We start from the raw sequence: 144,179 nt of genomic DNA on the forward strand, positions 1-144,179 counted from the left end.
TAATAGGTGTGGGTGTAACGCTAGCAGCAGATGAGGGTAAGATTGTAGTAGTAAGTATGGCTGTCAGTGTAGTTTTGTTTGAGGGTTTCATTGCTATAGTAAGTGAGAGTGTTGCAGTCCTTGTAGTATATGGAGTTGTATTGGTAAATGCTAAGATGGTCTGAGACTTATTCAGCATAGTAGGTATAGGTGTCATAGTTGTAGTGGGTGGGGATTGGGCTGTTGTAGAAGAAATTTGTGTTGTCGTAGTTAAATATTGGGTTGTTGTACTTGGTATGGGTGTAACTGGTGTTGGGGCTTGGTTTGCTGTAGTTGGTAGTGTTGCCATAGCAGTTGTTATTGCAGTAGGTGTATTTATGACTGTAGTTGTAGACAGTACGTAGGTTGTGGATGCAGCTGTGGTCATGACTGGGGCTTGGGTTGTAGTAGTAGGTATGGCTAACATTGTAGTTGGGCTTGAGGGTTTCGTTGTTGTAGATATAAGTGTTGTAGTCTTTGTTGTGGTAGATAAAGGGATATTAGTAAATGCCACAATGGTGAGAGACTTAGTTAGTGTAGTAGGTGTGGGTGTCACTGTTGTAGACATGTGTGGGGATTGGGCTCCCGTAGAAGTAACTTGTGTTGTTGTAGTTGAATATTGGGTTAATGTACTTGGTATGGGTATTAGTATAGGGGCTAGGTTTGCTGTTGTTTGTATGGGTGTCATAGCAGTTGTTAATGTTGAAGGATGGGTAATTGGAGTAGTTATAGGTAAAATGTTGGTATTCTTTAGTTGTTGGGTGAGGGTAGAAGGTATAGCTGTCATTGTAGTTGTGCTTGAAGGTTCAGTTTTTGTAGTAGCTGTAGTTGTGGTTAACTTCTGGGTTGGTGTAGTAAGTGTAGATAAGTATAGGTGAGTATAGGTAAATGGTGACAATGCAGTTGAGGGTGTAGTTGTACTAGGTGTGGGTGTAGCATGGATGGGTGCTTGAGTTGCTGTACTTGGTAGTGGTGTCATAGTAATTGTTGTCAAAGTTGGAGGTTGGGTCATTGTAGTTTGTGGGGTTGTCAATGTGGTTGTAATCACTGTTGGAGGCTGGGTTATCATAGTCAGCATTGGTATAGTTGTAGATGATGTGAAGGGTTGGGTTGTGGTAGGTAGGGCAATCAAAGTTGTGTTCGTTGATGAGTATTGGGTAGTTGTAGTCTGTATATGTGTAGTTGTAGTTGAGGGTTGGGTTGTTGTAATAGGTATGGGTGTACCTGGTATTGGTGTCATTGTAGAAGAAGCTAAGAATGCAGACTTGTTTGCTGTATTAGGTATTGTTGTCCCAGCTGAAGATGTGGTTGAAGGTGTGGTTCTCGTAGTCAGCATTGGTAAAGATGTAGATGTTATGAAGGGTGGGGTTGTTGTAGGTAAGGCTGTCAAAGTTGTGTTTGTTGATGAGTATTGGGTTGTTGTAGTAGGTATGGGTGTAGCTGTAGTTGCTGTTGGGGCTTGAATTGTAGTAAAAGGTAAGGGCATCATAATAGCCGTAGTCATGGTTGGACTCTGAGTTTTTGCATTAGGTGTGGATTCCACTGCAGCTGAGGTTAAAGGCTGGAGTGTTATGCCATTTTCGGGTGAATTTGTTGTGGTTTTGGCCTGGGTTGCTGTAGTTAGTATAGTTAAGTTTCGGGGTTGGGTTGTTCCAGTAGGTGAAATTGAATTTGCCCTTAGACCTATGATGAACAGGTAATTACTGAAAATATAATGAGTTCAGAAAAAATTCGATGAATTAAAAATTAAACAAGATCTATGAATATTTTAATTTACCTTCTCCAACTATTACAATGACACAACGAAGCTCAGACTGATACACAGAACTGGAGTTACTGAGGAAGTATTTTAAAAGATTAGATTTATAACTGAATAAAAATGAACAGAGTCATAAAGCCACAAAAATCTTAAAAGACAACAACATGAAAGATATGCATAAATGTTAACGCTGAAATTGTAATTGGTCTATAAGTTTTAGTTTTTATTTTCACAATTCTATTTTCAAAATGAAAATTAGAAACAAAAAAAGTAAGTATCATGTCTTAAAATGTCAGAAATGTGGACAAATGATTCATATGGGCATTAGCGAGTCATAAAGCCACAAAAATCTTAAAAGACAACAACATGAAAGATATGCATAAATGTTAACGCTGAAATGGTAATTGGTCTATAAGTTTTAGTTTTTATTTTCACAATTCTATTTTCAAAATTAAAATTAGAAACAAAAAAAGTAAGTATCATGTCTTAAAATGTCAGAAATGCGGACAAATGATTCATATGGTCATTAGCGACCAAATCTTTGTTGCTTCTACACGAGGCAAGTTTAACTTGCTTTCTCTGAGTTGCTTTTTTTCACAACCAGAGAGTGACAAATCCTTGCCAATATGAAACATCTCATTAGGTTGTTTTAACAATTGGAAGCTACTGCAGTAGACAAGTATGAATTAACTAATCAAGCTTAAAACATGTTAACTTCTATTGTTGAAAGTTGATTTCATATTTGATAATTCCTTAAATGTTATTGACATTATGAAATTAAACAAGTGAAAAGATAGAAACTGACCTCGCCTGAATGATAAAGCAGATGGGGTGGCTTTCTCCATATTCAGTTGTAGAGGGTGTCCAGGACAGAGAAAAGTTTCCTGATCCCAATGAATTCTTAACTACATTGTATGGTCCGCTGAAAAGAAGCTCAGTTGACCTTTAACAAACAGGAAATAAAGATTGTAAATAGAGACTGTTTTTAAAATTTCTTAATCTACTAATGGGGCAATTTCCTGGATTTCTGCCATTGTTTCATCAATATGTAAATTGTCTAAATAGGCATAAAACATTTCTTTACAATGAATAAGGATATAATCCTGACTGGGTGGCATGACTTATAATTGTGATAATTACATTTTTTTTAACTCCCACTTACATGTAATGAGTTGCCTCCCCTTTGATAGGGATTACCAGCACCTGATTTACAGAACTGTAGAGCTTTACTCCGTTCTTTGGAGTTGGACTCACGAACCTGGGCAGATAGAGGCCTTCTATACAAGATGGTGCTGCAGAATCCACTGAAACAATACAGGGAGGCCACAAAGACAGCCATTATGAAAAACACTTGAAAGGGAAATGTACATTTATCTGTGTGGTAGTCTGTGTGTAGTGATATTGATCAATAGATACAGCCACTCTCAGCTTGGTTTCGTTCTTGGAATCATCTCCAATAATCAAATTTGCATCTGGTATATGTACCTTAAAAATAAAATTATAATGCTATCCAACAAAACAAACATCCATCCATTCATCTTCTCCCATTTATTCCATCACGGTCACAGTGGGGCCTTTACCTATCTATGGGCAGTCTATCGGCGAAAGGTATGGTACATCCTGGACAGGTTGCCAGTATGTCACAGGATAACAAAATAATTGTTTATCAATCAAGCAGAGAGGGCAGAGACAGCCGTGCAACGAGCTGCTAAGCACAGCATTGGATGGAGCGCAAAGTGCAGACACAGACAAGATATATTTCTGCACAACCGCAAATAGCAGAACAGTTTTTCAGAGTTGACCACGCATCAGGCACATATTAAATGTGTTTGTGTGAGATTTAAATATTACTCCTCTGTCTGACCAAGGTTTCAGACTGTTAACTGTGCGCTGAAGTTGGTGGCACAAAATAGCACAAAGGAGGTCTGCTCGGAACTGTGTATCTCCCCTAATTCCTTTACTTGTACCTAGTACAGGATCCAGTATTTGTTTTAATCCAAAGATTGAAAACAGATAAATTTTTTCCTGAATGGTCTCTTAGATCCCTTCAGGGGTCAAGGCACCAAACTATCAGGAATGTGTCTAGAGGTTAAATATGTAAATATGACACCATGCATTTCAATGTTTCCTCTATGTTTCACTGCAAATGGTCTAAACCAGTGAACTCCAACATAGGTGAATGGTTAATCAGTCTTTGTCGTATATAAAGACAAGTTTGCCCTATGTTATTTTCCAAGTGAAGGATTTATGCAACAACACACAACGCATTGTCATAATTTTTCTCATTGGCACTGTGACAGAGTAGACTCCAGTATCTTGTCGGTGTCATACAATGACGCACATGTATAGGATTAGAGTCTTAGCAAAAATAACAGTGTTTTACATCCGGCATCTTTGTCCCGCTTAGCCATCCATGTACTCTCAACACATTGTCTTTCACAACAGGATTATCTTTACAAATATTACTGGTCCTCTTAACCAAAACAAAAGATCAAAACTCCTTGCCTTCTTATTTTTCAAGTCTTGAACAAAATCCTAAGAATAATCCTTAATCTGTATCTTTCTTCTAATGTGAAATAGTGGTAGTTCTTTCTGAATCAGTACATTTCCTTTTAAGATTGAAAGAACACAACAACTTGATCAATTTCTTGCCATGTTTGAGCAGCGCTTACAGTTAGCTTAATTTATAAATCACAGTTCTAGATTTATTTTTTAAAGTAACATCTAATTTGGAACTCTTCAACTAATGATTATCCTGCATCAAAATATTCTACTTCTACATGACTGCATCTGGTATTGTTTCAGTCCATCCCATATTTATGTGATACCACTTTTGCATAATCTTCAAAGTAAGCAAGATTGGTTGTGCCAAAATTGCCATTGGCTTCAACCATACTGAACCGCCTCATGAACTACCGTTAAGATGAATTCCTATGTTCCACATGACACTTGATTTGGATGCACTCAGTATAAGGATGATGGAGCCAATCTTGTGTCTGTAGAAGCATGGATAGATAGGACAGTTGTCTGCTCCACAACAGACTGCAGTATGGACCGGTTTTTTGTCAAAGAACTATAAAGTTCCTTGCGTGCGTATTCACTGGTTCAACGGTATAGACTTCACTGACTAATGGCATCTAGCAGCGATAATACAAAAAGTAAAACTAGAAAAGCATTCAGAGAGTGCATCCTCTGCCAAGCAGCCAATTTTGTCCCATATCGTGACTTACATCTATAGCTAGAACTCATACATGATCTGGATCATTACCAAATTTTAATGAATTGTTCCTTGGCATGAGGGCACCTTTGGAAATAATTTCCTCAAAATCCTTCCATAATTTTCAAAATAAAGCACAGCGTGTGTCTGCAGCCTCTGGTGTTTGTTCTGCTCTCACCTTCTTCATTCACTCTGCTTTAATCTTCATCAGCAGAGTGAGACTTCACCCAGGCATGGCTAATCTTTTCCTATGTTTTTGTCTTCAGTATAATACTTCTGGACTTCTTTGAGTCCAATACTGAAGCTGTCAATAGTGCTGACACCACTTAGCAGGAACTTCTTGTTCCACCACATAATGTTAAAGAATCCTTAAAAAAATTCCTGAATCCGGATTACTGAATCTGGATCATCACCAAAATGTAATGGACTGTTCCTTGGATAGAGAAGCACCTTAGGTGAAAATACACAGACAGGCAGACAAACACAGCACTGTAGTCTTGCAGCAAGAAGGTTCTTGGTTCGATTCTCAGCCCAGGGTCTTTCTGCATGCAGTTTCTCATTCTCTTGCTCTTTCTCCCATAGTCCAACTGACCTAACTGACTGTTAGGTTAATTGGCTGCTCCTTAGATGTGGCTGTGTGTCTCTGACCAGGGTTTACCCTGCCTTTTGCCCATAGACAGCTGGAAATGGGCACCAGCATCCCTCGTGAACCCACTTGGGATAAGCATGATGGATGGATCCGGCTTTATGTCCCCCCCCCCAGTCAATATCATGTACCCTATTTCAAGCAGTTTTATCCCAAAATAGTAAAGCAAAAATAATATATAATATATATCATATATATATTTATAGAATATAAAAACAAGTGGAAAAATTTGTACCAATGTTCAAATAAAATTTCAGTCTAATTATTATTTTGTAATTTTCAGTTATTACTGGCAGAATATGCAATGCAAGGTGACAGACAGACAGACAGACAGACAGACAGATTCCATAGTTGTGGACAAGGTCCTTGAGTGAAAGTATTGATACTCGTCAAATCTTACTCAAATAAAGTTACTGGGCCAAACATCTGCTCAACTATGAAAGTGAGTATTGAAGTATCACTTTTGAAAATACTTTCGTATTTAAAAGAACATGCATCTAAAAGTACTTAACTATTCAGTACAAATTAAATGTTCTAATACCAGAACATTTCTGTCTAATTTCAATAATTCTAAAGAACCTTGTAACTTTCAGAAACCACCTGATGTATTGATGCATGGAACCTCTGATACAATTCCTGCACCACATGTAAAGAACTTCAGCATAAAAATGGCACAAAAAATCAGGACAGTTATTTTGATAATTATTTCTTATTAAAAAAAAAAAAAAAAAAAAATAGGAATGTCTTCATTCTTATACTTCTTCTATGGAATACAAGTTTAAGGTATCTTGCATGTTGAAATTACATTAAAAAAAAAACAGCAAGCTAAGCCAAGAGTAAGAAATAACTAGCAAATTCTCAGAAATGGAGTAGAGTAGAAAATTTCAATATTTCCCTTTGAAATGCACTGTACTGAAAGTCAGAAGTAGCCCCCAACCCCCCCCCCCCCCCCCCCCCCCCCAAAAAAAATGTATCAATCAAAGACATAACAAAAAAAAAATAAAGTACAGTTATCAAGTTAATGTACTTTTCTGCTGCTTACTGCACTGCTCATATATATGTTTATACCTTTTAAAACAAACTGGATGGGTATTTTACTGATGGGATCATCAGTAGTTCTCCCAACCTGAGAACCATCAGTTTGGGTCAGGGTGATGGTCTGCCTGGCAAAGTCCTCCATCACAATCTGGACTACATATGAACCTTGGGTGCTGTTTTGAGATTCGGCGAATGATAAAGTACAGGACTGCAAGAGGACAGAGGAAAAAAAACATATTTTATGTCAAACAGCATTTAGGCTCCTCACATTCAAATTCCTAATTTACTACCTCAACATTTAAACCCAAAGGGTTCTTAAGATTCTTGGAGGCTTCAAAGCAGCTACATATTTTGCCTTTAGAAATGAATTGACTTTCATATACCCCTTATATGATGACAGATTTATTGTTTGCACCTAGGCTGTGATGCGTTTTTTGACAAGCTCTTCCATCTGATCTGGATTTTCTGGTTAGTTTGTGTTACATTTGAATAACACCAAGATTTCATTGTAACAATGCCCCAAAAATGTCTGGCTGCTGGAGAAAAAAAGAAGGAAGGCATTACATTATTAATAGTTATGATGATGCCCTTATTAAAAAAAAATGTCTTTACTTTTTATTGCCTATCACATTGTTGCTGTTCTTTTTAGCTTAAAAAACAGATAAATAAACTTAGCTATTAGCTAGCAGAGTATATTTAACTTTTGATTCTTACAGTTGATAGGTTGAGGACAGATGGAGTCTGGCAAGAGGCACACTCTGTCAAATTGGATGCATATCGACATCTAACATCATCTCCATCCGGGTCAAAGGCCAACAAGCTTATGTTTCTTGGACAGTTTATTGGGACTCTGCAATAGAAAAGAGGTAAAAAAAAAAATACATCATAAAGATTCTTGAAAGTGTTGGGATCTGGAGATTGTCTAACTTTCTCCACCAGAGGGCACCTGAGATCTTCCTCCTGAGGGCATGAGCTGACTTCTACACACCTGTTTCCTGTTTGCTGATTATGAGGCCTACTTAAGGAGGAGGAGGCTGACACTTCCCTGCCAGAGTGTTTGCCAGTAATGGTACAGCAAAACCTGAGCCAGCCTGTCTCTGTAAACCTGATTTTTGTGAACAATCTGACCCTGTGTTCTTCTGCCTCTCAGATCCTGACTTATCTGGACACCTGCCTGATCCTGGAGAAAACAAACATTTCCTGGAACCTGCCTGTCTGTCCTCCGCCTCTGCCTCTGCCCTCAGCCTGCCGACCAGCCTCTGGACCCACAGGGTTCCCCCCCTGCTGATCAGATAACGCTCTGAGCAGGTATAATCCAAGTCACCGTTGAACTGCAAGTTTCCTGGATCCACTCTAACTGATCTGTCCTCCTCTAGTGGCTTCCCTCCCGTGACCAGTCTGACAAGCCAAGATCCTGTGCACATTTCTGTAAACTTTGTAAATAAACCATTTAACTTTTCCCCTGTCTGAAAGAGTGTTTCTGCATGTGGGTTAGACGCTTAGACCCCAACATGACAGAAAGACTGTTAGACAAAAGGAAAAAAATGTTTTGTCAGGGTTCAGAACAGAGGATCCAGTATTCTAGGGAGACAGACAGATTTCTTAAAAAAGGCGTTTATTATTTAAAAAAATGGTGGATCTACAGTGACTGCAAGGACGTCTAAGGCAGGAACCTGCAGGGGGAAAACTCAGGTTAGTGACTACGTAAATCTGACGGAGGATGATTACGAACGCGTGAGTCACTAACCTGGTCTTAAAGTTAAAGCTACAGTGTGTAATAATTACAGGGATATACAGTCAGAAATGTAATATATTATACATAACTATGTTATTTATCATCATCTACGAGCTCAGCCTCTTAACCTTAATATTTGCGTTGCCTTAGAATTCGTTATTTATAATTACATAGGAGCGGGTCTCGCAGCCATGGAGGCAGACATCTTTGCGCTGCGGCAGCGCAGAGCCAACGAACTAGCGATTGCGAGATCGCCCATTACGCTCGACAGTAACTACGGCAAGTTGAGAGAGATGAACTGAGACGGTACTGAACACACAGACTAATGAAATACTATCTGTAAAATTATCTATGTAAACAAACCTCATCACTTGAGAAGGTAGGTGATGCGGACGTCGTGGAAGACATTTTGTCCCGTAACGCTCGCCGTACTGTTGGGGGGGAGAAGCGGTGGGGGGGAGATGTTCATGTTGCTGCGGTCTGCAGTCTGGACGTTAGATGTCGCTGAAAATTACACACTGTAGCTTTAAGTGCTTATCTAGAGGAAGGAGTGGAATCCAGCCAAAGGGTGCCAAAACCATAGTGCGAATGTTTCCCACAGAGTCCCGGATGTTGAAGCCTTAAATACTACAGAACTGGATGACAACCAGATCCAAGCAGATGAAGGAAGGCAGGACTATCCAGAAGGTGAAGTCAAAACCGGTATTGAAGAGGTTCATAGGAGTCAGAGCCAGAAGATGAAATAAGTTACAAAAGAGGTACAAAGGGAAATCCAGGTCTGTGTCAGGAAGCAGATCCAGGTTCGGTCAACAGGCAGCATACGTGGGAAGACAGGTCAGGAAAACAGATCAGAATAGGGACAGGCAGTCTCAGAGGTCCAGCAGTCTGACCAAGCAGGCAGTCTAGAACTTCCTGTATGTCTGACAGGAGCTGAGAAAAACTTGGTTTGACCTCAGAACACTACTATCTGTCTGCTGATTGGCAGAATACTCTGTCAAGGCTCAGAACTTAGGACCCAGTATTCAAGCAAGACAGACAAACTGATTTCTCAAAAAGGTTTATCATAAAATGGTTGATCTGCAGCAACAGCAGCTAGGGCGTCTATCGCATGAATCACTGCAGAAAGAAAACAAAGATTAATGACCACATAAATCTGGTGAAGGAAGATTATGAGCGTAAGTCACTGAACTGGTTTAATAGTTCAGTCCAAGCCCAGAGAATGAGGTAGGATCCAGCCGGTGGGCTGCCCACAAAATGCAGCATGCGCAGCCCAGTGCCCCACATGCCGGAGCCCCCGAGGACGGAGAATAAGGAGGAAAATCTAGATCAGTGACAGGGAAAAGCTTCAAGTTCATTAAACAGGCAGGAGTCCATAGACAGGTCAGGCAAACAGATCAGACGGGAGCAGGCGCAGCCTCAGTAGTTGAGAGACAGAACAGGCCAGGATCAGGTCATCATAAACACTAAGGTAATGCTGAAACGCACTCACAAATTACTCGTGAATAATCTTGCCTGAAGACTGGAAACAGGTAGGTTAAAACAGATCAGATAGGAATAAGAGGGTCAGTGGTTTAGAGGCAGAAAAGGAAATCAGAAACCCTAAGTTAATGCTGAACGCATTCTCCCCACTGGCTCGAGAGAATCAATCTGGGCATGATGAATGGAAACAGGCAGGTTAAATGGAAGTAGGAGCAGGTGGATCAGATGAACAGTAATGAGACACTGGGCATAGCTAGACAGGTGAATGAAATGATTAATTAAGCAAGTCATCAGCACCAAGATCATGACATTTCAGTTCTAGTGTTTTATCTTCCATGACACACTGCAGTTTTTTGTTTTTTTTGCTTTGGTACATTTCTCAAACCAGAATTGAAATTCTCAAAACAACTTAAGCTTCATATCATTGTTTTTCTTGTGCAAATCCAGAAGGGATTCCAGTTTTCCTGAAAAACTTGCCAATGCTTTGGTACATCTATGCAAAGGATTATGTACATTGTCTCGTAATGTATTAAACAGAAAAGAGTTGGTTAAATTGCAATCTATAATGAATCTGTTGAATAGGCTCAACTCCCACAACATTAAGGCATTAGTTCATCACAAATTTGCACAAGGAGTTAATGGCAAAATGCTTACAAAATGCTTTAAATGACATCTGGTGTTTGGGGAAAACCTTCTCTTGTGAAGGGACATGTGTGAAACAGGCAAGTAGGGTGGGAAGATAAGCAATTGCTGGTAGTGCATATTACCATTATCTGGCCATAAAATACAAAAACTTTCATGATCTTGGTGCTGATGTCTGGTCTTATTACTCATTTCCCTCATCTGCTTGTATCTGCCTAGTGTTCATTACTACTGATCTGATCCCCTGATTCAGTCTCTATTTCTCCAACCTTCAGACCAATCATCAGTGCCAGATTATTCGAGCCTGTGAGAGTTCTCTTGCAGTCCTGTATTTTCTGAGTGGCTGCTCCTGGCTCGTTTTTGCCTCTGGGCTTCTGAGCATACCTGTATCCATTCTGATCTGTTTGCCTGACGTGTCTTCTACCAACTGAAAAGTGTCAGTGGAGGAAAGTCCCTTGTAAATGAGGCCAGTAGAAGAATAGATAAGCTGTTTTTGCAGTACAAGGTTTTGATTTAGAAAGACTTCAGCCTCCTGCCAGAGGTGAGCGTTGTCCAGGGTGGTAGGGGTCAGCCACCATCTTACCTGCTCTTCTTTAAATCCTTGAGGTGTACATTTCCTAAGGGAAGGGAGATTGCAGCCAACAACCCTCTTAGAAAAGAGGTGGGAATTGAATGACACACTGCAGCCTACTCTTATCCTTTGTGGCCGTAGCAGAGGGGTGACACACTGCCCCCTTTCTGAAGGCCTTAACCATCTTGAAAGCAACTCCTACAGCATTGTGCGCATGCTTTTTCTGAAGGACATTGTTCTAGGTTAATATTTCAACTTTGTTATACTTTCCCTTGGGCTGTACAGGGTTGTCTGTTTCACAGACCAGTCATTGTTTACACTTAGGTCCATGTCTGCGCTTGCGCTCCGCCCAGGTGGTGCGCTCAGCTCATGAAAGGGGGTAGAAAACTTTATTTCATTTCTAGAACAGAAATCCTGAAATTATATCCAGAACAATATTTTGATTATCCTACTAAAAACATAACTAAAGACACCATCTTTTAATCCTTCCCTCTGCTTCTTCCTCTATTTCTCCAGTTTAGTTTTTGTTGAATGAGAGCTAAATAACTGCTAAACTTTTCCATATCTTTCTTTTTAAAAATGTATTACAATACCTGCATTTTTGCATTATTGCAATAAGTTTTACTGCAATAATGCCAATGAAAGTTTTCCACCTACCAAAGTGTGTGAATAAATGGGGATTTGTCATTAAATATAAAAAAAATAAAAAGATAGATAGAAAATTATGGTATTATATAACATATTCTGAAGATAAAGAATGTCTGGGTATTTTATTTTTTTATTATTCATCAAATGTCACTCAGCCTAGATTATTTGTTTTAAATACATTTTTTAATAATCAAATTTAGTTCTAAAGGCTTAAAGTCTAAGACACAGAAACAAAATGCAGCTGTTATATACAGGTTATATCGATCTATATCCAGATAATCTATTTGTTTAAGTGCATGGATGTATAAAAGAAAAACATGAGTCAATTAATCTTTTATTTAGTACAGGCAAGAATTTAAAACTACTTTCACCCCTGGCTATAGGTTCCATCAGAACATTCCCCCAAAGTACACTGTTATATAAACAACATGGCTAAGGAATTTGACTGCCGTATTCATACACAAAGGCATAAGTATCTATTATTCTCATGCCACCATCATGGTGACTGATATGTACTTTTAAGCGATGAAAAAAGGATTTCTGAATTTTACAGCTAAATCATTCAGTGTGCTATTTGAACAATTTGTTTTGATAAGTGTGTTTACTGTATTACAAATGAACCAAAGGGGCCGGCATAACTGTAAAGCTTTAGTTTTCACCATGCTCTTTAATTATTTCCATAAAACTTTATGTCTAAAAAATACAGGAAGAAACACCCACAAAGAATTTGACTGCAGTATATTTTAATATACAGTGGAATTCATTACTCTTCATGAGAATGTAGGGTGTATGCAAAAAACGCCCACATCATGAATCCACCACTGAGAGATAGATAGATAAACTGAAAAAGCTTGATACAAAGATTTGCTAAATAAGATAGATAGATAGATAGATAGATAGATAGATAGATAGATAGATAGATAGATAGATAGATAGATAGATAGATAGATAGATAGATAGATAGATAGATAGATAGATAGATAGATAGATAGATAGATAGATAGATAGATAGATAGATAGATAGATAGATAGATAGATAGATAGATAGATAGATAGATAGATAAGTTTGGCTAAATGAATATCTAAAAGAATTACCTCAGAACTGGGAGGATGGTGGTCTGCGGTGATGTGTTGGCTTTGCCTAAGTCAGATCTGGATCTTAGCTCAATAAAAGTCACAGCTTTCCAAGGTGCAATATTATAGACATTTTCTATCCAGTTTCCACTAGAAAACCTGGAAAAAAGGCAGTAGATTTCAGTTGAATTTAAATCTCTCTCCCATAAACCACTTTTCTAAAAAAATTTTAAGTTGTTGGGATCTAAGTAATTCTCTCGGTGATATAGCAAGAACATATATATACACATTTATAGGCAAGTTGGAAGAACATATTTTAGTTAAGTGTTTAGGAAGACTCACTCAAGCATAAGTGGAGAGTTGTTAGGAAGCAGTCGAGATGTAATTTTTTCAGTCTGACACCACACATCTGTTATTTTCTCAACCATCAACCAGTTAGTCATCAGGGTCTCTTCCCCACAATTGCCAGTGCAGGTATATGTCTCATCATTGCATTGTTTAGAGTTTAGCTTGTAGCGAAGGATCACCTGAGGGTTTGAAGAAATTTTTAAAATACCTACACTTTCTCAGGCAAAAGAAGAAATTTATAGTCTTTACTTACTGTGATGGATCCATTCACATAAGTTTCTTTTGGATTGTAGGTCATCATCGTACCTTGGAAATGTGAAGTCTGTGAACTGCTTACTATCAGCAGCAGCAGAACCACGGAGAGGAACATGATGACTGAGTATCTCTACACAGACTGAGTTTTAGGAAGGAAATTCATGATCCAGCAGACAGGCACTCTATTGTCTGCTCTGGAAAGGGAAAGTATTTTATGGTTTGGTTTTACACAGAACCCTAGTATGAGGAGATTTCCTCTAACTGTGAGATAATGATCAAAGATAAAATAGGTAAAGAAATTACTGTTAGCAATGCATTGCAAAGTTAAAATAGTTTTCTATGTGAGCAAAGTTTGAGCTATTTTTCATATAAAGACACACTTTCTAATTAATAATGTTATATTAAGGTTGTGAACTGAGTGATTGAAAACCAAAAGCAAGGCAAGGGAAATGTATTTATATTGCATATTTCAAGAGCAAGAAAATTCAGAGAGCTGTTTATAAGTTTTTCCTGTAGCTATGCATATTTGACAATAGACTTTATTGCGTACTCATAGTCCAATAAATATATAGGATAAAAATAAAACAATACAGGTAGAAAAGTACAATACAAGTGCAAGATACAATTAGATATGAGATTTAAGGAGACAGCAATACCAGTCTCCACAGCTTAGACTGGTATCAGATTGCACTATGTTTGGTGTCAGTAACTGAGAAGATAATATCATTGCCAGATGCATTTATTCTACAGATAAAACTATACATTGACATTTCGTAAAGCAGCATGTATGGTTGACTCTTAGCCTGATAAACCTGACAAAATGGGAGATGAAAGGTGTTATTTAGTCTGGCCCCGATGAATGAGACATCGGTATATTGTTGATGGAAAACAACCCGTTGTTTTTCAAACCATGTCTGTGCCTACTGGGCAATGCTCTGACCAATGAGACTAAGTGACTGTGACATAGGAAGCACGTCAGAAAGCTGCTGCGGGAAAGTAAACAAATGAGTTTGTTGGTAAAACAGCGTATACGTCCTTCTCAAAAATGAATGAGCGTAGAGCCTCTTCCTGCTCACGTTTCAACGAAAACCCCAAGTCTAATCCTTCCAAAACTGATTCCAAAGCTGAGTCAAAAATTGTCATTAGAGCCAGAGGTTTTTCACACAAGACTATGCCTAGAGAGGGCCTCTGCAGACGGGTTGCGGTTAGCCCTGGCTGCCGTTAGGCTCGGAGCTTCGCTGGTTGACGCGGTCCCCTCAACTTCGGAAATTGTTTTTTTAATACGCCTTAAATCGGTAAATGGACCATATAGTGAACCTTTGAAGTATAATATTCTCGCCTCAAATTATCTTAAAACGTACTTTTATTGAACAACAGCAACAGAAAAGAGAACTTTTAACTTTCAATGGAGCACTCCATTGAAAGCTGTAGCTGCCACAGTGCATGCTACTGTTGTGCTTTCTCCAGCGTCATGCAGCTTTGTCATTATGCCCTCAAAATCCCGCCAGCTTTGCATCCAGACATTCAAAACACATCTCTGCATTGTGATTGGCCTGCCAGATTTAGGGCCTGGGGCATTGATCGAGGCTAGACCAAACTTGTTAGAAAAATGTACGTTATCATCAGCATCAGCAGAACCACAGAGTGGAACATGGAGGGACTATGTCTCTGAGCTAGCCTGGTGTCTCCTCGGGGTCCCCCCAGAGCATTTGAAGGACGTGTGTGTGGATTGATACGTCTGGCCATCTCTGCTTAGACCGCTGCCTCCACGACCCGGCCACAAGTAAAGCAGAAGAAAATGTATGGATAGTTTTGAACTTTTACAGTTGAAATATGAAACTGACACCCATTTAGTCTCACAAAACTCCCAACTTCGTCCATCCATCCATTTTCTGTTTTGCTTTATCTCTGCTGGAGTTCTGGAACCTATCTATATAGCAGTCTACAGGCGAGTGCGGGGTAAACCCTGGACAGATCTCCAGTCTATCGCAGAAACACCAACTTGACTATGGAAAATTCCAGTTATCTTTCTTGGCCACAACATAATTCTAAATTAGAGTTAAACTGACTGTAACACACCCCAGAAAATGATGGAAACAACCTCATTGGGTGGAAACTGTAAATATTTGTCTATAGTTGTTTATTTTGAAGTTTACCTTTGGCACAAGCACAGCTTATTTATTTAGCATATTTAAAAAATAGAATCACACAAAGCTCTGGGCATGAAAAGGAAGAAAAATATGCATAACGGTACATTGCATTTTCATAAAGATAGATAAATTAAAAGTTAATATAAACTTTAGAAATAATAAAAATGAAAGATTTAAATCAATACAATAAAATGATTGAAGAGAAAAGAAAATTAAAATTGCACTGTAAATTTAATTCATTATGTTAAGATAACACATTTTAATACCACTCTTACCAAATCTTGATTTAAAGCAATTTAAGTTTTATGTGCTTTAACAATTTTCATACATATAAAGTTTGTTCCTTAGAGTGACAAACATTGGCAAACTAAAACCTCTGGCTTGGTATGCCACTTCATATAGCAATAGTCTTATCCATTATTTAGGAACCAGTGAAAATAACACAGCAAGTACAAATTCAATTAAAAAACAGATCAAACATTTCTTTACAGAGAGCTCTAGAAACTGATAAGATAAAGCAGTTGCTCAAAAGTCTATGAACAATAAGCAGATTGTTAAAGTCTACTCATGAATTTACAGATTTTCTCATGTCTTTTAAATATATAGAAATGGACATTAATTGCATAAAGTATATTTACAATAAAGATTTTTGTCAAAAACAGGTTTGGAGATCTGAAGATGCAGTGGGCCCCTTCTCCATTTAATCAGTCCTAGCAAATATTAAATACATTTTAATGAGTGGCCACTAGGGGCTAGCTATCCTTTTACTTCCAATGAGCCATTGTTCAGCAGGCGTACAATTATGCCTGGTGGAAAACCGCGTCTAATTAGTTCTTCTGTAATCTGGAGAAGGAAACACAATATTTAGCTGGGATTAACAGAAAAATAAATCAGATCTTGGATCAGCCTGTAAAAGCAAACCTATATTCAAAAGTTTAAGATTCAACTTTCAGGATACAAAACAGGTTTAACGGAAACAAAATCAGCAGTACAGCAGAGGCCCATACCACGAAGCAAGCTCAACTGAGTGGGATTCACCCCAATGTGTCCCGTTTAACCAATCCAGAACAATGCTAATCAGAATCAGTGGTACCACAAAGCTTGTTATCAACTCACTAACTCAATCCAGCCTTGAGTGATCATTGGTGTGTTTGATTTCAGCGGCTGCGTCCTCTAAGGACTCTACCTGGAGTGTGTTCTTTGAGGGTTTTGAAATAAAGGAAGCCAGAAGAGTTTGGCTATGAATTCAACCAGGTCCAGGCTTCCCCAACTGTTACTGCCCCTTACTTGTCGTACTGTACTCTCTGTCGCCTATTACCTGTGACAGTCGACACACAAAGCAGGGGAAAAAATGGATGCCAAATTTCTCGATACTGTTTCATTGTGCTAATTACATTTTCAGGGAGTTTCAGCAGCATTACGGTTGTCGCAAATATTAGAATTATAGTCTCCACACCACAGAAATATTGGAATCTGAGCTTAAATGTCAGCTGAACCCATTTGCAAAAGGACAGATAAAACCTTACAATAAACCACACATTACCCGTAACATATCTGACTCAATAACCATTTAAAATAATTATTTACATTAATTTTATACTTGTATTATATTAAACTGCAATTAAAACATTCACCATTGTTCGGCACCAGTTCCCTTTTACCTCTGAGCACGGAATAGACGGGCTTGCTTGGACTTGCAAAGATTGGTCAGATACCCAAGGCTACGTAGGACCAGTGGTGTCAAAAGTACCCACATTTGTTACTTAAGTAGAAGTATAGATGCTGCAGTTTAAAAACACTCTGGTAAAAGTTGAAGTATCAACTTGACCTCTTTACTCAAGTAAAAGTGAAAAAGTATGTGCTCCAAAAACTACTTAAAGTATAAAAGTATAAAGTAACCTTTAAAAAAAACAGCCAGAGCCAGAGCTAACTTTTTCGATTATTTCTATAAATTCTCTGAGATAGGGCCAAGGATGAGGGAGGTCTTGTTGGTCTGCGTCTCCCGATACGCTCTCGCCTGTGTCCAACCTTTCAGACATTTCAACATCTTTTTCTGAATCCCACATTGTAGCATGGCATAGACAATTCACGTTAGCAGTTTGAAGAAAACCTGCTTGCTTCTGATGATTTCCTTTAGCTAACCAATGAGTGTTTGCGTTCTATGACTCATCCAATCACACTAGTTTTCACTAGATGTGGATGGAGCCAATGATCTGTATTGGATGGAGCACATGACGGGAAATAAATATTTACAAACATTAAACCAGGGGTAACCAATTAAAAATCAGTGGGTCTGAATAAAGAAAATACATAAAATTTTTAAATTGAAAAAAAAAAAATAAAAAATTGCCAAAAATTGCATCCTGTGTTATCTCAGAGGAGTTGACACTTATATGACTGTATTCCTATACATCCACCAGTAGTTAAAGGTCAAACAAAAATTAGAATTACAATTATAGAGCAATCAGTATTATAAAAAAAAGCCCACACTGTTTCTGAATAGATACATTATTGTATTGGTTAAGTTCTGTTCCGTTTATGTATCTTTCCTTGAAAATATGAAATGTCCCATGCTCCTGAATGTACCATAGCTATCTGACGCTCGTGAATGCATCACACTGGTCTGTGAACGCTGTGCTGTTGATGCACGTTTGATTTTCCGCTTCAGACAAAGCTTTACAGTTTCCAAACTCACGTCGGTATCACTGTTTATTGTTGTGTGTGAAAAACAAGAGACTAGAAAAATTAAATCAGCCGTAACTCGGTCAAAATCTTTGGATTAAATGTTGTTTATAACACCCATATATTTTTTAAATTAATCTTCCATATAATCACAAATGTTTTCCCCAGGAGAGGAATATTTAAACGTTTTTATATCATTAATATAACAACAAGTAGCTCCATTGGTCATAGTTTAATCCGTTTCCCTCGTTGGTATGTGGTTGTACAGAGTGAGGCGCGCTCCCGCTACTGGGGATGCATATTCAGCAGGGATGCACTTTTCCGCATAACACCGGACCGCGGTCCGCTAATCCGTGACCTCTGCATTAAATCAAAGCCAAAAGTAAAGAGTAACGGTTGTTTTAATAATGTAAGGAATAGAAAGTACAGATACTCGTGAGAAAATGTAATGAGTAGAAGTCAGAAGTAAGAAGAAAAATTAGTAATGGGGTAAAGTATAGATACCTAAAAAGTGTACTTAAGTACAGTAACGAAGTATTTGTACTTCGTTACTTGACACCTCTGCGTAGGACAGATAGGATACCCCGGACCCATCCTTTAAATGGGGCAAAAAGAAGGCTGCATTCGTCAGCCGTATAACAAGGAATCTTCTAGTTGATAGAGGCAACGGCACCAGGATATGACGGCCGAGGAATCTGGCTTACGATAATTTTTTAACTTTGTTAGAATTCAACCGGAAAAATTGTTAAAAAAAAAAAAAAAAAAAAAAAAAAATATATATATATATATATATATATATATATATATATATTTTATATTTATATATATATATATATATATATATATATATATATATATATATATAGACTACACTGCTATTTTGCAAGTTCTCCCACATAGGTTCATCTCAACTGTGAGAGACATAATCTAAAAAAAAAATATCCAGAAATCACAATGTATGATTTTTTTAACCATTTATTTGTATAATAAAGCTGCAAATAAGTATTTGAGAACCTGTCTATTAGCTAGAATTCTGACCCTCAAAGACCTATACCTGCACTCCATTTATTATCCTAAATGGGATGCAACTGTTTGAGGTCATTAGCTGCATAAAGACACCTCTCCATCCCATACTGTACAATCAGTAAGAATCCAACTACTTACATGGCAAAGGCCAAAGAACTGTCTAAATACACTACAAGCTAAATTGTACACCTCCACAAGGCTGTAAAGGGCTACAGGGAAATTGCCAAGCAGCTTGGTGAAAAAAGGTCCACTGTTGGAGCAATCACATGAAAATGGAAGAAGCTTAACATGACGGTCACTCTGCCTCTGACTGGGGCTCCATGGAAGATCTCACCTCATGGGGTCTTAATGATCTCAAGAAAGGTGAGAAATCTGCCCAGAACTACATGGAATGAGCTGGTCAATGACCTGAAAAGAGCTGGGACCACCGTTTCCAAGGCTACTGTTGGTAATACTTCATGGTTTGAAGTGATGCATGGCACGGAAGGTTTCCCTTCTTCAACCACCACATGTCAAGGCCCATCTTAATTTGCCAATGACCATTTGGATGATCTAGAGGAATGTTGGGAGAAAGTCATGTGGTCAGATGAGACCAAAATAGAACTTTTTGGTCATAATTCCACTAACTGTGTTTGGAGGAAGAAGCATGACGATCCAAGAACACCATCCCTACTGTGAAGCATAGAGCTGGCAGCATGATGCTTTGGGGGTGTTTTTCTGCATATTTCACAGTGCGACTGAACTCTATTAAGGAGAAGATGACTGGGGCCATGAGGCCCTCAGTTAGAGCATTAAAGAGGGGTCAAGGCTTGGTCTTCCAACATGTCAATGACCCGAACTACAGCCAGGACCCAAGAAACAACGGAAGGCCAGGGGTGTGTGAGGACATTATACAGGAGAAAATGAAAACAGAATAGTAAAAGGTTGGTAGGCTAAGACAAAATTGAGGAAGAAGAAAAAAGAAACAGTAAAAAAAATATCTTAAAAAATTGTTTAGGTTATTGTTTCACCGGAATCTAATCCGCTCTTCAATAAAATGTCACGTCATTGTTTCCCAAACAGCTGATTGGCTGTGGCATGGAGCATTCTCTAGGATTCAAAACAATCAATCAATACTGAGCTAACCTGCCCCGGTTTGCCATAGAGAGTACGTTGCCATTGTGACAAGCCTTGCTATAAAGGAATCCAGCTTTGTGGTACCAGAAAGTCAGGGTTAAACCCAAAGTTGTCTGGCTAACCCAGTAATCCTGCTTCGTGGTACAGTCCTCACTAGTGTTTGTAGGATGGGTTTGTCTGTTTCTGTTTACATTATTCTCAACATATTTACAGACCAGATTTTCAATGATGTCCCGATCATCCTTCAGTGAAAGTGTAGTGGAGATCTTCAGTTTCAGAACATTAACAAATATTGGCTTTGGTTCTGGAACTACAGCAGCAAAAGAATGGAAACAGTCAGCTCACAAATTTTATTTAAACAAGCAGAAACAAAGGTCAAACTTAGACTTACTGCTTCCAACTGTCACAACGATGCATCGAAGCTCAGACTGATACACAGAACTGCTGGAACTGTGGAAGCAGATTTGAAAAGTAGCATTATTATCTCTTTAAAGATACTTACTTATACGTTTTTCTAAATTTATCCAATTCATTGAGAAGTTATTTTCAGAATTTCACTTTGATAAAACTTGAGTATTATTTGATTAAAATAAAATGCAGGGTAGACCATTAAACCATAGTATAGCACAAGGGATATCTTTAGTGGGCTACTTCTCAGGTTCTTTTTTTTCTCGTGTGCCGGCACATCCATGTCATGATTCAATCTTTTCTGGACTTTTTGGTTATGTTTAAGTTTTGTTTTTCAAAGCTGTTATGCATTATTTTATCTTATTCTGTGTTTGTCAAGATTTATATAATTTTTGAATTATTAGTTTTAGTCCCACTTGTTAGTTCTTTCGGTTATCTCTTTTCAGCATTTTTGGTATTATTTATGCTTTGGTCTAGTTTTAGTTGTTGTCAATTTTATTTCATGTTCTTTCCTAGTTAGATCCTGTTTTCCCTGGTTGTTGTTTGTTGCCCCCTAGTGTCCCTTTTCTTTCCCCTTAGCTCCTTTTTAGCTTCTCCTGTCCACACCTTCTCCTTACCAACTGATTAGCCCATTAATTGTTTGTTTCTACCATATAAACACCTCCTCTGCAGTTCTTCTTTGCTGGATTATCTTCATCACTAAATTCCTTATGTTCCTTGCCTATTGTTACTGAATCATTTAGTTCTGTGCTATTAATATCTTAATTAAATGTACAAAAAAATCCTCTCTGCCTCCCCATCTCTGTATCTGGGTGCTAAACGAATATCCACCGAACCTGACAGTCCGCAATTCAAAAATGATTCAAATTTCCCTCCCTAATCAACATAGATGAAGACATTTTTATTTCTAATTATAGTAAAAACATGGCCAACAAATTGAAACTTTGATACAACTCAAAGTACTAATCTTTTAACAAGAAAAAACAAGAGGTTTTGTGAGACTAAATTGTTACCAGGTTCCACTTTGTCTCAGCATTTGCAGTAAGGGAACAACTTCTCTTCAATTCACAGAAAGAGGGAAACTTTTCTTCCTTTTGAGCAGGTTTGGTCTGCCAATGGATAGAATAATCAATTTCTGTGACTCTATTTTTTCTATGACATTGTCTTTAGAGGGACTAACCAAGCGTGACTATAATGGACAATAAGAACAGAAAAAAGGTGATGGACTTCCCTCTCTCTGCTTGGCACCACCCAATAGCAGAAGAGACAAGTACACTTTAAAGAACAACTAAACCCATTCAAGAGCCTTACTTCCTCCCACATAAAAAAAAAAGAAAACAGCTGGGCTGTTTCACACAGTAAAAAAAATAAATTATGGGATGAATTTCAAATATCTAAAAAAAAAAAGTTTTGTTTGCACAGTGTCTAATCTTCAGCCACACCACAAGGGCAGCACATCATGCAATACCCAGTTTTGATGCTCGCATGCGCAAAGAAAATTATCTGTGTACAGTGGCATACTGTATGCAATTGAGAGACTGACTTTGCTATATTTGCTGTAAAAAGTGGGGGGGAAATTTTTTAAGTTGTGGAAAAACACAATTAAAATCTGCAATCAAGTATCCTTTATTTATTTAGTGATTGATTGATTGATTGATTGACTTTATTGATCTCACAGTGGAGAAATTTACTTATTACATCAGCTCAAATAGTCAAAGAGGAAGAATGTGCCAAAAGACGGAAAAGGTGCATGGGTAGAAACTGGGTGGCATTTCAGCCGTGGCTGACAGATGGATTGACAGCAGGAATAACACGTGAAGTGACAGCAACAAATTTATGGAAAGCAAACATAAAGATGATACTTTTGCGATTGTGTGAGAATTTTTCTCCACTGTCTTCACTGTAGACAGAGGAAATGTGGGGAAGAGAGGGAGGAGACCAGCAGCCCTAAGCCATATCGTTTTAGTCACTAGCGCTAGAGATTCCTGTGATCATAGAATATGGAAGGTCTCTAAGAGGGAAATTGGTGTCAGAGTTTTAGATTATAGGTGTATGTAGATTAGTATGTCCTTTTGGGTTTTCTAATATTCAAGGGTATCCACATCAAATTATCAAGCTGATCCAAAACGCTGTAGCTAGAGTTCTGATAAAAATTGAAAAGAGAAAGATAGTTTTTTTCTCATATTTTAGCTTCTCTTCATTAGCTTCCTTTTAAATCCAGAATATATTTTCTTTAGTCCTCCTTCTAAGGTTCAAAGCTCTAAATAACCAAGCTCCATCATTTATCAAATGTCTGGTTTTTCCTTATGTTTCTTAAGTTGCACATATATATTTATCTGCTCTTAGTTTATAAAAGTAGAAGGTGGCGTAGATATTTTTTGTAATCAAGCTCCTCTACTGTGAAAGCAACTACCAGTTCTAGTCTGGGAGACAGACATCCTGTTTACTGTTAACACTAGGCTTAAAAATATATATTTTGATAAAGAGTCTAGAGTGGCTCAGGTTATCCTGAGCTACGTTTACAGTTATACTACTATAGGGTTAGGCCTTTGGAGGACATATGACCCCATTTTCTTCACTCTGCCACACTCTTCAATGTTGTCTTATATGTTAATTAAATCAATAACTTTGTTTTCTCTCTGCTTTTTGTCATTATAGTAACTTCATCTGGTCTGGCGTTCTATTTAACTGTGACACAATGCTGGAGGTAGGGGTTACCTGGGCTGCTACCTAACTTCAATTATGACTAAAAAAGTTGCGCCTGTTTTTCAGTGTTCAATCCTGTTTCTCTCCTATACTGACAGTAGTTATAGGTCCAGCTTTTACTGTGACAAAATATAATAACTCTCTTTCATTTTTTTGACTTGAAAACTACGTCAGAGCTCATCTGCTTTCCTGTTTCTTTCCAAGACAAAACAACATGGAGCTTGTTTATCATGAACCTTTTTAAAATAGAACGTATTAATTGATTAGTCTTGAGATGGTGTGTGTTGTGAATTGGCATATAAATTAACAGAATTTAATTGTATTATAGTCCTGGTAAATCTACAAAGAATGTGCAAAAAGATCAATATTTCTCTCTCCATGAATGATCTGACCTTGTGAAATCTGACAGTAAAAAAATCTAAGTGATGATATCAACATAAACATAATGAACATCGCTGTTCTAGGCAGTTTTCCATGTAAAATTGCATTATTGCAAAAAGGCAAATATCCGCTTTGTGGATGTTGATAGATTCTTACCAGGGAGGAAGAAAATGAAAAGGTTCAATTGATATAGGTGTTATTTTTAAAATTTTGTATATGTTGGACCTATTTATTCTTTATTTCTTTATCCATTTGAATTGTGTTAATTCCTAAACTTATATATTTTTTGTATTATTTACAGACTTTATAGGTTCATTGTTGAATTTTGTGTATTTATTTTTTGTTGTTTTATCATTTTTTCTTTCTTTATTATGTAAAACAGGAAGAAATGTGGGTGGTCCACTTTCTATAATTGTAGGAGCCTGGTGAGGACCAGCAGGCATTTGGGTTAGGGGCCTATGGGCTTTTACCAGTGCAAGAGAGGTGACAGATAAAGGAATGGTTGAACTCTATAATTTTGCAAAAAATATAGGAAATAAATCAACTGAACATCTACAAGTTTGGACTTAGACTTCTTTTGCCTGCGTCAAGAAAACGTGACCTCAGTGGCTATAGTGGCTTATTGGAACTTTAATGGATGTTTGGTTTGACAAACAATTGCCACTGCATCAATTAAAAACCCATAGGATCTTATTTATACTGATGATAATAAGGACCAGATACTAACCTTCCCTGTACAACAAAACAGATGGGGTGGCTCTGTCCAGCATCTACTACAGAAGGTGTCCATGTAAGAGAGAAGTTTCCTGAACCTGAGGACTTCTTGACCACACTGGACGGCCCGCTGTACAGGAGCTCAGAGATCCTTTATAAAACAGCAAGTAATTAGAACTGTAGCGTGATTCCAATTTTTTACCACCTGACAACAGATTAGATGTTTCCCTCATTGGTAGCAATAATATTTTGAAATATGTCGAGGCAATTTTTATTATATGTGTTACTTTCTAAACCGTAACCAATTTTACATTCCATGTAACTATATATACACACAGCAAAGCTGTGCAAAAAGTATTTAGGAAATATATAGTCAGAGCCTATCATTGCCACCTAGCACCTAGCACTGCTTCTTACTTTTAGACCCTTTTCTTTGTTATAAATATAAATATCATAAATTGTCTTCACTGTCTTTTGTTTTATCACTGAAATGTCCTCTGATTAATGTTTTCATCATGCAAAACTTTCAATTGTTTCTTGACAAAATGTGCTATACAAATAACTTGCGTTGCCTTGACGGGACAGATACGGTCTATTTCCAGCTTAGGTCGCATTTCCACAAAAACAAAATGTCTTAACAAATAATTCTGAGGTGTACCATCTTTTGTTTTGTTTGCACTCAATCAGCTTTCCATGTGTTTTGCATTCGCTTACATAGAATGTGTTGCAACTGCTCTGATGTTGATCTCCAAATTCTGATTGACGTCACTGTAGTACAGAGTTCCATGTTCTGGAGTTGGAGAGAGATATCTGGGCAGATAATTACCTTCTGAGCAGGATGGTGCTGCAGGATCAACTGAAACACATCAGGAAAGTCTAAAATTCATGCATGGTTTTGTTTTACATTACTCTTCAGCTACTTTGTAGCATTTCATTGCTAGAAATATGGCAAACATATAATCAAATTGTACCTAAAAGAGCAAAGTGCATTGGTATCTGACTGATTGCATCGCTTGTAGTTTTCAAAACGTAGGATCCGTCATTATGAGTAAGGTTGATTGACTGCCTGGGGAAGTCCTCCATCACCATCTGGGCTACATACCAACCTTGATTACTGCTTGCGGTGGCACTGAATGACAGCGTACAATTCTGCAAGAACAAAGCAAAAAAAAATCAATAAATATATATATATATATATATATATATATATATATATATATATATATATATATATATATATATATATATATATATATATATATATAGCATATGCGTTGATCTGATTTTTTTGTAGTAATATCTGAAAACTTGTTGAAGGATAATTTCTTTTAAAGGTTTCATGTCTGTTTTAAGTTGATGCTCATTATGTATATGTATCCTGTAAATCAGCTAGAATGACATTCCAACACTTAAAGCTGAAGCTTTATCAGGAGAACCATCTGTGTTTTAAGTTTGAATTATGGAGAGTAAGGGGTTTGTATGTTTGGTTACTGCTGCAGACAGCTTATGCATTCCACATCGTGACAGGGGGCTGCTTTGGGATAAATTGATGGAGAACTAGAGCCAGGGGTCCCCTCTTTGTGTGCACCTTATGAGTGCTAACATTTAGCTGTGCTCAGGCATGCCTCAGGCAAAATGTTTCTTTGTATTATGTGTTCACCATCAAAAATGTTGTTATATCCCCCTCTTTGTTATATCCCTCAGCAATTAAAGAACAGGGTTCAAACAAACTGTAAGGTATATAAAGTCCCATGTACAGATTAGAAAGGTACATGTTTGATATAGCAGAGGGGAAATGAATGAAGCTGACTGTATAGTGGTAGAGGTTGAGAGTGAGAGCTAACCCCACATCACACAGACTTTCACAAATAAAAGCTTGTCTAGTCACTGTGGAAATTCCTACCCACTGTTGCACTGCAGCCTAACAGACAGCCCCCCTCCATCATCCATCAGATATATAGATCCAGTCTATCTTTCTTGTCCGACTTCAATATACGAATAAAAGGCATAAACAGGTCCTGTATGGATCTAGGTAGGACCACTGCATGATAGCTTATACATTAAATGATGGCACAGACACTTGAAGTGATATGTGTGGAGCTGGTTTTAAGCGTGAATACAATTAAGCAGAGCAACAAGGGTATAATCTAACAGAGAATACTGGCTCAGGACCTCCTTAAAAAAGAAACAAGGTAATAAGAATGCTAAAAACATAAAAGTGTACAAAAATTTGTCATGATCAAAGCCTCGGTAGCTGATCTAATTACTCATTTCATTCACCTGCCATGCCACCCCCGCTCTCTAATTATCGTTCATCTTATCCACCTGCTCCTGCTGCATTTTGTATTCTTCAGGGCTAGATCATTGCTTATGTATGTTTTGTTTCGTTAGTTTTCCGTTTTGTTATTCCATGGTTCATGTTCCTGTCCCCAGAGGCCAGTGGGTCAAGAAGGTTCTAGTGTTTGTCTTGTGTCTCCTGATCATGTCCCGGCTCTTTTCCGCTGAGCCCGCTCGGTTTTGCCTCGGGGTGCGTGGGATCTAGTTTTAATTCCGGAATGCCTGGCTCTTGGTCGGAGCCAGTTTAATGTTCTGCAGTTCTCCTTGTACCATGTCTTGTCTCTGTTCCTCTCTACCAATGGACCCGCCTGTCTTCATCTGAGCGTCTCTGAGCTCGCTGCTTGACTCATGGAACTCTTAACCTGCCTGAAATTTCCGTGGATTCCTGGAACCTGAAGCTCTCTGTTTCTGTTCGGATCAAAACCACTAGTCTGGCTATGGACTCCTGGATCTCAGAACTGTCCGGTTCTGATTCTGTTTTCCCTGACCGGACTCCTGACTTCCCACTGGGGCTACTGCATTGGGAACACTCTGGCCGGCTCTGCGCCGCATCTCATTAGGCCAGAGTCTCAGTGATTGGGTGGTGCCCTGCCTCCCCCTGCAGCCGCTGCATGTCTGCAGATCCACAGAAGCCCACGTTCTGTTCTTTTTATGTTTTTGATTTGTCATTAAACGTTTTATAACTTTCCCACTGTCTGACTCGCCTGAAAACTGGGTACATCTGTCCTGTTCATGAAAAAATTAGCATCTAATACATAAGATGAATGAGAATGAACCTGTATGGCAAAAGCCAAAGGGAAAAGATTACGGAATAGTGCAGGACTTGTAGAAAATAACTACATTTATTTAAATAAAAACCATTAAAAGCACACTTTAAGATTATGACACTATGAAAAAAACTAATGAAAGAAAATGCTGATTATTTGGCTTCTACAAAACAACTCTAGTGTAAGATTAGGACTAGCTACTTACAGAGGAGAGGCTGAGAACAGGTGGAGGTGTGCAAGGTGAAGCACATTCATTCAGGGAAAGGATAGCATTTCTACATCGGACCTCGTCTTCATCGGGGTCAAAGGCCAACAGATTAATATTGACGTTACAGTTTGAAGGAACCCTTAGAAACAACAAATATACAGAATGCATTAGAACATAGCCATGTTTATATATTTGGGTCATACCAATACTGTACTTATTTTAGCCCCAAATAATCTCAAAATGAGTCTCCATTAAGGCATTTATTACTCCATCCTATTATAATTCTTGATGATCACATAAAGAAAATAAATCAAGTTATTGCTTATTTGAGGGAACCACTGAAATGTCTTGCTACCTAAATGTGCTTATAAATAAACTTGTCCTAATATTACACAGTTTTTATCTGCTGAGTAATAATTTTTTTTATATACACATGCTGTTATTCTCGTCTCTTTTCTGTATTTGTGCATATGGTCAGTGGTTGTCTCTTAATCTCTGATGTCCACCTACGTCCTCTTTTGCACAGCACACTTTCTTTTTTCTTGAGTCTTTGCTCTACAATCTTTTGTAACTCTTTATATAACACCGATACATGTGACCTAAATGAAACTTACCTCAGGGCCGGAAAGATAGTGGTTTGTGGTGGTACGTTGATTTTTTTGGTGTCAGATCGGTGTCTCAATTCAACGCTAGTTACAGCTCTCCAGGAGTAAATGTTATTTAAAGTATTAAACCAGCCACCACCGCTGAATCTGGGATAGAAGTTCAGGATAATTGTTAAAAAATGATGCTCATGGAATTGCAGTTTTTGTCTCAATAGTTAAATCATGAGGAATTAGGTATATAGTTTAGGAAATTAGGCGAATTGTCTCCTGCTCAAATATTTTTTAAATGCCAAATGTTGTTAAACTTTATAAAATGGGCTCACACAAGCTGAAATGGAGAGTTGTTGGGAAGCAACTGAGATGTGATTTTTTCACTCTGGCACCAGATACCACTGACTTCCTCAATCTTTGCATTTGTAACAATTGTGCTTTCAGCACCACAATTGCCAGTGCAAGAATATGAAGAAACTCCACAGGATTGATAGTTAAACTTAAAGCGAAGGATCACCTGTAAAATGTTAAGAGGCATAGTCAAAGCTTGAAAGACTTAAACCTGGGAGAATTGAAATAATCCATACTTACAGAGACTGATCCATTTGAAAATGTTTTCTGTGGGTAGTAGGTCATCATAGTGCCGCGATAATGAGAGCATTGTGTTCGACTGATAATCAGCATCAACAGGAGCACAGTAGGTAACATCATGGACAAGTCAGTGACTCTTTTTAAAAGTAATTAGAATCCAGGAGTATATATACTGTCTCCACTCCCTCTCCTGTTCTAACCTGGATGAGGAAGATTTTCAAGGCGGAGTTTTAACATTAGTGGACACCGGATTGCAAGTTGTGGATAAGGATCAGATATTTAAAAAAAAAAGGAAATGATCCAAAAACATAAGTTCAGAGAGTTACTTGAGTTCTTGAGCCTTGGTTCATCACATTTTTGGCTTCATCAACTCAGGTGTTCTGGGGTCTTTGTTGTTGCTGTGTTTTATTTTCTTTAAACATAGTGTATCATCATATTATATATTAAAATCCTTTGCATAACCAATGTGCACAAAACAATGTTGATATTCTGCTAATTTGAAAATGCAAGTTTTGCAAACACTGTAATACTGCAATACAACTAAAATTGCATGTGAATAAGTTTTTGACACCATAGCAATGTTGTTACAGGCGAGGGTCAGTAAGCAGGAGGACACACGAGTAGCTGCTCTTCTCACATCAATTTCGATTTCGTCTTTTAAAGACAAACAGCAAGAGCTTTCAAGCATAAGTTATTTTGGTTTTAATGTTACCATTTTCATTTAAAATGTAACTTTGGTATGCAGGACCATCGCCAAATCAACTGGAAAGGTTCCTCTTAATGTCTTACCATCCTGAACACTTTAGATGGGAGCAGATTAATAATATGTAGAGCTAAACATAGGTGCTACACTTGATCAGTCTGGCTCTCCAGATTGGGGTTCAAAATCTGGTCCCTTGTATCATAATCACTTCAACATTGGGACAGTCAATAATTCATCAAAGTTAATATTTATTTACTTTGATAGATTTGACATTTTCAAGACTTGGCTCCAGCAAAAAGTTGACGTCTGGAATCCTGTCCTGGGGCCTTGCATGCCGGGGTTCTCTCCAAGTATTCCAGCTCCCTTCCACACTCCAAAACTGTGACTATTACTAACTTTAAATTGCCCTTAGGTGAGTGTGTTTGTGTCTGTGTGTGTGTACATGCCATATCTCTCTGAGTATCCCCGTGATGACCTGGAGCCTGTCTCGGGTGTACCCAACCTTTCACCCATACAGTAGGCTCTAGATCTAAAACTATTGCGGGATCTAGTAAAAGTTAATTTTGTAAAAATATGTTTGGTGATAACTGTTAAAAAAGGAAGCAATATTAGTGAAAACACCTTAGAGCAGGGATCCCCAAACTTTTTCCTGTGAGGGCCACATAACTTTTCCCTTCTCTGATGGGGGGCCAGGGTCAGTTTGTAACAGAAAAATTGCTACGATAGCAGGAGTGCCTAAATTTATGACGGGATTTATGTCTTTATGACGGGATTCATAGTGTCTCTACAGGTTATATTCTTTGAATACCGCCACCGCCTCTTGACAGATGAGACAGACAGCCTTTTCTTTGCATTGAACAAAAAAATAATCGTTTGTCCAATTCAGGTTGAATGACCTGCATTCTGAATCAATTTTCTCTTACCTAATCGTTTCGCCATTATTCCATTCTCTCTTTACGGAAGAGGATTAGGGCCATTCAAAAGGAAAAAAAAGACTATTCGATTCGACTTTTTTTTCCGCTAAAAATTTTTGACTTTTTCCTCAGAATTCTGAGAATAAAGTCAGAATTCTGAGAAAAAAGTCAGAATTGAATAGACTATTATTATTATTTTTTTTGAATGGCCCTAATCCTCTTCCGTATCTTTTTGAGAGGGGCGGGTTTAAGATTTTTTGCTGGGGGTTGCCAGATAGGGGCACAGACCCCAAAAGGGTGGAACATTGTCACGTTATATGTGTGTATGAAGTAGTTACTAATAGTTAATAATGAAAAAAACTTCATAATTAAGGAACATTTTATTACAAATGTCCAACTTTATTATCAAATACAAAAAAACAAAAAATACACTTATATGAAAATACTCTCTGGCATTGTTCAGGGGGCCGGACCAAATGTGGAGGTGGGCCGGATCCGGCCCATGGGCCGTAGTTTGGGGACCACTGCCTCAGAGTCTGATGTAGGTATCATATTAAATGGACATAGGCAGCATTGCTTATCGCTGATTGTTTTATCTCAGATTTATGGACATTGTACAGTATAATTGTGACTTCAGGAAGAGAGTTTAATCTTGTTTATTTTGAACAGCTGCAGATGAAAAATCTAATTAGACTTAAGAATATTTATCATCCTTACTATTACTGCACCAGAAGTTCTCTGTTATTATTTTTACAAATAAATTATTTATCAAAAAACAGAGAAAATTTTCACACAAGTATGGCTATGTTTAGTTATTTTAAATGCTCACCGGAAGTGAAAGCCATGCAAATTTAATTTAAAATTCTAAAATTGTTTTATGAGTAAATCCTTTCATACGTTCATACAAACCAAGCCACATTTGAATGTGCTTTGCTTGGCTTCACTGTACTGGCCTACAGGTCTAAAGGACCAATTGATGCAAGTCCAAAGATAGGAAGACAGTCAGATAGGATATAGGAGGATCCACTGAAACAACAAATTAAAACGACAAGCTCAATTGAAAAATGCATTTACATATATACCAAGGTAAGATAAGGTTATTTGTATAGCACCTTTGGCTGACTAGGCAATTCAAATTAGTCTACCACACATTATAAATGTATGGTAGACTATGTATGTATGTCTATAAATGTATGTATGTAAAACAAAAAATAAAATAAAATGGGAACTGCAATTAATTACTACAGAACAACTAGACTACGTAATGTAAGTAATAATGTTTCAGGTAGCAGTTCAAATAGACACTCAGATGCAGTTCTAAACAAAACTATACTCATTTGTTGTTTTTGTTTTGTTTTGTTTTTTTACATAATTGAGTAGTAGCACCTTTATAATGATATTGGTGTTTGTTCCAGATAAGTGGAGAATGCTTCTCCCTGTTTGGTTCTGGTTTCCCGGGAATCAGAGTGAACTTGAATCAAAAGAATCAACTCAAACCAAGACCTCACTTCAAGGGCGTAGGTTTGATTTGAACTTTGGTAGGGACACTATCAGACGGTTGTCATTGGTGCTATGCTATATGCATTAGTGTTGTCACGATACTAAACTTTTCAACTCGATACCGATACTAAGTAAAATATTCAATACTCGATATCCTTTTCGATACCACAAGAATAAAAACAAAGACTCTAAAATTCAACAGAAATATTTTCATTACTAAAAAAAATACAATAAATAAATAAAAAAAAACAATAAGAATAATATTTTGAGGTTGTATGCTGTGCACAATATTAAGCAAGCTTGATAAAAAAAACTTACAAAATTAAAATTAAGTGTTCCTTCCTTGGCTATGTTTTGCAGACATAACAATGACACTGGCCAAACCAGTTAAACAAAAATAATTCTCAGCAGCTGCACCTGTTACAAAAAAAGTCTGAAACTGAAAAATGCAAAGAATTATTCAATCACACAGTGTTCAGAAAGTGCATTTTCCACTATTCTGCACTTTAGATGGCTGTATCGATACTTTTGAAAATGAGTATTGTATCCGGATACGACGTTTCAGTATCGATACTTTTTTGAGTAACGATATTTTTGACAACCCTAATATGCATGTCCTTTTTTATGCACAGTGTGAGGATCCGTACTGATAAGAGGAATTCATTGTTAAAAGAGAAAAGCATCATTTTGCTACATTAATAAAAATTGTATAAGCACTACACTCATTAGATGCTGTTTATTAATGTTTGAAGTATCACCGGCTCTGATCAATGTGGAATTAGGACTGTTTTCCACTTTAAAAATGGTTTCATTTGAACGACTAAGACAGAAGGTAAATACAGTATTTTCTTCTGAAGATATAGAATTGTGCAGAGTTAAACCCCACTCTTATATTTTTACCTACTATGCTCTCTCTGTATCAAGTAAAATAATACATTCATTAAAATATTAACTTCACTATAAAAGTGGAACATCTGGGCTGTAGTTACTCTGTGTAGCCCATTTCATGTATTTTATCTGGGACTGAAAAAATGAATCGTATTAATTGATTATTTCAATAATCGTTAACTAATTTAGTGATTCATCATTAACTGGAGAATAGAGACTCTAAAACATAATAAAAATGTAAAATATGCCTTTCTCCGACAGAGCAATCCACTTAGATCAGTAATTATACCAAAATTTTAAAAATACAACATATATATATAATAAATAAGATTAAAAAAAATGTTTTTGTCTGTCAATATTCTCCATCCAGAACTCATCAAGAGGAAATATTTTAGTTTCACCTGGTTTATTTAGACATCACCTGAAGCACTGAAGGGCCAGCTGCTTCACCTACAAGCTGCCCTGCATCATTATTACTGGATATCTGTGTTTCCTATAATAATATAATCTATAAGTGCAATAGTAAAGGATTAAATGTAACACAACCTTTTATCATTGTCCTATATTGCTTACTGTCCGACTGTTTAAATAGCTCCTTACTGTATGTCTATTTTCTTTTTTAGTGGCATCATCTACAAACACAACACTGAGCATGAGCCTAAGTGTATTAAAATATAAAATCACTTTTAACAATTATAAAAGACAATATAACACTATCTTATCTGTAATTTAATAATATCCAAAATAAACAGCCAGATTCCAGCATTTTTACCAGACATTAATGTTTGTACTAATTTACTTATAGACTGTGTGGAAATCTATGTAAGATAAAATCAATGTTAAAATTCTTCCTCTGTTTGTTCTTGTCTTTATCCTAGAAGTATAAATAGTCAATTAAATTATTATTATTATGTGGAACCCTAATTATGCTTTTTAAACAAAAAATAGCAGATGTTTAGGCACCATTTCTTATTGTTATAGGCTACTCTATAAAAGAAATAACACCTGCTAATAAATATACCTGAACTTCTTCATTAAAAAATGAAAACAGTAATAGCAACTAAATATCGGTAAAAAGGAAACCCTCAAATTTTCTTTCTTAATTGGCTGTGGCTAAGAATCAGAAATGTTGATGGCTTACAGCCTTTATTTACCCATTTTTCCAGCAGTCTTCAGAAATCCTGGCTGACTCAGAATATTTCGTTTTGAAAAAGAAAAAAAAAGGTTTTTGTTCTTTAGTGCACATGATATTCCTTTTTTTTTTTATTGGGACTAGTTTCGCAGCCTAATATTAATTGCAGTAACCGCGGCATTCTAGTGTGAATAAATTTTCAATTTTGTGCTCCAAGCACAGACGGACTAGAAAACAGCCTATCAAGGAGAGAGAAGGCGGGTCCTAAGGCAGAACAACCAATGAGAGTGGAGTTATACAGCGCAGCACAGTTCCATGGCTGCTACGTGAAAGGGACAGGAGAGAGCAGGCAGAGGAGCTGCGAGAGGAAAAGAAGCCACTGCTGCAACAACTACTGCTGGAAATTATAAACATGTTGCTCAAATCCAATTATTGGTAGGGACAATTAGGTCGGTTCAAAATTTTGGTAGGGACATGTCCCTATGGTCCCTATCCAAACCTACGCCCATGCCTCACTTAAAGCATGTGGTTTGTCAAGATGGCTGTTTATTAAGTTTTCGAAAACAACTAGCAGGAAGAACAACGCTGCTTGCAATACAGAGAAATAAGCAGAGAGACGTAAAACCATTGTAATTCTATATCTGTGAGGAATTTCTGGGTCAGATTCAGCTGTAAATTTGCTCCTCAATAACAAAGGACACACCTTTGAAGACCAAAGTATTCAGATTTGTGACAGAGAGGACAGATGATTGGAAATTGGCATCAAGAAAGCTATCTTATTTTTTTATTTTTTTTTATCAGTTTTTACAGCACTGATTGCTTTTTGTACAGTGGGCTGACGGGAAATAGAGTACGAGAGGGGGAGAGACATGCGGCACAGCACCACAGGTCAGATTTAAACCCAGGTTGCCCATGACGAGGACTAAAGCCTGCGTACATGGGTCGTGCGTGCTGACCAGTACTCCACAGAAGCTATCTTTGTGAAAAGAGAAAAGTGACCACTGAACAGAGGGAAAGGATTGTGGTTTCAGCTTACAAGCATTTACAATTCAGTCATTCCCAGGTTACCTAAGCACTCCCATTATGATTCAAAAGACCAATCACAGAGCCCATGCACAACAAAATCCTCCATCAATCCAGGAGAAGAAAAAAGCAGCTATTTAATTTGCATCTGAAGTGGAATGTGTGCATAAGGATGGTCCTCCATGCTGATTAAATACATCCGCCCTCCAACTAGAGTTTGCTCTGTAGCGAGCAAACAGACGAAATTCCTGTTGCCTTCCAATTTAAGCCTGCTTGTGACTGAATTTTACAGTATATTTTTAAATATACTGTTGTGAGAAAAAAGTATTCAACAATCCATTTAAATAAAGTACATAGATGGTTATTCACTCAGTCTGCATTTTATTAACTTTCTTTGAAAAGAGAGAACAAGGCATTCATAGCTGCCCAACATCTCAATGTTCTGCCCTGTTCTGATTAAACAAAAGTTCCTCTCACTAACTTCAACCCTACAGAAAGGCTGTAAAGGTCTCCACACACAGTTAATCAAAACAATTACAGACAGTCGATGAAAATAATATAATATTATGAATAAAATTGTTTTTTTTTATTCTAAACACTTCCTAATAGGATACACAATGATTTATGTTTGTAATGTCCATATTATTGTGCCAGTGTGCTGCTGTCAATCACTGCCGGAACATGTCTAGCTTTCAACTCCAAAACATTTTAGAAATATGCTGGTGAAGATTCCCAGGTATCTAGGTCATAGTTATTTCATAAAAGTAAAAAAAAAACAATCCACTGGACTTTGTTTCCAAGTTTGAAGACGCTTCGCTTCCCATCCAATAAACTTTTTCGATTCAAAACATTTCAATTCAAAATATTTTTTTGAATTGGAAAAAGCTTCCTTGATGGGAAGCGAAACGTCTTCAAACTTGCGGGGGGGGGAAATCCAGTGGATTTTTTTTTTTTTTTTTTACTTTTTTGGAAAACATATTAGAAAATTCTCTGCCTTGGAGTGGGAGAATTTTTAAAAAATATTTTGTGAGTGGAAGAAAGGGCCCTGGAGGGACGAGAAACATTAGTAAGGTCCCCCACTTTAAAAAACAGGGAGCAGTTTCTCCCCTTGTTTATTCATTTTAGTACCAAAAACTGCTAACTGAAATAAACAACAAACACAGCAGCAGCAGCAGCAGGTACAGAAGAGATGAAGAGGCTATTAAGATATTTATTCACAAAAATATTCAGGATCTGATAACATTAATTCAATTTCTAAAGATAATTCTGAACATTTTAGATTAAAACAATTGACATATTGTATATGTGTGTGGAAATATGAATCCTTATGGATTTAGTGACTGAAATGTTAGACTGAACATATATTGGATGAACGCATATGAGCTTATTATATGAGGTTTATTATCATAAAAAAGATTATGATATCAGTGGATGAAGTGGGCTCCGAGATTCTCCAGGTTAAGATCGGCTATCCTTGATCTACTATTGAGCCGTTGCTCAGTAGGCGTACAGTTATACCCGGTGGAAAACCTCTTCTTATCAGTTCTTCTTTTATCTGGAGAAGGAAACTTAATATTTAGTTGGGATGTAATGATACCTGTAAACCGTGTCTTTGATCAGGAAATAATAATGAAGCAATAATTAAACCTCTAGCCTAACATTTAGCATTGGTGATTAAAGGGTTCACGTTTCAAGATAGAGGACTGGTTCAGGAGAGGTTTAAAAAAAGCCTAAGAAGGTTGGGTTGAATTTTTATTTTTCTCAATCTCATCGGGTTACTGACCATTTGTCCGATCATGTCAGCATTGTCCTTCAGTGAGAGCGAAGTAGAGATCTTCATCTTTAGAACATTAACAAAGGTTGGTTTTGGTTCTATGAAGACAACACCAAAATAGGAGAACAACCATCAGTTCAGACAGTTAATTTGAATAAGAGCAAACAAGGGACAGAAAGACTTACTGTTCCCAACTGTCACAAGGACACATCGAAGCTCCGACTGATACACAGAACTGCAAGAGTTGTGGAAGCATATGTGAAAAGTTGCTTTATTATCATTTTAAAGATACTAATTATATATTTGCTTTTATAAAACAGATTTATCACATTTATCATCTGTAGTTCTTTTCAAAACTCCACTTTGTTAAAATTTGAGTTCCATCAGGTATGCCCAAAGTCAGTCCCCAAGGGCCGCTGTCCTGCAGGTTTTAGAGGTTTTCTGCTTTAGCACGGCTGATTCTGATGATTGCAGTTCAGCAAAAGCCTGTCAATCAGCTGTTATTGAAGCTTTAATCTTAATAACTAGGTTTCTGTACTGACCAGCTGCCGACTTCCACTGTGTTCAAATATTTAAAGTAAGAGAACAGCATCTCCTCTGTTCTCAAAAAAGGAAGAGTTTCATGCTGATGATTTGATCTGCCAGAGAAGCAAATGGTATATTTGTATGTCATTTGCTTCTTTTTTTCCTACACACTGTGTTTTGAAGAAATCATAGAACATGATTATAACTAGTGTTGCGCCCATGCCCTTTTTTGGCCCTGATAAAGATACCCGATACCTGGCTGCGCAGCAATGGCCAATGCCATACCAATACCATTTGTTTTTAATTTATGTGTGTGTGTATATATGAGAACTGCATACTAATTGGATGTAAAATAATTGCCATCATGGCTTTGTCAAGCTGCTGCCTATTTTTGTGAAGCAGGAGAAAGACTAATACAAAGTGAATCCAGTAGAACTTTTTATTGCCTACCTGGAATGGGTGACAATAGTTGAATAAACCTTTGGCTCTCAGAATTGTATCGGTGACCTATTTATTTTTACTTGCCGATACCAATATTTTAGTGCTGGATTGGGGCCCCGCCCGATACTGGTATCGGTGCAACACTAATTATAACGCACAATATAACCACTTATCCGCCTCATATGATCACTCCATCTAAATACTTTCACCCCTGGCATTGCCCTGTTTGCAGTGTCCATGTCATTACAGCCAGACCATGGCTAGCCCTCAACCCCACCACATATTGCAAGGTTCAGTAAATCATATAGATTATCTATAGGGGGATGTGAAAGAGATTGTAACTCTGGGTTTCTGAACAACCAAGCAGGATTGTGTAAATTGAAGAGATCAAAGATTGTTGCAACCTTCTTCAGCTGATGATAGTTAATCATCTAGTATATCTTAGGTCCACATACTGACCTTCCCTGAACAACAAAACAGATCGGGTGGCTCTGTCCATCTTCTCTTGCAGATGGCGTCCATGTCAGAGAGAAGTTTCCTGATCCTAAAGAATTCTTGACCACATTGGATGGCCCACTGTACAGGAGCTCAGAGATCCTTTATTAAACAGGAAAAGTGATATTGTTACATTATTTTAATTTTAACCAACAGTAAAATGGATCAGCTGTGTTTTTTTAACTTTTTAATGGTGATGTGCAGAGAGAATCTGCCACAATATATAGATCCTTTATCAAACAGGAAATATAGGTTAAAGCATACGTTATGCTTTAACCTCCCCCATCATCTGTCAGCTTGCTGATTGCAGACCTGAGAAGGCATAAAATGACTGAACAAAGTGTTGGCATGCTTTGAGTATACTGGATAATGGCTGAAAGACTGGAAGCAGGCTTTGAGTAGAATGGATGCAGGTAAAACAAACTGGTAACAGGTAGAAACAGTGCAGAACATGACCAGAGCCAGAGGCTGATGACAGGGCAGGGAAGGGCCAACAGCCCAAAAACCAAAACCAACAGATAGGATTCATGAAAAGATACATTCTAGAAAAGTGGTAAAACAAGAGTTATTCATATGGGAATAGGCTTCTCTAGATTTCACAGGATATCTATGCATCCTCATTTCAAGAGGAGCTCCAGGCCTGGCTCATGGACTTATTCTCATATGTAAACCCATACCAACAATATCTTCCATGGCTACAGATACATGCACCCTCAAACTTACCCCATTTGCTGGCCTCCAGGTGCTCTCCTCTTTCTTATGCAGAGGTTTTTGGCAACCTTATATCATGCCTCGTCACGGGCACATTGTGAGATTTAATGTTTTTATCCCTGGCTGCCTGCCAGCCCGCCTGCCCATCCGTCCATCTGTCTGTCTTTACATGTATCTTTAACCAAAGGGCAGTGACTTTAATGGCTGAAGTCTCAGGCATCTTTCCCCTATGAATGTTGTTGTACTGTGTCTCTTGGATGGGTTGCTCTAGAACTACTTTAAACTCACTTTGGGAGTGATAAAGTATTTCTGATTTGAATCAAATTATTTATATAGAATCAGATTTTCATGCCTTACACAGATTGTTTTGCGAGTGCCCTGATGTTGATCTCCAGAGTGTAATTCACTTTACGGTAGAACCGAGTTCCATGTTCTGGAGTTGGAGACACAAACCTGGGCAGATAAACTCCTTCTAAGCAGGATGGTGCGGCAGGATCCACTGGAACACATCAGAACAGAAACAAACTGAGTCATTCTCAACTGGAAATATAACTACAGCCCTGTCTGCGAAATCCTGCAATAAGGTTTGCAGAAAATTGTTATTTTAGTATCAATTTCTCATTCAACTGTTTTGTCAAGCAAACCTTGTATGAATTTTGTTTGAACTTTTTTGAATTTACGTTTTTGTGCGAACAAGGAATTCAGCTTCAGTTTTCCATTACTTACATTATGTTTTACATTTCCACCAAACCAAACAACGTTAAAACCATGCTTAAAGACTGAAAATACATAATGAAAAATAAATATTCATAAAGTTTCCATTTTTATTTTTCGATAAATAAACGGAGGAAGAAAAATCCCTAAAAGTTCTAGCTGAGTATCTGACTACTCCGGCTGTGAGGCCATTTATTTCAACAGAAGGACAGCCTACGTAAATAAACTGTCTATTTCGTGGTTTGTTTTTATTCTAAGCGCTCTGTACCACTTCTCTGAAGGTAAGAGTTTGACCCTAGCCAGTAGGTGTGGGGTGCACAGAAATTTTCTTTTTTCTTTATTTGATCTTAGGTTTGAGGTATTATTCATCCTGAAAATCCTTATACTATATTTGCGGGTGTTGCCAAGAAGCCTACGAATTTTTGGTTTAACTCCACTTGGTTCAGGAGGGACCAATAAACCATCGAGTCCACCTCCTATCTGTATGCAGATATTTTTATATCTTGGATCAGACCAATGATGGTGGTGTCATATGTAAACTTTAAGGGTTTCACAGGTCCGCAGATGTGGAGTCATTTGTGTTCAGAGAGAAGTAAAGTAAGCAGTAGATATTTTCTTGGTGAGCTCCAGGGTCGGTAGTTCTTGGACGGATGAGGAGAGGAAGAACATTATATACTGCTGCTGGTCATTCAGGAAGCTGGCAACCCATTGGTGGGTGGAGGCAAGTTTGATGAGATTTGAATTGAAGATAAGTGGGTTTTTGGTGTTAAAGGTTGACTTTAAGTCCAAATTCAGGATCCTGCTATATGTCCTTGGGTGGTCGAGGTAATGCCAGATAAAGTATAGGCTGAGGTAGGCAAGTTGCAAAGGGTCATGTGGGGGGCTTTTAGATCTTTCTGCACCAGCTAAAAGCCATTCATGACCACCAATAAGAGCATTGTGACCCTATTTAGGTTTTAAAAGCACTGTAAAAGCAGTGAAAGGTCTCTTTCAAGGGCACTGTATGACATAACTATACAGGTAAGCAGACACTAAACGCCCTAAAAAAAATAATTTTACGGTTAGAGTAGCTCTTTACGGTTGTAAATATTGTAACAATTTGGTAAGATTGTACCTAGAAAAGCAAACTGGATGGGTATTCTGCTGATTACATCACGGGTAGCTTTGGAAACATGTGGCCCGTCAGTTTGAGTCAGGGTGATTGGTTGTCTGGGGAAGTCCTCTATGACCATCTGAACTGCATACGAACCCTCATTACGGGATAACGTTGGACCGAATGACAGGGTACAATTCTGCAAGAACAAAGAAAATAGACCCACAATCTCAAGATGAATAAAAAAATCCTTCTCCACACAAAAAGGTTCTACTAAAACATGCACAGATGTTGTTAAAGGATAATTTTGGAGATTTAAGAGGCTATGTGGCGCTATCATCAGTAATGCTTCCTTCATCTGTAGTATGAAGATGTCCCATCAGTGTGACCTACATCCTCACATTAGTAATAAAAAACGAATCAGAGGATTGGAAATCCACAGAAACCCAAAGTTTTATTATCTGACAGGATTAACCAGCATTTATAACATATAACCACAGTGCAATAGTCACTTTATACTGAACACGATTCCAGTGACAAAGTCGCTACATGAACTTCGTTTCGCCAATTTCATAGTGTCTCAGTAATAAGCTCCAACATCTGCTACAGCATAAAACTAAAGGCATTATATAAAAGACCGAGTGCTGCTAGCATAACAACAAGCTGGCGTCTGCAATGGACCAATGTTGCACTGTACATTAGGAGCGTAATAGAGAGCACACCTTTTATCCTCCAATTTATCTAAAGCAAAACCAACAGAAATAGCTTACTGGAGAGTTTTTGTTTTTGATAGCTTGACATGTTTCACGGACTAGAAATTACAAAACCAGTCGCCTGGAATTTTTGCATTACATCCATAGATATCTGATTTGTTCTGCTGTTATGATTCCCCAATTTTTGAAGGACTAAATTCACACAGCTTTAAAAAAAAAAGAAAAAAAAGTGGCTAATTTGGCAGCTCTTTCTTATTACAGGTAAATGCAGGACAGGACCAGGGCTTTCTGGCCATGTCGGGTCCCTGCTGGGGGTGTAGTTGTGTCCCCCGAGATTTGGACCCTAGTGCTCTCATCCAGGTCTACCTTGGCCTTGACTGGCTGCTAGTGCTGTGCATAGGCTTGCTACCACAGCCTCATGGGGCCTCAGCACCACTGGCCTCTGGGGCCGGGCCCCTTAGGGACATGGCCCTTTATCGGTTTGCCCCCTCTGGGGTCGGGTTCCTGCTGAACCTTGGGTGCCCTTCTCGAGTGGATGCAGTCATCCCTATATCTACCGTCCCTATGTTCCAGTGATCTGAGGTGCATTTTGATATCTGGGTCTCTATCCTTTCCTCGTCCCTGGGGGAGAGTGTGAGGTCCCCCACACCTGCTATTAGGCATATTTTCCTTAAGAAGAAGCATTGTTAACCCTTCATACAAGCATGCCCATGCATACTGTAAATACTGCAGGAGTTTGGTTCCAGGTGTCCATGGATACACACAAATAATAAATCCAAATATTGAGGCTACATTTCTCTTTTCACTGTTTTGCAAGGAGGAATGGACAAAATTTCAGTCTCTTGATATGCAAAACTGATAAAGACATATCAAAAAGCGACTTGCAGCCGTACTCACAGCAAAAGGCGCAGCAAAGTGTTAACTCAAGAGGGAAATAATTTTGCAGATCTAGTTTTTTTGTTTTGTTTTTTTTGTAAAAAAAAATGTTTTAAATATCCATTAATACCATTCAACTTCATGAATGTGTCCCACTTGCATGTTCTTCACAAAAATTACAAATTTATATCTTTTGTTTAAAGACGCCCCGCTATGGACTGGCGACCTGTCCAGGGTATACCCCGCCTCTCGCCCGTAGACAGCTGGAGATAGGCACCAGCGCCCCTCGCGACCCCACTTGGGATAAGCGTGTAAGAAAATGGATGGACGGATGTTTGAAGACTGAAATGTGGCAAAAGTTTGAAAAGTTAAAGGTGGGTGAATACTTTAGCAAGGCACTGTAGTTGTTTCTACTTGGTATCAACACTTTTCTCTACGTTTTAAATAGCTGAAGTTGGCTAGAAAATACTTTGCACCTCTGACAAGCTGTTCGCTTCTTACACAACTAGAAATTAATTTATTTCATCAAGCTCACAATGATATCACATTTTTTTAACAACAGATTACATATTGTAAAATAACTTAACAGAACTTCCCTTTAGAAAACTCACATAAATCTTCAAAACAATCATCTGTAAAGAAAAACTTGTAATTTTTCATTACTTGAAGATTAATACTTGAAGAGTTGAAGAGTTACTATTTAACCCCTGAACAAGAAAATTTTCCAGGAAAAAAAACCCCTAAATTTCCAGTAAAATTATACCCACCCTTGACCTTTTTTTTTTTTTAAACATCGAAATGTTTATTGGAATTAAAAGAGCAACAAAATAAATAGTTTACATAAAAAAATTGTATAGGCTAAATTATTTAAATTATTCAGAAAATGCAGATTATTTGGTTGTGCCTCTACCAAAATCCCTGGATTTACAACTTTTATATAAACTATGGAGTTGCCTAAGAGAAGATTAGAACAAGGTACTTACTGAGGAGAGGCTGAGAACAGGTGGAGGTGTGCAGGGTGAGTGGCATTCTTCCAAGGAAGTGCTGGCATATCTGCATTTGACCTCGTCTCCATCGGGGTCAAAGGCCAACAGGTTAATATTTCTCTGACAGTTTGAAGGAACCCTGAACCATAAAAAAAAATGCAGGAATCCATTTCTGTAGAATGTTTTGTAGTAATTTTTTTTGTTTTATCAAATATACACCACTCCTCATGCAGTCCTGATGACAATTCACAAATGAGGGGCTTATTCTCTTTCTAACACAACTGTTATCGATAATATTGAAAATGATCAAATTAATGTTAATGTGAGGGAACTGCCTGGATTGTAGCACTGTAACCTTGTAAAAACGGCTTTGGGTTTGAATCCAGATCAGATTAGTTCCTCAATAAAGCCTGAACAATGTGCTTCTCAGTAATATTTGGGAAAAAAATGGAAAAAAGGTTGTGCCTTTATAATCAGTTTAAGATTTTTACATTTTTCAAAAACCATAATTTTAATAAAAGAGAATAAGCCTTTTTTAATTGAGATAATCAAATTTGCACCATCTATCTATTGTATATAATGGTCCCTGTCTCAAGCACTGTGGAGGCTTGAAAGTATGCAGATAAACGTAAACAACTGATTTGCGACCCATAGAGGGATCAAAACCACAACCATGGCATAATCATTACAAATTAGTTCAAGAAGAGAACATATAATTAAAAAGATATAAAGAAGGGAAGAAAAACAGACATGGTTCTTCTCTATAAACCAAAGACGGGATGGTCTTTATTTCAGCGCTCTGAAAAGGTCTAATACTTAAAAGGCTCATTCGGACTGTGTGTTATACACACGTCAAACTGCTGTCATACATGTGATTTTTTTCCAATCAATTCATTCTTGCTTGAAGGGCTTATATAAAACTTTCAGGATCTTCTCTAAACTTTTTATTATAAGTCATTACAGCAACCTTCTTAACCTGGAAAACAACCCAGCAACTGTTTACTCTGATAGGTTCCATGAGCATAGCAGAAACATGACCTCTCTTAATGCAGAAAAACCATGCACCGCACATCTCTGCATGTTTACTGATACCATTGCATTTGCCTCAGCCTACATGTCTATTTGATCATGAAAAGAAGTCTAAGAAGAAACTCTTTATCAACTTATCCTAACAGTCTGTACAGGATAAGATGATTATTTGAATACTTTTAACACTCTGAAAACCAGTCTAAAGTTTTTAAGCTAACGTGGCAGAATATGCAAACAGGCAGAAAGGCCATAGGCTGGAATTCGAATTCAAAACCTTCTGCTGCAAGGCAACAGTGTAATTGAGTGGAACACCATACATCCGTCCTTGTAGCATTGTGTAACGTTTTGCTATACATCGAACTTTTTTCTGAGTCGTTACACAAAGTTTATTATTATTGAAAAACTTTTATATATTCATTTTTTTTTTTTTTTTTATACTTTGTATTCTTCTTTTCTTTTTTTCCTACTGTACTGTGATGCAACGCTGCAATTTCCCCACTGTGGGACAAATAAAGGATTATCTTATCTTATCTTATCTTATCTTATCTTATCTTACATTTACATATATCTGAATTGCAATAATTATATAATTCATAAGTATTTAATTTATAAAAAAAAACGTTGCTAACTTGTGATCCGACTTACCTTAAGGCAGGCAAGATGGTGGTCTGTGGCGATGAGTTGGGTTTGTTGGTGTCAGAGCGGTGTCTCAGTTCAACATCAACCACTGCTCTCCAGGATTTAATGCCATTATGATTAATTAACCAGTTACCGCTGTCATACCTGGAATAGATATTCAAGTTGTAAAAAACTATAGCTGATAGAATTGGATGTTTTTCTCAAAAATTTATTGATTATAAGGCCCACTTTAAAGTTATACTACTATAAAAAAAAATAAAAGTTTACATTCTTAAAGACTTGGTATTTTATCGAGCAAATGGATAATCTGAGTTCCTAATTTCCAGACAAAAACTGTTACAAACTTTATAAATGTGGACTTACACAAGTTGAAATGGAGAGTTTTTAGAAAACAGCCTCAATGTGATTTTTTCCCTTTGACACCAGCTGCCATCGATTTTCTCAATGGTGGAATTTGAAACCATCAAGCTTTTATTGGCACAGTTGCCTGTGCAAGAAAACAAACCCTCTTGGCAGGAATGGAAGTTAAACTTAAAGTTTAGAATCACCTGTAGGTTTTGAGGAAATACCAGGAGTGATCAAATTAGAAAAATAAAAATAAAGACAGGAATGTGTTAGAAATAAGATATATAAATAATCCATACTTACAGAGACTGATCCGTTTGTGTAGGTTTCCTTTGGGTAGTAGGTCACCACAGTGCCATAATAATGTTCGGGTTTTGTACCACTGACCATCAGCAGCAGCAGCAGCACAGACAGCAACATGCTGAATGTTGAACAAGTCAGCGTCTCTCACAAAAAATGAGTTTCAAGAGATAAGCAGTGTTTATACTCCCATTGACTGCCTCTCATCCACTCCCTCTCATTTTCTATTTACATTCCTGGATGTGAAAGACACAAAGAATCTCATTGGAGCATAAGCCTTCATATTCTTTGGGTCTCTGCTGGATAATCATTATCAAAATAAACTTGTTGTTGATTTAAGGTGTCCTTTCTTCCATGCAGAGCAGACCAAAAAAACCTTGGTTCCATATGTCAAAAAGTAGATCACAATGGAGTGGAGGCTTACATTGTGCAGTGGTTTGGGTCCTAAAGCATTGAGGCAGCATTGTATGGCTAAATCAACACCGTGGCAAGACTGAGAAACTCCAACAAGTTGTCTCTCTCTGTGTCTTAAAGGATCCCAAATAGACCATAATTATGTCTTTGCAAGTGTGCCTCTAAATCAATCAGTTTGGCTTGGATTTTTTATTGGTAGCTTGGACTTTGACACCCCCTCTTTCAGAACTGCAGCCTACTCCTCCATTACTTACAGACACTGCAAAAGGTCATATAGTCTGTCTCTGGTTTCTTTCACTTTACCCACATGTAACAATGAGCCATTGTTACCTGTATATTGGCTAAAGTAGCAGTTAAGCCTTATATTATGTTGAAAAAAATTAAATTCATTATGTTGCGGGTCATTTTGACCCGCACTGTGTAAATACAAGCAAAATAGTCAAGAAAACAGGTTAAACCAATAACCAATTTATTTTAGATTACTTAAACATTAAGTCAAGTGACAAAGCATACAGTTTTAATTCACACACTTTATTTAGGTTTAAAATGTTCCATCTTTTAACAAATTTTGTTTTTTAAAATTTAGCTTTAAAATTCGCTAGTTACTAATATTTTGAACATTCAACAATTTTAAAGTTCTCCACATGATGGGAAGAATGTAACTGCTTTCTGCAGATGGAATTCATACATTTCACACAAGATGTACTTGTTTTACTGTCCTCTCTGGAGGGACAGAGCTGGGATCTTTTCCTCTTCTCTTCACCCGTCTCCACTTTATGTTGGTTGGGTAGCGGGCAGTCTTGCCCTGGCAGCTGTATATTGCTGTGACTTTGTCCAGATTGTCAACTACTCCTCTGGTTAAGTTATAATCCAGGATCATTTGTGCCTTCAAGTCCTTTCTTGTTCTCAGAGATATATCAGATTGCATTATATTCATGATAAGAACCTTCTGTTCCCAACATGGTCAGCTTTCTTTTCTGAAGTTCTTCTCCAAACAGGTAGGACATAGAGGTTGTCACAAGTGATGTTATGACTTGCAGCCCTTCATTCATCTCCAGCATGAAACACATTCCCTGATTCTTCTAAGCTTTTCCTCCAGATAGCTTTCCAGTATACAGTATACTTGCATATATCATGCATAGCTGGATTTTGCACCTCAGGTTGCCCATATTATGATATGGGCATTCTGAGCAATGCTGACTGAATCTCTTCAATTCATGTGATTGCAAATCTGGTAGGACCAGGAATTTTTATCAAATTAGCTGATGATAGTCTGCATCAACTCTGGTGTTGTGATGTTGTCACTCTTGCAGAAGATGATTGCCTCATTCCTGGGCTTTCATCTGTTCAGGGGATAATAGAAGACTCTTCCGCTGAGTCCATCTCATAGTAGGAAAATTGATCATGTGGGTCAACAATAACTTTGTCTTCTGATTCTGAAATATCCTCTGCCTTAGAAACCTCTTGCTCTACATCACTATCCAAGTTCGAAATTTGTGAAAAAGACTACTCAGCTGTAATCCTTCAGGAGCTAAGTTTTTGGTGAGTTTTTTCATATAGATGACGTGAGAGCAGTGACAAGAACTAGTCTAAGAAAGTTCCCTCCCTTACCACACCAGGGTCTGGGTCTCAGAGGCAAATGAAAAGAGTAAAGTACATCAAAGAGCCATTTTTGTTTACCTGAATGGCTACTTACCCACATTGAAGTGTCCGGGTCAAAATGACCCATAACATCATATTTGTATACATACTCTGCACAGACACTCCACTACACATCAGAGTGGCCAGATTTTACATACATGTTCATGACCCCAGATGAGGAAAAGTCACCAAATTTCATGAAGACGAAAAGATAACCAGTACTTTGATCAACACAAAAACTGAAATGGGTCAAATTGACTCTTAACATAATATAAGGGTTAAACACAGCATCTGGTTTTCTGGTTTATTTTTGTTGTTTTGGATAAAGTGGATTTGTTTGGGGTGTGGTTCTTTGGTTGGCAACATCTTGTTTTCATTTTTGTAAAAAAAAAAAAAGGAATTGGATTTCACTTTACAATATTGTTTTGCTTAACTCTACCTAAAAGGGAAATATATGGATTAAAGAGTTAAAATATCAAAACTCATTGTGAAATACTCACCTCTGCTATTTCACTCTCCAAGCAGATGTGTACAGGACTGCACCATTCGGGAATTGAAGGGGGGAGGTTAATCTCATGTATGGTGTTTTCTCTATTGAGTTTGAGTATTTTTTGGGGTTGAATTGAAATATTTGTTTTCTGTATTTATTGGTAAAAGTTTTTCTTAATTAGCTGTTCATTTTAAACAAATTTTCTTTTTCTTGTTATTGTGCAACTGAACATCCTTTTAAAAATGGTTTCTTCCAATTTAGTTCCCCCTCTATATAAGAAATAATGTATGTCTACCATTGTTCTTGTTGGTTGGTGTGGTTTGGTTGATGTCCTGCACCAGAAAAAATTAAAGATTTCTTAGCTGAAAGCTCTTTGGAGCATGTACTTCTTTCAACCGGTTTGGGTCCCACCTCCAAGACTGCTTGGAGCATGTGACAAGTGGTGTCAGAAGTGGGATTAGCTTTCCAATTTTTCTCCACTCTAAAACTGGTTAACTTGCTCTACATTCTGAAAGCATGAAAGCAACCTGTCTTCATATCTGAATGCAGAGATAAAATCTCCTTGTGAATAGTTTCAATCCAAGCTCGAAGCATTTCCATGGCCTTATATGCAGGTAGGATAAGACTTTTCTAGCATTTCCTTAGACGTTTCTCTTGCCTACATTTTTTGTGTGTGTTTCAGGTTACCATTACTTTTGGTTGTTTTTCCCTTTCTCATTATTAGTATATGGATTCTACAGGCTAATACTCCTCTGGTAGAAGAAATCTTGTCGACTGAGTATGGAGCACTTGTTTAATGCACCTGCTCACCTCAGCCCCATACCCAGAAATCTCAAAACTGCCGTCCGCTTAAATTTACTCTTCTATTAAGGGTTGTTTTCTATTCCCTTAATGGATCTTAATGACCTTAAGCAAGATGATATTAGCAGGGACAACAAATTCCTGCTAATGCAGGTGGTATGCACTGGTTAAAATTTATGTGAAATTTAGAAAATTTTTAACTCAATCAGTTAACACTATTGATTTTTAATGGTGTTATCCTTATTTCTAAACAGCGATTTACACAAAATGTTTCAGATAATCTTAATTTTCTTATTTTCTAAAAAATTGAGAAAAGCTAAAACAAAAACCATAAAATGTGATCGATTAACATCATTAATCAGGTTACTGCTATAATGAAATACTCTACTTGAATGTTTAACAGAGAAAATACAAACAAACGTTGTAAATATTTGACTTTGTGCCTCTCCCTCAACCAATTTATTTCTGGTATATCACAATTGTCATTTATTGGATTGAAAACCATTAAATGGTTTTCAAAGAGAAAATATGATCCAGATAATTTGATGGCACAATCACATTTTAAAAGCCCATATTTCCATCAGATTTATTTCTAAAATTGCAAGACTAATCGAGTTTAGGTCTTTTTGTTCTGGGTTCCTACACACCTTTACATAAGCTCTCTTGCTGAACAACAGCTCTGTATTTCTTCAACAGTAAAGAAAAAAAGAATGGCTGACCCAAACTGCATTAAAAAAAATTATTTTAAAATCTTAAGAAGAAGCCAAGTATTTTTTTACTCTTATTTTTTTCCAACCTTGTCTATACTCTGAAGAGTCAGATGAAAGTTTCATGCAATTCAATTCAATTCAATTCAGTTTATTTATATAGCGCCAAATTCACAACACATGTCATCTCAAGGCACTTTACAGTTCAACCAGATCATACAGTCAAATTGATTCAAAGTTTTCTAAGGAAAACCAGTTGATTGCATTGACTCATTGACTCAAATACAATCCCTCACACTAAGCATGCTTGTAGCGACAGTGGAGAGGAAAAACTCCCTTTTAACAGGAAGAAACCTCCAGCAGAACCAGGCTCAGTGTGAGCGGCCATCTGCCGAGGCCGACTGGGGTTCAAGGAGACAGAAGCAGGGATACAAAAAGCAACTGTAAAAGGCGGCCTGATCCAGGAAACACACAGCCAGGCAGACGAGCTCCAAGGCAGCTCCCATGCCAGAGGACGAAGAGAGCAGATCCACTCAGTCACGGTCAGAGAAACAGGACCACACTGGAAAACAGGCCGATCTCCAACATCTATAAACAAGGGTGTTGATGGAAGCAGCACAGCTGATGTTTCTTTCCAGGATGACGTCACAGCCAAACAGGAACAGACGAGGCAAAGCTACTCTGAGGAAAAGCAGAGAGAGCAGAAGGTTAGAGATTGAACTAACAGATTCTGCAGAGTGGGAGAACAGAGAGAGAATAAAGCAGAATGATGAAATGGGGGTCCCTATGTCCTCTTAAAGTCTAAGCCTATAGCAGCATAACTATAGAGATAGCTCAGGATAACCCGAGCCACCCTAACTATAAGCTTTATCAAAAAGGAAAGTTTTAAGCCTAGCCTTAAAAGTAGACAGGGTGTCTGCCTCACGGACTAAAACTGGTAGTTGGTTCCACAGGAGAGGAGCCTGATAACTAAAAGATCTGCCTCCCATTCTACTTTTAGAAATTCTAGGAACCACTAGTAAACCTGCAGATTGAGAGCGAAGTGCTCTGTTAGGAACATCTGATAGGAACAATCAGATCTCTGATATAAGATGGAGCTTGGCCATTTAAGGCTTTATATGTGAGAAGGAGGATTTTAAATTCTATTCTTGATTTAACAGGAAGCCAATGAAGAGAAGCCAGGATAGGAGAGATATGATCTCTCTTTTTAATTTTCATCAGAACTCTGGCTGCAGCATTTTGGACAGCTGAAGGCTTTTAACTACAGTTTGTGGACTTCCTGATAGTAAAGAATTACAATAGTCCAGCCTTGAAGTAACAAATGCATGGACTAGTTTCTCAGCATCACCCCTGGACAGGAGATTTCTAATTTTTGCAATGTTCCTCAGATGAAAGAAGGAAATTCTAGAAACCTCTTTGATATGGGATTTAAATGACAGGTCCTGATCAAAAATAACACCAAGATTTTTTACTTTATTATCTGAAATCAGTTTAATCCCATCCAAATGAAGTGACTGGCTAATTAGCTTCTTTTTCAGAGACTCTGGTCCAAAGACTATAACTTCTGTTTTGTCTGCATTCAGAAGCAGAAAGTTAAGAGTCATCCAGGTTTTTATGTCTTCAAGACATGCCTGTAATCTATGTAATGGGTTAGCTTCATCTGGATTTATAGACAGATATAGCTGGGTATCATCAGCATAACAGTGAAAATTAATCCCATGCTGTCTAATAACTCTACCAATTGGGAGCATGTATAAAGTAAAGAGAATTGGTCCTAGCACTGATCCCTGTGGTACTCCACAGGTAACCTTTGAGCGTGTTGAAGATCTATCATTAACATGAACAAACTGAATTCGATCAGATAGATAAGATTTAAACCAGTCTAGTACTGTTCCTTTAATTCCAACAAAATATTCAAGTCTTTCTAAAAGAATATTATGGTCAACGCTATCAAATGCAGCACTAAGATCCAACAGGACGAGCACAGATACAAGTCCATTATCTGAGGCCATGAGAATATCATTAGTGACTTTCACCAGAGCTGTTTCAGTGCTATGATGAGCTCTAAAGCCAGACTGAAACTCTTCAAAAAGTTCATTATGGTGTAAGTGATCGCAAACTTGTTTGGCAACTACTTTCTCAAGAATTTTGGATAAGAAAGGAAGATTGGATATAGGTCTATAATTAACCAAGTCATCTGGGTCAAGAGACGGTTTCTTAAGCAGAGGTTTAATTACAGCAACCTTAAAAGCTTTAGGTACATATCCCTGTAACAGAGATAGATTAATCACATCTAAAATGGAGGAGGAGATCAAAGGGAATACCTCCTTAAATAACCTGGTTGGAACTGGATCTAACATACAAGTTGAAGGCTTAGACGAAGACAATAATTTTGCTAATTCAGAAAGTTCAACTGGATCAAAGCAGTCTAAACCCGGTTCAGATTCCATGACTACCTCAGGTACAATCGCGGATAGAGGAGTGCTTATGATCTTATTTTTAATAAGATCAATCTTATTTATAAAGAATCCCATAAAATCATTGCGGCTAAGAGCAGGTGGAATGGACGGTTCAACAGAGCTATGGCTCTGGGTGAGTTTGGCAACTGTATTAAAAAGAAATCTAGGATTATTCTTATTCTCCTCTATTAATGAGGAGAAGTATGCTGCTCTTGCTTTACAAAGGGTCCTCTTATACAGCAGTAAACCATTTTTCCAGACTAGGAATGACTCCTGCAGGCCTGTGGAGCGATATTTTCTCTCCAGTTTCCTAGCATTTTGCTTCAAAGTACGCAGCTCTGCATTAAACCAAGGAGCAAGCTTTCTATTTTTAACAGTTTTCATTTTCAAGGGAGCTGCGTTGTCTAAGGCAGTACGCAGAGAACTAGCAACCCCATCAACAAAATCATCAACCTGTGAAGGGGAATAAGCTATGCTTTTGCACTCTACAGCACTGCTCAGCGACACAGAGGAGAGGGAAAGTGAAGCAGATTCTTTAAAATTTATAACTGCACTATCTGATAAAGATCTACTAAAATTGAACCTTCTTTTGGGGGAGGAGAACTCTGTTAAAGTAATCCTGAAGGTTATTAGAAAGTGGTCAGAGAGGACAGGGTTGTGAGGAAATACTGTTATTTCTTCACATTCTATGCCGTATGTCAGCACAAGATCCAAAGTATGAAGATGAGAATGTGTGGGACTATTCACATTTTGAACAAAGCCAATAGTGTCTAAGATAGCATTAAAGGCTGCTCTTAAGCTATCGCCTTCAATGTCAGCATGGATGTTAAAATCTCCCACTATGACCCTGTCAGTATTTAATACCAAATCAGAAAGGAACTCTGAAAACTCATCTAAAAATTCAGAGTAAGGACCTGGTGGACGATACAAAGTTACAAAAAGAAGAGGTTTTCTGGCCTTGAAATTTGGATGAGGGAAATTAAGGGTTAAATGTTCAAAAGAGTTGTAGGTATTAACTGTTTTTGGAGTAATCAGTAAGTCAGACTGGAAGATTGTTGCTACTCCTCCTCCTCGCCCAGAACTTCTGGGTATGTGAAAATTTAAATAGCTTGAAGGAGTTGCCTCATTTATGCTCACATAATCCTCTTGCTGCAGCCAGGTTTCTGTAAGGCAAAACAAGTCAATGTGATTATCACAAATCAAGTCATTAACTAGCAGACTTTTAGAGGAAAGCGATCTTATGTTAAACAGACCGCATTTAATTGTTTTAACTTTTTCCCCAATTGGAGTCATTTTGATTTTAATTAGATTATCATGATTTACTCCTTTGGGAATCTTTGCTAATTTATTAGATTTTGGTCGTGGGCAAGACACTGTCTGGATGGAGTAAAGAGTGGGTAACAGTAGAGAAGCTGCAGAGATGTGTGTTAAACTACAACTCTGTTTCCTGGTCTGCACCCTGGGTGGTCAGGGTTTTGGAGGACTAATAAATGTGGCCAGATTCCTAGAAAGAAGAGCTGCACATGCAAATTTAAGTTAAGCCTTCCTTTATTTACATAACTCCTATCTTTGAAAAGGTTTCATCATGAGAGGGAGTTTTAAAAGAGATCAGGTAATTGTGAAGTCTTATTCACTACTGTATGTTTTAAAATGTTCTAACAAGGGACTGTCCTGTGTGCCGTCCTTTTTTGTTAAGCAGAAACTATATTTTAGATGAACTTCATATCCTCTTTCAACCTGATTTGCCTCTGCTCGCATGTTGATTTGCATAGCTGATAGTGACGTTGTCATCCTTGGACATTTAGAAGGACTCCTAGTGCAGATGGTAGACTGGGAAAAAAAGAAAAAAGCAACATAGATGATATAATGAAGATTTGATACAGGAGGAAGAGGTTTTTGAATTGCAGGGAGGCTGAGGACAGAACTTGTATCATAAAAATGATACAAGTTGCAAAAAAACATCTAAAATGATGGGAAAATTCTAACAGAGGTGAATCCAAATGTGAAAATAACAGAAGACAATTATCTAGGAAACTATACATAAACTAATTTAGTAACATCATAGAGGATGTATTTATCACAGAAATGAACATGATACAGCAAAAAGCAGGGAAATGGTGAAAATACAAACAACTGAAACCAAACACTCCTGGAATATAACATATGCAAAGCTGAACTCTTTTGGTTAGAATAGTTGGCAGCAGATAGACATGAACAAACTGAGCCATGATGAAACTCAAACCGGTTTCTTCAGCCAGTCCCTCTACTTTTAGCTCCAATTACTTTTAGAAACTTCATTCATTGAAAATGCTTGTACTCAAAAAACTTTTTTATTTGGCCCAATTGTATTACTTACAAACACAAATATCATCATTGTTGTTATTCTTTCTAAGACATATAAAATACAAATTTTTCTTACCAACTGTAATTATTATTTCAAGAACAAGTATCGAAGCATAAACATCAGCTCATAACAATTCATAAAGCCTAATATAACTCACAAATGAAATAATGGGTCTCTGAACTATGTTGGTTTTTCTTATGTCAAACTGGTTCCTTTGTGTCAAAATAAACCACCATAAAAAATAAAAAAATCATGCTCTTCGTAAATTTTTCTAATGGCAAAAAGAGATGATAAACACAGTATTCAGATTTCTTTTTGAAGCAAAGTAGCTCTTTCCAGCCTTAATGTAGCCTTTGCAGCTGACCAACAGCAGCAGGACATAGTAACTGGGTACATAAGTTAATATCTTTCACTCTTTCTGTTTACTGTTAATTACATATTTATAATGATTTCCATTTATTTCTTGGATTTGAGCAGGAGCCTCATTGTGCAAATGTCTGGTGGCAGAGAGGTAATGATCAATGAACATTTGATGAAGAATTTCTGAATCTTGTTTTAACATAAGGATATTTTTTTTCTGTTGATTAAGAAAAATTAAGAATATTTTTGTTTTTTTAACTAATACCACCAGGGGCATTATTATTTATGTAATTAAAGGTTGCTAAATATTTGTTTTCATATGTTCCTCCAGAAGCATAAAAAATGAAGAAAAAAAAGCTGACCTTTCAAAAATTAAATACATATTCAGATCTTAATATCTTTAACTTTTTAGAGATTGTACAAAATTCCCTCAGGTAGCACTACTCTAACTACAAGATCTAATATTTAGGTCTGTGTATGACCACAAAATGATTAAAACCCAGCTATATTCAAAGATTTTATTATCCTTGAAGTAATTTATCTTTTTTCTGGTGAGAATATGTCTGAATAATCATCTCTCATTTGGGAGTGTTGGCCTCGTGGTTAGAGCACTCTGTGCTCTGAGAAGGTTGAAAATATTCATCTGCTTGTTATGCGCTTATCAGATTCTGGGTTCTTTCCATGGTTGAAAGTCCTGCTTGTGAGTCAGATCGTACTACTTCCAGAGTTTTAGTATTCTTTTGTTTAATGCATGATGCGACTTTGACTTTTCTGGAGCATGTTTACCTAGAGCACATGTCTTGGTTGGAACAACCTCTGACCTGTCCTCTCAACAAATGCTGTTGCTTGGCATATAGTAAAAGATTTTTTTTTCCACAGTCTTGCCTAATTTAATAAATGCATCCTTAATCTCTTGCCTTTCACTCTTATAGAATGATAATGTGTCAAATTTAGGGTACCGCCCAATTATCTTCTTTTGTTTTACTGAAACAAACATTTCCTGTATCTCTTGAATGTTGCTCCTCATTATGAAGTGATCCACAAACGTGTCAGTCTGCTACTGTGAGCAGCTCTCTGAGCAGTTGGCATATTTATAGCAAAAAAGCTAAAAGTTTTTATTTAATACACACATTTTTTAATGAAACCTTTACTTGTCCCCCAGATGAACGTTAGGTATAGTTCTCTCTTTATATATATGCATTTTATACATATTTCCTTAACTACTCTTGGGTAATGTGTATTGAGTTTACTTTGATCACATTTGTCACTTTCACACAAGAGTTATGGTGGAAGAATAAAAAGTATCTCTACTGTATGTGGCTGACTCTTACATTAGTAGTCTGTTCACTTTGCTACTTGTATAAGATTTACAATGATAAGTACCCTAGCTACTTTTATGTTGAGAAATAGCATTTGCTTTTACTGGAAGTAGAGAACCTATAAAAAAGAAAAAAACTTTTTAGATGCATATAACTTCATGTTTAGTACAATTTCTGTTCAAAATGATTTATATAAAGAAGGAAAAATTGTGTGAAATCATAAGATTTCAAATTTTAATGTGTCAGAACAATTCCTGATGAGAGTAAAACAGCAAGTGCTAGTAAGCTAGGACAGGAGGATTCAGCCACAGGTAAATAAAACTGCACAGTCTCCAAAGTTAGCAGGACTACTCAAAACCCAGAAACCGAGACTCCATAAAGCTTCTTGGCTGCATGATGTTCTGTGTTATTTCTAAATTAAATACTTAAACAAGGACATCAGCTCAAGGCAAGCGTATAGATTTAACTTCCACTCCCAACAGTTGATGTTGCCTGTATGATTCATTTATAATAATCTTTATTTACATCATTCATTTGTTGACATTTTAAGTTCATACCTACATGTTTACAGATGATAGCAATAAGTTTATCTCATCCAGGGCCAGAAAGTGGTGCATTCATGCTCACTCTTTTTGTTTCTAATATGCAATGACTGTAAATTCTGGCTCCAATTAGTAGAAGCAGTCTTTATAACAATGTTCTGGATTTTGTATACCTACCATAAACACATTTATGGGATGATTGAATTCTGTGACTATGATCAGCAGATGAAAATCTCATCCTAAATGACATCCTAAATGACATCCTAAATGCAGAGAAATTAAGGAATCCAGACGTTTCTATAAACCTTCGACAATGCCTTAATTTATAATTTGTGTTCCAGATCACAGAAGGAGCCATTGGGACCTGAATTTGCTGACATAATGAATAACTTATACAAAACAATATATGCTGTTTATAGCTCTATAATCAGCAGGTTCAGAAAAAGATCAGATGTGAAGATCACTTAAAGCCTCAGAAGCATAAATGAAAAATATTCAGATGGAAAGTGGCTCACAATAACCCTTGGTAAATACATTCCTTAATAAATAGCTCCGGTTAAAAACATTTTTCTTCAACTCATTTACTTCATTATGGTGAGTAATTGATATTGATGTGAGTGAATATATCCATATTTTACAATATATTTGTATTTTACACAATAGAGAACTGTGTATTAAATATCAGGAAAATGTAGAATTATAATAAACAAAAAGACAAACCATCTGTTCATATGAAAAAAAAAAAAAAACAGATAATCCCAGTCAAGTTTCCCCACAGGTATCGCGCTCATTCTCAAATTTAGCCACTAGGGGGAAGCACTGCTACTTTCTTCGGCTTGATTGTCCCCCTTCAGCCGCACTGGGACGTTTGCTGGCAGGCCTAGTCTGACAAGTTCTTCTCTCACCTGTGGAAGAAAAAAAAGAGATGCAGCAAATTTCAAAAACTCTTCAATCAGTGGTGCAGTTTGAATGTATGGAAAGTCTATAGCAAACAGTAACATAAAGTATATTATACGGAATGTAACATTATACTCATGTATGTTTCATTAAATAATTAGGGATTCCATTCAAAGATGTCTCTGACCGTTTTTAAAATGTTGTCCTTGTTGTCCTCCAGTGACAGTGTAGTCCATATATTCAGTTTTAGAACAACAGGATCACCTGGAAGAACAAGAGTACAGCAAACCTGGCTTCAGATGAATTTAGCATTGGGGGTTGAGCAGGGGCAGAGCTAGAAGGGGGGGACAGGGGTGGCCATGGCCACCCTTACCCAATCGTTGGCCATTCCTGTGGCCACCCCTACCATTTTTCCCCCATTACCCCAATATTCAAAACATTAAAATTTTTAATTGATTAACAATTACTTGACCACAAAAACACTGTGGTTAATTATACACATCAATATACTAACATTAAACATGATAAAGTACTGAATTCATGCTCTTTTCAGAACTAGATTTTTTGTTATATGGGGTAAAGAGAAAATGCATGTTAGTTTTATGTTAAATAATAGATAAATAACTATTCTTATAAAAACTTAGTAAATAAACATTTTTTGTAGATATTAGTACTTGTAAATATACATTTTTTCCAGAATGATTATTGATAAAGTAGGTAAGCAATGACAATGGAAAAGATGTTCAGCCCAGAACCCTTCAGTGTAGGTTGGTTATTGCCTGGCCACCCTTAGAAAAAATGTTCTGGCTATGCCTCTGAGGTTGAGACTTATTTTGTAGCAGTATACAGTTTTTATATCAAACTTAAAGTTATAAACTGTAAAATAGCATCTCTCTCTCCAGCTCTCTTTCTTTGAGTGTGTGGAAATATAGGCAAGTTGTCAATTTTAGTAGGGTTAGAAATAAATATGAATAAAGAGGTCATTGTTTTACTCCTATTGCTCCTATAGGCAATAATATTTTTTATGGGGAAAACATACATTTCTGGAGTGTCTGAAGCATTTCTTTTCTCTTTTTCCACATTTCCAATTGTTATGAAGTGTAATGACACTTGCTCTCTGAAAAATGTTTAACCAGTTGCAGCATCAAGCTCAAAAAAACTACAGGACTTGTTTAGCTTTGCATGCTATCAGCAGATTCCTGTAAGAAACCCCAAAGTATCTATGAGCCTCATCCTTCAGAGGTTAGAGGCAAACTATGAAACACTCTGCACCCAAAAGCAGTGTGACAAAAAACTCCTCCTGTTGTGGACACAACCTAAGAGGGAGGCTTAAAATGTAAAGAGACAGGCATACAGCACCATTAACCTGTTAATTAATGACAGTGTTGTAATTTGTTTCGGATGGCTATAAACCCCCATGCCATCTAATCAGCCTTGGGGTTGGGTAATACTTCCAGATACTTTAATTCCTGCTTTTAACCTTATTACATATTCTCTGGGGATAATTTGAGCGTGTCAAAGCGATTTTAGATACAAAAAATACTTTCAAGTAATTGTTGGTCCTGGGATAAAAGAAGAATCATAAGTGCATGGAAAACGAAAGATTTTACTTACGCTTAACTGTCACAACGACACATCGAAGTTCAGACTGATACACAGAACTGTGGAGGGAGATTTGGAAGGTAGCTTTATTACTGCTGTAAAGATACTAATACTGAGTATTTAAAAATACCAGAACTTGAACATAAAATCTGCATAATTTGTAAAAATTAAATCACATGTAAGTTTCCAACAATTACTCTCTACTGAAGTAGCCTTTTTACCGAATACTTTTATACTTTTAAAATTTGTGGGTATTTCTAGGGGATACTTCTATCCCCTAAAATAAGGAAGAGTATTTTCCTTCTGAGAAGGTTTGGCCAATGGAACAATTGCTCCATTGTTACGGTTCTGTTTTGTTTCTACATCACCTTCTGTTTAAAGTAACCACCAAGCATGACTATAATGGACAATAAAAAAGATCATCCTTTGGAATTGTAATTCTCTTGAGTGCTGCGTTCATATCAAGCACATTTCGAGATTTAAAAAAATTGACACTTTTATATTTAGTCAGATTCTCTTGATGATTGAAGCTTCAGATACTCAGAGCTCCTGGTCTTCTCTTTGCAACTGAAAGAGGAGCTTGGGTTTATTAATTTTGTTGAACTGAGTTAGATAAAATATAAAAAAAATATATTTCTAAGTGAAGTACTCCGTGAAATGTTATCTGTTTGGCCAATTCATTAGGATTATGTTCCTACTTAAACATTCTGTTGTTGTTCAGATCAGCAGACCCTGCACTTGCTTGTCTGTGAGAATTAAATTCCCTGTCCATTTAAGCGTGAGTATAAAATGTTTTTTTTATGTGTGTGTTAAAAACTGTACCAGAGTTCAAAATGTCATATTTCTTGCAGGCAGGTTTTACCATTTTTAGTTATTATAAGTATTTTTTCGTTGGAGTTCAGTAATAAAATATTTCATTGAAGTAAAAATGATTAGAGCACTCTCTCCTTCTACAATAAAACATACATTCTCCCAACTTTATGGTGAAACAAAATTCATATTTACTGTATATTAATTTTTTAGATTTTATTCTGAAACTCCTTGGATATCTGTTTCTGATTGGTTGACACTCAATGTAAAATGGCAAAAGTTCAGATGTTCCAATTCCAGCCTCCACTGTTGGGGACAATGCTGCAAACACTGCAAGGCTCGCTGCTCCTCATGCTAAAATTGTGCCACTGGACCTCTCAACGTTCCTGGGTGGCATCTCTCATGGAATTTGCATGCAAACCTGAAGCTCAGACACTCTGCGTTTGCAGCCCACAAGAAAAGTACTCACTCCTCTACACTCTGGACTTTGAGTTTTTTAACACACAAACTTCAGAGTGATCAGATATCTTACTTTAAAAGTTACCTCTGAATAACAAAACAGATGGGATGGCCAGGTCCTTCATCAATTATAGATGGTGTCCATTTCAGATAGAAGTTTCCTGATCCTGAAGAATTTTTGACATTGTGAGGTCCGCTGAACAGAAGCTCCAGGGTCCTTTGTGGAACAGAAAATATAAAGAAAGATTTATTGACGTTTCAATCTTCTTAAATACCTACAAAGCAGTCGGCTCTTTTTCAACCTCTTAATGTTAATATTTGGGGGATGCAGGATACAGGAGGCTTTTTGCATTTTAACTAATTAGGTTATCCACTGCTGTTTAAACTGGAACATTTCTATGTTAGGCTATCTTTGAAACAAATATATGAACTTAAGAAAAGTTGTGAGGATGTAACAAAGAATGGAATTTATTTCTGCAACAATTTTATAATACATCTTTTATTTTATTTGTAGTGCATCTATTTTTTATGCCTTTTGTATTTTCTCACCCAGCCTGATTTGCGTTTCCGCTGATTTTGATCTCCAGAGGCTGATTGACGTTACAGTAGAATCGAGCTCCATGTTCTGGAGTTGGAGGCAGAAATCTGGGCAGATAATCACCTTCTAAGCATGATGGTGCTACAGGATCCACTAGAACACATTTAATTTAATTCAGTTTATTCATATAGCAGTCATTCAAAACACATATCATCTCAAGGCCCTTTAGGACGAAAGAGAGGAAATACAGTAAAAAAAAAAAAACAGGACAACACTGAAAGACTGGCAGCAGCACAGCTGATAATTCTCTCCAGGATGTTGGCACAGCCAAACAGGAACAGACCAGATGAAGCTACTATGAGAAAAAGCAGAGGCAGGATAATATTAGAGATTGAACTAAAAAATGTTGTAGAATGGGAGAATAGATGTAATTTACTTTAGTATCTGAGATCCATTTAATCCCATCCAAATGAATTTACTGACTACTCAGCTTCTATTTCAAAGACTTTAATCCAAAGACAGTAACTTCTGTTTTGTCTGTATTCAAAATCACAAACTTAAGTTTTTCTTAACATAACTTTATCACATGTATATTTTAGAATTAAATGCATTTTAGTGCTGTTAATTTGTCAAACAGATGTTTAGACTTTACCTTGTATACCAAACTGGATGGGTATCCGGCTGATGGCATCGCTTGTAGTTTTCACAACCTGTGACCTATCAGCCTGAGTCAGGGTTATTTGCTGTCTGGGGAAGTCCTCCATCACCATCTGGACCGCATACAAGCCTTCAGTTTTATTTGAAGTTGCATTGAAGGAGAACGTACAATTCTGCAAGAACAAATAAAATAGACCAACAATGTAAGGAAAAGTTAGATATTATGAGAGATACTATTAAATTGCACATTTATTGTACTCAAATAAATCCCAGATTTTCTTTCCATACATTATTCTATTAACAAACAACCTAACACCTAAACTGATAAAAGCTTGATACAAAGATTTGCTAAATAAGATAGACAGATAGATAGATAGATAGATAGATAGATAGATAGATAGATAGATAGATAGATAGATAGATAGATAGATAGATAGATAGTATATAAAGTATTTGTCCTACATGACTTTAGGTTGTGTTACTTACAGAAGACAGGCTGAGAACAGGTGGAGGAGTGCAGGGTGAGGCACATTCTGTCATGCTAAGGTTTGCATATCTGCATATAACCTCGTCTCCATCAGGGTCAAAGGCCAAGAGATTAATATTTCTCAGACAGTTTGAAGGAACCCTGAGAGAAAAAAAAACACATCTAAATCCATCACTTTTCATCGGGGGTAATGTGAAGGAAGAGTCAGACACATGGTTTAGATTGGTCTGATTCTTGCTGTTCCACCTTTCAAGCCATGGATTTAATTTTAAATAAATAATAACGATTTAGAACATTTAACTTAAAGCATAAAACCTATATAAAGTTTCAAATGACAGCAACATAATTCAATGAAAATAAACTTATTACAAACAATCCATTTAAAGAAAAGTGTGTATTCAAGTGTTAATGATCAACATGTACAACTATGATGTGGAGAACCATTTAAAGCCAATCTTTTAAACAATCTAAATACTGTGCCAAAGAACAGTACATATCCAACAGGGTATATTAGCTACAACAGTGCATCTTACAACTAAATTATATTATTGGAATCCACACATAAAACTAAGCTGTTACTAAGGGATTATTCATTTTATGTTGATACAATTATTTTTAGACAATTATTTCTGTTGTGCAATTTTCACTCACAATAGTGTTTTTTCTTTGCATGTGTGTGTGTGTGTGTGTGTGTGTGTGTGTGTGTGTTTGTGTGTTTAATAAACTGAGCCATATATGAGCTTTAAAAAAAAAAAAAAAAAACTTTAAACAGAGGTGGTGGACTCAGATTCCAGCTTCCAAAAACATACAATTCAATCATAGACATGATCCCTTCCAGATATCACCAAACCCCCCACCCCATCACAGAGGAACGAGGGACCTACCCGCTCCAGCCGGTGAACAATACCTCCTTAACGACCGACCCCTAGAATCATAGACAGGTTCAGATATTACAGGCTAACGATGGAACTAAACGACCCATTCATCGGTTACCATTTGTATGTTTCCAAGCAATACAAGGCCTTGTCCATATTAGACTCAAACTCACTGCGGATCCAGACATTTGAATTGAGAAAGCTTCCTGGAGAGGTGGCGAAACGTCTTCAAATCTTGAAAACCAAGTCCAGTGGATATTTTTTGAATTTTTACGGAAAAAATATATGAGCTTTATGCACTTAAGCTTGTGAGAATCCATCTGATAGGTTTTGGTCGCAATGTAATATTCTTTGATTGTTTTCTTTCTGCTACATTTTAAAACTGAATTTTGATGCATTCCTTTTTACTGAATTTTGATGCATTCCTTTTTACTGGACTATTTTGATTACACCTGAAACAAGTTTTGAATAAGAGGTCAGAAATTTATTCCAGTCACGATTTAATGACACCTTCCATAACATCCTGAAAGTATTCATCCTGTCCTCATAGAAGCAGGCTTTTTTATGCACACAATCAGCACTGTTTAATTCAAAAGATACATCAGCAAAATGATTTTTTGCCAATATTTAATTCAATGGTAGCTGAATTACCTCAGAACCGGTAAGATGGTGGTCTGTGGTGATGAGTTTGGTTTGTTGGTGTCGGACCGACTCCTCAGTTCAACTTCAGCTACAGCTCTCCATGATGTAAGGTCATATAGATTTGTGACCCAGTTACCACTATCATACCTGGAATGGATGTTCTGCATAAGTTTTCCGTTTCTAGACATCTACCATCTATATACTTTTAAATTCTCTCATAACAAAGCATTAAATAATACTACAAGTTTTAGTTAATCAATCTAAGTAGATTACACAGAAAATCTAAACAGTTACTTATTTTTGCTAAACATTATAAATTAAAACTCACACAAGCTGAAATGGAGATTAGTTGGGAAGCAGTCGAGATGTGATCTGTTCAGTCTGACACCACATATTGGTTTGAACTTTGTATTTTTTACCAACTAAGCTTTCATCACCACAGTTGCCAGTGCAAACAAATGTACCATTATCACAGGTTTTGAAGTTATACTTAAATCGAACGATCACCTGCAGATTTTAAGGAATTATCAGGTATGATCACAGTTTAAAAGAAATAACTTGCAGTAATGTATAGATAATCTTTACTTACAGAGACTGAACCATTTGTAAAAGTTTCCTTTGTATAGTAGGTCACCACAGTGCCAAGATAATGACTTCCTTGTGTACCAGACACAATCAGCAACATCAGCACAGACAGCAACATGTTGAAAAGTCAGTGTCTCTACACAACAAGTTACTAAACACCAGAGCATTTATACTCTCACAGACTTCCTCTCATCCACTCCCTCTCATTTTCTATTCATGGATATATATATATATATATATATATATATATATATATATATATATATATATATATATATATATATATATATATATATATATATATATATATATATACATATAAAGTATGAAGATTTCAAAAAAGGAAATGCACTTCCATATCTAACAACCTTTTGTAAGATGTCACACTCATCAGCAGGCTTTGTTTTGATGCCTGATGCCACCTTTAGGGAGTTTGTTTTGATGTTTTTTAATCACTTCTGCAATTGAAAGTGCATCAGAAAATCTGCAGGCATATCTGACAATGCTGGGTGCATCTCAAACCAAACAGTGTGACTAGCTTTCTCTTGAGGACATGGGATGAAAGAAAAAAAGTTTATTTTACTGAATGTCAGCAAATGTGGGGTTATTGTTATTTTGCTGTTTAAGAAATTTAGCAGGTTTTCAAGTAATTCCGTAAAAATGAAAAAATAAATCCACTGGACTTTGTTTCCAAGGTTTGAAGACGTTTCGCTTCCCCTAGAAATAGAAAAATGTTCAAACTAGGAACGGTCCTGTGTTTGTTCGCTTCATTTCACTTATTCAAAATGATAAGGCTGCTTTGATGTTGATTTGCATTGCTGACAGTGGTAATATTGTGCAAGCAAGTTTGTTATGGACCAAAATGCAGAGGGCAGGACATACAGTAAAACCTAAAAACCAAAAACAATTTGGTCAAATAATGCTAACTTACAAATAAATGCAAGAGGAACAGGTCTTTGAATATAGGCAGAAATGTAAGTATTGAAATAAACAGCATAATAAATACAATAAAAAAATTGTGTAAAACGGTGGTAATGTTAGCCATAAACTGTGAAGTTAGATATGTGTGTGTTAGGGTATCGAGGTCAGTTGTTTCTGCATATTATCAGACATGATGAACCTTTGAGCTTAAAAAGGAAGGAACAGTGGAAAATAAATCAGGTTGCAGGTTAAATAAGTTAGTTTCCTCAGCCAAGGAGATTATGTTTTTAAGAAAGTATGTGTGTGTGTGTTTGTCATTGTGTGTACAGGATAACATGAAAATTTATGAGCGCATTGAAATTTACACCAAAGATGCCCCTCAGTCCAAGGAACAATCCGTTAAAGTTACGTGATGATCCACATCATAATCCAGATGCAGGAAACCTTGAAGTTACAAAAGGCTTGACTCGGGACACATGAAAAGTAGGAAGTATCCTCATAGAATGATGGAGCTCGAAGCAGACGACCACCAGATTCACCACCTTTATTATCATAATACCACCTTTTTTTTAAGAATAAACCAACAGCATGGATTCTAAATGATTTTTTTCCCTTATTAAATTCATAAAGTGTGCTGTTAACCACATTTTTTTTATGAACTAGAGAATTAGAGTTGATTGAACTAACTCATAGCAGCATTTGTGAAACTGAAAACGTGGAGCTCCCGACCCTATGCTAGATCAATTAATAGTTGCCGATTTCAACCTGAGTTTGTAAAACTTGCTTCTTGAAATTGACCCGTGGTAAACAGAGTGCTGGAGCAAAGGCCAGTGAGTTAAGATCTATCCAATATATAGATTATATATTTATCCTGTCACAGAACCTACTGCACTTACCGCCCATGTTTTCACACACCTAAAATTCCTTTATTGGATTTAAATGTGTTTGGATCAGAAATGTTTTGACAATTTAAATGTACCCCTTATATGGAGCTGAGAATCAAATAATCTGATCATTACATATGTGTATTTGTACCAAGCTTTATTCAGAATAAAGGCAATTTGCCATGTGTAGATTTTTCACTGCTTAAAGCTACATGTTCAGTAACTCCTGCTGTTGCTGTTTTTGTAATACTGAATGAATGGGAGGGAATTTACATCTGTGAAAAAGTTGTCCAGTCCAGCGTATGTTTCTGTGTACACTCAGTCATGCTTTCAAACCAATTTTGAATTATATTTGCTTTTCTGCATTTAACATGATTTGCCTATCTGAAGGTGATGTCAATAGGCCGATTGACAAAAGTCTAGAGCCAGAAACAGGAACATGCTCAGACAGTTTTAAAGGGTAATGCAGGATCCAAAGCTATGTTTAGAGGTAAATTTACATGTGGGGCCTGTTTAACTGGAACCCTTTTGATTCCTGATTTAATATGCATTCATTTATGTGGGTAGTGGCAGCCTAGTGGTTAGGACATAGAGCTTGGAATTCTGAGGTTCTGAGTTCAAGCCCCACTACCACAGACTGCTACTCTGGGTCCCTTAGCAAAGACCCTGCTCCCTGGGTGCCGCACAATGGCCGCCCACTGCCATTTCGTTGATCTGCACTTGTGACAGTGCAATGACTATAAAAAGCTGGGGGGGAAAAGTAAAAACCATTTTCTGACTGATTTTTGCCATTTTGATAAATTGAGATTAATACTTTGACTGCTGCAAAGAAATATAAATGAATTTTTTGGTAATTTGCAAATGTGCGACAACATATTTATCAGTGATGTCATTCACCATATTGCCTTGCCAAAGGTTACAAGGTCTGCACTGAATGTGGATGTTAGTGGATAGAAATAGTTATTTTTCTGATGAATATTTGGTCAATCTCATTTGTTAATTTTTAGGAGAAACTTATGTTGATTTTGTTCAAAGTTGCACTCAATAATTTATGAAGAGTGTTGGCAGTGTGTTTCCTAATAACAACTTGTTAAACTTCAGGGTAAAGCAAAGGTTGTTTTTGGTCACCTGATCAGATGGCTGTCCTTCAGCATTTCCATTTTTGTCATCTTTTGTGAAAAGCCATAGTTGCAGATAGCACAACAGAAATAGCCAAATACACTTACATTTGTGATTAACTAACCTCTTCTGCAAATTGGGTTTACTTTCAAAAGTCCACTGTTCAGGGGAAAGATTGGAAGGCACGGATCAGTACATAGATAATTCAAACTGCTTTGAATGAAATAAACATTATAATAGAGACAAAACAAAAGAAAGATAAAGGCAAGTAAAGTAAAAACATGATAAAACAGGTAGTAATAAACAGTTGGACCACAAACGTAAACCTCAGATGACAGTGACAGTCAAAAGCTAATAATTGGTTTTAGTCATAAGCAAATGGGTTTTTACCTTTGACTTAAAAGAACTTTGGATTACAGCAAAAAATAAGGAAATTCACATAAAAGGGGAGATGTTCTGATGTAACAAGCCCCAGGCCATGTCATGATTCTGCAGTCTGCTTTGCTTTGCTGCTGTATAATCTAAGAGATGGCATTAGAACTGAAAGTTTGTGTGAAGTGAGTGATTAGAGTTTTCAGTTGGAATTGGATTCATGGTTTTTTCTGTGTTTTCTAGTTTATTGGTTATGTTTATTATGTATTTCTTGAGTTGTCTTCTAGTTGTATTTGAGTTCTATGTATTTCTTGTTTACCCTCTATTATCTTCTTGTATCAGTCTCCTTCTCCTAGCTCCCTTCTAGATTCTGCTGCCCACACCTGTTCCTCCTCTGCTAGTTAGTCCTCCCATTGTTTCTGTCTCCCACGTATACACTTTCTGTTCAGTTACTCTTTGCTGGTTACTTGTCATTTCTTGATCCTCATGTGTGTTTTCCCTGACGTTTTCTAGTTTTTGGTTTTCTGTATTTTTGCATCAGTTACCACCTTTTGAATTATTGAATCTGCAAGAACCCACTTTAGCTTCCGTCTAAACCTCCACTTGACCTGTCAGGCCGCATGGTTGCATCTGGTATGCTTAAGAAAGACCCATTTAAAAACCTGTTAATGGTATTATTTCAATGGGTTCTCAATGGTTGGCATTAAGTAAAGAGATTTTTCCAAGAGGGAGCAGATATGAAAATGAAGCAAAAGGAATTAAAAGGTTGTAAAAGCCATCAAAGTCCCAGGTAACTCAGACTGAAGCACACTTTACAAATGTATAGAATAGAATAGAACAGAAAATCCCTTTATTGCCCCACAATCGGGAAATTGTGGTGTTATAGCAACAAATGGATATAGCAGAAGTGGTCACATAATGTGGAACTTAGAATAGTGTACAAAAATAACAGAATAAGTGACAGTTAAGAAAATAAACAAATAAAGTACTGTACAGGACAATGTTTTTACAATATAAATGCTCTATATCTGGAGAAAAAACAATCAATGAAGAGCTGTGGACATTTTGATAGTAATGGATATGTCAAAAATGGTAGCAACACCAGAGATGTGAAAAAGAAACAAGAGCAGCATGTAGTTTTGTTAAAGTAAAATAAGCTATGCCACTCAGTGCTGAATGAGAAAGCCATCCACAGCATGGTTTGTTTAACGATTGAATGATTTTTAACACCTTAGTGGTTGTAAAAATGCCTTTGATATGTCATTGAAGAAACATTTTTTTTCAGTTGACCATGAAAGGTTTGAACATTGCAAAATGTAAAAAAGTTAAAAGGATATGAATACTTCTGCAAGGAAATGAGGATGAGTTTGAAAGAGTTGTTCTAAGATTTTCCATTGCTGTTTGTTTTTCCGAATAACTTTCAGTTTCATTCAAGTTTTACGTTATTCAAAACAACCCTCAGGACTTTTGTTTCTATTAATATTTTGTAAACTTTAGATCAAAGAAATTATTCTAGAGCATTGAATTGTTTTAGTGTGTCTGTTTTACCTTTAATTGGAGGTTGTGCCTTTTAGGTAATTACCGTATAGCAAAATTAAGAGATAACATTTTTTTGCTTTTCTCTTTTGTTCCTGTTTAAAACATTTTCCTCTGTTTTCTGAAACCAGACTGGGAACAGGACAGATAATTTCCCTATTATTACCTCTAAAAAATAAATTTACTGAGAAAAATGGTGGCGTGTTCAATACTTATTTTACATACTGTATGTATTTTTGGAAGAAACCCTGTTCATGAATGCAAAAGACTCAAACCTGGGATGGCAGTTCTCCTAACATTAGGTCAGAGCTACAGTTGTTTGGCTTTGAAGTATATTTATCTGTTAGAATAAGAAAGTCAAAGTCCAAACTTAAGTCCTTTTCATAATTTGTGTTATGACTTGAAAAATGGTGATCATAGTGCTGTGTGTTTCTGAATCCTTACAGATTTGTTATGTTTTAGTATTTTGCCATTCTTAAATGACATTCATCATGTCATAAAAATAGTATTAGGCCAACATAACCCGATCAAATGCTAAATGCATTTTCAAGTGATAATGTCACACATTTAAAGACAGTTATATCAACCAACATGCACCATTTGTTGAATCATATAAATGGTGATTACCCACAAAATCAGAGGTCCGTTTTATTAGCTTTCCCCAAGCATATTATTGAAAAAACCTGACTAATCCTGAAATTACTTGAATAGAATCAGCCTGACATTATGAAGTAGAATGAAAGTTATTTTAATAAATTACTAAATAACACTATGTACTAATTCCCCCACATGGACTAAAAGTGTTTTTAAGATTTTTAAATGTTTTTTCATTGTGGGAATCAAATATGGTGGTACTGGAGTGGTCTGGAATTGCTTTGCTGCTTCAGGACCTTGATGATTTGTTGTAATAGAGGGACACCGTAGTTCTGCTCTTATGCTAAAGTTTTCAGTTGTTCTGCAGGACAATGAGCAGAACCACAAAAACGAATCTAAACTTGAAAAAACAACAAACAAAAAGAAATGTAATAGAATCAAGGTTTTGGGGAAATATTCACCCTTGAAATCTCTCCACTGCGAAACCAAGATTGGACACATTTTATTATTAGCGGTTTTACAGCCTGATCACAACCTGTTTCTCATCTCAGAGTGTTTTATTAGTATGTTTTTCCTCATCATGATTAACAACTGTAAAATTTGCATTAAAAAAGCTTAAATGTATTCAAATACTGTAGATGTCGGTGTAAAAGCTTCACAAACATAAATAAGTGGAAAATAATCCAGAAAAGAAAAGTTCAGAAAAATTACAAGGAAGACATTTCAACCAGAATTTTATTGCACCAGAATGTATTCAGGTTCAAGCCACATGGATCACAGGTTTCTCACAGTTGTCTCCTCTAAATATCATCTTGTGCCTCAAACAGGAGTTACATAAAAATCACTGGAATGCTGTTTCTACAAGCTGGGAGAGCAACAGATGTTTGATTGACACGATGCAGAGAGATTACAGGTTTGTGCCATCCACTGCCCAAGTCAGAAGTACAGGTCAGTGACACATATTAGGGTAGTGATGTCAGCTAGCAATCATTTATAATAAAAATTTTTGGGTATTCAATGAGGGTTTACAAATGTGTCAGAGTGCATATCAGCTTCTCCCATTTTACTTTTTGGGTACCAATCGAAAAAGAAAAAAAATCGGATTTGGGTCACTTCAGGCTGGGGTGTGAATGTAGCCTTTGATTTAAACCCCCATCTCAGTTCTTTTATTTGGAGAAGGGAATATAATATCAGTTAGAAAACTGTTACATATCTTGTTATTGTCCTTCTTAACCTTCATTTATGTGTTTCTACTCATATCTTCATTGCAGACTGCTGTCATTTTGGTCCTTAGCTATGTTTGAATGGAGGGTTTTAAGAAACCAATTAGGATTCAGGACTACCCTCTAAAGCAGGCATCCCCAAAGTCGGTCCTCTAGGGCCGCTCAGAGGAGGAAAGCGGGGAGGAAGTTGTGGAAGAGGACGCCAGGGCGGCAGAAGCTTGGTTTGGTGTAGGAGGCTTACAGCCGTACATGTTTGAGCCCTTGCCTCGCAACGCTGCCAGTTCTGTTAGCTCTACGCCTGCAGAAGACACAGACGTCCATCCCCATGAACACTGGGATGGAACTCAATGGTAAAGGAAATGATTCTTATTTCTTAAGGCAGTCGTTGCTTATATTAGCTGCCACATATCAAGATGCTATGATCGAAAAAATCTGATTGACAGATGACCATTTATATATGATTGGCCAAATTTAGGTGTACAAGCTGACGTATAACTAACTGGCCTGCATAAGATAACGAAAGAAAAACTGATTTTAAAACAGGATTTTTTTTTTCCAGAAATTTATTAACTTTTGGGACAATATCATCTGATAAAGAGTACATTTGTATACATATTTAAGCCAGAATGATTCGAAATTTAAATATGATTTACACTTTAAGTTCTGATCCTTTCAGTGATTCGTGTACTAACAAAAAAAGTTTAAAGGCAATGCAGGAAGAGTTTATTTGTATAGCACGGGTTAGAACAAATACAATTTAAAGTGCTTTAAAGTATTTAAAATGTATTTAATTGAACAATGAGGCAGAATAAAAGCCAGCCAAGGTAAAAACATGATAACAACAGGTAGTTGGACAACAAACTGAAACTAAAGACATTTAATAGTTAAACATTGTCAAAGACGGTCCTATAAAAATGGGTTTTTAACTTCACTGATGGGTTCAAAATCACTTGGTAACATTATGATGAAAAGCTTTGTGTCTGCATACTTATTTCAAATGCTTTTTTGTCTGCCAAGTATGTAATAAGCTGCTCCTGCGTGTGAGCAAAAACAGCTTGCTTACGCATCATCACAAATATCCAAAAATGAAAAATACAGTTTTTTTTAGACTGAAGGCACTGATTAAATATCAAATATGAAAATTTGATCCTCACTTTTAAAAATGATGTGTACCTTGTCCCCTTAATCTGTATCCATGGCAACAAGAACAATAGTAGTTGCAAAAAGGATTAAAAAACATAAAATATTGGTTATAAAGATCTTCAGGGCCTGTTAAAATAAAATTAAGTAAAGCTCAGAATATATGAGTAACACCATAAACAGGTTGTGAAAGATTTACTCTCATGGATTTACTAATTCACACTGTATAAAATGTATTACATTGGATATTTATGGCTTGAAACCTTTTGAAGTTAAGGGTTATTTTCATGAACAATCCATAGATTGAGTGGGCCCCAGTGCTTCTTCATGTAATGGTTCCCAACAGAGATAGAATTCATTTCATGAGTTGCCCCTAGGGGGCGACTAATTTTTGACTTCAACTGAGCCATTGCTGAGCAGGCGAACAGTTATACCTGGTGGAAACCCTCGTCTCAGCAGTAGTTCTTTTATCTGGAGAAGGAAACAGCATATTTAGCTGCAATACAGTTATATTTGGACTAAACATTTATATCATATATATATATATTAGGGGTGGAACGGTTCACAAAATCCACGGTTCGGTTCGGTTCACGGTTTCGTGTTCACGGTTTTCGGTTCGGTTCGGTATATGTTTATTGTTACACCGAAAAAAAAAAATGAACAAAAATTATAAAAATTCATGAAAAAATAAAAATTTATGAAATTAATGAAAAAAATCCAAAAATTAATGAATTGTAATTATTTTTAGTGATCCACGGAAACCATGGATCATTTCCGCATGTTTTGCTGCTTTGAATTTAATCATCTCTCACATGCCCTCTATGATCTCCAAGGAACTCAGAGGGGAGCGGACGGGAGCCTCAGTGGAGGCTGTAGGCTTTGCTTTGTGCAGGCGGTCTGGAGCGCAGCGGGGCGGAGCGAAGCGCTGATGGAGTATTTGGGATTTCGGGGTTAGCATGACATGTTAGTCATGTTGCTGTTAGTATAAACAAAACGTGTTGCACAATGCTTGCACACTGTTTTTATCCACAACTTTCTTTCCGCCGTCATCGTAGGTCACTCTAAATGCAAAGTGGTCCCATACAGCAGACCTATAAAGTGCTGCTGGCGCGTCTTCCAACTACTGTTCTTTCCCACTCGCCATAACCACACAATTCTCCACAACAACTGATTTTTTTCTGCTATACCCGGCTACGCTACTTCGCTTCTTCTTCTTGTTTACTACAGGTGGTTGGCTTTGGTCGCAGTACCGCCACCTTCTGCTCTGGAGTGTAAACGTTTCGCCTATGAGAAAAAGGAGCAGCGCATGAACCGAACGCAACACAGTCGAACTGAACGGTTCGGACGGTTTTCATAAACCATTCCATCCCTAATATATATATCTATATATCTATATGTATATATATTATATATTATATATATATTATATATTATATATATATTATATATTATATATATATTATATATATATATATATATATTATATATTATATATATATTATATATATATATATATATATATATATATATAATATATATTATATATATATATATATATATTATATATATATATAATATATATATAATATATATTATATATATATATAATATATATTATATATATATATATATATGATATATATATGATATATATATTATATATATATATATATATATATATATATATTTCAAGCCAACTGGGTAACTCAGTAGGTAACAACGGCACAGGTGACCGGGGTTCGATTCCCGGCATGGACATCCAGGTGGACCCTTAGGCAAGGTCCCTTGTGCTTAGTGGCCTACCTCAGGCATGAGTGATACCGCAAATACAAGAGCCATACTGGCTCGGACGTCGCCCGGGTTAACAAGGTCCGCGTCAGTTGCTAGGGAACCAGGGCAACTTGATGACAAATTGGCTACTGGAACAAGACATAGATGGACTAGAGCAGAAAACTTGGTACTGATGAAATGCTACTATACAAGCGTCCCACACTGACAAAAAAACAACTACTAACTCAGTGTTCTAACATCTGCAAACGGCAGCTCCTATCACAACTAGAAATTGATGAGGTACAACTGACATGCTGCAGTAAGGACTACAAAGTAGTCTTCTCTTTTTCAGCCTCTTAATGTTAAAATTGGGGGATGCAGGATACAGGAGTTCCAACAACTGAAGGGTTTCCCAGGTAACACCCCAGCTTTTTCCATTTTAACTAATTAGGTTATCCACTGCTGTTTAAACTGAAACATTTCTATGTTAGACTATCTTTGAAACAAATATATATATATGATCTTAAGAAGCATTGTGAACATTTACCACGGAATGGATGTTTTATTTATAATGAATCTATTTTTGATTAATTTGGATTGTCTCACCCAGCCTGATTTGTGATTCCGCTGATTTTGATCCCAAGAGTCTGATTGACGTTGCAGTAGAACCGAGATCCATGTTCTGGAGTTGGAGGCAGAAATCTGGGCAGATAATCTCCTTCTGAGCAGGATGGTGCTACAGGGTCCACTAGAACACATTTAATTTATTTCAGTTTATTTACATAGCAGCAATTCACAACACATCCTCTCAAGGAACTTTACAGAGACAATACCACTAGATCATACAGTCAGATTCTTTAAAAGTTTTCTAAGGAGAACCAGCTGATTGCATCGACGCATTGACTCAAAAGTGATCCCTTACTCCAAGCATGCAGAGGAGGCGAGAGAACAAATACAGTAAGTCACAGTAAGAAAAAAAAAAAAAAAAACAGGACTACAGTGAAGGAAAGACCAATTATGAAAAAAACTCCATCTGTAAACAAAGGTGTTGATATTTATCTTTTTTATTTTGTCACAGCCTAACAGGAACAGAGCATATGAAGCTGCTATGATGATTTTAAGCAGAGGCAGGACAATGTTAGAGACTGAACTAACAAATACTGCATAACGAGAGAATAGAGATAGAATGATGAAAAGGGATCCCTATGCCCAGTGGTGCCTCCATAAATGTTTTACAGGGTTGGCCAGATGGGGCCACTAAAAATCTTGGGGTGCCACACTGAAACTAACTAAAAGGTATAAGTAAACACCTACTCATATCTTGGTTTATTCTTTGATTTTTATTGTTACGCCACTGGCTGTTCATAAGGGCTGAAATGCTAAATTGATGGTACTATAACTTACACTGGCAAGTGGGATGGCCAGTAGGGTGGCCAGGGCATTACACAGAGCCACTGTTAACTATAAGCTTTATCGAAAAAGGAAAGCTTTAACCTTGCCTCAAAAGTAGACAAGGTGTCTGCCTCATGGGATAAAATGGTTCCACAGGAGAAAGGCCTTATAACTGAAAGATCAGCCTTTCATTCTACTTTTAGACATTCCAGGAACCACTTGAAAACCTGCAGATTGAGAGAGAAGTGCTCTGTTAGGGATCAAAGGAACAATCAAATCTCTGATATAAGTTGAAGCTTGGCCCTTACCCCTTGCTCACACTGACTCCGGTGCGGTTACCGAGCCGACGGAGACCGCAACTCCCGCACACCCCCTCTCACACCGCCCTTTTGACTACGGTGCGGTGCGGCTCTGCGGCTCCGGCAACAGGTCCGGAGATTGACTCGCGAGAACTGGAGTTCACGTAACTTCACGCGATAACACGACCCAAACAAGGAAGTGTCCAGTAAAGAAATATCGCATTTGGATTTTTCACGCGTGTCAGCACACTTCTCCGCATTTTTTGGCGACTTTTTGACTTTCTACTATGAGTAAGACAGACAATACATGCAAACGAACGTGTTTTATTTTGAAAAAAACAGGAAGTCTTTTATTCTCATTGGAAAACTTCCTGTTTGTGCCGCGATATTTGCGAGAGCTTGTTGCGGAGGGCTCCGGTACGCCGCAAGGATAACTTTCTTGCGGAATTTTCTGCAGCGCCGGAGTGCCTCGGTAACCGCAGCCGGACAGCTCAGCAGCCAGTGAGAGAGGTTTACGTCTTTTTAATGACTTGGAATCACTGCGGCGCCGCACGCACCGCACCGCAACGGTAAGACCGAAGTCGGTGAGAGCCTGGGGTTAAGGGTTTTATATGTGAGAAGGAGGATTTTAACTTATATTCTGGATTTAACAGGAGGCCAATAAAGAGAAGCTAGGATAGAGATACGATCTCTCTTTCTATTCTGGCTGTAGCATTTTCGACCAGCTGAAGGCTTTACCTGCAATTTGTGGACTTCCTGAAAGTTAAGAATTACAAGTAGTCCAGTCTTAAAGTAACAGATGCATGGATACGTTTTTCAGCATAACCCCTGCACAGGGTATTTACAATTTTTTGCAATACTCCAGAGATGAGAGAAGGAAATTCAAGAGACCTCTTTGATGTGGAATTTAAATGACAATTCCTGATCAGAAATAAGATGTTTTTTACTTTATTATCAAATAATAAAGTAAAAAAAACATTCAGTCTGGTGGAGGTTGAGGAGGGCCCAAATGCAGACACAGAAGCTGAAGGAGGTTACTCGCAGATTTGATATCAAGAGGGTTACAGAAGCTAAACTCCAAAAACATAAATCCACAAAATCAAAAATTCCAAACACCAGGAATAGCCATAACAAGGGGGACAAGAAATGAAGAAAAAACCAGCAAAGGGTAACTGAACAGGAGGAGTGTATATGAGAGAGATAAACAAAGAGCAGGCTAATTGGCAGATTGGGAGCAGCTGTGAACAGAGGAGTCATGAAGGCAGTTTGGCTAATTGATACAGACAGAAGAGCGCAAACAAAAAATATCTAAGAACTCAAATTCATTAAAAAAATTCAACTAGAACACAAAATGTAAATAAAACCAATGAAAACTAAGAGATAAAACTTTAACAGAACCAAAACCATGACACTGGGGGATGATATACAAAGATACAAAGTTATATCTGGACAGAAACAAAATCAGTTTCAATTCTAAACTGGAAATAAAAATGCAGACCTGTTTGTATATTGATCGTTGGCCCTGCCTGAATTCTGGGTCCATTTGTCTGAGCCCTGACATGCACAGCTTCATGTCAAAATGAAATCAGCAGCAAACTTTGGCTATATGAAAGATCCTCTATATCTCTGCACGTGGCATGTCTAACACATGACAGAAATTATTCTTACAGCTAAGATTAATGGAATTAACTTCATACCATGCAAACTGGTTATAACATATCCGCTGATAATAAATATTTCCCCCTTTTTCTTAACATAACTATATCACATGTATTTTTCAGAGTCGATTCATTTTACCACTGTAAATTTGGCAAACACGGTTTAGCTTTTACCTTGTATACCAAATTGGATCGGTATCCTGCTGATGGCATCGCTGGTAGTTTTCACAACCTGTGGCCCATTAGCCTGAGTCAGGGTTATTTGCTTTCTGGAGAAGTCCTCCATCACCATCTGGACCGCATACAGGTGCTGGTCATAAAATTAGAATATCATGAAAAAGTAGATTGATTTCAGTAATTCCATTTAAAAAGTGAAACTTGTATATTATATTCATACATTACATACAAACTCATATATTTCAGATGTTTATTTTGTTTAATTTTGATGATTACAAATGACAACAAATGAAAATCTCAAATTCATCATATCAGAAAATTAGAATATTGTGAAAAGGTTCAAAATTGATGGCCCCTGGTGCCACACTCTAATCAGCTAATTAACTCAAACCACCTGCAAAAGCCTTTAAATGGTCTTTCAGTCTAGTTCTATAGGCTACACAATCATGGGGAAGACTGCTGACTTGACAGTTGTCCAAAAGACGACCATCGACACCTTGCACAAGGAGGGCAAGACACAAAAGGTCATCGCTAAAGAGGCTGGCTGTTCACAGAGCTCAGTGTCCAAGCACATTAATAGAGAGGCGAAGGGAAGGAAAAGATGTGGTCGAAAAAAGTGTACAAGCAAGAGAGATAACCGCACCCTGGAGAGGATTGTGAAACAAAACCCATTCAAAAATGTGGGGGAGATTCACAAAGAGTGGACTGCAGCTGGAGTGAGTGCTTCAAGAACCACCACACACAGACGTATGAAAGACATGGGTTTCTGCTGTCGCATTCCTTGTGTCAAGCCACTCTTGAACCACAGACAGCGTCAGAAGCGTCTTGCCTGGGCTAAAGAGAAACAGGACTGGACTGCTGGTGAGTGGTCCAAAGTCATGTTCTCTGATGAAAGTAAATTTTGCATTTCCTTTGGAAATCAAGGTCCCAGAGTCTGGAGGAAAAGAAGAGAGGCACTTCATCCACGTTGCTTGAAGTCCAGTGTAAAGTTTCCACAGTCAGTGATGGTTTGGGGTGCCATGTCATCTGCTGGTGTTGGTCCATTGTGTTTTCTGAGGTCCAGGGTCAACGCAGCCACATACCAGGAAGTTTTAGAGCACTTCATGCTTCCTGCAGCTGACCAACTTTTTGGAGATGCAGATTTCATTTTCCAACAGGACTTGGCACCTGCACACAGTGCCAAAGCTACCAGTACCTGGTTGAAGGACCATGGTATCCCTGTTCTTAATTGGCCAGCAAACTCTCCTGACCATAACCCCATAGAAAATCTATGGGGTATTGTGAAGAAGAAGATGCAATACACCAGACCCAACAATTCAGAAGAGCTAAAAGCCACTATTAGAGCAACCTGGGCTATCATAACACCTGAGCAGTGCCACAGACTGATCGACTCCATGCCACGCCGCATTGCTGCAGTAATACAGGCCAAAGGAGGCCCAACTAAATACTGAGTGCTGTACATGCTCATACTTTTCATGTTCATACTTTTCAGTTGGCCAACATTTCTATAAATCCTTTGTTTTTATTGGTCTTCAGTAATATTCTAATTTTCTGATATGATGAATTTGAGATTTTCATTTGTTGTCATTTGTAATCATCAAAATTAAACAAAATAAACATCTGAAATATATGAGTTTGTATGTAATGTATGAATATAATATACAAGTTTCACTTTTTAAATGGAATTACTGAAATCAATCTACTTTTTCATGATATTCTAATTTTATGACCAGCACCTGTACAAGCCTTCAGTTTTATTTGAAGTTGCATTGAATGAGAGGGAACAATTCTGCAAGAACAAATAAAATAGACCAACAATCTTAGGAAAAGATAAATATTGTGAGAGATATTATTACATTGCATATGTATTGCACATTTATTTAAATAAATCCCAGATTTTCCCAGATGGAAGTTTTTAAACATCATGGACGTCCATCCTACTAAATATATTGAGGTCAGATGCAAATCAATGATTTGCATGTAGAATATGTTAGGTAATTTAAATCATTATGAGAGTGCTAGTGTAATTTCTTTAGATTTAGTTCATTGATCCTTAAATAATATATTGTATAATTCCATCCATCCATTATCTGACATGCTTAATCCCAAGTGGGGTTGTGAGGGGTGCTGGTGCCTATCTCCAGCAGTCAATGGGCAAGAGGCAGGGTCCACCCTGGACAGGTCACCAGTCCATCGCAGGGCGACACAGAGACAAACAAACATTCACACATGTACTCACACCTAAGGAGAATTTAGACAAGTCAATGAACCTAACAGTCATGTTTTTGGATTGTGGGTGGAAGCAAGAGTACCCGGAGAGAACCCATGCTTGCTCAGGGAGAACATGCAAACTCCATGCAGAAATGCAGAATTGAACCCAGAACCTTCTTGCTGCAAGGCAGCAGTGCTACCCACTGCGCCACTGAACAGCCCATATATTTTTTAATTGTTTCTCATTACTTCTTATTTACTTGAGGTCTGAGGACCTGAAGTCAGCACTATAAAAAAAACTGGACCTGCCCTGCAATGTTCAGACTGTGTCATCATCTCAGATTCTCTGTGAGTGCTCTTGCAGTCAAATAAACAAATGCTCCGCATCACCAGACAGAGAACAGAACCTTTGAAGGGATATAGGGATATAGTGTCTAGGTTTCAAAAGATTACCAAACAGATGGTGTTGGAAGCTGAAACTCTCATGCAGGGGGACACCACAGCAAGTCATCACAAGCTCACTCATAGCTAAATAAAATATTTATTTGCATAAACTTAACAGAAGTCAACTTAAAAAAGGTCAAATTATCTCTTTTGAACAATAGAAAAAATAAATAAAAAAACTGTTTCTCAGCTTGAGGCCTATTTTGTGAACGGAGTCCGTGTTTCTTAGTGGAAATTTAAAATGTAACTAATTAAATATTTCAATTTTCTACTTAAATAATTTTTATTTTATAAGAAATGTATTTGTCCTACATTAGTTTAGGTTGTGTTACTTACAGAGGACAGGCTGAGAACAGGTGGAGGTGTGCAGGGTGAGTAACATTCTTTCATTCTATGGTCAGCATATCTGCATTTGACCTTGTCTCCATCAGGGTCAAAGGTCACAAGATTAATATTTCTCAGGCAGTTTGAAGGAAACCTGAGTGAAAAAACACATTGATATCCATCACTTTTTTATCAGGGGTAATGTGAAAGAAGAGTCAGACACATGGTTTAGTTTGGTCTGATTCTTGTTGTCCATCCTTTTAAGCTATGAATTTGATTTTAAATAAATAATGATTTACAGCATTTAAGTTAAAGCATCTGCGTTCCCATTAAATCTTTCAGAATAATATTTAATGATGAAATGCCGCACAGAAGGGCGCAAAACAAAACAGATAGCACAGGGGATAAGTGGCTGTCAGTGATGGCCTAGTGGTTAGAGTTTTGTGCTTGGGTTCCAGAAATTCTGAGTTCAAGTCCCACACATGCCCACGCAATGCCATTCTGGCCATCTGAGGAAAAACTGCTCCCAGGGCATTGTGGGACAAGAAAGGATTTACATTTAAAACCAAGTTCCAAATACCAGCAACGTAATCAATTAAAACACACAATTTAAAGAAAAGTGTGCATTCAAGTGTTCATGGGCAACATGCACAACTATGAAGTGAAAAACCATCTATAGTTCTAAACTTTCAAAGAATCAAAATATTGTGCCAAAGAACGGCCCTGTTTACAACAGTGCAAGGATGTGGCTTACTTCGGTTGCTATTTTAGGCCCTGAATAATCTTACAACTAAATTATACTATTTGAATCCCCTTATTAAACTAAGCCATTGCTGAGGCATATTTTTTTGTGAGTATCGATTCTGTCCTCATAGAAGCAGGCTTTTTTATGCACATAATCAGCTTTGTTTAATTCAAAGACACATCAGCAAAATGAGGAATACACAAAAATCTAATCATAAAATTTGAGTATTTACATTTAACTGAAATGAATTGTCGATCTACAGTATAGGCACCAACACCCGTCGTGACCCCACTTGGGATTAAGCGTGTCAGAAAAAGTTGGATGGATGGATGGATGGATGAATTATTGATCTCAATTACCCTTCATATATAATTGCATATTGACATAATAATATAATTGCAAATAATTAATTCAATGGTAGCAGAATTACCTCAGAACCAGTAAGATGGTGGTCTGTGGTGATGAGTTTGGTTTGTTGGTGTCGGACCGACTCCTCAGTTCAACTTCAGCTACAGCTCTCCATGATGTAAGGTCATATAGATTTGTGACCCAGGCATTACTATCATACCTGAAATGGATGTTCTGCATAAGTTTTCCTTTTCTAGACATCTACCATCTATATACTCTTAAGTTCTGTCATGACAAAGCATTAAATAATACTTAAAGTTTTAGTTTATCAACCTAAGTAGATTACACAGAAAATCTAAACAGTTACTTATTTTTCTAAACATTATAAATTGAAACTCACACAAGCTGAAATGGAGAGTTGTTGGGAAGCAGTCGAGATGTGATCTGTTCCGTCTGACACCACATATTGGTTTGAACTTCAGATTTTTTACCAACTAAGCTTTCATCACCACAGTTGCCAGTGCAAACAAATGTACCATTATCACAGGTTTTGAAGTTATACTTAAATCGAACGATCACCTGCAGATTTTAAGGAATTATCAGGTATGATCACAGTTTAAAAGAAATAACTTGAAGTAATGTATAGATAATCTTTACTTACAGAGACTGAACGATTTGTAAAAGTTTCCTTTGTGTAGTAGGTCACCACAGTGCCAAGATAATGACTTCCCTGTGTACCAGAGACAATCAGCAACATCAGCACAGACAGCAACATGTTGAAAAGTCAGTGTCTCTACACAACAAGTTACTAAACACCAGAGCATTTATACTCTCACAGACTTCCTCTCATCCACTCCCTCTCATTTTCTATTCATTGATGTCAAATATTTTCCTGGTGGAATTTTAACAAAAACTATATAAATATTTTTGGGGGTTGTTTTGTTGTCTTTTATTCACCTCTGTAATTGACAGGGGTGAATAAAAAAGATTGTCATTGACAGGCAATAAGATATGCGCTGCCTGCCTTTTTGTGCTTCTCAGCAAATGTGGGGTTATTGTTATTTTGCTGTTTAAGAAATTTAGCAGGGTTTCAATTAATCAGTCTGCAGACTAGGTCAGTGTATATTCATAATTATCATCACACAGTGGTTACCGATTCACTGCATTTCAGGGAATCTATACAGATTCAGAAAAACAGAACAGTCTTAACAAAACAGAATCTGACCCTTTATAAATCAAGTTTTGTATAAAGACACACTTTGCTGAAATATTTAATTAAACCAAAAAGATGGAAAGAAATAATGAAAAACAATGGACGTTTGTTTAAACTGAACAAACTTACAGCATGAAGAATAAATCAGAAGCCTAATTTATCACTATTCTGTCATTTCCCGTAAAGTCATAATTTTCAAATGCAAATAAGAGATAGTTTGTGATAAAGTTAGGTAGCTGTATTAACTGCTCCTGCTTACCTTTCACATAAACACAGAACTTTTGCTTTCTTTAAAACTAAAGACAAAGATTTGCTAAATATTTGCCAATGTTCACCACTAACAAGTAAAACTCTCCAACAACTAGAGAGTTCGACATTCTTAACACTATTATAATTGTTTTACACCAATTTCTTCTATGTCTGAAGAGTCGGTTAAAAGTCTTATTCAAGTATCACTTTAATGCTTTGCTTTATTTGAAAGGGTGTCATTGTAGATTAAAGTTTAATGTCGTAAGTGAGGCCTCATTTATTGGAGAAATAGAAAAATGTTCAAACTAGGAACGGTCCTGTGTTTGTTAGCAACATTTCACTTATTCAAAATGATTAGCCTGCTTTGAAGTTGATTTGCATCGCTGACAGTGGTAATATTGTGCAAGGAAGTTTGTTATGGACCAAAATACTGACGGCAGACCAAACAGTAAAAACTGAAACAAGAAAAAACATAGTTTAAATAACATTAACTTACAAATAAATGCAAGAGGAAATGGTCTATGAATACATGTAGAAATGTAAGCGTTGAAATGAACAGCAGAATAAATACAAGTTTAATGAAAGCAGTTTATAAAGGGTGGTAATGTTAGCCAAAAACTGAAGTTAGATATGTATGTACTAGGGTAGCAAGGTCAGTTGTGTCTGCATATTTTCAGACAAGCTGAACCTTAGAGTTTAAAAAGGAAGAACAGTGGAAAGTAAATACATCTGCTGGCTGGTAAGAATCACGAAGACTTTTTTCTGTTAGGAATCCAGTTTGTGTGGGTTGTTTGTGTGTTTTCTCCCTCCACCACCAAGTGGTTAGCCTCGTGAGACCATCCTGATCTCGCGAGCTTTCAAGGTTTCACTCGCAGATCAGTCTGGAGACTCTCCGTTAAAGAAAATTTGGAGCCATTCACCAAACGAACGTCCAATCAGTGTTGGCTTTGAGGCGGGTTGAGGTGTGACACAACGAGAAGCGCAACAGTTCAGTCTAAAGAATATGGCGGCTTCAGTCGATGAAACTAGCATTAGCGTGGCTATCGAGCAAGTTTTTCTTCACTGAAAGAAGAGCAAAACACTGCTCTGGAGGCTTTTCTCAGAGGAAAAGATGTTTTTGCTCCTCTCCCGACTGGTTTCGGCAAGAGTTTGATCTATCAATTGGCTTGTGCCTGGCTTGTAGTTGTGTTTTCGTCGTCGCTCTGTTAGGACGTCATATGCTTCGTTGATCTGATTGGTTTATTTGGCCCGTCTATCACCAACATAGGCCAATCAGCTAACCAGTATTTTCGCCCCTTCCCAAAATTAGGTTTCCAGATGGATATGCGGAGCAAATCCATATGGCGGAGTCAGATTACCAAGTGGTGCCCTGTCCTCGTTGGGCCTAGCTGCACACCTGCGGCTCGTTTGATCACTACTGGAGGAGTATTTGAGCAGTGGGCTTTCACTACCTCGACGCCAGTGTGTTTGCCAGTTTTGGGTACTCTAACCAATCTAAGATTAGCGGAGTCTAACCTAAGCTTTGTTTCTCTGAGTCTTATCTAGTTTTTGTCTTTGCTCTTCGGCAGGAAGCCTTCCTGAGAAACTGGATACCTGGACCTTCTCCCCTTGGAAGGATTAACTGAGTGAACACTGAGCAAGGGAAAATGTCCACATGATCCGTTCAAGTCCTCATCGGAAATCCAAGTGACAGTCCACCCCTTTACTTCTCTGGGTCCAACGCTTGTCTCTCTGTCCGCCCTCCAACGAGTTCCCTCTTCTCTGGCTAAAACCCACAAGCTGGATTCAAGGATTGACAAGAGCCCCCTCAACAACTTTCCAGTTCCGGTTCACCAGTCCACTGAGTTCCTGATCCAACTTCTGTACTTCATCTATATTTAATAAACCTGTTAAACTTTTTCCCTTGGTCTCTGAGTGGTTCTCTGCATATGGGTCAGATCCCTTAAACCAATCATGACACTTTCTATGTGTCTGTTTGCAGTGTTGTGCCTGAACGCGTTCATTGAACGAAAGTTCATGAACTCGTTCATATTTTGAGCAAACGTGAACTGAACGTACTGTATTACTGCCTGATGAACGCTATTGTGAACTCGTTCATTCTGGTGTCTGTGAACGGCACGCTCTCTCAGTTCAACTCCGTTCAATAGGTTGCCAAATTTCTATAGAGCCCTCCAGGCGAAACCCCGGCTAAATCACACCGTAAACAGGCCTTAATATGTAGCGGGGAAAACACCCAATCTGGCAACACCAGCTACCAGTGTCGTAGCCTACAGCCGCGTGTGTCATCAAAACAAAATGCAGCGTGGAAGCCACAGCAGCATGGAGGCGACCGTGGATGCGACAAAGCAGCAGTATGATCACTTAAAACAGGTTTATGACCAGGTGGTCGGCGAGGATGATGGCAACAATCTTACATTTCTCTGCAAACTTTGCCCGCCGGCTTTCAGTAAAAAAATCCGCACTTCAGTAACCTTAAATTCCTACCTCAGCCTGGTCCCTCAGTTTGTGTAAGTAAAATGTTCTTAAGGGTTTTACTATTCATGTAACTTGTTTGTTAAACCTGCCTGGTATAATTTTCCAGGATTCCTTTTTATTATGGACTGGAATGGAATTTCAAATTGAAAAAATTATTAAAATTAAAAAAACATTTGCACCTTAAAGACTACTTTCCTGTTTTTCTTTTAATAATTCCTCATAAAAAATCCCATTCAAGCAGCACATTTTTCCTGATGTTTTTGAGAATATACTGTAGGGGTGAAAGCTGCATCTGCTACTAGTGTGAAGTGAATGGACAGCAACAAAGCATTAAAGCAACAATGGGGAAATGCTGTCCCCACAATGCTAATGTAAATCCTGGTTGGATAAGGATTCAAAACTGGATATGAAGATGAAATCTGACGCACAGTTTCAGTGTTACAACTGATAAAATAATTGCTGTCTGTGGTTCTACAGTAGGCTATGGTGTAATTGAGCAATATATGAAAAAAAAAAAAAAAAACTATGAACTAGTTCATTTTTTGAATTATGAACTATGAACTGAACTAGTTCATTTTAAAATGTGTGAACTGAACTTTGAACTAGTTCACGTAGAAAGAGAACTTTCCCAACACTGTCTGTTTGTCCAATAAGGTTTTGTTTCTAGGCAAGCTTGTGTGTGTATTTTTCCCCAGTTGAAGGAACAATACAGTATGTTAAATTTTGTTGATGAACCATATCATAATACAATTGCAGGATTTTCTAAAAAGGATTCTTTATCGTATATTTGATGGAACAAGCAGTTCCCCTCTATTGACAGCTTAAGCTTCAGCATAGAAAAGTCCAGAAGTATCATACAGAAGACACTGGAAGTGCAGTACTGCAGACACTGCAGACACTAACTTTAAATTATTTATAAACTTATGAAAGGATTTTAAGGAAATTGTTGCCAAAAGTGCACCTTATGCAAAAATTCATAAAAATTAGGAAAGATCCAGAAAAGGTGTGAGTTTTAGCTACAGGTGAAAGTCACGATATGGGGCATTATTTGCTTCTTAATGGATGTCTGCGCTCCCCGAGTGCTTTTCTAATTAATAATGTAGAAAAACAGAGGCATATGGAAAGGTAGCAGACTAAGGTGAGTTTATAGTACTTTAACACCAGACTGTTGAATTGCTTGAAAGAATGCCAGAGTCTGGAGACTAAATCACTCTAGAACCATGTCCAGACCCAAATCACAACTGCTGGTGTCAGGATGGTTTATTTAGACCCGTAGCAGTTTGATTAATGTTTATATTGTTTGCCCATTGTAATGTGCCAAAAGTAACAAGAAGAGAGGATCTGGAGTATGAGGAGAGCACTGCAGTAGCAGAAGAGTAAATTAAATTAAGAGACTGAATCTTTAGATAAAACAGCTCCATTTTTTTTTCTTTTCATCTTGATTAGACTATTTAATTACTGTGTGAAGTTGCTTGGTCCTGTCTCTAGAACCCTTTTAAAGTAAACTGCATCAACTGTGAAGTTTCTAACTTTTATCATTTCTTCTTGACCAATAGCTGGCCTGGCCTAGCCGTGAAAATGTGCACTAAGACACAATGATACTACAAATCAAAGGAAAAACAGATTGCACAGAAATAAATCCAGGACAAGTATGCTTTCAAATCAATTCTGAATTCTATTTGCTTTTCTGTATTTAACATGATTTGCCTACCTGAAGTTGACGTCAATAGGCTGATTGACAAAAGTCTAGAGCCAGAAACAGAAACCTGTTTAGATATTCCTCAAAGGTTAATGCAGGATTCAAAAATTGTGTTTAGATTGAAATTTACATGTAGGGCCTATTTAACTGGAACCCTTTGACAAATAATTCAATATGTATTTGTGTTAAGCCATTTTCTGAGTGTCTTTTAAGTATGTTTGAGAAACTGAGGTTGTTACTTTGACTACTGCACAGAAAAATACATGCAAAGGTTGGTATATTGCAAATGTGCAACAACATATTTGTCAGTGATATCATTCACCCTAAGGGACCAGTGCTTGCCAATGATTACAACGTCTGCTTTGAATGTGTAATAGCTGCCACAGTGAGAATCCTGGTTGATATTAGTGGATATCGTTATTTTTCTAATGAATGTTTTGTGAATCTCAGTAGTTAATTTCTAGGAGGAAAGTATGTAGATTTTGTTTATTGTTGCAATCAATCATTTATAAAGAACATTGGCAGTGTTTTTCCTAATAGCAATATGACACTTCAGGTTTCAGGAAAGGTTGTTTTTGGTCACCTGGTCAGAGGGCTGTCCTTCACTATTTGCATTTTTGACGCCACGTGCAGATAGCACTACAGAAAAATCCAAATACATTTCCATTTAAATTATCTAACCTCCTCTGCAAAATGAATTTACTGGAAAAAGCCCACTGTTCAGGGCAAAGAGGGCAAAGCATGTTTATTTGTTTTGCTCAGGTCAGTAATAAATCAGAAATCAACATTACAATAGAAGCAAAAGAAAAGCAGAATGAAAGCAAGTAAAGTTAAAAACATGATAAAACAGGTAGTAAACCAAACAGTTGGACCATTAACCTAAACATTAGTTAAAAGTAACAGTCAAAAGCTGTTCTAAACAAATAGGTTGTTAATGTTGAACTAAAATAACATGGTTTCAGCACAAAAAAAGGAAATACACAAGAAAGGAGGAGCTGTTCTGATGTAACCACCCATGTATGGATATCTTAGTTCTCAGTGCGGGTGACCTGGGTTTGAATCCAGCCTGTGGTCTTTTCCCACATGTGTCTTCCCCTCTTATTACCCCTTTCCTGTCAGCCTACTGTCCATAAAAATGAAACAATAGTGCTGTAAAAACTCAAGAAAGAAAAAAAAAACTGTTAATTGTATTGTTTCAATGGCAATAAATGAAAAGACTTTTCAAGAGGGGCGTTTATAAAAATGAAGCAAAGCAAACTGAATCAAAAAGGTTGTAAAAGCCCTGAAAATCCCAGGCAATACATATGGAGGCACACTTTATAGATTTTAAAGTACAAGAAGCTATGCCACATAGCGCAGAACGAGGAAGTCCTCTGCAACATAATTTATTCGATGATTGAATGATTTTAACACCTGTGTTCATAATAATGCCATAGATGTGTAATTGAAGAAACAATTTTGTTTCAGTTGATCATGAATTGCAGTCAGATGTGTCATTTCAACATGGCAAAATGTTAAAAAGTTGAAATGATATGAATACTGCAAGGAAATTAGGATGATTTTAAATTTAGAGATAATGAGCTGAAGGGTTTTTCTAAGATGTTCCATTGCTGTTTATTCTTCCTTCTAACTTTCCTTTTTTGGTTATAAAAATCAACCATCAGAACTTCTGTTTCTATTAATATTTTGTAAACTTTAGATCAAAGTGAGGATTCTAAAGCATCAAATTGAATTAGCGTGTCTGTTTTACCTTTAATAGGAAGTTGTGCCTTTTAGTTAAGTATAGCAAAATGAAAATATTAAATTTTTTGCTTTTCCCTTTTATTATTTCTGTTTAAAATAATTGTCCTCTGTTATCTGAAACCATGAGTTTTCCTCTGAAAGATTAAAAAATTTGAGATATGTCTTTCAGAAAAAAAAAATTATTCACAAGTTAACGCTCTAACCATGCAATTTATATTAAATGAAAATACAGTGAAAACCAGAAACGTGTTGCTTGTTACAATATCATAACCCTCCAGCAGAATGTGCTATTGGTCCAGTAGATCTGAGTCTTGTAGTATCTGTGCTCCAAGAAATAAAAATATGAACAGAAAAATTACCAATGTTTCAATATCATGAAAACCACTGATTGGGGTTAAATAAAAAAAAACACACTGAAGGCTGTGTAGCTTAAAAAGAAAAACAAATGTACCAATAAACAAGCAGGAAATAAACTATTTAATTGGTTATTTAAAAGTTGCCACAGCTCCACCTCTTTGTTTAATAATAACAGCTAAAAGTTTAGTCTTATTTTCTGTCAAAAGCAGATGGTTCCTTTTAACAGTGACTGAACACCAGATTTACTTGTGTGATAATAGGAAGAAAGCCATTTCCTTAATATAACCCCAAACATCCCGTAGGAATGCGGTTGGTGTAAATTTATGTTTGTTATTTGTGAAAGAAAAACTGTTCAAGAATGCAAAAGAATCAAACCTAGGGTTCCTCTCCTTCCAGTGTAACCTTAAACTTTGGATCAGAGCTGCAGTTGGTCGCTTTTGAAGTATATTTATCTGTTCAGCATTATGATTTGTTTATTTTCTTAATTCTGTCACTTATTCTGTTTCTATACACTTCTCTAAGGTCCACATTGTGTGACCACTTTTACATTAAACCTTTGCTGGAGCTGTAACACCAAAATTTCCCCATTCTAGGACAATAACAGGATTTTCTGTTCTATTATACTCTATTCTGTTAGACTGACAAAGTCAGAGTCCAGACCTAAGTCCTTTTCATTATTTGTGTTGTGACTTGTAAAATGCTCTTCATAGTGCTGTGTGTTTCTGAATACTTACAGATTTGTTTTGTTTTTTTGTATTTTGACATTCCGAAATGTTATTCAACATGTCATAAAATATTATTACTCAAACATGGCCTGATCAAATGCTAAATGTGTTTTCAAGGGATAATGTCACACGTTGCTGATGAAGGTTCTCAGTCATCCAGGTCATAGTCATTCCGTAAAAATTTAATCATAGACAGGTTTCAGGTATTACAGGAGACAACCCCCCCCTTAATGGCAATCCCCCCTTTTACGACCGACCCCTAGAATCATAGACAGGTTTCAGATATTACAGGCTAACGATGGAACTAAACGACCCATTCATCGGTTACCATTTGCATGTTTCCAAGCAATACAAGGCCTTGTCCATATAAGACTCAAACTCACTGCGGATCCAGACATTTGAATTGAGAAAGCTTCCTGGAGAGGTGGCGAAACGTCTTCAAATCTTGAAAACCAAGTCCAGTGGATATTTTTTTTTTTTTGTACGGAAGGATAATGTCACACATTCACAGAAATTGTTTAATTAACCAACCTGCCCCATGGGTTCAATCCTGCATTAATGGTGATTACTCATCAAGTATGAGGTCATTTTTAATAGCTTTCCCCAAGCAAATTATTGACAAAACTCATGAATCCTGAAATTACTTGAAAGAACCAGCCTTACAATATGAAGTAGAATAAAAAGTTATAATAATAAAAGTTTTTAAAGATTTCCGAAAAAAAATTCATTGTGGGAGTCAACCATGGTGGTAGTGGTGGTCTGGAAATGGTTTGCTGCTTCAGGTCCTTAATAAATGTTGTAATAGAGGGACACAATAAATCTTTTATTCAAGTTGTGTGTTGTGCTACAGGGCAATGATCAGAACCATAAGAACAAATTTAAAGCAAAAAAACAAAAACAAGTGAAACATAATCAAGTTTTGGGGAGAAACTTCTCCACCGTGCAAACAGGATTGGACAAATTTCATTGTTTTACCAATAAAACGATGAAACTTGATAAACTAATGACACCTCTGACAACCATCAGTAGGCAATGCAGGTGAAGTGTCTTGCCCAAGGACACAACGACACTGAAAGTCAGAGCCAGGGCTTGAACCGTCAATCCTTCGATTTCAGGGCAAACTCCTACATCCAATGCCACTATCACCCGTTGATTTAACAGAAAAAGGCAGCTCTAAACAATGCGTTTTTAACTTTGATGTAAAAGAACTCAGGCTTTCAGCACTTTTACAGTTTTCTGGGAGTTCCAGATAAGTGGAGCATAGGAACTAAATGCTGCTTCTCCATGTTTTGCTCTAGTTCTGGGGACACAGAGAAAGACCTAAGTGGTCTGGGAGGTTGATACACTGACAAAAATGTGTTAGTGTATGTATTTAAGTTCTGATCCTTTCAGTGATTCTTTTAGTTACAAAAGGATTTAAAGGCAATGCAGGAGCAGTTTATTTGTATTGCACAGTTTAGTGCAAATACCATTTAAAGTGTTTTAAATGAATTAAGAAATAATAACCCACCCAGTTTTTAATAAAGAAATCTGTCCTTAAAAAACTGTGTAAGACTTAATATAATTATAAAGCAGAAGCAAAGTTGCATTAAACAATTTGATGCATGTGAAACTCCATGAAACAAATGAAAGATTAAAGAAAAACATAAAACAGAATATGTTTCCTGGCAAGGATCTTTAGTGAGAAAACGTATTTGGCACTTTATTTTCATATCTTTGCAAAGAGAGAACAGTTCATCATACAGCCCTTACTGCTTGGTGTTTATCCCTGTTCTGCCTGGGCAGAGTGTGTCCCCTTACTTACAACAATGAAAAGTAGTCAGAGTCAAAACAAATTACAGACACATTGGTTAAACAGTAACATGCTACGCAGGGGAATTTTGTGGCCTTGCAGGTGAAAGAGACTGAGTGAAAACTTTTATAGTGAGTAAATAGGATAAATTAATATATGGAATAAGAGAAATCTAAATTTTCCGACCACACCGTCATCAAAGATAAAACTGGGAAGATTGGAAGTTCTGATAATAGCAAAATTTGGAAGTTATTAAGTTTAAATACCACCTAACATTCCTTGTGGGATGAAAAGTGTAACAAAATAAAAATAAAAAACAAATAACATTGATGTTTTCCTGCAGGGATCAAAATTATCTCACAATCAGTCACTAGTGGTCAGCAGTTTTACTAACTTCAAGTGAACCATTGCTCAGCAGGCGTATTTTTATATCAGGTGGCAGCCCTTGTTTAATCAGTTCTTTTTTGAGCTGCAGAAAAAAAATAAGATGTATAAGAGACAAATAAGTGGTGCTTTTTGTATATGATGAAAAGCTTCTATCATTAAAACTAATATCAACAGCGGAGCTTAATTGCATCACTGAGACAAAACTCTGGATTATTGTTTAACATTATCAACACATTTGGACTAAATCAGTTAAAAACATCACTCACCGCTTTTACAATTTTGTCCTGATCATCTTTCAGTGACAGTTTAGTCGAGATCTTCAGTCTCACAACAGTAAGATGAGCTGGAAGCACAAGAGATCAACATGGTTTACAGAGATACTTTCACTTACTTACCGCTTTAGTTTTACTTACATGTTTTTGGAGGAGGATTTAAAGTTGTCAAAGGGACGGTGGACGTGGCAACAGTTGTGGATGTAATGGTAGTTGGCATAACAGTGGTGGGGGTGACAGTGGTGGCCGGGAAAGTAGTGGGCATGGCAGTGGTGGTCGGGACAGTGGTCGGGACAGTGGTCGGGACAGTGGTGGGCATGGCAGTGGTGGGCATGGCAGTGGTGGTCGGGACAGTGGTCGGGACAGTGGTGGACATGGCAGTGGTGGGCATGGCAGTGGTGGTCGGGACAGTGGTGGGCATGGCAGTGGTGGTCGGGACAGTGGTCGGGACAGTGGTGGACATGGCAGTGGTGGTCGGGACAGTGGTGGACATGGCAGTGGTGGTCGGGACAGTGGTGGGCATGGCAGTGGTGGTCGGGACACTGGTGGGCATGGCAGCGGTGGTCAGAACACTGGTGGTTGGGGCAGTGGTGGTCGGGACAGTGGTGGTCGGAACAGTAGTGGGTGGCAAAACGCTGATTATATCCGTTGTGGGTCCTTGGGCAGCAATAAAAACATCATTTGTTCAGAAAATAAAAAAAGAAGGTCGAATCAGATATGAAATAGAAATAATTAACTTACCGTTTCCAACTGTCACAACTACACATCGGAACTCAGACTGATACGTAGAACCGTTGATGCTGTGGAGGCAGATTTGAAAAAAGTAGGTTATTGTTGCTTTAAATATACACGCTATAGGGGAGTGGTTGCCTAGTGGTCAGAGCATTGCGGATTCCCAAAGAGATGGGTTAAATGCAGAGAGTGAATTTCCCCACTGTGGGACGATAAAGGGAGTTACATTTTTTTTACATTACATATATAATTGCTTGTCTAAACACTTTTTTCTGATTTCAGAATTTTTTTTTTCTCAAAACCCTCCTTTAGTTTGTTTAGGGTTATATTAGATTTCTGATGAAATAACTGTCACATTTAGTCTAAGACTTTAACACGATGAAGACTGAAATGAGAACTGGGAATCTTTTAAAGTCCTTGAACTGATTCTGTGTCAACACCCAACTGGAATTCCACCAACATAGATAATTAATATAGATAAGCCTTTTTTATGCCTTTAATGAGAGCACAACTATGGAAAACAAAATTGTTCAAGCTCATTGGTGGTGGTATTAAGCCAGCCAGTTGTTTTTCACTGATGAAGTTAAAACTAATAAAGTGATTCTATTTTCATAAAATTCTAGGACAGTAACAAAATGATCAGACTAGAATGATCTGTGATATATATGTAATAGTAATATGGATATAATGATTGAAAAATTTTATACTTACTATTTCTTCACAGCTGTTTAACTAAAATGTGTACCTGACAGATTAAAGATTAGTCTTCAAGTAAGGTTGGTACTCTTTAGAAGACAAATCTCTGATATTAGTTCATGAGGACGACCAGCGAAAGGTTAAATGTAAAAACAAACCATAACAATTGTTCCAAAATATATAACAAAGGCATGTATAGGATTCTAGGGAGGTTTTGGTCTCTGTGGTAGATAGGCATAGTGTTGATCACGTGGTGTCAGCAGTGATTTGTAAGATCACCTGTTTGCTCACCTGGTGAGTTACAGTGAGTGGATAATGGGGGAGGTCATATATCTACTTTTTGCTAACCGCTTTAAGCTTTGGATGTTTTTTATTCTCTTTTGCGCTTGATCACAGCTCGTACTTGTGGATTCATTTTTTCTTGTATGCTGCATTGCATGTTTTGTAGATCAATAAAACAAAAGGACCTGAACCGCATCTTGGACTGAACTTTTGAGCGCGTCAACAAGGATTCCCCTAATTGACTGTCGTCAATAGTCTCATCTAGAAGACATAGACATAGAAGACGTTATAACCCCGTTTTTGGTAGAAACTGCATGTCTTTCATGTATAGGTGAAGTTTTTTTTTTTATTTTCACCTTGTCCATAGTTACTTTAACAAACCTTAAAGGTATAGTGGAGGATATTTGTGATTTTTTTGACACGCCTTAACCACTTAAAAAGAAAGAAAAAGGACATGCAAAACCATGTACCCTCTCCAGAGAGGGAACACCTATTAAATGTGTGCTAAAGCATGGAGGATGCTATTGGCATTGCTCATACAGGCTTATCTTCAAAAATAATTTGCAATTTTTCCACTATGTCAAACTGTAAGTGAAAATGGGAACCAGCACGTAGGACGGCTTTATGTAAACATATCATCAGAATGATTGACAATTAGGAGGACCACTTATTTTGATGATCCACTCGGAAAAACAACATTAGTTTATTTTAAGTTCTGTTCATATACAGGATAAAAAGGATGCAACTAAAAGGCTGTCTGCTGCTAAATAGGATTTAGATGGAAGCCTAAACAATCATGCACAATAAAATTTGGAGCAAAGCCCAAAATACTTTATCTCTGGCTTAAAAGACTTCAAACTGGGAAGAGGCATGAGCCAAAAGGTCATATATTATAAAATATCTGAACACACACACACAAACCACGGGCAAAGAGGGAGGAATGACAAAAAGGTGTGTCTTAATTTTTTATTATTTTTTTTTTTGTGTACCTCAAAATGGTAAATTTCTCCATCAACTTTTTATAATGAAAGCTGTGCTCTCTCTGAAAGAGGCTATGGTGTCTGGACAAGACAATGCAATTGTCAAATGAATAGTCAAAGATCTTTATATGTTTGTAAAGTATTATAGGAGATAAATTAGAGATAAGCTCCATATAAACAAAATAAAAACTGTCCTTTCCTACAGTAAAATACGCATAGTATGGACATTTAAAAGAATAATTTTTCCAGTTTCAAAATGATTTTAAAAAGTCCCAGATGAACACAAAAAACTACTTTGATACTTTGGCTATTTATTTTATGTAATAGATGTTATGATTATTATAGATTATCATGAACAAATACTGACCTTCCCTGCACGATAAAACAGATGGGGTGACTCTGTCCTTCTTCCCTTGCAGACGGTGTCCAAGTCAAAGAGAAGTTTCCTGATCCTAAAGAACTTTTTTGCACATTGCTTGGCCCACTGTACAGGACTGAACTGTAATTAAGACCAAATATACATGATTGTTATGTGACGTTTTTAACTTTTAAATACCGATGAACATATTAACATTTTGTTACCGGTAATGTTTTTTTTGGATATATTTTATTATATTTATTGCTGTTTAAAAACTAACTTTTTATGTTACCAAATTTAAAATGAATTTAAAAAAAAAAAAAAAAAACAGAAAATCTGTGGAAAAAATTTTTCGATCTCGGCAAAATGGCCACTCCTTATGTGCCTGGTTCTGCTGGAGGTGTCTCCCTGTTAGATGGGAGTTTTTCCTCTCCGCTGTCGCTGCATGCATGCTCATTGTGAGGGACTGCTGAAGAGTCAATGACGCAATGCAAGCAAATATCTACTCTTGTCATTTGCAGTAGGACTGTGTCCTGCAAAGTTAATTAGCAGAATTTTACCCAGTATGACTATATAGTTGGATAAACTGTCTATGAAAAGTGCCTTGAGATTTTATTTTATTTTTTTTTTTTTGTGAAATGGCACCATAAAAATAAGCTAAACTGAATAAAAAGTATTATGCATCTTTCATTTTGTATCTAGTGAATCTATTTGCCATGCATTTTGTATTTCCTTACATAGATAGAGTTGCCACTGCTCTAATGCTGATCACCAGACTCTGGCTGACCAGAGTGTAGAACCGAGTTCCGTATTCTGGAGTTGGGGACAGAAATCTGGGCAGATAATCACCTTCTGAGCAGGATGGTGCTGCAGGATCCACTGAAACATATTTGCAAAACGTTATCCATTCTCAGCTGGAAATATAACTGTAGACCTGTTTGTCTATAAATCACATCTATGACTTTGCCACAGATTACCATGCAATTACTCAATATAAACATAAAAATAAATCTTAAAAGGTTAACCAAAACTAAACACCTGAAATAAATCTTATGTTATAATAACTTTTCGTGGTTGTAAATATGCTGACAATATGTTCACATTTTACCTAGAAAAGCAAACTGGATGGGAATCCTGCTGATTGCATCACTAGTAGTTTTCACAACATGTGACCCATCGGTGTGAGTCAGGGTGATTTGCTGTCTGGGAAAGTCCTCCATCACTATTTGGACTGCATAGAAACCTTCATTACTGCTTGATGTTGCACTGAATGAGAGGATACAGTTCTGTAAGAACACAGAAAATAGAATGGCAATCTTAGGACAAGCTGAAAATGCTGTACAATATTATCAAATATTTCTCCTGAAAAGATTCTATTAAAAGATTAGCTTGCACCAAACCTTCAACAACTGGAGACAGATATCATTAGTTTAGATATTTGCACTCAGGTAGCATAAAGATAATATCAGAAATACAGAATCATGAGAGCAAATGCAAACAAAAAAAAGCAGAGGAATAAACTGTTCTCCAAGCTATTACTCAACTGGAGCAGAATCCAAAAGTTGGCAGAGCTATAACAAATGACTTGTCCGGAAGTTTAAAACAGTGTAACTTCACATAAAAACACAGACATTGTCTGGTTTGACAAGACAAACGTAACAGTGGTTGCTCATGAAATTGTTGACCACAGGGGCCATTTTCACTTGTCAGTATAACTTCAGGAGTCACTGCATATCCTGAGCTTTCTGTTTAAGGGAGGCAGATTGCTGTTATACAGTCAAGTTTGCAGTACCTTTTTGAACCAACTCTGGTTGGTAGCAGGGTTTCTTAAAGTTATCCTACCATTTTAATGCATCAAAATTATGCTACTTTTACTTTTTTGATGCCACATTTTTCGCATCACAGTTTTTTCAACTAAGTAATTTAATCTTAATAAAATTTAAATCACAGATCACTAATGTGACACAGTAAGGAAAAGTTATTTGTGCTGTACTTTGTTGTGAAGGCCAACTCTCAGGAAAACAGAATGAAACTGTTAATGCTCGGTACAGACGGACACAAAGTCGATCAGATGAAAAAACGCAATGTCAGCTATTCATACTGGTAGAAAAGAGATTGTTTATTTAGGAGGGACACATCGGTTGCAATCCAGACTGGAATTAAAACAACAATTTATTTCCTTGCATTTACTGAATGGCTCATGTTTTGTTCAATTATATTCTAAAAATGAGTTTTCTAGACAGGAAAGCTCCAGAACCATTTGTAGAGTTTTTTTTTTTAATTTATCAGATTAGCCCCTGCCCAAAGACTATGTGAATAAAATAAATCTACAGAACTTAAAATGTTGGTGTTGGGATCAAGTGTCAATGATGTAACCGGAACTACTCCTCTCTGAAGTCCCACATCTGCAGTAGAGTTTTTAAAATGAACCACTGCATGTTCATTTTCCTGTTGCTGGCGGGCAGCGGCTGCTAATGGCGTTTTCACACCCTGCTGATTCAGCCAGTGTATGCCAACGAAAAAATAATGCTGGTGTAGATTGGATAAGTTATAGGTAAGTTTTGTATATTGTGAGCATGCTGAGGCACGGTGGCACACGTCGACTTACGGCAAGTACTGTATATCAAGAAATTTTGAGCATGCTTACTCTCCTTGACGTATGCCAGCGTATGTTCAAACGTGGGCCATAAGTTACAGGTAAGTTAAGTGATTGTTGACACACGCTAATGGTAAGTTACTCATAAGTTGTGGTGTCTAGCTAATCCCAACTGTATCATCTCCATCATACAGTAGGATGAGCATGAAAGTCAGTATGATGGATCTTCCCTGTGTTCACGGCCACGATCAACAAACTCCGTAGCACACATGACAGAATCTGCTGCGACTGCAAACGTTTCTTTCTTTCTTTCTTTCTTTCTTTCTTTCTTTCTTTCTTTCTTTCTTTCTTTCTTTCTTTCTTTCTTTCTTTCTTTCTTTCTTTCTTTCTTTCTTTCTTTCTTTCTTTCTTTCTTTCTTTCTTTCTTTCTTTCTGCATTGCATGGAGTGTGTTGGTGATGGTGAGGCTGCATGTAGTAAGTCTGATTGAGAGTGAAACAATTGTCTATTACAGTTTTTTTTTTCTTTTCTTTTTATGTGCTATTTTTTCCAATATTCTTTCTTGTATTGATTCTACATATTGGATTTGTTTTGGTGTCATTAAGCTTGCTTTTTGTTTGCGAGGATGGCGTCTTCAGGGGCGCCGCCCCTATCTTTGAGGAATGGGATTCGGATTCAATCCCAGTTGAGACAGTTCTCTTGGCTGTTGGAGACATTGTGGTTCACATGAAGTTAGGCTACGCTTTGAAAATGAATAAGGGAGTTTTGGTGTTTTTAAAAGAGGAGCGTTTTGTTACCCAGTTGATTGTCAGTGGAGTGACATTAGGTCGAGAGTATTTACAAGTATCCCCGCTTTCAGTACCCTCCACCAGGGTTATTATTTCAGGTGCGCCGCCTTTTTTTCCGAATGACTTGTTGGAGAAAGAACTCCAGCGTTTTGGAAAACTCTGCAGTGGGACTGGGATGTAAAAGTGATAAACTTATACATGTTCAGTCTTTTAGGAGACAATTCATGTTTGTTAAACTCTGCAACACCGATGCAGGAGGTGTCTTTCAGAGTCGAATATGAAGAAGGATCTTACATGGTTTATGCAAGCAGCGGAAACCAGACAGAGCAGGCTAAAACAAATCCAACCGGTGGAGCATCGTGAATGCTGGTTTTCCTCTGGCTGTGAAGGAGGGGGCGTCTCCCCCGTCACCTGTCTCTAATGTTAAAGAGGGAAGCACCGCTATCGATAGACAGCCTATGAGGGACGAAATGGAAAAACCTGAAAATAATGTTCTGAAAGAGTCTTCTAACGGTGGTCATCTTGAGAAAGAAACAGATCAGATGGCTAATTCTGTCTGCGCTGCTGCCTATTCAGTGTTGCGGCCCCAGGGGAGGGGGCGTCCCAGCCTGCGCCTAAAGCTCCAAATGTAGATGATATGGAGTATGAGTATCAGTTTGGTGTATCAGTTTAAAAAAGCATATGAAAAACATCCGGAGACAGTTATTAGTAAATAAAGGACAAGGGTCAAAACGGATAAAAATCCAGAAGTAATGATTATAGAACATTGGGTGGTCTTTCCTTTACTGTCTTTGTCTGTCCTTTCTTTCTTTTTCACCTACATGCATAATATCTGAGTGGGATCTTGAAACATCAATGGTGGGAGGGATCCATATAAAAAAAAAGTCAGTTTGGAGATGATCATTCAAAATAAGTTAGATGTTTTGTTTTTACAGGAAACAAATACAGATAATGAAAGTTAGATAGAATGGCGTATCAGTTGGAAAGGGAATTATTTTTTTTGTCTCATGCGACCAAGTCATCTGCTGGTGTAGCTATTTTATTTTCACCAGGGTTGATTGCTAACAACACATCACACACTGAGTTAGTCCCGGGCAGGGTCCTGGTGATTAGAGCAGAAATAGAATGTTTTTATTTTTGTTTTATTAATGTTTACTCAACAAACCAAGGGGTGGACAGGATTAAGACTTATATACACAGTTATTTGTAGCAGTCTAATCAAAATGAGTGTGTTGTGATGGGTGGGGATTGGAACTGCACTACTGATTTCACTACAGATAGAACAGGTGAAGAACCTCATCTTCCATCTTCTTTTAAGTTGGTTCAGCTGGTATCAGAGCTGAACTTAGTTGATGCTTGGAGGAATAAACACCCTCAAGATAAACAGTACACATGGGTAAACATTAAGGATGGAACGGTTGGTGGGGCTAGATTGGATAGATTTTATATCTCTGATTTTCATAGAAATAGAGTGTCCAACTTCCTAGTTTGTCCAGTTGATTTTTCTCACCATCATCTAAATGGATTTGTGTCTTTCATCCACTAATAGAGGTAAATGTTATTGGCAATTAAACTGCTTCAATACATGTTTTTCTGTAAAAGTTTTGGTAAATCTTGGCTTTTATGGCAAGAAAGTTATGGAAAGTCAGATTTTACATCTTTAATTGACTGGTGGTAGGTTGGTAAGGCTCAGGTAAGAGTCTTTTGTCAACAATACACAAGTCATTCTACAATTAAAATTAAAAATGTGATTCAGAATATAGAAAAGGAAATAACTAGAAAGAGGTGTGCTTGTCATAGTTGTCATAGTTATGGTTCTGTTTAGTTTGGTTTTGGACTTATAGACTTTTTTCTGTTCAGCCTGTCACTATTCAGCCAGTTATCACAACTGCTCAGTCTGCCTCCAGCCACCACCCTGTCTCACTCTCTCCTGCTAAGGCTGCCTGTGTCTGTATGGTGCATTTATGCCTGTTTCCTACACTACTGGATCCTATGTGCCCTGCCAGCTGAAATCTTCCAGCTGAGGTTGCCTTTCTCTCCATGGTTCACTGCTACCCATTCCTTGGTGAGTCTCAGCTGCCCACTTGTCTGTTCTGGTGGTTCTCCAGTCCACACGGCCTTTTGAACCAGTTTACATCTACATCTCCTGGTTCTCTGCTCACCCCTGCAAACCAGCACAGTCAACCAGAATTCCTCTGCCAAGTCAGCAACTGTTTTGCCTGCTTCATCTGCCATTATTCACTCCTTCAATAAACTCTTCAAGCGTAACTCTGTGTCTGGCTAAACATTGGTTTCACCTATAGGAAACCGTGACAGTACGTTCGGACCAAACATAAACCTGTCACCAGCACAGAGCTTACGTTTGCAAACCAGTAAAATGGACCCAGCCCTGAACTCATCCTGAATAGTCTATGTAAACGCCCAAAATTGAAAAAATACATAAAAGGTTCAGCGTATGCCAATGGTAACCTAATCTCACAGAGGGACCCAATGGCTTTTTGCCAGGGAGCAGTTAGAAGCCGCGGACCAGTGCCATAGTCCTGCCTGAGAGTAATCCCTTTGGGTGCTGTTACATGAGAGCCGCAGCTAACAGCTAATTGGGGGGCATCCCAGGTACCGTGAGTTATAAAATTTATTAATTTAGTTGTGTGTACAGAGCAAACAGCAAGCTCACAACACTACACTACATGAGGAAGTAGAAAACACAACACTAACCCTTTTACAACTTTTTCAAAGGCTCTTTGTGCCCTGTAAGTTGCTGGACATATCGGCAACAATTTGCATGGCAGGTGACAAGCCCCACTGCTGTCAATTCACCCTGCGATCATATATTTCTCTTCTGTTGGACAAACGGACAAGGATAACTGAACTGTTTTGACTGCACAGGAACATCTCTGTGTCAGCAGAGATGTTCCTGTGCAGGTCCCAGTTCAGCTACTGGGGGTGGAGTTTCAGGTAGATGATCTGAAAAGGTTCATAATATTTTGTGACTTAAATACAGATATACTTTATATGACTTTCCATCCAAAGTGGTGAAATTCATTGAAGCAATGAGCCCAGAAAAAGATCCTTGTTCAACCTCACAAAGTAATCTGTATGGCAAAAAGTGTAAGTATCCCAAAAATTAATAATTGATCTAAAAGAAAGTTGATGAATCTAAGAGCAAAACTCAAAAATCCAAAAAAGGCTTAATCATTCAAAATGATTAAGATAATTTTTAGACGATTTTCTTGTGCCTTGACAAACAATTCAACATCTATTTACTTTCAGTTCAGTGTATCTACAAAGCACCTATTCAAAACATGTCATCTCAAGGCCATTTACGGAGGCAAATCAATCAAATCATACAGACAGAATTCTTAACAGTGTTCTGTCTAAGGATTCCTCTTGATTAACCGTGTAGCAACATTCCATCATGATATTTGCTTGAAATAAGTAATTGACTGCAGCAATCCCTCAGACCAAAGATGTATGCAGCGACAATGGGGATGCAATCTCCATATTACAGTTGGAAAATTGGGGTTCAGTCAGCCTTATTGAGGCTTAGTAGCTTATTTTCATATTATATAAACAATTAATTTGCAAATAATGAGCAGTGTATATAAAAAATGTATTTGTCTTGCATGAGTATAGGACTAGTTACTTACAGAGGAGAGGGTGAGAACAGGTGGAGGTGTGCAGGGTGAGTCACATTCTGTCCTGTTAAAGTCAGCATATCTGCATTTAACCTGATCTCCATCAGGGTCAAAGGCCAACAGATTAATATTTCTCTGACAGTTTGAAGGAACCCTGAGGGAGGAAAAAATACATAGGAATATATTAATATAGAATAAGGCTTTAGGTATTTATGGTCATTACATCAAAGATGTATTGCTCTTCATTTAGTCTCTGATTAATCTTACAGATAATGAATAAGGGTGGGAGACCATTGATTTTTTTCATAACACTAATTACTTACAATACTACACTACATGAGGACGTAGAAAACACAACACTAACCCTTTTACAACTTTTTCAAAGGCTCTTTGTGCCCTGTAAGTTGCTTAACATATCGGCAACAGTTTGCATGGCAGGTGACAAGCCCCACTGCGGTCAATTCACCTTTTTATCATATAGAATTTGCTTCTACCTGCTGCTTGCTGGTTTTACCTTAGTGTAGCAGAATTTAATTTTATGGTGCATGATGGAGATCAAAGCAAGAAGCCAAGCAGAGAGAGCACCTCAATTGAAAAAATGGGAGATGGGGAGGAGATTGGAGCTAGACACCAGACAGAGAGAACCTTAGCACAGCAGAGCAGAGCCTTCTCTGAAGAAACAAGAAGTGAATGATGAATGCTGTAACAGTCTTATTAAGGGTTGTATTAAAACGAACATAAGATAAAAGTCTTATGTTTGTTTTAGGATGAAGTCTTATGTAGACATAAGACTTCATCCTATATCTGCATTTTGTTTTCCATCTTCCATTTTGATTGAAAAAAGCTTTGTCTCTGCTGTGCTCCTTTATCATATGTCATAGCCATGTCCAGTCCTTGATTGGTTGACAGAAAGCAGTTTGACAGAAAAGTTCATATTTTCCAGCTCCAAAAACAGACACTGTTCATCGCGTTGTGTTAATTACCATAATAGTACCACAGGCATCGCTAGAAGCTTGTATATTCAATTTTATTGCATCACCTCCTGACACGTCTCTTCATGACAATAACAAAAAATGACAAAAAAAATTAACTCCAGTCCCTGGAATTCCATTAAATTTGAGTGAAAAATGAAAATTACCAAGTGTGTAAATCAATCACAGTTTATGTTATTTCAGAAGCAATTCTAAATACAGTTTTACTAAATGAAAATATTCAACTGTGCTTGTAAATCCGAATTTTCTGCCAAATGTCAAACTTGCTTCTCTTCTGATAGGTTTGACATTTAAATTTTATTTTGCAGTGATCTAACTATACGTAAAATTTTATTATTTTCCTTTTATTGAAATTACTTTGTGTATCTGAATTGCACAAATACGACACAATTACATAATAATCTAATAAGTGAACTGCTAAAAATATGATGTAAATAGTAGCAGAATTACCTTAGTACTGGGAAGATGGTGGTCTGTGGGGATGAGTTGGGTTTATTGGTGTCTGAGCGGTTCCTCAGTTCAATGTCAGCAACAGCTCTCCAGGCTACGATGCTATTTTTATTATTTAACCAATTACCACCTGTATTTCTGGAATAGATGTTTAGGAAAGTTTTTAAGTTTCTAGACAAAGACCACTCATATCATTTTATTTTTTACTCAACAATTCATTGAATATTCTATAAGGTTTTAAAGAAAATATTTTATTATTAAAAATTATAAATGATGACTCACCTCAACTGAAATGGAGAGTTGTTTGGAAGCAGCTGAGATGTGATTGTTTCACTCTGACACCAACTACCACTTACTTCCTCAATCTTTGCATTTGAAACAATTATACTTTTGGTGCCACAGTCAACAGAGCAAACAAACGAACCACTTTGGAATGAGTCGAAGTTAAACTTAGAGTGAAGGATGACCTGTTGGTGTTTAACAGATTTGATCAGATTTTAAGATTTTATCACTGTGATGTATAAATAATGTGTACTTACACTGACTGATCCGTCTGTATAGGTTTCCTCTGGGTAGTAGGTCACCACAGCACCACGATAATGAGGGGCTTTTGCACCACGGATGATTAGCAGCAGCAGCACAGACAGCAACATGTTGGATCTGTCAGGTTCACCTCACAACTGAAGTATTAGAGGCAAGCGCATTTATTCTCTCATGGACTTCCTCAACTTATCTCCCTTTCATGCTCTATTTTTAGTCCTGGCAATGGAAAATTCAATTGTGGATTGTGTTTTAACTGAACGTGAACCAGAACATCTTCTACTGTAAGATAAGGATCGTGTTTAAACATAAAAAAAATAATATGATATAAAAAAAACATGGAGGGAAGTAGTCTGGTCAGCCCCGTTTGTCAATTTTCAGTGTTAATAGTAAATTACTTCATTTTAGAAGCTTTCTTGAATCCTCAATTTTGCTTTTGTCTAATGCACAGGTGTAAAACTGGTTCCAGAAAGGGCTGTGTGGCTGCAGGTTTTCTTTCCAACCAAACAATAGCATACCAGACTCCATTCATCTCATCAAGTCATCATGTTCAGATTGGACTCCCTTGGTGATATGAATGAAGTCTGGTGTGCTATTGCTTGGTTGGAAAGAAAACCTGCAGCCAAAGGGCCCTTTCTGGAACCAGTTTGACACCCCTGGTGTAATGGCTTTAGACAAAAGCGAATGCTCATAAATTTGGCTGTGGGAAAAGTTTTGGCTGTAGATTCACAGTTCTCACCCTTCGGCTAGCCCAGTAAACTAGCTCCACCCGCCTGCAAGTTTGGTCTAACCTTGATCAATGCCCCAGACCCTAGAACTGGCGGGCCAATCACAGAGATGTGTTTTGAATATCTAGATGCAAAGCTGGCGGGGTTTTGAGGGCGGCTCGACAAAGCTGTGCAAGGGTGGAGTAAGCACAACAAGGAAGATAGCAACAAGTATTGAACAGTAGCATGCACTTTGGTAGCAGCAGCTTTCAATGGAGCGCTCCATTGATGTCATGATGGGTAAACGGAGGCAAGCCCAAGATGCAGAACACACACGGAGGAGGCAGGGAAAAAGTTCAAAATGTTTAATAAAGTTCAGAAACACACGGTAAAGCACAGGGACTGGAATGGGTCAGGGGCTGGTTCACTGGAGTCTTGACTGGAACTGGAGACTGTCGGTTAGCAGAGTTCATGAGAGGCTAAACATCTAGCTTCAGGCTTAGCATGGCTGACCTAGATTTGAGCTTCCAGCTCACTGTAGAGAACAACAGGAAATAACCACATAGGATTCTTCAGGCTGAGCTTCCAGCTCATTGCAGAGAACAACAGGGGAATTTCCACATAGGATTCTTCAGGCAGAGTCCACATAGGAACCTTCAGGTAAACTCCACATAGAAGTCTTCAGGTTGGCTCACCAGGGCAGATAGCAGGTTAAGCTCTCCTAAAGCTTCAGGCTAAAGACAGGTTTCCTGTGATGCAGCTCTCCCAGAGCTGCAGGCCAGAGACAGGTTACCAGTGGAGCAGCTCTTCCAGAGCTTCACGAGGAGACAGGAGGTTAAGCTCATCCAGAGCTTCACGAGGAGACAGGAGGTTAAGCTCATCCAGAGCTTCACGAAGAGACAGGATTCCTGTGAGGCAGAAGCAAGGAAGAGTTAGAATCTGATCTCACACTAGAGATAACCAAGATTCTTCCAGTAACAGAGGCTCAGGTAGCTAACCAACTAAGATCAACACTGCGGCATTGAGGCAAGGTCTGAAGTCAGCTTATATAGGAGAGGTCTTCTGATGAGAGGATTAGCAAGAGGTGTGCAGGACGGTTCCAGCTCCAGCAGACCAACGGCGCACTCTGCTGGAGACAGAGGGTAGTCTCCAGATCCCCACAGTAACTCCAACCCTAAGGGGAAAACACAGAGCAGAAGAGGATCCTCGGCGCCCTCTGGAGGGCAAGCCTGAGGATCCTAACAGTACCCCCCCTTCAAGGGCGGATTCCAGACGCCTCCTGAAAAAGTCCAACAAAAATAAACACAAAACAACCCACCCAGGGTGGGCGGAGGGGGCACTAAGGCAAGGAGGGCCAGAAACAAAAAACAAAGTCCAGAAAACAAAAAACAACCCACCCAGGGTGGGCGGAGGGGGCACAAAGGCAAGGAGGGCCAGGAACAAAAAACAGAGTCCAGAAAACAAAAAACAACCCACCCAGAGTGGGCGATGGAGGAAACAGGCCAGGAGGGCAAAAACAAAAACAAAGTCCAGAACAAAAAACGATCCACTTACGGTGGACGAAAACAAAAGAAAACCCAGACGATTTCTTGGGCAATGTCTCAGGTGGCCGGTCGTGGCACCGGCAGCGGGACAGAGTCTCAGGTGGCCGGCCGAGGGACCGGCAGCGGGACAGAGTCTCAGGTGGCCGGCCGAGGGACCGGCAGCGGGACAGAGTCTCAGGTGGCCGGCCGAGGGACCAGCAGCTGAAGCGTAGCAGATGCTCAGGAGGCCGACCGTTGGGACGGAAGCGAGGCCGATTCTCAGGGGGCCTACCGCTGGGCCGGAGGCGAGACAGATGCTCAGGAGGTCGACCATGGGGTTGGGGACGAAGCAGCGTCTTAAGGGAACCACCGCCGGGCCGGAGGCATGGCAGAGGTTCTGGAGGCCGGCCGAGGATCCGGTAACGGAGCAGAGTCTTAGGTGGCCGACTGCAGGGTCGGAGGTGAAGCTGACACTCCGGGGGTCTGCCGCGGGGTCGGCGGCGAAGCTGACGCTCCGGGGGTCTGCCGCGGGGCCGGAGGCGAAGCCGACGCTCCGGGGGTCTGCCGCGGGGCCAGAGGCGAAGCCGACGCTCTGGGGTCCGGCCGCGGTGCCGGAGGCGAAGCAGCTTCTCAGGAGGATGACGCCCAAACTTCAGCAGGTACCCCCACGGGGTACCCCGTCCCCTCCTCGGCAGCTCAGGAACAGGCTCAGAAGCGACCGCCGACTGCGGCTCTGGAGGAGGCTCTGAGGAGACCGCCGACTGCGGCTCTGGAGGAGGCTCTGAGGAGACCGCCGACTGTGGCTCCGGATCTGGGGAGCCCGCCGATTGCGGCTCTGGAACTGGGGAGCCCGCCGATTGCGGCTCTGGAACTGGGGAGCCCGCCGATTGCGGCTCTGGAACTGGGGAGCCCGCCGATTGCGGCTCAGGAGCAGGGGAGCCCGCCGATTGCGGCTCTGGAGCAGGGGAGCCCGCCGATTGCGGCTCTGGAGCAGGGGAGCCCGCCGATTGAGGCTCCGGGTCTGGAACTGGAGAGCCCGCCGATTGCGGCTCTGGAGCAGGAGAGGCCGCCGATTGTGGCTCCCGGTCAGGAACAGGGGAGACCACCGACAGTTGCTCCACCTCAGGAACATGCGAAACCACCGACTGTGGATCCGCCTCAGGAACTGGGGAGGCCACCGACTGTGGCTCCACCTCAGGAATATGCGAAACCACCAACTGTGGTTCCGCCTCAGGAGCAGGTGACACCACCGACTGTGGCTCCACCTCTGGAACTGGAGAGACCACCGACTGTGGTTCCACCTCTGGAACTGGAGGGACCACCGACTGTGGTTCCACCTCTGGAACTGGAGGGACCACCGATTGTGGCTCCGTCTGAGGAACAGGAGAAAACACCCATGGAGGCTCAAGTTCAGTCTCTGAGGTGGCTTGAGGCGTCTGTAGAGGGCTCTTGGCGATTAGTGGCCTCTGCTGAGGGACTCTTGGAGGCATGTCATCTCCAACTCTAGCTTCTGAAGCCCTCTTAATTTTAAGCTCCGGGGTCTCTGGACGGCACAGGGCAGACTCAGGGGTCTCTAGACGGCACAGAGCTGACTCAGGGGTCTCTAGACGGCACAGAGCTGACCCAGGGGTCTCTGGACGGCACAGAGCTGACTTAAGGCGACGCCTCTTTTTACGCCGAGAGGTCCTTGGAGCTAAGCTAACGGGTTCACTGATTGAATCTGGCGACAAATTAACAGGTTGAAAAGTAAGAGTTCCAGAACGGATTACAAAATCAGTGGCTAGTGAGTCGGTCATGGGAACGGGTTCAGGATCAGGATCTGACTGGCGTGGAGCTGAGGGTGGTGGCTCGAAAGGGAGGATATCCTCTCTATCCCCATAAAAGTAATGCCAAAGATCAGACTCATGGATGTAAGGAGCAAAATTATCTGGCGAGGAAACAGGTCTAGAAACAATGGTGGCGGGTGCAAGTGTCTGATCAGGCTGGCGGGGAACTCTAACTGTTTGATGTGAAATTGACGGGCCAATTTTGAGTCCTTTAACGGATGGAGCTAAATGAAGGTCTAGAACATGAGAACTGAGGCTAACCTGGCGCGGAGATGAACTGGAAATGGTTTGTGATCCTGGGTCTAACCCAATGGCTAGTTCTATGAGGTCCTCAAGGCTAGCTGGCTCGACGTAAAAAGAAAGCTCAGTTCTGACAGATTCATTAAGAGCTAAGAGAAAAGCGGACTTGAGTGCAGACTCGTTCCACCGGGAAACGGCTGCTCTACTCTGGAACTCGGAAGAAAACTCGGCAACGGACCTATTACCCTGTTTAGTATTTAGAAGTTTGCAAGAAACGGAGAACTTAGAGACCTGACTAAAGGTTCTTTCAAACTCCTGGATGAATCTTTCAAATGTACAGTTATCTCTAGTTTTAGGTGGAAATTTGGTCTCCGCCCATTCAAGGGCTTCACCAGACAGAAAAGAAACAACAAAAGCAATCCTATCCGTATTATCAAGAAAACTGGAATCGTGAAAACCAAAAATTAACCGGCACTGAAATAAAAATCCTTTGAGCTTACTTGGATTGCCAGAAAATCTCTCAGGCAGAGAAGGACCGGGTGATGAAAACGATGGGTTGAGTTCTGACCAGAAAGGAGGATTACTATCTTGACTTGGAAGTGACGTCTCTGCCGGTGACCCAGGAAACGGAAGTGGATTCGGGGTTGGACGAGGCGCTGACATGGCGTTAGCATTGTAGAAGTGGTTAGCGAATGTTTGATTTAACAGTATTTCACGGAGGGTTTGTGTATGTTCATGAATCTGAGCGTCCCGTTTCTCAGTCCAACGACGGAGGTGATCTGCTGGGCTTTGTGTTTGGCCGCAGTGTTCTGTCATGATGGGTAAACGGAGGCAAGCCCAAGATGCAGAACACACACTGAGGAGGCAGGGAAAAGGTTCAAAATGTTTAATAAAGTTCAGAAACACACGGTAAAGCACAGGGACTGGAATGGGTCAGGGGCTGGTTCACTGGAGTCTTGACTGGAACTGGAGACTGTCGGTTAGCAGAGTTCATGAGAGGCTAAACATCTAGCTTCAGGCTTAGCATGGCTGACCTAGATTTGAGCTTCCAGCTCACTGTAGAGAACAACAGGAAATAACCACATAGGATTCTTCAGGCTGAGCTTCCAGCTCATTGCAGAGAACAACAGGGGAATTTCCACATAGGATTCTTCAGGCAGAGTCCACATAGGAACCTTCAGGTAAACTCCACATAGAAGTCTTCAGGTTGGCTCACCAGGGCAGATAGCAGGTTAAGCTCTCCTAGAGCTTCAGGCTAGAGACAGGTTTCCTGTGATGCAGCTCTCCCAGAGATGCAGGCCAGAGACAGGTTACCAGTGGAGCAGCTCTTCCAGAGCTTCACGAGGAGACAGGAGGTTAAGCTCATCCAGAGCTTCACGAGGAGGCAGGAGGTTAAGCTCATCCAGAGCTTCACGAGGAGACAGGAGGTTAAGCTCATCCAGAGCTTCACGAGGAGACAGGAGGTTAAGCTCATCCAGAGCTTCACGAGGAGACAGGAGGTTAAGCTCATCCAGAGCTTCACGAAGAGACAGGATTCCTGTGAGGCAGAAGCAATGAAGAGTTAGAATCTGATCTCACACTAGAGATAAAAAAGATTCTTCCAGTAACAGAGGCTCAGGTAGCTAACCAACTAAGATCAAAACTGCGGCGTTGAGGCAAGGTCTGAAGTCAGCTTATATAGGAGAGGTCTTCTGATGAGAGGATTAGCAACAGGTGTGCAGGAAGGTTCCAGCTCCAGCAGACCCACGGCGCACTCTGCTGGAGACAGAGGGTAGTCTCCAGATCCCCACAGTAACTCCAACCCTAAGGGGAAAACACAGAGCAGAAGAGGATCCTTGGCGCCCTCTGGAGGGCAAGCCTGAGGATCCTAACAATTGAAAGTTAAAATTTCTCTTTTCTGTTGTTCAATAAAAGTAAGTTTTAAGATAATTTGAGGTGAGAATATTATACTTTAAAGTGTCACTATACACTCACCGGCCACTTTATTAGGAACACATGTCCAACTGCTCGTTAACACTTAATTTCTAAGCAGCCAATCACATGGCGGCAACTCAGTGCATTTAGGCATGTAGACATGGTCAAGACAATCTCCTGCAGTTCAAACCGAGCATCAGTATGGGGAAGAAAGGTGATTTGAGTGACTTTGAATGTGGCATGATTGTTGGTGCGAGAAGGGCTGGTCAGAGTATTTCAGAAACTGCTGATCTACTGGGATTTTCACACACAACCATCTCTAGGGTTTACAGAGAATGGTCCGAAAAAGAAAAAACATCCAGTGAGCGGCAGTTCTGTGGGCGGAAATGCCTTGTTGATGCCAGAGGTCAGAGGAGAATGGCCAGACTGGTTCGAGCTGATAGAAGGACAACAGTGACTCAAATAACCACCCGTTACGACCAAGGTGGGCAGAAGAGCATCTCTGAACGCACAGTATGTCGAACTTTGAGGCAGATGGGCTACAGCAGCAGAAGACCACACCGGGTGCCACTCCTTTCAGCTAAGAACAGGAAACTGAGGCTACAATTTGCACGAGCTCATCGAAATTGGACAATAGAAGATTGGAAAAACGTTGCCTGGTCTGATGAGTCTCGATTTCTGCTGCGACATTCGGATGGTAGGGTCAGAATTTGGCATCTACAACATGAAAGCATGGATCCATCCTGCCTTGTATCAACGATTCAGGCTGGTGGTGGTGTTGTCATGGTGTGGGGAATATTTTCTTGGCACTCTTTGGGCCCCTTGGTACCAATTGTGCATCGTTGCAACGCCACAGCCTACCTGAGTGTTGTTGCTGACCATGTCCATCCCTTTATGACCACAATGTACCCAACTTCTGATGGCTACTTTCAGCAGGATAATGTGCCATGTCATAAAGCTGGAATCATCTCAGACTGGTTCTTGAACATGACAATGAGTTCACTGTACTCAAATGGCCTCCACAGTCACCAGATCTCAATCCAATAGAGCATCTTTGGGATGTGGTGGAACGGGAGATTCGCATCATGGATGTGCAGCCGACAAATCTGCGGCAACTGTGTGATGTCATCATGTCAATATGGACCAAACTCCCTGAGGAATGCTTCCAGCACCTTGTTGAATCTATGCCACGAAGAATTGTGGCAGTTCTGAAGGCAAAAGGGGGTCCAACCCGTTACTAGCATGGGGTACCTAATAAAGTGGCCGGTGAGTGTATGGTCCATTAACCGATTTAATGTGTAATTAAAAAAAGTTTCCGAAGTTGGGAGGACTGCAGCAACCAGCAGCCGCGGCTAACGGCAGCCAGGGCTAACGCCATCCCGTCTCCAGCGGCCCTCTCCCGGCATAGCCGTGTGTGAAGGACCACTGGCTCTGATGGTGATTTTTGACTCAGCTTTGAAATCAGTTTTGGAAGGATTAGACTTGGCGTTTTCATTGAAACGTGAGCAGGAAGAGGCTCTACGCTCATTCATTTTTAAGAGGGACGTATTCGCCGTTTTACCGAGAAAGTGTTTGTTTACACTCCCCCACCAGCTTTTTCGACAGACTTCCTACGTCACAGTCAGTTGTGCTCATTGGTCAGAGCGTTGGCCAATAGGCACAGACATGGTTTGAAAAAAAAAACAAAAAACAGGTTGTTCTCATCAGTAATATTCTGATGTCTCATTTATTGGGGCCAGAATAAATTACACATTTAATCTCACACTTAGTCTGGTTTATCAGGCTATCCTTCAGTGGCTTTCTCCGCTGTATGCTGTATTATTTCTTAAGTAAATAAAGACTTCATGCATGTCAATCCAGAGTGGAATAAAGGTACCAACCACCAGGAGCATGAACAAATAAAAGAAAATGTAATGATATAAACCTTAGTCAGTTAAATAACATCCTGCTGTCATTTTGCACATCTCTGATGTTGCTACTATTTTCAAATATCCATTACTGTAAAAATGTCCAAATGTCGGTGCACTGGTGGTCGATGCCCAGGCGGGGGCTGGCTTATTCCTGCCAGCTGCTTCGCAGTGCCTCTAGGGCCTTGGGTCCCTGGGGCCCATTGCCGGTTCCACTTCGGGGTGGCTGGCTGCTGGTGGAGCTTGTCCCCGCGGCTCCTGGGGGCTTTGGTATTGCTGCGGCTGCAGGATTTCCTCAGGGAGGGCAGGTCTTGAGCTCTTCACAATCACCATTGAGCATTTTACATTTGTATAAGCTTTACTTGCACAAGTGCACTCTCACAAACAACTACAGGTGCTTGGTTCCAGGTAGTTAGAGATTCACTTCCATACAGAAATCACATATTCTTATCTTCAGCTACTACAGTATACATGTCAGATTAAATAATACTACTTATACTTCAGCGATAGTATCAATGTGCTACTTTATTTAATCTCTTATACTGAATCCGTTGGTTGTGCGGTTATTTTTACATCACTCTTTGCAGGTGATTAAGCAGACTGAAGTCGTTTTATCATTGTCTCCCTTTTATGTCCTCTTTCCTTCATCTTTTCTCCTTTTTTCCTTTTTTTTCCTTTCCTGCTCTACTTACATTGCAGTGTCCATATAATCTATAATACTCCCCACATGATTCCGCAAGCTGTTTATATGCATAAAACAAGCGGAACACTGTGGCGAAAGCCGTACTGCTCCAGTTGTGAAAACAAAATTTGTTGGACCCTTTTTTGGCATCAAGACAATTATTCTTATTGCCACATAAGAATAATTGACAGGACACTGTTAAATATAAAAAATGCATGGCAATGCTTGGCTGATCATTGTTACTTCTATCAGTTGTTGTTGTTGATGTCGTTTCAGCAACTGAATGTGGCAGTGTTTATTCCTGACCACACAGGGAGTGTCTCAAGGTTAAAGTCAAGAACACTATTGACTTTTGGATATGTTTTTTTTTTTTTTTTTTTAAGAAATAAATAAAATAGTTTTAAACAAATGCCTCCTCTCCACATATTTCCACATATTTTCAAATGCAAATACTAATAGAATTAGATACTTTAGCATAGGGTTCCAGACAACTTTTTTACATAAAGCAAATGTCCAACTCAAGGCCTGTTGGTTACAATTAGCCATCCAAATAAGCAAACCATTTTATAAAGAGAGTATCCCTTTTAAAGTGCAACAAGAGGCTTTAACTGAAGGAAAAAAATTGGAGTATAGTGGTACAAAAACAGAAAGACTATTCTAAAGAAGGTTACAGCAAATCCTCAGCTAGAAAAATAGCTATTGGCTGTCCTTAAAGGCGCTAGATGATGTCATCACCTAACTGACATATTCAATGTTATCCATCTGTAGGAGGGTCCAAATTCCACTGATTGCTTTTTTTCTGTCTTTCAAAGCAAAGCAGAGAGCTATTAGGATACCTGGGAGAAAAAAAATGGGTAATTTAAGAGTTTTATAGCGATTTTTAAAAGGAAAAGAAAACAGACAATTTATGAAGAAGAATATAACTGAAGCACATAGACAGGAGGAGCAGAAAGGGAGAGAATGAGGCTGTAGAGTCAAAATGCAGTTCTTTTGTTATTTCTGCCGAGTAAATTATGTTATTAGTTGAGTTTGTGTGTTTGTTTATTTTCTGTCTGTCCCTCTGTCTGTGTACAGGATAACTTGAAAAGTTATGAATGGATTTTATTAAAGCTTTTACCAACGGTGCACCTCAGTCCAACGAACAATCCATTTTGGCAGTGATCCACATCATAATCTGGATTAAGGATTTTCTAAAGGATTTTCTAATGTCGTGGGATCGGGATATTTGGCGACACAAGCAGTTCCCCCATAAAATAGAGAGGGTGGCAGCAGTGACTATAGCCAGCCACAGTATCTGTTCAAAAAGTCTTGAGGTTTTGTACTGAAGACAAAATCACAAGGAAAGGGAGGTTTGTTGGTTTTAGCAGGATCAGGTGAGATCTGGGCGTCCAACAAATTCAGTGTATTCTCATTATCAGTTCGTACGAAATCGTACGAAAAGTGATGCACAGTAATTTTGTACGCTTTTGACATTTTTTTCGTGGTATTTCGTCGTATTTTTTTTTTACGTCTTGTGATATCCTTGCGCATGCGCATCTTACGCACCATTCAATAACATAGAATTTAACATACAATTAACCCTAACCCTGACCCTAACCCTAAGTTACAAAACAGCAAGCAACGTAGTTCGAGACATCAAGAAGTGATTATTGCACTGTTTTTCCCAGTTTTACGTCCGTCCGCGGATCTGCTTTTTTTCGTCTGTCTACCTGCGCATGCGCACTGATCTGTATTTTCGGGGAAAAACTTCCAAAACGTATGAAAATTTGGATGCTGGGTCAAATGCTGTTCAAGATGCTTTGAGGCTTTGACATTTTAATAGCTTGGTTGTTCATCTGCTCTTCTCTGTTGTTGCAAGCCAGAAAGCTGCTTGGTTTTAAAAATAGTTTTAAAATATTTTAAGTGAAAGTGAAAGAAGTCCACCTAAAAACATCTGTGCAGTCAGTTCATCGTGAGCAGTCAAAGTCAAATAACTTAACTATTAAATAACACGCTTTATGTGAAGGAGGTCTGTATTTGAAGCAGTAGCATCTGCAGAAGTGAGTTTGCTTACGTTTGCCCTGCTTTGTCTCTCTCCAGCACTCATAATATAGTTATCAGTGTCCTGCTAAAAAATGCTTTCCATGCTCAAAGCTAATGGAGACCTTCCAGTGTTCCATACTTGCCAATTCTCTCGATTTACGTCGGAGACCCCTGAGTTTTAATGTTGTCTCCCTCTGAATAATTTCAGTGATTTCTCTCACTAATTTCCAGAATTTTCAGTGCAGGAAAAAAGTAAACTCCTGAAGGATATATGCACAAATAGGCCTGGGCAATAAACTGAAGATATACCTTTGCCGTCATTCACCACTATTATGAATTATGAATTGAGGTGTTGATCCATAACAGAGATAGCCAGTTTAAAGAAGTCTTATGCAAGTATCACTTTAATGTCATTAGTGAACTGTCATTAATTGGAGAAATAGAAAAATGTTCAAACTGGGAGCGGTCCTGTGTTTGTTTTCTTCATTTCACTTATTCAAAATGATGAGGCTGCTTTGACATTGATTTGCATCTCTGACAGTGGTAGTATTGTACAAGGAAGTTATGTGATGGACCAAAATACCGAGAGCAGAACATACAGTAAAAACTAAAACAACAAAAAAAATAGGTCAAATAACAGTTACTTACAAATAAATACAAAAGGGAAAATGTCTTTGAATAAATGCAGACATGTATGCATTGAAATGAGCAGCAGAATGAATATACATTTATTTTTCTTTGTAATTTAAATGTTGTGTGGGTGGTAAAGGTAGCCATAAATTCAGAAGTTATATATGTGTGTATTACAGTAGCAAGAAACAATTGTGTCTGCATATTATCAGACATGCATGACCTTTCAGCTTAAATAGGAAAGAACAGTGGAAAGTAAATCAGGTTGCAGGTAAAATCAGTTTGTCTTCTATCTATCTGTCTGTCCAAGGAGGTTATGTTGTTAGGCAAGTTTGTTTGTGTTTTCACCAAAGGTGTACCCAGTCCAAGAAACAATCTGTAAAATTTTGGTGATGATCCATATCATAATCCAGATGCAGGATTTTTTTAAAGGATTCATTATCAACATTTGGTGGAACAAGCAGTTCCCTTCTATTGACAGCTTCAGCATAGGAAAAGTGTAGAAGTATTATACAGAAAACAAAAACACAGGAAAGGTGAGGCATGCCTCTCTTGAAGTCTAGATTTAGAGCCAAGTCTAGATTTACTGATCAAAGAAAAAAAGTACGTAGTGAAGAAGGTAAGAGCAGAACAGACACCAGAGGCTTCAGACACACTGGGCCATTTTTATATACTTATGAAAGGATTTTGAGGAAATTGTTACCAAAAGGGCACCTCATGTCGAAGAAAAACTTGTAATGATTTGGTAATGATTGAGAAAAAGTGCAAGTTTTAGCTAAAGGTGTGGGAAGACACTGAATTTGAAGGTGGTTACTTGCAGATTTAATAACAAAAAAAGGGTAACAGAAGCAAAAATCCCAAAACATAAATATACAAAATCCACAAAAACTGAGAACCAGGAATGCTCACACAAGGGAGCAAAGAAATAACGACAAACCAGCCCCAGTGACTAAGCAGGAGGTGCATATATGGGAGAGAGAAACAAAGACGAGGCTAATCTGCAGATTGGGAGCAGGTGTGAACAGAGGAGTCTAGAAGGGAGCTAAGGAAATGGAGACTGATACAAGAAGGCAACAGAGGGAAAACAAGAAATACCTAAGAACTCAAATACAATCAAAAATAACTAGAATAACAAAAAATGGAAATAAAACCAATGAAAACTCAAAGATAAAACTATATGGTATATAAAAAAAAACAAAAAATAAAACCGTGACCAGGCGAAAGTTTCTATATGGGACAAAACTTGCTGCTTGGTAAGGTAGGAGACTAAGGTGAATTCGTAGTAGTTTAAGTGAAGAGAAACTTTTTAAATTAAGCATATTTTTAATTTTAATATAAACTGTTGTGGCAGCATCTAATTTACTGATTAAATGTAACAACCATATATTTGTTTGTTTGGGGTAATATCAACACAGTTTTGCATGATAGTAACTTTTTTTTTTTTTTTTTTTCACAGTGTCCTGTCTGGCAAGGTGGCAATAAGAATAATTGTCTTGATGCCAAAAGGAGCCCAACAGATTTTACTTTCACAAGTGTAGCGGTATGGCAATTGCCATACCGCTCCACTTGTTTCATGCATATAAATTGCTTTATTATAATTATGCAGGGAGTTTTACAGTTCATATGGACACTGCAATGTAAGTAGAGCAGAAAAACAGAAGAAGAAAAAGGAAAAAAGAAAAAGAAAAAAAAGGACAAAAGATGAAAGAAAGAGGAGATAGGAAGGAGACAATGACAAAACATTTTCAGTCTGCTTCATCACCTGCAACGAGATGAAAAAAAGAACAGCACAACCAAAAGATACGGTACGAGATATACAATAAAGCAACACCTTGAAACTATCGCTAAAATAATATTATTAAGTCTGACATGTACTCTGTGTTACCTGAAGATATGAATGTGGGGCTTCTGTTTGGAGGTGAATCTCTAAGTACCTGAAGCCTAGCACCTGTAGTTGTTTGTGAGGGTGAACTTGTGCATGTAAAGTTTTAACCATAGAAAAAATGCTCAATAGTGGTTGTGGAGAGCCGGAGAGGCACACCCCCCAGAGCACTGAGTCCAGCACCGGGAGACCCAAAGCCCCAGGCGCCCAAAGGGACCCCAGAAGCGAAGGCACCAAGGAGGGGCCAGCCCCGGAAATCAGACCCCCACCAAGGGAGGAGGAGAGACAGCCACGAAGAAGCCCCCCAGCCACCGCCATGCCGGCGCCCCGGGGAGCCGCGGGGACGAGTCCGCGGGCCCCGCCGGCAGCCGGCCACCCTGAAGTAGGGCCGGGCACCGAACACCGGCCCCCCCCAAGCCCCGGCGACCGGCCGCAACACCCACCGCGACCGCACCACCCAGGAAAAACACACAGGCGGCCCCGCCTGCGCGTCCGCTGCGAACCGGCCGCGAGCGCCGCGGGACCCCCCCAAAACGCCCCCCCGCCCAAAAGCGCAGCCCCATCCCACCAAGACTGACGCCAACAGCGTGCAACGCAACACACCGCGCACAGAATCAACCAAAGAGCAGAAAAGCCGCCCGGCGCAAAACCGCAAGAAGAGCAGACCGCAGCCGGCGCAACCCCCCCCCCCCCCCAGCAGCCCGAGGGGCAGCACAAAGCCAGAGCGGAGCGAACCACGCCGCTCCCCCACCGGACGAAGCCAAAGCAGCACAGCCACGCCCCCCCCCCCCCCCCCCCCCCACCCCCCCCCCCCCCCCCCCCCCCCCCCCCCCCCCCCCCCCCCCCCCCCCCCCCCCCCCCCCCCCCCCCCCGCCCGCACCAGACCCTGACACGCGGCCAGAGCAGCTCCGCCGCCCCGGCCCCCCATCGCGCGCTGGCCAGAGCCACTCCAACCCCCACCCACCCAGCAGCCTCACCCGCCGCAATCAGCGGGAACAAAGCAGCTCCGCCATGCCTCCAAGAGGGAAAACCCACCCGAATACCCAATCAGTGCAGCCAGCCCGCCCATACCGGCCCCCCAACACCACCCCCGCCGGAGCCGCCCGGACCCCCACACACCAGCGGCGCGCCGCCAGCAGGACCCCCACCCAGCAGGCCCGCCCGCCCCCCGAGAAAACAGACATGCCAAACCCCCCCCCCAAAAAAAAAAAAAAGGAGCCCCCACAATGCGACAGTGGACACCAGACACCGACCCGCCCGCAACCGCTCCCCCCCACGAGGAAGAAAAAGAAAAAATAAAAAGAAAAAAAAAGAAAAAATAAGTAAATAAATTAATTAATTAATAAATTAATAATTACAATTAAAATAAATATGCAAGAGGAGAAATGCGAGCGGAAAAACCGGAGCCCAAAACAGGACCCAAGACCCGCACCCCACCATGCCATGCAGCTCCCCTCCCCCCCGAACCGATACCACAGAACCGGCATAGGAAAAAACACCGCCCAGGAACCGGCATCGTAGCGAAGGCACCGACACCGAAAATCCCCGAACAACACCCAGCCCCACCCCGAAGCGGATCTAGTCCCGGGCCCCTATATAAGCTGAGTGTGAACTCCCCTCTGAGCTGGATCGTTTGTGTTTCCTGTGCCACCATGCCTGTCTGAACCTTGAACCTGCAGAATCCTGTGTGTTCCAATAAATATTGGACTTTTAATCCTCCCTCTGTGTCTGTGAGTTCTGCATTTGGGCTAGTAAAACCATCGCATTATGACACCTGGGAGGAAAAAAAAAAAAAAAAAAAAAAAAAAAAAACACCATCTCAATCATGCCTTCCCTCCCTAGTGCCCCCACTCGTACCACAGAGGAAAAAAAAGAAAAAAAAATTAAATAGAATAATACTAATAATAATAAATAAAGAAAATAACAATGCGGACACACATTCACACATAACACTCACATCCAATAATACCACGGACCAGGTGGCTTGCTCTTCCTCCAGGCCCCAGACTCCGGGCGGCAGCCGGAGAACAGGGGTGTGAGAAGACCCCGATCCTCCCTGCGCCCGCTCGAATGTGGTGTTGTTGCGTGTTGCTCTCAGATGCAATTAAAACTGGGAGTACCAAGAGGGGGTGTCCGGCACAGTCCACCCCCCCTCCAGGAGATAGACGGTACCAGCACACCCCCCCCTTCGACAACCCTGAACCCACAATGTCTAGATGCGAGAGGGGATGGAGGAGGCCGACCGTGGTGAGGCCCATAAAACATCCACCCCCCACCCCCGGTGGCCCTGACCCCCACCCACTGAAAATGCCCTACATAGATGTGTGTTGTGAAAATTATGTAGATGGAAAATAGTAACTTTTTTGATGTGCATACATAGATGTTACTTCATTGCTCCCTGTAGTTGTTTCTGGCTCAAGATGGTCGCAAGATCACACATCTGGTGACCATAAATGCTTGAGCAAAGCCAATGAGTGAACATCTACCCACTATGTAGATTACATATTTATTTTGTCACAGAACCTACTGCACTTCCATGTTTTCACACACCTAAAATTGCTTAATTGGGTTGAAATTTGTTTGGATCAGAAATGTTTTGATAATTTCAATGTACCCGTTATATGGACCTCAGAATTAAATAATCTGATCATTACTTATGTTTATTTACTCCAAGATTTATTCAGAATGAAGGCAATCTGCCATGTGTTGATTTGTCACTGCTTAAAGCTACAGGTTCAGTATCTCCTGCAGTTGCTGTTCTTGTATTACTGAATGAATGTAATACAAGCCAATTTTTAATTCTGTTTGCTTTTCTGTATTAAACATGATTTCCCTATATGAAGGTGATTTCAATTGGCCAATTGACAAAAGTCTAGAGCCAGAGATAGAAACCTGTTTGAATATTTTTCAAAGGGTAATGCAGGATGCATGACTCATCTATGTTTAGATATAAATTTACACGTAGGGCCGGTTTAACTGGAATCCTTTGACTCGTAATTCAAAATGCATTTGTGTAAAACTTGGTATTTTTTGTGAGAAATTTGTGTAGATTTTGTTCATTGTTGCAAGGCATGTTTATTTTTATGGCACAGATCAGTATATAGACAATTCAAAGTGCTTTGAATGAAATAAAAATTACAAAAGAAGCAAAATAAAAGCAGAATGAAAGCAAGTAAAGATAGAGACATGATAAAACAGGTAGTAAACCAAATTGTTGGACCACGAACTTCAACCTCAGGTAACAGGAACAGTCAAAGGCTGTTCTAAATAAATAGGTTTTTAAATTTTAATTAAAAGAACTCAGGCTTTAAGCACAAAAAATGAAATACACAAGAAAGGTGGAGATGTTCTGATGTAACCAACCTCAGGGTGCATAGTTGCATCTGGTGTGCTTGAGACGGATCCATTTTTAAAATCTGTTAATGGTATTGTTTCAATAGTGCTCAAAAGTTTGCAATAAATAAAGAGACTTTTCCAAGAGGTAGCATTTATTAAAAAAAGCAAAAAGGAATTAAAAAGGTTGTAGAAGCCCTGAAAGTCACAGGCAATACAGACTGAAGCACACTTCTCAAATTTTAGGTAAAATACAAGAAGCTATGCCACATAGCGCAGAAAGAGTAAGCCATCTGCTGCATGATTTATTTAATGATTGAATGATTTTAACACCTTGCCTTTGATATGTGATTGAAGAAACAATTTTGTTTCAGTTGATCATGAATTGCACTGAGATTTGTGGTTTCAACTTGGCAAAATGTTAAAAAGTTGAAAGGATATAAATACTTCTGGCAGGAAATGAGGCAGGACATTTAAACTTATTCAATTGAAGCATTGTTGAGATGAGACAAGGGATGCAGTAAGACCCCTGAAAGAATTACTTACTGATGGGGATGAAGTAGAAGAAGCACCATGGAAAAGTCAGATGAAGCTACGATGTTGGAGAAGGGGATGGAGGTGGGTTGAGTCGGGGTCATCTGAATCAGATCAGACATAGCACAACCACTGCCTGCGTTTTGGCTGGGGAGCAGACTGAGTTGTAGATTTGGAGATTTTTAAGATGAAATCTGGATGCTGATTGGGCTTGGAGGTGTTTTTTAAAGCTGATTTGCTTTTCGGAGGCCGATGAAGGTAAATAATTCAGTTCATCAGTTGGACTTCTGTCTGGCTTCATTTTAGGTTTTAAAAAACAACCATAAGGACTTTTGTTTCTATTAATATTTTGTAAACTTTGGATCAAAGGGATGATTCTGAAAAATTGTATTGAATTAGCGTGTCTGTTTTACCTTTTATAGGAGGTTGGGCCTTTTAGTTAAATATAGCAAAATGAAAAGATTACAATTTTGCTTTTCCCTTTTATTATTCCTGTTTAAAATATTTTTCCTCTGTTATCTGAAACCAGTCTGGGAACAGGACAGATAGAAACCAGTAAACCAGTAAAACACTGGTCCTCCTTCTGTTAATCTAGTAAACTTTTACATCACTGCCTCTAAAAGTGATGAACAGTGAACATTGCTCTGATTTTTTTAGATAGCATGAAGTTACTCAGCTGCATTTTATTTTGATTTGACTATGAGTTTATGAGGATAGTTTTCCTCTGAAAGATTGAAAACTGAGATATTTTTTTTTGGAAAACATTTTTTTCACCTATTGATGCTTCAAACTCTTGATTATAATAACAGGAAAAGTTATATATAATAAAAATAGATGGCTCTCAAAAATGGTATCAGTGCCCTATTTGTTGGTACTAGCCAATACCGATACCACCATTTTACTGCTGGATCAGGGCCCTGTCCGATACTGGTATCGGTATTAATGCAACACTAGTAATGATACCTCCATTTACCAGTCAAAGGCAGCTCCAAACAATGGGTTTTTAACTTTGATTTAAAAAACTCAGGCTTTCAGGAGTTTGTTCCAGATAAGTGAAACATAAGAACTAGTTCTAGTTCCTGGTTTCCTTGGGTTTTCATGAGCTGTATGCCAAAATCATCCGTATTAAGACAATAAAAGACCTTAAATATTTCCATTAGAGTGCAATGAATCTAAAATATATGAATGTTCAAGTATTATCATTATATTATGGAAAATAATTAACTTTATCACAATCAGTGTTGGGCACGTTACTTTGAAAAAGTAATTAGTTATAGTTACTAGTTACTTCTCCCAAAAAGTAACTGAGTTACTAACTGAGTTACTCCACAATAAAAGTAACTAGTTACGAGTAAAAGTAACTATTGCGTTACTTTTGCGTTTCTCGCTCGTGTAACCCTCACCACCCAGCCCCCACCTTCTCGCCGTGTGTTTCCAAAGCCAGCTGAATAGAGTGGACGACAAAGACAAGAACCTGCAGAGAGTTTAGCATTTATTGCAACTCAACGTAAATGACATCAGGGGGGAACGCCATGTGAAGTTTTTTAACAGGGCATTCAGATCTGGTGAAATTAATAACTGGGGATGTCTAATTCTGAAATCCTGTGTGTTTGGGTTGTTATAGATACTGCAACATCTATCTATCTATCTATCTATCTATCTATCTATCTATCTATCTATCTATCTATCTATCTATCTATCTATCTATCTAGATGTATACTCTGTGTGTGACATAAAATATGGATCTCCATCCCTGCCACAAAGGCCATCAAATAATGTTTAAAATAAAAAATACAGTAGGTTGAAAAGGCAGAGTATCCATCCATCCATCCATCCATCCATCCATCCATCCATCCATCCATCCATCCATCCATCCATCCATCATCCTTCCATCCATCCATCCATCCATCCATCCATCCAGATTTGTCCCTTTCTCCATATAGGCTATCATTTGATCGTTCACGCTCTCCATAGTTCTCCTGTGACGCGAGCACAGGGCGACTTTAGCGAGCATGCACGTTTCCTGTCGCTTGCGCGGTGACTCGTGCCGCCTGCGCTGTGCGGAGATGCAGAGGAAACCGTATGTGATGGGGAAACGCAGCTCGACGTAACACCGGTATTTCCATCTGGAAAACGCTGTTTTGCTGCTGGAGTCACTCTCCATCTCTCTGTGTGTGCTGTACGTTAACACCCGCCAGCGAAAACACCCACCTACCCAACTGACAGACGGAATCTCACTATACATCAGCCATTCTCATCCTCCCCTCTCTCATGACAAGGCGCGCACCTCTGGATGACCTAAAAAATAATCTTTAATATCTCTTAAACAAAAGTAGCACAAACAATATTTTTTTTCTGCACAAATCTGCACCAACGTTGCACTAACCATTCAGTCTATTTGCAGAGTTTTTTGACGTGGGTGGGGTGTCAGCTTCACGCAGCTGCGCACGAGTCCTATCATGAAAAAAGGTTCATTGTGCGACCTGAGTAACGCGCAGTAACGTGGTGTCTGCAATGGTAACTGCGTTATAGTTACAGTCAAAGTAATTAGTTAGATTACTCGTTACTAAAACAAGGTAACGACGTTAGTAACGCCGTTACTTTCAACGCCGTTAGTCCCATCACTGATCATAATATGCTAATATTTTGAGAAGGACCTGTACAGACCAGCCCACTTGTTCACTGGCCCAAGAACATGAATAGAGGTCACAAAGATGTATGACACCAGTTTAGCTGTTTAGCCTAAAGTTGGGTTTATTTTGACAAGAATCACAAAGCAGGCAGTTCCTCTATTGAAAATGAGCCAGAACCATGGACGTAAATGCAGTGTTCCAGGCTGCACAGAGAAAGGGGACATTTTTCACACTCTTCTCAAGAAACTGAGGACTCAACATGTATGGCTTATTTTTGTCTATCAGAAAAACCCTGCAAAATTTGATGCTCAGCTGTTCATTTACTCTATGCATTTTACCGAAGACAGCTTTCAAAATCTTGGACAGTTCAAGGCAGGATTTGCTAAACTTCTTTCACTGAAACGAGGGGCTGTTCGGACCGTAAGGCATTTACAACAGCAAGCTGTAAGTATGACTCGGTCGCTAAGCTTTTGATAGCAATGCTAGCATGAAGTGTCGACTCCTGGGCCACTGACTGGACCAGACCTCAGCTGAGAGCCATGAGCTGCCTTTCCTCAGCCAGAGGAGAGGGGCTGTGGGCCAGTAAAGCAGGCGGAGGGAAGCACGGGGCCGCCAGTGTCCAGGTTATAGTCACGGGGTCGGGTTTGATCCCTCCGTCCCCCACTGGCTCCCTGCCCCCGTCTGTCAGGGTTCCCGGACCAGCCCCGGGGCTGACAGCTTGGTTTGAATGCCCGGTGTGCTTCGACTTTGTGTTGCGCTGTAGTACTACTCCAACACTTTTGGGGGATCCCTTGGTGTTCGCAGGAGAAGAGATATCATTTTCATACAGCAAGTTCTATTATTGGTTTTTCAATAAAAGAACATCTAGAATTCCTTCAAGATGTATGCAAAACAAAAAGGAACCTCATCCAGTGGCAGCTCTACTTTAAATCCTACATAAATGAGGGAACTCCACATTCTGTGCTTCATATCTCTAACAAAGAGCTGTTGTAGTTATTTTGTATAAAAATATGTTTTTCTCATGGAAACTGGTGAGAGTCGGATAGTATCGAATCATCTGCTAAATTAAGAACCTTGACCTCTTTATCTCTGCACCCTCTCTCCATAGCCTCTTTCCCACTAAAATTTGCAGATTAACACGTGTTTTTCAAACATGGGTCAAACTGCTAACTATCAGCAGCATTTGGCTTCCTCCCCATTTGCAAAAAAAGCTGGGTCTGACCCCTAGCTGGCAAGCTGTGTGGCCTCTGTCCTCCTCATGCTGCGTGTCTGGTGACACCATCATGCTGGGTTAGCATTGATGATGTCAACAGTGCGACAGAAATCAGGAACGTAAACAATGGAGAGCAACATGTGGAGAAACCAGGCTTTAGTCAGTGTGCTTTATGGTTTAGCTCTATTTTCTGTCTTACCAGGGTACGCAGTGTGTTGACATCCGTATGTATTCAATGGTGTCAGCCCGGCTCTGGTGTTCCCACTGCATGCTGATCAGAGCCGAGGCGATTTTTACACGGGTCCCTTGCCAAGTCATTGGACTCGGTTAGACACACCTCTGTGAGTTGTTCCCACAGCCACTAAAGCTGATTGTTCCTGGGTTTATACCATTTTTTTCGGCCAGTGGGAAAGGAGTAAAAGACCTTATATGTATCAGGAATATAATCTGCAACTAATACTGACCTATGAATGGAGGAGTCCGTTTTCACCTGAACTTCATACATAAACATATTTGTAACATTTATTTTAATTTCTAATTTTCTTTTTGATTTTGTCATTTTAAAATCTCTATAAATTACAGTGGGATTAGAAAAGAAGAACAACAGAATGAAACACAATTTCAAACCCCAGCTTGTTAGCTAATAAAGTATAAAGTTGAAATAATAATAAATGTACTTGTTTAAGCTACAAACAGAGAAATATTGCTAATAGAAGTTCCTTTAAGGCAACATAGAGTCTGAACAAGAAATAATTTGCAAATCTTGTATTAGCACAAGCCTCCAGCAAATATTTAGACCTAAACTCCAGAAGATGAGAGTTAAGTTTCTTTTTTCTCTCAGAAATCACAAGATTAAATCAAAGATGTTTAATAAGGATTTAATAGCGTAACACAAACTTTACAAGGCAAGGCAAGTTTATTTGTATAGCGCAATTCAGTACAAATAAACCTAAAAGTGCTTTTATATGAACTAAATAGTAAAATAGAAGGAAAATAAAAGCAAGTAAATATAAAATCATGATTAAATAAAACAGTTGGACCACAAACTTAAACTAATGATACCTCAGTTAACAGTTTAAAATTCAAAGGCAGTTCTAAACACATGGGTTATTTAACTTTGACTTAAAAGAACTCAGGCTTTCAGCACATTGTTTAATTTCACTAGCCAGGGTTAAAACAGATTTTAAAAAATCATAACCGGGCCCAGCTCCAAATCTTAAAAATTAAAGCTGGGAGCAAAATAAAAAAAAATGAAAACCTTTATGCCAGAAACCAGGAAGACAACGGACCAGTTGATTGGCCATTTATTTTCATAATAGGCCTGAATCAGCATCAAACCAGGAGACTGATGTCAACAGTCAGAGCTGAAATACAATAAAATAGATGTTTGTTGCTTCTAGTCTTTTGAGGTTAAACAAATCGTCACAATGTTTGGTAGACTTAAGCCTTAAGGTTCTGCTCTACATTTGCCTCAGGCAGAGGACACCTCTTTACTTCTCACCACTATGAAAATAAAATTGAGGCTCAGCATGAATGCAAACACAAGTATTTTATAGGACATTTTTAGCATAAATGGGAATAAAAACTCCCTGATGTAACCTACAATCTCAAAAAAAACTTAAATTAGAAAATTGTCGTTTGTCTACAATTCAATAAAGAGAAAGGATAATCTCAGCTAAACCAAATCATGGAAGGATCAGCAGTTGTCTTAGATGTGTGGAAAAAAATGTTACTCATTGACATTTGTTAAACACAGAATATTTAGAACACACATGAAAATTATGGTACTTGGATATATACTATTCCAGGCCTAGAAATATCAGTAGGACTAAAAAAAAAAAAAGATAGTCTGCTCCAGAACACCAAGATATTGAAGGATAAAGTGAACAGCCATAGAGCAGTGTCTTTTAAAACATTATCACTAAATGAAAAAGCTTTTTTTTTTCACACAGTATCTCATTGCTACAAGAAAACCCCTTTTTCTTTTTCTGAAATAACAAACCACCTGTTCTGAGAAAGACAGGAAAAAATATTTAAGGTCATTTATTGATGCCTTCAGTGTTTACTCAAAATGATAAATAAAATGTGTCTTTGTTGAATATTTATCATACATTTTCACACTAAAGTATAATTAATGTATAAAATGATTAATCCTTAGATTCATTACAAAAACAATCCCAAATCCCTGAAGACAAAGAATATTCCAGCATCTGTTCTCATGGTTAGCCACTAGAGGGCGTCTTCTTTGAAACCTTCAGGCGAACATTTATATCTGGTGGCAGACCTCGTTTGATCAGTTCTTTTTTGATCTGGAAAAGACAAGAAAAAAATAATCTAGCAATGCAAGATACTTTTCTACTTTTTCCAGTCTGTCGAAAACACTAAACTAGTGCAAAACAGTTAAAAGCATAATATAATCCATATAATCTCAGGTTTTTACTCACTGCTTCCGTGACTTTGTCACAATTGTCTTCCAGAGACATGGTTGTTGAGATCTTCATTTTCAGAACAGTAACATGAGCTGGAAGCACCAGAGATCAACATGACCGTAGAGCAACACATAAAAATAACAGCACTTTGTTTTCGTTTCTTCTAATTCATTTCAATGGTTTATTTATCGTACTCACATGGTGTTGGTGTTGGTTCTATAAACAGAACATAAGAAAAATAAATAGCAGAAAAACATACTTTTAAGAATTTAAATATGTTTTTAACAATCAACAAGAAAGAATTAGACTCACTGATTCCAACAGTCACAATAACACATCGAAGCTCAGACTGGTACACAGAACTGGAGACACTGTGGGGATAATTAGCAGAGGAACTTTAATCTGCAGATAAAGATGTTCAATGCTGTCTAACTCCATCAATGGAGGGACGGCTTCTATCTGGAGAACTCAGCAGTCCACAAAGGACAAACAACAAGATAAAAATACACAAGATTCTCCAATAAACTCGAAAACATGAGCATTGAAAACATGGAAAGTCTTTGCTGGGATGTAAAACAAGGATTCTTCAATGTGTGAGAAAATATTACTAACCACTGTAAGATTATATTAAAGCATTTCTGCAATGGTTGCATCTTTATATTTGAAGAATGCTGCCTGATTAAGCAATTTAGATGGAAAAACCTAATTATAAATTTAAAGAGAAATACTAGGAAATATGTCAGTTTGACCTTTTCATGACAGATATTCAGACAGTTTTGTTTGCATTTTAAAACACTGTGACCATCAGATCAGATACAGACTTTGCCTGAACAACAAAACAGATGGGGTGGCTCTCTTTGTTATCGTCTTCAGATGGAGTCCATCTCATGGTGAAATATCCTGAACCAGATGAATTCTTGACCACACCAACCGGCCCGCTGAACAGGAGCTCAGTGGTCCTTCAACAAACAGGAAACACATAAAGTCTGTTTGATGATAATGGAAAAAAATCTTGAAACCACAAATCAATTCCTGTGACACACCAGAAATATTACTGCTGGAAAAACTGTAATGGATAAAAAAACAGCTTCAATTACATATTATTTCCTATTTGCATCCCCAAAAAACTAAAACATTTTTTGTTTTATTGTAAATAAACCTTTCATATTAAGATTCTATCTTGCTTGTTTAGGTTGAAGTTATTCAGTTTTTATCAGAAAGTAATTCATTCCAGAGTCAACCTTCTCCTTCTTTTCCTATTAGATGGCATATTTAGTTTTTACTTACAAAGCCTGAGTTGCTTCTGCTTTGATGGTGATTTCCAGAGTCTGATGAACATCAATGAAGAACTGAGCTCCATGTTCTGGAGTTGGAGGCATGAATTTGGGCAGATATTCCCCTTCTGTGCAGGATGGTGCTGCAGGATCCACTGGAACATTGCAGGAAAATGAAGTTAGACATGCTGATATGAACCTCTGATGGAAATTAAATTAGTCTGCTCAGAGATTTATGTCAAATAACTCTACAGTTACTGTAAATAAATCTGATGTTTAGTCACTGATTAAAGTTGTTTGATTTATTTTTACTTCCTTCATCATAACAAGATTCAATTCCATGTTTTTATCTGTAGAGGTTTACTGACAGACTTTATTTGGACAGAAATTAAAAGACGGCGAATTTTCTTAGCTCACCATGGATGAAAATAAAATAAAAAGCATTAAAAAAAAATTGTTAGAACTGTAAATTTACAATATTTTTTACTATTTTTCAAGGCTGCACTTTTAAAAGAGGAAATTGTCCAGTGAGCTGTTTCCAAACTAAATTTGTTTTTGTTTTACAGGTGTGTAAACAAAATGACAAATAAAATCTGTCTAAAGTCTAAAGGATGTGGAAAAAATCATTAAAGTGTGTAATTTTACCTGTGAAAACAGACTGAACAGGTACACTGCTGAGATATGTAGTGGTATTTTTATGACTCTGTGCACCATTATTATCAGTCACAATGATTTCCTCTCTGGGAAAGTCCTCCATCTGCAGCTGCAATGCATATGAACCTACTGCACTGCTGCTGGTTGGACTGAATGAAACAATACAGGACTGCAAGAAGACAGAAGAAGAATGGTCTAGATTAAGAGAAAGCACTTTGTTAACTTACTTTTTTACATAAAGTTCAAATCTGTTAACAGACAAACATCCAGTCTGCCTGTAACACTGCATTGCTGTTGCTGCTGTGCTGTACTGTTATACAATCATTAACTTCTTGATTTACTGTACATTTACAAAACCTAATTCTTCTAAAAAAAAATTGAAGTTGAAACTTCATATATTTCCAATTTGAAAAAATACAATTTTTCTTGTTATATTGTTAGTTTTATAATTATACAATAACAGTTGGAAGAACCTTCAGAGGGTTTTACTCCACTGGCTGGGAATATCAAATGTTTCCCTTCTTATATCTACCTATTTATTGACCTGACCTTTATTCCTCAATATATTAAAAACATTGTGCCTCAAGTTTCAAACATTAAATCGAAGTCATAGATCAGAGACTTTAGTCCTCAACCCAATAGTAGCACCATGTGATGAGAAGGTGGCTGAAAGGACAATGGCCACTAATACCAGAGTCACTATTTGATTGGTCTGTTCATTTACAAGTAAAATCAAATAAGGTAAACAGGAATAGTGAAACATCTTCAACAGCAGATGATCTTGTTTAATCAGGGGAAAATAAATCCACCAACTAATTATGAGTCATTTATATTCTCTTCCAACAGCATTTTCTCTGCCCTTCTTTCCTCTTTTGTTTCAGTTCAATCTCAATGGATATTTTTAAAGCCTAAGGTCATGCAATAGTGACTCAGCTTGGTGTAAAGATGTAAACCATAAATTTTATGGTTAAATAATTCTGGATTATTTTTTTCTTTTGTGTAGCAATGAAGAAATCCAAACAAAGGAAATCATGATTGGATGGATGGATGGATCAAAAGGAGCACAAAACTCTTCTCATTCAAGACCAGCATGTTGCTCACTAGTGCTCTCTTCCTTCCCAGCAGAACTAGACACGACCAACTGGCCAGCACCGTCTCTGATAAACCGCACCTTATAAATAAAACTTCCTCAAACTATTTATCTGTCTCCATGGTTGCCCTAAATCAGAGTCGATCTTTTCTAAACATGACAGTACAGTAAATACCTTGGAATACCAAAGGCTAATGGCAGCTATGGAGAAGGAAAGCAGCTACAGCCAGACCCCTGCAACAAATAAGGCCATTTCTGAGAGGTCAGCTCAATACTGAGAACAAGGTCTGAGCAATCAGTTATGCTTTTAGAGTAACTAGTTTACTCCTGCTCACCTGGTTCCTAATACATAGTAAAAATGTAATGATTAAATTAAATAAAAAATAGATTCTCTGTAGGAACAATAACCTGAACACAGACAAAAATTCATACCACATATTTTAAAGTAAGAGAACTGCTCATCATGTATGATGGACACTGAATCCAGTCTCCTCAAGCTACAGTGTACATTAAACACAGGGAAGGAAGCAGAGGCCCAGTGACCATCAGACTCATTATCAAAGATGAAACATCCAAACTCCAAGAATCCTTCAGGAATATAATGGCCCCTAGAGATGAAGAGCTCAGTGAATCGCTAAGATAGTGGAAACCTGGAGAGAATAAGCTTGATGATCCATGGGAGGATAATGTGCAGGTTTATGATTGGTTAGTTATAATATCTGTTAAAATGAGGAGGATTTGTCCCCTTGGAAGAAAGGCTGTAGCGCCCCGGGGGCCCCCTCACCAGTTCTTTTCCTGGGAGCAAGTTATTTACTACTCTTAACTCAAACTGGGTAAAACCATATAAAAAGGACTATAAAACAGGAGTAAAAATATAACAGAGTTTATTCCAGATCAGGTTGTTACAGGACAGAGAAAAATGCTTAGAGCTTGCACAGCTGTGGTCTCAAAAATCACGTCCGCGAGCGTCCGGCAAAGTTTGAGCCCCGGACAAGGTCATCTCCTGCTTCTTATAGCTCATGGGTCTATATCTTGCATCATGTTGATGTTGAACTTCATGCAGCTTGCTTCTATACTTCAGGGTTACAGATAGCTATCCTCTATCAGACCGGCTCCAAGATGTGCCCATATCCTGTGTACTCTTAAAGACACGAAGGCTGTCTTGATTAGATGACCTCCGTACACACCGTGACATCCACCATGTGAAGGAAGGCCTTCTACTCTGTCTAATCTGGCTAACAAAATAACAATGCACATGATGTATAAATAATAAACCTAACATATCCAAGTTTTCATATTAAACCTGATTGTTTACCTTTGCTGACCGCATGCTGCTTTCAAAGGTATCATGACCGCTATTTTATACTTACTGAGGAGAGGCTGAGGACTGATGGTTGTGTGCAGGTGTGGCACTCTATAGAATAAGAGGCATACCTGCATTTAACCTCGTCTCCATCAGGGTCAAAGGTCAACAGGTTAATATCTCTCTGACAGTTTGAAGGAACTCTGAGGAAGCAGGAGAAAATATAAATGTTTCATCCTTTGCTACTGAGCAACAGCTAATCACTGTCTGGAAGCTAATTTCTATTGATTTAAATGTTTTGCTCTTACATTCACAAGTCAAATATTTCTGGTAATTATACTGTTAACCCTCAACCACTACAAATATTAAAGTTTTCTCCAATGATTATCGTAATAAAAAAAAAATGGCAAAAAAATAAACACAAACTGTTGTTTGTTTTTAGTAGATGGGAAAAGACTCCACTTATGTGACACAAAACTGACTATGGCTACGTTCGCACTGCAGGCCTTGAAGCTCAATTCCGATTTTTTTGTGAAATCCGATTTTTTGTGCTGACGTTCATATTTCCAAATACATGCGACTTGTATGTGATCTCCTTGTGAACTGCAGTCGTACGACGCAAGTGTCCCGCATGCGCAGTAGAGGACGCAATGACGTCACAGGCCAGTGTGCCCTTTTTTTCCAGAAGTAAACATGGATGGTAGTGCTGGAGCGCATCTAGCGATCTTTTCTAACCATAAAAACACAATCTTTTCAAGATGGTTAAACATAAATACTGCTCCCCGCATCATCATCTGCCATGATTGTTGTTTTTCTTCCTGCCTCTGCATATAAAGATCCAGAATAGTGACCTTTGTCGGGTATTAATGGCGTTCAGGTTGAATGAATGCGACCTGGCCGTTCAGACACAGGTCGCATTTGAAAAGATCAGATTCGTATCAGATTCAGGACCACATAGCCAAGTGGCCTGGGTCCCATTGGAAAAAATTGGATCTGTGTTGTTCAGAGTGACATGAAAAGATCAGATACATGTACAGGTCGCATGTGGTCCAAAATAATCTAATTTGGGTCACTTCAGGCTGCAGTGTGAGCGTAGCCAAAATGACCTTAAAACTGGGATGATGGTGGTCTGTGGTGATGAGTTAGATTTGCTGATATCAGATCGGCTCCTCATGTCATAGTAAAACCGAGCCCTCCAAGCTGTAATGCCATTCCTGTTAGTTGTCCAGTGTGGAGAAGTCCACCTGTAAATGAACATATTCAGAGGGTTAAAGATGTTGTTCAAGATCTCTAATAAAGCGCAAAGGTTATCAAAGTCAACTTGACAAAAAAGACAATTAGGCAAACTTATAAAATCTCATATGAAAAACATAAGATTTAAAATTTTTTCAGGAAAAATGTATTCATCAAAATATTGCATGAAGTTTAGGTTCACTCACCCATAATATGATGAATAAATACCACCACTTGAGATCATCCAGGTATGCTGCTTCTGACACCATGTGCCTCTGCTTTCCTCAATCTTTATACAGCTGCTGCCACAATACCCAGAGGAATCAACATCCCCACACGAGCTGAAGCTAAACGTGCGTCGATAGGTCACCTGAAAATTTAGAATGAAGAGATCAATATTTTTGTAATTAACCAAACTCTTTTTGAAGAAAATAAAGAAATAAAAAATAAATAACTTACTGAAAATCTATCTTTCACTAAATCTTTCGTAGTATATGTTTCAACAAAACCATAATAAGCTGCTTCAGTGCCGCTGATTAACAGCAGCAGCACAGAGAGGAACATGATGAATGAGTGAATGTCTGACAAAGTTTAGACACGAGTGAATTTATATCTTTGCAGACAGACTCTCTTTCATTCCCTCTTTGTTCTGTTTTTAACATGGATTATTTATATTTACATTAAGGAAGAAGAGTTTATTTGGAAATGCAAATGCCTGATGGCAGAGATGATGCATTTAGGTGGAAAAAAACATGTCCTGTAAATATAGAAACATTTAACAAAAACAAAAAAAAGTTTCCTTAAGTAACATACAGTACATAGGTTCATAGTTTTATAATCTGATTCTAAAGTTACTAAATAGTCTGCATTGATGAATGGATAACTACTTTCACCATGGCTCTGTTTGAATTCATTAGATGCTTCCTCAGAAGGCCAGATTAGAAGGACAATTACGTCATAGTGTAATTTAAGTTACTAAATAGTCTGCACTGATGAATGGATAACTACTTAAAACATATTTCCTGATTTTCTCATTCTATGGAAATATCTTGTGTTTAATATATTAATTTTAAAGCACTACTATGTAATGCCACTAAACAAGAAACTGATCTTTGCTGAGTTTTTATCGTTTGAATAGATGAAAATTGTCAGATTCAATAATTTTTCTTCCTGCATATTTTCATGCCTTTTATTTAGGTTGGAACTAAACTAAATTTAAAGTTGACATTTACTCTGAACCTGCAACTTTTCATTTGGCAGTTTTGTCTTCAAGTCTTTTCTATACTGAGAACAAATCAAACCTTTAAATGCAAACATCAATATTCTAATTAAAAATCTCTCTAACTTACAAACGTTGCATGATGAGCAAGTAAAATAAATATCACTCACATCATTGTTGCTTTTCTTTAGTAAAGGGATGATGCATCAATTTGTTTATTTAAAGTTATCCTTCTTGATACCAGCTGGTGTGCAGAAACCTCCATTCTCTATCAATGCACACACTGTCCTGCTGCTTTCACTGACTCCCTCGCATCACATTGACAGTGTTGGTTTCAACATTAGTTTGAATAAATTTATATTCTATAATTCCTATAAGAGGTGTCTCTTCTTTGTTTATGGGCTTTGAGACGGGTTGTAATTTCTTCAAACAGTTTAATGTTTGTCTCATCAAACCAGCATATTTTCATTATTTCATTAGACCTGTCATAGACCTTCAGGGGCCTTTTGGTAAACCCCAGAGGGGCTGACATGTGCCTGTTATTAGGGAGAGTCTTTCTTGTGCCTCTCCCCCATTAAGGCCTGATCAGTGGATTGATGCAGATGATTTTTCATCTGGAAGGTTCTCCTCTCTGTACAGAGGAGGAGGGACCATGGGGTTCTCTGTCATCATCTACCTGACTAAGGCTCTTCTCCTCTGATCGATCAGTTTAGATGGTTCTCTAGATTAAGAGTCCAAGTGAATCCAAACTTCCTAAATTTACAAACAAGGTGATCACTGTACTTAGTAGGTTCTACAAAGCAGCAGAAATGTTTCTAGATATTTCCCCAGATGTTTGCCTCTTAGAGGTCTACAGCCAATCAGTCAGACTTCCACTTGACACTGGATGTCAGAGAGCAACACTGACAATCTTTGTTTAACATTTTCATATTTAGCAATTTGGTTTTGAATTCTAAGGAAATGTAAAAATACTGAAATAGAGCTGTAACTTAAATAAGTATGGAAACGTGTGGCATCATGAATTATTTCCAGATGGTTTGTTAAAGTCAGTGCCCTTATCTCTTTAAAAGAGTGTCATCATGGCTGGGAGGGTTAAAACACATAAGGTCATAGTGAGGCCTCGTTCACTGGAAAATAAAAATGTTCCAACATGGAAATGTCTTGTAAACCTTCTTTGTTTGTTTTACATAAAATCTATTTTCAGGGTGCTTCATATTTGACATTCAAACTGATTTGACACTGCTCTGATGTTAATTTGCAGACTATGAATAAATAAGGCAAATGAAGTGAGAGAAGTTCTTGGAATACAGGCACGATTTAGAGCAGTGAAACATCTAATGTAGTAGTTTTATTGGAATAACTCAGCAATAAACAGAGACAACAAGTATTGGACAGCTGGGGCCATTGTTTCTTCTTTCTTTTCCTTTTCCAAGATTAAATGTAGGAGAAACTGAAATTTGATCACCTGAAAAAGGACAAGTTAGGATGAAATTGATTCTGACCAAAAAACAAAAAAATGCAGTTAAACATTTTCTCATTTCTAGAATTATCAAACAGCATGGGATTAATTTTGTTATACCTATACATCTGTGTATCATTTGTTTATTCCTTTTTCACATTCAAACAAAAAATTGTAAAATGCAAAAAAGAACACGTTTTGACCATTTGTTTACAAAAAATAATTTAAAAAAATCAGATAATGCCCTGTTGCATGTGAAAAGTACCTTCTCCTTAATTTATACAATATGCATTTAGCCAGGATGATAAGAATCCAAATCGTATCTTATATACATTCTATTCATTCACTTCATACTGATAACTGCTTATCAAATATAATTTATGTTTGTGAAAGTGATACTACACCAACCCTGATTAAGACACAGGAATAAAGACATGTGTTTAATTATACTTGCAGGGAATCATTGCTCAGCAGGCGTATTTTTATGGCCAGTGGTGGCCGGGACAATGATGGACATGAAAATGGTGGGCGGGAAATTGTTGGATGTGACAGTGGTGGACGTGACAATGGTGGGCGGGACAGTGTTGGACGTGACAATGTTGGACGGGACAATGGTGGACATGACAATGGTGGACGGGACAATGGTGGACATGACAATGGTGGGCGGGACAGTGGTGGATGTGACAATGGTTGGTCGGACAGTGGTAGGCGGGACAGTGGGGGTCGGGACATGGGTGAACGTGACAATGGTGGGTGGGACCGTGGTGGGCTGGACAGTGGTAGTCAGGACGGTTGTGGGCGGGACAGTGGTGGACGTGACAATGGTGGCCGGGACAGTGGTGTACATGACAATGGTGGCCGGGACAATGGTTGACATGACAATGATGGGTGGGACAGTGATGGACGGGACAATGATGGACATGACAATGGTGGGCGGGACAGTGGAGGACGTGACAATGGTGGGCGGCAAAGTGGTGGACGTGACAATGGTGGACATGACAATGGTGGGCGGGACAATGATGGACGGGACAATTGTGGGCGTGACAATGGTGGACATGACAATGGTGATGTGACAAAGGTCGGCGGGAAAATGGTGGACTTGACAGTGGTGGGCAGGACAGTGGTGGCCGGGACAACGGTGACAATGGTGGGCGGGACAGTGGTGGACGTGACAAAGGTGGCCAGGACAGTGGTGGAAGTGACAGTGGTGGGTGGGACAGTGGTGGACGTGACAAAGGTGGCCAGGACAGTGGTGGACGTGACAATGGTGGGCGGTACAGTGGTGGACGTGACAATGGTGGCCGGGACGGATGTGACAATGGTGGTGGGGACAGTGGTGGACCTATCAATGGTGAGCTGGGCAGCAGTGGTTCTAGCAGTTGGTGGTGTGACAGTGGTTGGATTCACTGTTGGTCCTTAGATAGCAGCAAAAATATGATAAATTCAATAAATGAAAAAGAAGATTGAATCAAACATGAAAAAGAAAGAATTAACTTACTGTCTCCCACTGTCACAACTACACATCGAAACTCAGACTGATACAAAGAACTAGGGGTGTAAATCTCATCCATCATGGCGATTCGATTGAGTATCGATTTCCTGACCCAACGATTAGATTATTTTCGATACTCAAGAATACACCACGATTCGATTCGATTAATCAGTTAATCGGTTAATTTTTATTTTTCTTTATTGTTTTTTTCACACCTTAGGCCTACAGACTAAACAAAGTTTCAAGTTTGAAATAAATCAATATAAGCTGTAATATCGTTATGCATTTTTTTTTTTAGAAACAACAGCAAATAACAGAAGTAGAAAAGTTGCATCAAAAAATACTGCAAAAATACTGCAGAAAATCAGTGCAATGAGTGCAATGCAATACCTCGGCTCCAGACGTCCCCGCCCCCTTGAGAGACGCTCCGCTGTACCTCTCCCAAACTGTAGCTGACCGCAAACAGTGCCACATACAGGAGGCCGGCTTGTTTTGTTTTTATGACCGAAATTGCGGAAAACAACTCGTGAAGTTTGACCCGCTAGAAGAGCGAGGTGCGCGAGAACACTGGGACCCTTTTTCCACCTGGATCTCTGCTCTTTTTGGCCCTCATGTCCCTCCGTCGTCGGACTAAACTCCCCCCACTTCCTCGCCGCCTCGGCCGTATCTAGACCCATAGCGTGTAGCACAGACCACGCTTCAATACTGAGCATAATTTAAAAATGTCTGTATCAAGCCTACTGCAACACACTGCTGTAATAGTATAACCAGGAAGCGAGGTAGGAGGGCAAAATAGGTTTAGCGCCACCGCAGCACGGGAGGGAGAATTACGCCCAGGAGCAAATGGATAAAAATAGACCGGAGGAAAAAAAAAAACATGAATTGATTCTCTTGTGGACGTATCGATGCATCGGATCGTCGGCTGTTGGATCGATGCATCGATACAAAACGATTATTATTTACACCCCTACAAAGAACTGCTGATACTGTGGAGGCAGATTTAAAAGAGGAGCTTTATTATTGTTTTAAATATACTTGTGTTGTCCTCACTGCAGTGTATTAACTGAAGCTATCCAACAAGTTAAACTCTGATGCAATAACCAGTAGACTGTTCTGTAGTTAACTTTCCACTGTCATTTACTTGAAGAATCCAGCATTACATAGCCGACTGAAAACTGTAACAAAAACAAAGTTTGACTATTTTTAATTTTAAGTTTAACTTCACATAAAGTCTGATGAATTACCTATGTAAACACATGAATAAAAAATAAAATCTTTTTAACCTATTTATTACATTTTCTTTCTACTATAAACAATCAATTATTTAACTTAACAATGACATTTACTTACGACTTTGCTTCTAGCATCGTTCACAGTCAGGAATTCTTTAAGTAGGAACCGTTTTTAGCAGATAGGAACTGAATGCGGAGTAACTGAATACAATGCAGGAAGTGGTAAGGAAACTACAGGGAACAGTATTAATATAAAAGGTCCTATTTTTTCTCAAGGTTTCATCATAAAAGTCTGTATATAGATCGCCTTAATGGCGACACACTCCCCGCCTGACCACTGTGAGGTCACTACACTAGCATGGACATTAATCTTAACTAAGAATTACAACTGAAACATCAGTCCTTTCGAAGAAGCAAAAAAGTTTCAGTCAACGGTCTAAGGTAAGTCATTGATTGTCCTTGGTTTGTGGTCCTCAACTCCACTTTACGGACCCTTCCATCTGTTCCTGGAATAGCCTTTGTGACCACTGCCAAAGGCTAGTTGTTACGAGCAGCTTGATTGTCTTTGAGGAGGACGATGTCACCATCTAGTCACCGCCATGCTGTGGCAAGGTCAGAGGGGTCATAGGTTGAGATGCTGGTCCCGGGTGCATAGCTGAGACATGTTGGTTGCTGTCACTGTTGGGATCTGGAGCTGTACCATCTTCCTCCAGCAGAGTGCGCCGTGGGTCCTCCTGAGCTGAGGCTCCAACACACCTGTGGCACATCTCATCATCAGAGGACCCACTCCTATATAAGCTGACTTCAGACCTTGCCTCAACGCCGCAGTGTTGATCTAGTTTGGTTAGCAACCAGAGCCTAGTAAACCTGAGAATCTTTGCTATCTCCTGTTGAGATAAGATTCTAATTCTTCCTTGTTTTTTGCCTCACAGGAATCCTGTCTCTTCGTGAAGCTCTGGATGAGCTTAACCTGCCTAGCCTGCCCTCGTGAGCCAAACCTGAAGACTCTTCTCTGGATTCCCTTGCAGCTCTTGGCTAAGAGCTGGAAACCCAAATCAAGGTCTGCCCTCAAAGTCAGAAGTAAGACGCTGAAGCAGTTATTGGACTCTGCTGAACAAACAGTCTCTGGACCCAACAGTTTCTCTCTCAAAGAGTAACCCGGACTCCTTCAAGGTATTTCATCAGCTAACTCTAAGACTAATAACCCTTCAGTCCATGTGCTAACTGAACTGTCATCCCTGCAGACTCCAGTGAACCTGCCCTCAGGCCCGAACCAGCTCCTGTGCAATATTCATGTGATTGTGTTTACAATAAACCTTGTTAAACTTTTCATCAGCCTCCGTGTGTGTTCTGCATATTGGGTTTACTCTGTAACCAATCATGACAGTCACACAAGATGAAATTTTCTTAGCTCACCATGACAGTGCGTAATTTTACCTGTGAAAACAAACTGAGCAGGTATTCTGTTGAGATATGAATGTGTATATTTATGGCTCTGTGCACCATCATCATCAGTCATAATGATATCCTCTCTGGGAAGGTCCTCCATCTGCAGCTGCACTGCATATGAACCTTCTGCACTGCTGCTGGTTGGACTGAATGAAACATTAAGGGACTGCAAGAAGACAGAAGAAGAATGGTCTAGATTAACTGAAAGCACTTTGTTAACTTACTTTTTTCAAAAAGTTTAATTTTTTGTTATAGACAAACATCCAGTCTGCCTGAAACACTGCATTGCTGTTGCTGCTGAGCTTGTACTGTTAGACAATCACTGATTGCTTGATTTACTGTATAAACATTTAGAAAACCTCTTCTTTAAAAAAAAATCTAATTAAAACTTCAAATCTTTCCAATTTGAACAACTAGATTTTTTCCTTGTTATATTGTTAGTTTTACAATAATAGAATAAACGGTTGGAAGAACCTTCAGTTGGTTTTGACCTGAAATTAACTGATATTCAGCTCAGTTGGAGAAGCATCAATATATTATAAACAGATGTTTCTAACCAATAATACTCCACTGGCTGGGAATATTAAATGTTCCCTACTTATATCAAACTATTTGCTTGCGTGACCTTTAATCCTCAATATATTAAAAACATTGTGCTTCAAGTTCCAAACATTGAATCAAAGTCATAGATCAGAGACTTTAGTCCTAAACCCAATAGTAGCACCATGTGGTGAGAAGGTGGCTGAAAGGACAATGGCCACTAATACCAGAGTCACTATTTGATTTGTCTGTTCATTTACAAGTAAAGTCAAATAAGACAAACAGGAATAGTGAAATATTTTCCACTGCCGATTATCTTGTTTCTTAAGGGAAAAATAAACCCACCCACTAATTATGAGTCATTTACATTCTCTTAAAAGACATTTTGTTCACCTTTATTTCTTAATTTGTTTCAGTTCAATCTTACTGGATATTTTTAAATTATCAAAATAATTCTGGATTATTTTTTATTTGACTTTCTGTTCCTGGATACTGATGTGCAGCAATGAAGAAATCAAAACAAAGACAGAAATCATGGATGGATGGATGGATGGATGGATGGATGGATGGATGGATGGATGGATGGATGGATGGATGGATGGATGGATGGATGGATGGAGTTGACAGTTATAAACAACTATTCTTGCTAATATCCATTAATATTTGACATTAGAACAGTGGTTAACAAAAGAATCATAGAAAAATTATGTTTTCTAAAAGCTTTTATATTTGTAATAAATAAATCAACAAAAATAAATAAAAAAACTGAACTTTATCAAATACTTTTTTGTTTTTTATCAAAACTGCAGGTTGAAAGATTGAATAACAACAATGATGCTATAAAAGATCTTTTTTTTGCCCTTTGTTGTGCAGATTGTAGAATTCATCTTTCCAAACCAGGGCAACAGATTATGTAAGGGAACTAAATTGTGCAAAACACCAGCAGAGCATTTCAAAGACGAGCCATGATACACAATACAGTGGCCATAGACAAACAATGGAAGGTTAGTGTCTACAAGGGATTAAAACAAGGATTAAAACTATTTGAAAGATTCCTGGAAAGTGAGAATGTTAGTCCTGGTTCCAGTCGTTTCTCAAAACTTGATGCCCATCCTAACAACAAGAACGTTGAAATATAAATCAAGCTGTGGAAATGTAGTGGGATGTTGACAAAGAGAGGGATGGTTATCCATAAAAAGGGAAATTAACTTCTATAAGGGAGAATAAGGAGGAATGTAAGGACCTTGGAATACCACAGGCTAATGGCAGCTATGGAGAAGGAAAGCAGCTACAGCCAGACCCCTGCAACAAATAAGGCCATTTCTGAGAGGTCAGCTCAATACTGAGAACAAGGTCTGAGCAATCAGTTATGCTTTTAGAGTAACCAGTTTATTCCTGCTCACATGGTTCCTAATTTACTATAAGAAATCACCCTTAATAAATTGACAGATTAAATTAGATAAAAAATAGATTCTCTGTAGGAACAATGACCTGAACACAGACAAAAATTCCGACCACAGACTTTAAAGTAAGATAACTGCTCATCATGTATGATGGTCACTGAATCCAGTCTCCTCAAGCTACAGTGTACATTAAACACAGGGAAGGAAGCAGAGGCCCAGTGACCATCAGACTCATTATCAAAGATGAAACATCCAAACTCCAAGAATCCTTCAGGAATATAATGGCCCCTAGAGATGAAGAGCTCAGTGAATCGCTAAGATAGTGGAAACCTGGAGAGAAGAAGCTTGATGATCCATGGGAGGAAAATGTGCAGGTTTATCATTGGTTAGTTATAATATCCAAGTTTTCATATAAAAAAATGTTTTCCATTTTATACTTACTGAGGAGAGGCTGAGGACTAATGATGATGTGCAGGTGTTGCACTTATTGAAAGAAGAGGCATATCTGCATTCAACCTTGTCTCCATCAGGGTCAAAGGTCAACATCTCTCATACAGTTTGAAGGAACTCTGAGGAAGCAGGAGAAAATATAAATGTTTCATCCTTGGTTTCTGAGCAACAGATAATCTCTGTCTGGAAGCTCATTTCTATTGATCTAAACAAAATAGGGTCTTTTGCTCTTAGATTCACAAGTTGCATATTTCTGGTAATTATACAGTTAACTCTCAACTGCTACAAATGCCAAAGTTTTCTCCAATGATTATTGTAATAAAAAAGCAGCTTAAAAAAAGAAACACTTTAGTTTGTTTTTCTTACATGGGAAAGGGCTCCACTTATGTGTCAGACTAAATTACCGTAAAACTGGGATGATGACGGTCTGAGTTACAGTAGGTTTGCTAATAACAGATCGGTTTTTGGTCATTTGTGTTTCAAGTATTTTTACCTGTTGGTGTTAATTGACAAGCTGTGATATTATTCATTTATTATATACACAATGTTATGTAAAAACAAGTTGATAATATTCTTATCTGATAATTTGATGTTGATGTTTATATATCTTTTTTTAAACATCTATGTCTTGTGATAAATGCAATGGCCTAGCAGTTAAGTTCCTAAAATTGATTATTATTTTCTCTCCTTTGTTCACCAAGTATTTTCCTGATTAATCATTAATTAAAATTATTATGGCAAAGTTTTCTATAGTAACATCTGTATCTTTATAATACATTTTCACTATCAGTTGTGGGATTTGCTGCATGGCTATTTTAAGTTGCTTGGGGAAATTGTGTATTAAAGATTATTTTTGAGGTCAACTGTCCCCCCTTGAGCTCTGCATTCAATAACAACCATCTACTTTTTCATTGCTACTTGAGTTTTGCAGGTAAAACTTTCATTTGTGCTGATTTAGTTTCTAAGAATTCATTTTTCATTTCAGCCGATGCCATCATTATCCCAGCAGACGTTGATGCTGCGCTCGTTAAGAATATAAAGTTATTGCTTAACATCACAAGTCATTTCTGTGCAGGTATTGAATATGAATGAATGTTGAAGTTATTTAGAGGTTGGAATGATAGATCAATATTAAGTAATTCACTAATCTCCCAGATTCTTCAGTATGGACCTGTCGTTACCCTTAGTAACCCTATGGCATTTCCTGTCAAGGTCTTGCTGTCTGTATTTCATAATAAAAGGTGAAA

At 38.4% G+C, this 144,179-nt stretch overlaps 6 protein-coding genes and 3 long non-coding RNA genes across 9 annotated transcripts; all 9 read right to left on the minus strand.

Annotated features, from left to right (window-relative positions):
* Nucleotides 1-1,295: 1,295 nt before the first annotated feature.
* On the minus strand, nucleotides 1,296-12,980 carry LOC119792403. The gene is made up of 7 exons (XM_038299025.1): nucleotides 12,849-12,980; nucleotides 7,393-7,528; nucleotides 6,709-6,886; nucleotides 2,940-3,081; nucleotides 2,583-2,720; nucleotides 1,796-1,854; nucleotides 1,296-1,531 (listed from the first exon to the last, which is right to left on the minus strand). The coding sequence occupies exons 3-7, from the start codon at nucleotides 6,818-6,820 to the stop codon at nucleotides 1,296-1,298; spliced, it is 687 nt and encodes a 228-aa protein (XP_038154953.1). The 5' UTR covers nucleotides 6,821-6,886; nucleotides 7,393-7,528; nucleotides 12,849-12,980.
* A 2,628-nt stretch (nucleotides 12,981-15,608) lies between these two features.
* Nucleotides 15,609-29,237, minus strand: LOC119792420. Its single transcript, XM_038299039.1, has 9 exons — nucleotides 29,113-29,237; nucleotides 28,854-29,038; nucleotides 28,540-28,677; nucleotides 27,923-28,064; nucleotides 25,585-25,762; nucleotides 25,328-25,469; nucleotides 24,627-24,764; nucleotides 20,620-20,854; nucleotides 15,609-16,423 (listed from the first exon to the last, which is right to left on the minus strand). The coding sequence occupies exons 1-8, from the start codon at nucleotides 29,230-29,232 to the stop codon at nucleotides 20,755-20,757; spliced, it is 1,143 nt and encodes a 380-aa protein (XP_038154967.1). The 5' UTR covers nucleotides 29,233-29,237; the 3' UTR covers nucleotides 15,609-16,423; nucleotides 20,620-20,754.
* Nucleotides 29,238-36,498: 7,261 nt separating this feature from the next.
* Nucleotides 36,499-37,292, minus strand: LOC119792407. Its single transcript, XR_005281986.1, has 3 exons — nucleotides 37,232-37,292; nucleotides 37,056-37,144; nucleotides 36,499-36,827 (listed from the first exon to the last, which is right to left on the minus strand). It is a non-coding gene; the product is annotated as an uncharacterized LOC119792407 (long non-coding RNA).
* A 3,701-nt stretch (nucleotides 37,293-40,993) lies between these two features.
* LOC119792405 lies at nucleotides 40,994-46,044 on the minus strand. Its single transcript, XM_038299026.1, has 5 exons — nucleotides 45,917-46,044; nucleotides 45,632-45,816; nucleotides 45,275-45,412; nucleotides 43,598-43,739; nucleotides 40,994-41,224 (listed from the first exon to the last, which is right to left on the minus strand). The coding sequence occupies exons 1-5, from the start codon at nucleotides 46,031-46,033 to the stop codon at nucleotides 40,994-40,996; spliced, it is 813 nt and encodes a 270-aa protein (XP_038154954.1). The 5' UTR covers nucleotides 46,034-46,044.
* Nucleotides 46,045-58,065: 12,021 nt separating this feature from the next.
* Nucleotides 58,066-61,039, minus strand: LOC119792410. Its single transcript, XR_005281988.1, has 3 exons — nucleotides 60,832-61,039; nucleotides 59,502-59,548; nucleotides 58,066-58,151 (listed from the first exon to the last, which is right to left on the minus strand). It is a non-coding gene; the product is annotated as an uncharacterized LOC119792410 (long non-coding RNA).
* A 606-nt stretch (nucleotides 61,040-61,645) lies between these two features.
* On the minus strand, nucleotides 61,646-82,495 carry LOC119792408. The gene is made up of 5 exons (XM_038299029.1): nucleotides 82,361-82,495; nucleotides 82,100-82,278; nucleotides 81,782-81,919; nucleotides 80,619-80,760; nucleotides 61,646-62,126 (listed from the first exon to the last, which is right to left on the minus strand). Exons 1-5 carry the CDS (start codon nucleotides 82,472-82,474, stop codon nucleotides 61,938-61,940), a joined length of 762 nt encoding a protein of 253 aa, XP_038154957.1. The 5' UTR covers nucleotides 82,475-82,495; the 3' UTR covers nucleotides 61,646-61,937.
* Nucleotides 62,446-64,681, minus strand: LOC119792409. The gene is made up of 4 exons (XR_005281987.1): nucleotides 64,547-64,681; nucleotides 64,286-64,464; nucleotides 63,967-64,104; nucleotides 62,446-62,581 (listed from the first exon to the last, which is right to left on the minus strand). It is a non-coding gene; the product is annotated as an uncharacterized LOC119792409 (long non-coding RNA).
* Nucleotides 82,496-92,243: 9,748 nt separating the features above from the next.
* On the minus strand, nucleotides 92,244-92,880 carry LOC119792411 (defective in tip formation protein A-like). The gene is made up of 3 exons (XM_038299030.1): nucleotides 92,753-92,880; nucleotides 92,606-92,682; nucleotides 92,244-92,421 (listed from the first exon to the last, which is right to left on the minus strand). Exons 1-3 carry the CDS (start codon nucleotides 92,874-92,876, stop codon nucleotides 92,323-92,325), a joined length of 300 nt encoding a protein of 99 aa, XP_038154958.1. The 5' UTR covers nucleotides 92,877-92,880; the 3' UTR covers nucleotides 92,244-92,322.
* A 32,138-nt stretch (nucleotides 92,881-125,018) lies between these two features.
* LOC119792406 lies at nucleotides 125,019-129,581 on the minus strand. Its single transcript, XM_038299027.1, has 6 exons — nucleotides 129,422-129,581; nucleotides 128,956-129,093; nucleotides 128,447-128,505; nucleotides 128,333-128,350; nucleotides 128,150-128,226; nucleotides 125,019-125,282 (listed from the first exon to the last, which is right to left on the minus strand). The coding sequence occupies exons 1-6, from the start codon at nucleotides 129,511-129,513 to the stop codon at nucleotides 125,019-125,021; spliced, it is 648 nt and encodes a 215-aa protein (XP_038154955.1). The 5' UTR covers nucleotides 129,514-129,581.
* Nucleotides 129,582-144,179: the final 14,598 nt, after the last annotated feature.

This window comes from Cyprinodon tularosa, unplaced genomic scaffold (assembly GCF_016077235.1).
Source record: "Cyprinodon tularosa strain WSP-4 unplaced genomic scaffold, ASM1607723v1 ctg419, whole genome shotgun sequence".
Classification (NCBI taxonomy): Eukaryota; Metazoa; Chordata; class Actinopteri; order Cyprinodontiformes; family Cyprinodontidae; genus Cyprinodon; species Cyprinodon tularosa.

What these genes read in the sequence shown, in the direction of transcription:
- LOC119792408 (XM_038299029.1), bottom strand. Translation starts at nt 82,474, where the DNA reads ATGTTGCTGTCTGTGCTGATGTTGCTGATTGTCTCTGGTACACAGGGA. An exon ending in AACTCTCCATTTCAGCTTGT is followed by an intron (nt 81,920 to 82,099) that starts GTGAGTTTCAAT and finishes CATCCATTTCAG; the next exon opens with GTATGATAGTAATGCCTGGG. An exon ending in ACCATCTTACTGGTTCTGAG is followed by an intron (nt 80,761 to 81,781) that starts GTAATTCTGCTA and finishes TTTTTCACTCAG; the next exon opens with GTTTCCTTCAAACTGCCTGA.
- LOC119792411 (XM_038299030.1), bottom strand. Translation starts at nt 92,876, where the DNA reads ATGCCCACTACTTTCCCGGCCACCACTGTCACCCCCACCACTGTTATG. An exon ending in AAATCCTCCTCCAAAAACAT is followed by an intron (nt 92,683 to 92,752) that starts GTAAGTAAAACT and finishes TTGTGCTTCCAG; the next exon opens with CTCATCTTACTGTTGTGAGA. An exon ending in AGGACAAAATTGTAAAAGCG is followed by an intron (nt 92,422 to 92,605) that starts GTGAGTGATGTT and finishes TTTTTTCTGCAG; the next exon opens with CTCAAAAAAGAACTGATTAA.
- LOC119792405 (XM_038299026.1), bottom strand. Translation starts at nt 46,033, where the DNA reads ATGTTGCTGTCTGTGCTGCTGCTGCTGCTGATGGTCAGTGGTACAAAA. An exon ending in ACCATCTTGCCTGCCTTAAG is followed by an intron (nt 43,740 to 45,274) that starts GTAAGTCGGATC and finishes TTTATGGTTCAG; the next exon opens with GGTTCCTTCAAACTGTCAGA. An exon ending in CTGTTCTCAGCCTCTCCTCA is followed by an intron (nt 41,225 to 43,597) that starts GTAAGTACCTTG and finishes TTGTTCTTGCAG; the next exon opens with AATTGTACCCTGTCATTCGG.
- LOC119792420 (XM_038299039.1), bottom strand. Translation starts at nt 29,232, where the DNA reads ATGATGTTACCTACTGTGCTCCTGTTGATGCTGATTATCAGTCGAACA. An exon ending in CTGTTCTCAGCCTCTCCTCT is followed by an intron (nt 25,763 to 27,922) that starts GTAAGTAGCTAG and finishes TTGTTCTTGCAG; the next exon opens with AATTGTACGCTGTCATTCAG. An exon ending in AATGCACTTTGCTCTTTTAG is followed by an intron (nt 25,470 to 25,584) that starts GTACAATTTGAT and finishes GATGTGTTTCAG; the next exon opens with TTGATCCTGCAGCACCATCC.
- LOC119792406 (XM_038299027.1), bottom strand. Translation starts at nt 129,513, where the DNA reads ATGCCTCCAACTCCAGAACATGGAGCTCAGTTCTTCATTGATGTTCAT. An exon ending in GCAGAAGCAACTCAGGCTTT is followed by an intron (nt 129,094 to 129,421) that starts GTAAGTAAAAAC and finishes TGTTTGTTGAAG; the next exon opens with GACCACTGAGCTCCTGTTCA. An exon ending in TGTTTTGTTGTTCAGGCAAA is followed by an intron (nt 128,506 to 128,955) that starts GTCTGTATCTGA and finishes TTATCCCCACAG; the next exon opens with TGTCTCCAGTTCTGTGTACC.
- LOC119792403 (XM_038299025.1), bottom strand. Translation starts at nt 6,820, where the DNA reads ATGGAGGACTTTGCCAGGCAGACCATCACCCTGACCCAAACTGATGGT. An exon ending in CATCCAGTTTGTTTTAAAAG is followed by an intron (nt 3,082 to 6,708) that starts GTATAAACATAT and finishes GTATTGTTTCAG; the next exon opens with TGGATTCTGCAGCACCATCT. An exon ending in CATTGTAATAGTTGGAGAAG is followed by an intron (nt 1,532 to 1,795) that starts GTAAATTAAAAT and finishes GCAAAAACTCAG; the next exon opens with AGTCCAACCATGACTACGGC.